The sequence below is a fragment of the Homalodisca vitripennis genome, chromosome 4 (assembly GCF_021130785.1).
Source record: "Homalodisca vitripennis isolate AUS2020 chromosome 4, UT_GWSS_2.1, whole genome shotgun sequence".
NCBI classification, from domain to species: Eukaryota; Metazoa; Arthropoda; class Insecta; order Hemiptera; family Cicadellidae; genus Homalodisca; species Homalodisca vitripennis.
The window spans coordinates 199,711,526-199,855,704 of NC_060210.1; the positions used below are offsets into that span (position 1 = coordinate 199,711,526).

Consider the following 144,179-nt stretch of genomic DNA (forward strand, 5'->3'; position numbering starts at 1 on the left):
AGCCTCCCACCTCTCTCTCTCTCTCTCTCTCTCTCTCTCTCTCTCTCTCTCTCTCTCTCTCTCTCTCTCGTGTACCCAAGCGTCTTCGGCCCTCATCCGCACCCTACCGAGGCCCCACACTTTCCACTCCTAGTCAGGCATAAAGCCTATACCCAGATTTTTACAATTTTACCGACCAATGTACCACATAGGCCTGCAATAGTCCGTCTCCTGTACATGCTAAGACCTACTTTTCTAACGGATCCTGCAGAGGCTTCACACTTTCCTATTGTCTCCCATACCTCGCTCTTAACTACGGATATTGCACATACTATGATTTCTAACTCCCCGAGCTTTACGTGTGTATGCGCCTATATCTCGTGTACCCTAGCGTCTTCAGGCCCTCACCCTCACACTGACGGGACAACAACACTTTCCAAATGCCTCCCGTACTCTTACCCAGGGGTATCACCCATACCCAATTTAGACCACCTACACATTACCGACTAGTATCCACAAAGTCCAACAGGCATCCATATAATATGTCGTACACCACGTCTCTTAGCCCTTACACATACTCCACGACTCCACACTCTAAAGTGTTTACTACGCGTAGCGTCACATTCGAAAATTGTCTTCCCACCATTAATACCCTGTACTGGTTCCCACACATATAGTTAACACCTTTACCGTATTAATCTCCATATACGAGTATTTACCGAGCACATCGCACAATCTTAGTTATCCTTACCTTCGTAGGGTTCAAACTTGCATTTCGTTCAATTTCTAACATACCGAGATCCCCATAAAAAAAACCAGGCCTAACACGGGACTCTCATTTTACTGACAAATATTCATACATTACCTGAAAGTGTAATGCTAATATTTACCGAGTACTTTCCCAACAGGATATTCTCATCCCGAGGTCCTAGTCTCAAGCTAACAGCTTATAACACGAGGCGTACCTTCTGAGCGACTACTATTTGCCGATCAATGCCCGTGCATATGTTTCAATACCTGGACACCTAATGTCTACGAAGTACTTCATATACTCTTATCCCACGCAACCCATCACGGGACCCTAATTTCTGTTACCTTTCACTTGGATGTCTATCACTTCATTCCGGGACCCAACTCTCAAGCAGACTTAACCGGTAATTAAAAGAACCGTATTTCATTATTAACAAAGCACCATACATTTATTTCAACTACTGCTTAGACATTTAGTTTCCATATTAATCAAGTATTTTGTTTTCACTTAACCCACGCCTCCCTTTACGGCACTCCAACTTTTTATCCACGTTAAATCCACCATCACTTTCTAACGGCCAGGCTCTCATTTTCATAATATCAAGCGGGCGTAGCTTAATACGGAATACCATCCCATACAATTTAAGCTTTACCGTGTGTAATTATATATGTCGCTTATACTTGGACATCTAAAGACCCATCATACCTCACTCTGGTTTCCTAGCTGTTCCCTTACTTTAATTTATTTATAAAGAGACGCATACAGAGGTATTAGTCCAATCGTCTCGAGACCGCGTTATACTAATGTTTATATTATAATCTATACTAGCACTTTATGAAATCTCGACCACAGTGACTTACCCATTGCACCGGCTCATGACACTGCTCGTAACGGACAGTTTGCGGTTTGCGGTTACCTGCATCCTCGGACTCTGATAATTCATTTTCTACAGCAATATTAAAACTAATAACTATTATAACATCTTCAGTACAGCACGGGATATCTGCCATCCTGAATACAGTCGGAATAATACATAGGTACTGCATTCGGTGTGTAATAAGTTTTAATTTTTCTCCCGAGTGTGATGTAAAGAGCTTTAACTTATTTATAGTCTATTTTCAAAAAAAACGTATACCGCTTCGTATACTTTGAATTTAGTTAATCATACAGGATGCGATGATTGAGGTTTGCGGTTACATGTAAAAACCCAGACGAGTAACGGTACAGCTGCAACCGCAATTTTAAGAGACCTCATTGGTCAAAATAAGCGCGTCTCTGATTGGTCTAAAATAGCCGCCAAGCACTCTGATTGGTCGGTGTTCTACACAGGCGGCAGAGATTTGTGTAATTTATTTCGGTTATTACATCATACCACAGTGCACTGTAAAAAAGTTTACTGCGCATGCGCACCTCCTACACGTACTTAAATGCGTGACGTGGTCTTCTTGTCATTCTTAGACGTGACGTTGAACAGTCAACACCCATTCCAAAAGCTTGTATCAAAGCTGCTTGCTGTATTATTTTAGAGCTAATTACATACAACATGGATCCCGTAAAAGTTTTGCATACCGGTGAAACCTACTGTAGAAGGTTTAGAACATATGGGTCAGAAACAGTTTTCAAGTTTAACCCAGTACCCAAAGGAGTGTCCGAACTTGATTGGATTAAAAAGGGTTTTGGGAGTATTGTCGAAAAGGCGAAAGCCGGTACTACCGAATATGACTACCTAGGCTTCACTTTAGATTCTCTGAATTTTAGGACCAAAGATTCCGGATATATCGCTTATAGACCTGCAAATCAAGTTCACGGGGATATAATTTGGGATATATTTGGAAAACTTATCCAAAGTAATACGGATTCGATTAAGTCCATGGACACATTTAGAGTTAAGTGCACCCGCACCAATATTCCAGTAGGTAGTGGTGGCCTCAGAAGACCAGGTTTGTACAATCATTTCCAAGAAGAATGTAAAGCACGTAATGGTATCGTAGTCATTAAGAATAGTGATAATCTGTGTCTGCCCCGAGCTATAGTGGTAGCAAAAGCCTATGCCAAAAAAGATCCTCAATTCAAGGCTATACGTGAAGACAAGGGTAAGCGACAGACTTTTAGAGCCCGAAAACTGATGACTAAAGCCGGTGTCCAAATTTCAGAACAGGGAGCTGGGACCCCCGAACTTTCAAAATTTCAAGACCACCTCAAAAAGTACAATATTACAGTTTATAATTACGATAATAAGGGTCGAGATGTTTATTTTTCAGGTACTAACTCCGATGCTCAGTACAAAATAAACTTGTTGTATCACGAAGGCCATTATAATGTAATAACTAGCCTAACTGCAGCTTTTGCGTGCCATTTTTTCTGCGAAGCATGCCATGTCCCTTACGACCACAAAGCTGAACACAGGTGTTCAAATATCTGTCATGCGTGCCAGACAGTCTCTCCGCCTTGTAAAGAGGAGCATGGGGAATTTTATGCCCTGACTGTAACATGACCATGAAAAATCAGAACTGTTTTGCGGCTCATAAGAGTGAACGTTGTAAGTCCGTAAAAAAATGCTTACAGTGCCAAAGACTTGTGTTTTTGAACAACCGTAAGTCAAAACATGTGTGCGGTGAAGTTTTTTGCAAAATTTGTAACGAATTCATGCCCCCAAACCATCAATGTTACATGCGGGTCGACACAAACAAACCAAAAACCAAAGACTTTCTTTTCATTTTCTTTGATTTAGAGACCCGTCAAGATGAAATTTTAACGGAAGAATCTAGAGTTCATAAAGTTAACCTTTGTGTTTCTCAACAATTTTGTTGGAAATGTATTAATGGTAAATCTTGTGAAATGTGCAAAGACCGAACAAAGATCTTTGATAGTGATCCTGTGAATCAATTTATGAATTACGTAATGGAGGAGAGAAAAAAATTCAAAAACGTATGTGTAATGGCTCATAACGGTCAGGGTTTTGATTTTCAATTTCTGTTAAAGTACGTTCTCGAACAAACAAAATTCACTCCAGAGCTAATTATGCGTGGCACTAAAGTCATTCTTATGGAACTGGATAACGTTAGATTTATCGATTCGCTAAATTATTTCCCCATGGCCCTCTCTGCACTACCCAAAGCCTTTGATCTCCCCCCGGAGAAGAAGAAGGGTTACTTCCCTCATCTTTTCAACACTTTGGCAAACCAAAATTATGTGGGCCCCATACCACCCAAGGAGTACTACTGCCCTGAATCAATGTTTGAAAAGACTTACAAAGATTTTGAAAATTGGCACAACGACCAACTTAACCAAAATGTAGTTTTTGACTTTCAAAAAGAGTTGGTCGAGTACTGTATCTCCGATGTGGAGATACTGGCGCAAGCGTGTATTAAGTTTAGAAACATGTTTCTGAAAGAATGTAATGTAGATCCATTCATGGAAGCCGTCACCATTGCCAGTGCCTGTAATTTGGTTTTTAGACGGAATTTTCTCAAAGCCAACACTATTGGTCTAGTCCCAAAGAACGGATACCGTATGGTTGATAACCAATCGCCTATTGCTTTACAATGGCTGAGCTGGGAGGAAGAACAGCGTAGTGTCCGCATTCAGCATGCGGGGAGGGACAGAGAAGTTAAAATCGAGGGATTAAAAGTAGACGGTTTTGACGGAGAACGAATCTATGAATTTCAGGGCTGTTATTTCCATGGGTGCCCGAAATGTTTTCCATTTAATAGAGAAGAACCACTCAAAGAGGACCCTTCCGACTCCCTGCACTTAAGGTTCGAGAGAACCAAAGCTAAAATGGCTCGTCTCCGAGCATCTGACTATGAAGTAATTGAAATGTGGGAGTGTAAATTCAATCATTTAAAGAAAGAACAAAAATTTGATTATCTAAATTTTCTCCCCATTCTAAACACACTCCCACTCAATCCCAGAGATGCCTTCTTCGGGGGCAGAACAGGCAATGCAAAATCTTATCACAAGTGCGAGGACGGGGAAACAATTCAGTATGTAGACGTTTGCTCCTTGTACCCGTTTGTCAATAAGTTTTCTCCTTATGTTTTATCCCATCCAAAAATATATGTAGGGGACAAGGAGTGTAGAGAAAGAGGCATGGAGGCCGAAGGTCTCATGAAATGTAAAGTATTGCCTCCACTAAATTTGTACCATCCCGTCCTTCCAGCACGCATGAACAATAAATTAATGTTTGTTTTATGCCGTACATGTGGTCTAGAAATGCTAAACACAGACTGTAACCATAACATCGAAGAAAGAGCATTGACAGGGACATGGACAATGCAGGAAATGAGAAAGGCCGTAGAGAAGGGGTATACCATTTTAGAAATGTACGAACTTTGGGATTATAAAATTATTACTTACGAAGACGGTGGTCTTTTTACGGATTTTATTAACAAATTTCTCAAGATTAAACAGGAGGCATCGGGCTACCCCTCTTGGTGCCTCACTGAAGAGGACAAGGCTAAGTACGTTCAAAATTATTATGAACACGAAGGTGTCAGACTTGACCCTTTCAAAATTGAAAAGAACGGAGGTCTTCGCTCCCTTGCTAAATTGATGTTAAATTCTTTCTGGGGTAAATTTGGTCAAAGGGAAAATCAGACAAAAACATCAATCATAAGAGACCCCTTTGAATACTTTCAGTTGCTGTCCAACCCTGAAATAGATGTAAATACTACTCAAATTATTAACGATACTGTACTAATTGTGAACTGGCAGCATATTGAAGAAGCCGCAGAAGCCCTAAGGACAGTGAATGTTGTGGTTGCAGCATTTACAACGTCACATGCTCGATTAAAACTGTATGAACACTTAGAAAAGTTAGGGAGGCAAGTTCTTTACTATGATACAGACAGTGTCCTTTACGTACACAGGGAGAGTATGCACAAGGTCCCCACAGGGGACTACTTGGGCGAAATGACCGACGAGTTGGCTGACTATGGTCCAGGGTCATACATAGTAGAATTTGTTTCCGGAGGCCCCAAGACTTACGCCTATCTTGTCTGGTCAACAAATAAAAACGCACTAGTTGAAGTTTGTAAAATAAAAGGCCTTACTCTAAATTTAAAAACTAGCGAAAAATTAAATTTCGAAACATTGAAAGCATTAGTTCTGAGTAATTCATTTGACTCAGTGGACATAGAAGAGAACAGAATAAGACGAACCAAGGACAAAGACATTGTTACAGTCAAAGAAACAAAGTCTTTTAAAATTACAGGGCCCAAAAGGAGACTTGAAGGACCCTACGATACTGTACCGTTTGGATTTAAGAAACAAAAATTAACACTCTAACATGTTTAAAAAACTACATTTTCACCAATCACAACGTTAAAATTTCATTACAAATCCTGAGACATACATAGAGAGAGATTAAATGTAATTATAACCCACCACATCCGTTGGTTGTGACCGAACGTTCGTTAAACCGCTTCCTTCAGATGTGTACTAGTATTGAATTATGTTATGAGAGCTGACAACGAGTAAAAATTTTAAATTATTTTATTATACAGGTATTTCAATTACGTACAAAAGAACTTTTTAAATACTAGATAATTGTACTGTATTATTGCAGCCATTACATATAATTGTGCACTCCAGACCCTTCTTTGGGTGGTTGGCCGAAAGTGCAAAATACAAATGTTTTGAGTGTATATCTCCCCCCGTCATCTTTACCTTCAAATGTCACATAAGTGTGAATGTTTGATCACCCTCGCGTCAAGGGAGCTTCTGCTTCTAAGGCCGGCCTAAAACCTGTAAGTCCTGGAGCAGTTCGACCTCTTTCACGGCCGGCTTAAAACCCGTAAGCCCGGGAGAGGTTGACCCTTGGACAGTGTGGAGGGTGAGACTGATTTGAAGGAGTGAATGTGGGAACTCAGTAGGATGCGTGGACTTGGGCATGGAGATGAACAAGTCTATGCTCCGAACGGCTCAGCATGAACGAGGTCTCTAAGGCAGGCCTAAACTCTGTAAGTCCTGGGACCGTGATCGTGTAATATAGTGACCACATTGAATGTGTACTGATGACGGAGCCGATAAACACTGATTTCCCTCTTCTTAAGCCATCTGATACAGCAAACTGTTAGATACGTCATTACATAGTTATTTGCTCGAATGTTAGCATTTTATATTTGTTTATTGTTTTTAATAACATAAATACCTTCCAGTGTATGGATAAAGTCAATTATCACAAACATTTTACCATACCGATTTTTCTACGTCACTTAAATATGCTCTTATGTGTGATCTCAGGTCCACTTCAATACATACACGCTGACATATCCATCAAACACTATTCACTCTGTAATTTCACCGCAAAATCAGAATGTCTAGGAGCTTTAAATAATTATGCCCCTCAAACACTCACATGCACTACACAGGCTTACAGGTGGATACCAACAGTTTTATTTATAAATTTGTAGATGACTCGTCTCATGTTCATTCGCAAATGAGCACTCAGAGCGTTAACATGGCAACCTTCCTTAAGCTTGAATCTAGAAATGTGGTTAACAGAAGTGAGAGGTTTCGTACCACACGTGAAGAACTAACGTTTATACTGACCTCTCCCATTGACTCAATAGATTGGCCCCTAGCATTTTCAGAGTACATTGTCGATCATATAAAGGATGGAGCCTCACCTACTGATCACTTTGGAATTACAATTAAACATCAAAGTATAGCCAAAGAAGGGATTATACCTTTCATGGCAGCATCTAAATTAACCTCTTACGTGTTTGATGATGCGCTTGAGAAGACATTCGTTAATGTGGAAACATTGATAGGGCCTTTAATTGTGACAGCAACTATAGTAAAAGTACCTGAGCAGTTTCTTCAGTAATAGGCATTTAGTATATCTCCTTGTATTATTAGTAAAGAGACAGAGAGAGGTTAGGCATTGAGTTGAGGATCACTTTGTGTTTGCTTTGAATAGGTACACGGAGGAGGAATAAAAATAAGTACAAAGACCCATTTTACGTTTTTTAGTAGAGTGAATTGAAAGACTTCTCCGAGTATAGTGAACTGTTGAACTTGCAATGGATAAAATAAAAAAAAATAAATAAAAAATAAAGTATAAAATTTATCTCACCGAGAGGTGAGGTACAAAAAAAATATGTTGGGAGGTAGCAGATTTGTCATGGAATGGCTACCACCGTAAAGAGCGATGGTTGGGGCTCTTTACACACGTGGATAGGCCTACTGGGGAAGGAGCCACGTAAAAAATCTCCTAACGCGCCATGGTCCTACGCCCTGGTCACGCGGCAAGCACGTGTGTACCTAGCGTGGTGGGGAAATGTGACCACTCGTCACAACACGGTTGTTAAAACATATAGACCTCACCGAAACATACGAGTATTTCTAGGACGTCAGATTAACATATAAAGTGACACCTTTTAATCTACATACCAATAGCATGACTTGACTGGTTCATCTGAACCCTCATCTGCACCCTGCGCCTAACACTGTTGCCAGTTTTACTTGTAGTGAAAATTATTGGTCTCTCTCAGCATATGTTGCAATAAACAAACGTTATCAATTGTTACCGTAAACAAATAAATGTATATTTTATTTCACTCATCTATTTTACATTCATATACATTAAGCAGAGCCAGTATATGACCATATCCAGGTCATAACGGGATCAGCTGGTGATCAGCATCGATATGGTAACACCGTCTCAAATGTCATTGAACTATTTTAGTGCAGACTGTTTTAATTGTTTAAACAAATGGGTAAATAAAACAAAAATTTCAGAAAATCTTTTGTCAGTAATAGGTCCATTACCCGCAGGTTAGTGAGGCGGTAGAAGGCATCCAGCGAGACGGTGCAGTTGTTCATGTGCAGCTCCTCGAGTGTACTCTCCACAGGTTTGAACGTGTTCATAGACAGTCGGATTTGCTGTAATGTTAAATATGTATTTTTAACTTAAAATCTATGAAAACAACTTTATAAAAAGGAAATTTTACTCTGGGTGATTTAGGTTAAGTTGGAGTATCCTAGTAGTCCTATTCCTGGTAGCCCTAACATTCCTACTCCCTTATATCCTAGGTAGTCCTTAATCAACCTAAAACCCTACGCTCCAACTTAACCTAAATCACCCAGAGTAAAATTTCCTTTTTATAAAGTTGTTTTCATAGATTTTAAGTTAAAAATACATATTTAACATTACAGCAAATCCGACTGTCTATGAACACGTTCAAACCTGTGGAGAGTACACTCGAGGAGCTGCACATGAACAACTGCACCGTCTCGCTGGATGCCTTCTACCGCCTCACTAACCTGCGGGTAATGGACCTATTACTGACAAAAGATTTTCTGAAATTTTTGTTTTATTTACCCATTTGTTTAAACAATTAAAACAGTCTGCACTAAAATAGTTCAATGACATTTGAGACGGTGTTACCATATCGATGCTGATCACCAGCTGATCCCGTTATGACCTGGATATGGTCATATACTGGCTCTGCTTAATGTATATGAATGTAAAATAGATGAGTGAAATAAAATATACATTTATTTGTTTACGGTAACAATTGATAACGTTTGTTTATTGCAACATATGCTGAGAGAGACCAATAATTTTCACTACAAGTAAAACTGGCAACAGTGTTAGGCGCAGGGTGCAGATGAGGGTTCAGATGAACCAGTCAAGTCATGCTATTGGTATGTAGATTAAAAGGTGTCACTTTATATGTTAATCTGACGTCCTAGAAATACTCGTATGTTTCGGTGAGGTCTATATGTTTTAACAACCGTGTTGTGACGAGTGGTCACATTTCCCCACCACGCTAGGTACACACGTGCTTGCCGCGTGACCAGGGCGTAGGACCATGGCGCGTTAGGAGATTTTTTACGTGGCTCCTTCCCCAGTAGGCCTATCCACGTGTGTAAAGAGCCCCAACCATCGCTCTTTACGGTGGTAGCCATTCCATGACAAATCTGCTACCTCCCAACATATTTTTTTTGTACCTCACCTCTCGGTGAGATAAATTTTATACTTTATTTTTTATTTATTTTTTTTTTATTTTATCCATTGCAAGTTCAACAGTTCACTATACTCGGAGAAGTCTTTCAATTCACTCTACTAAAAAACGTAAAATGGGTCTTTGTACTTATTTTTATTCCTCCTCCGTGTACCTATTCAAAGCAAACACAAAGTGATCCTCAACTCAATGCCTAACCTCTCTCTGTCTCTTTACTAATAATACAAGGAGATATACTAAATGCCTATTACTGAAGAAACTGCTCAGGTACTTTTACTATAGTTGCTGTCACAATTAAAGGCCCTATCAATGTTTCCACATTAACGAATGTCTTCTCAAGCGCATCATCAAACACGTAAGAGGTTAATTTAGATGCTGCCATGAAAGGTATAATCCCTTCTTTGGCTATACTTTGATGTTTAATTGTAATTCCAAAGTGATCAGTAGGTGAGGCTCCATCCTTTATATGATCGACAATGTACTCTGAAAATGCTAGGGGCCAATCTATTGAGTCAATGGGAGAGGTCAGTATAAACGTTAGTTCTTCACGTGTGGTACGAAACCTCTCACTTCTGTTAACCACATTTCTAGATTCAAGCTTAAGGAAGGTTGCCATGTTAACGCTCTGAGTGCTCATTTGCGAATGAACATGAGACGAGTCATCTACAAATTTATAAATAAAACTGTTGGTATCCACCTGTAAGCCTGTGTAGTGCATGTGAGTGTTTGAGGGGCATAATTATTTAAAGCTCCTAGACATTCTGATTTTGCGGTGAAATTACAGAGTGAATAGTGTTTGATGGATATGTCAGCGTGTATGTATTGAAGTGGACCTGAGATCACACATAAGAGCATATTTAAGTGACGTAGAAAAATCGGTATGGTAAAATGTTTGTGATAATTGACTTTATCCATACACTGGAAGGTATTTATGTTATTAAAAACAATAAACAAATATAAAATGCTAACATTCGAGCAAATAACTATGTAATGACGTATCTAACAGTTTGCTGTATCAGATGGCTTAAGAAGAGGGAAATCAGTGTTTATCGGCTCCGTCATCAGTACACATTCAATGTGGTCACTATATTACACGATCACGGTCCCAGGACTTACAGAGTTTAGGCCTGCCTTAGAGACCTCGTTCATGCTGAGCCGTTCGGAGCATAGACTTGTTCATCTCCATGCCCAAGTCCACGCATCCTACTGAGTTCCCACATTCACTCCTTCAAATCAGTCTCACCCTCCACACTGTCCAAGGGTCAACCTCTCCCGGGCTTACGGGTTTTAAGCCGGCCGTGAAAGAGGTCGAACTGCTCCAGGACTTACAGGTTTTAGGCCGGCCTTAGAAGCAGAAGCTCCCTTGACGCGAGGGTGATCAAACATTCACACTTATGTGACATTTGAAGGTAAAGATGACGGGGGGAGATATACACTCAAAACATTTGTATTTTGCACTTTCGGCCAACCACCCAAAGAAGGGTCTGGAGTGCACAATTATATGTAATGGCTGCAATAATACAGTACAATTATCTAGTATTTAAAAAGTTCTTTTGTACGTAATTGAAATACCTGTATAATAAAATAATTTAAAATTTTTACTCGTTGTCAGCTCTCATAACATAATTCAATACTAGTACACATCTGAAGGAAGCGGTTTAACGAACGTTCGGTCACAACCAACGGATGTGGTGGGTTATAATTACATTTAATCTCTCTCTATGTATGTCTCAGGATTTGTAATGAAATTTTAACGTTGTGATTGGTGAAAATGTAGTTTTTTAAACATGTTAGAGTGTTAATTTTTGTTTCTTAAATCCAAACGGTACAGTATCGTAGGGTCCTTCAAGTCTCCTTTTGGGCCCTGTAATTTTAAAAGACTTTGTTTCTTTGACTGTAACAATGTCTTTGTCCTTGGTTCGTCTTATTCTGTTCTCTTCTATGTCCACTGAGTCAAATGAATTACTCAGAACTAATGCTTTCAATGTTTCGAAATTTAATTTTTCGCTAGTTTTTAAATTTAGAGTAAGGCCTTTTATTTTACAAACTTCAACTAGTGCGTTTTTATTTGTTGACCAGACAAGATAGGCGTAAGTCTTGGGGCCTCCGGAAACAAATTCTACTATGTATGACCCTGGACCATAGTCAGCCAACTCGTCGGTCATTTCGCCCAAGTAGTCCCCTGTGGGGACCTTGTGCATACTCTCCCTGTGTACGTAAAGGACACTGTCTGTATCATAGTAAAGAACTTGCCTCCCTAACTTTTCTAAGTGTTCATACAGTTTTAATCGAGCATGTGACGTTGTAAATGCTGCAACCACAACATTCACTGTCCTTAGGGCTTCTGCGGCTTCTTCAATATGCTGCCAGTTCACAATTAGTACAGTATCGTTAATAATTTGAGTAGTATTTACATCTATTTCAGGGTTGGACAGCAACTGAAAGTATTCAAAGGGGTCTCTTATGATTGATGTTTTTGTCTGATTTTCCCTTTGACCAAATTTACCCCAGAAAGAATTTAACATCAATTTAGCAAGGGAGCGAAGACCTCCGTTCTTTTCAATTTTGAAAGGGTCAAGTCTGACACCTTCGTGTTCATAATAATTTTGAACGTACTTAGCCTTGTCCTCTTCAGTGAGGCACCAAGAGGGGTAGCCCGATGCCTCCTGTTTAATCTTGAGAAATTTGTTAATAAAATCCGTAAAAAGACCACCGTCTTCGTAAGTAATAATTTTATAATCCCAAAGTTCGTACATTTCTAAAATGGTATACCCCTTCTCTACGGCCTTTCTCATTTCCTGCATTGTCCATGTCCCTGTCAATGCTCTTTCTTCGATGTTATGGTTACAGTCTGTGTTTAGCATTTCTAGACCACATGTACGGCATAAAACAAACATTAATTTATTGTTCATGCGTGCTGGAAGGACGGGATGGTACAAATTTAGTGGAGGCAATACTTTACATTTCATGAGACCTTCGGCCTCCATGCCTCTTTCTCTACACTCCTTGTCCCCTACATATATTTTTGGATGGGATAAAACATAAGGAGAAAACTTATTGACAAACGGGTACAAGGAGCAAACGTCTACATACTGAATTGTTTCCCCGTCCTCGCACTTGTGATAAGATTTTGCATTGCCTGTTCTGCCCCCGAAGAAGGCATCTCTGGGATTGAGTGGGAGTGTGTTTAGAATGGGGAGAAAATTTAGATAATCAAATTTTTGTTCTTTCTTTAAATGATTGAATTTACACTCCCACATTTCAATTACTTCATAGTCAGATGCTCGGAGACGAGCCATTTTAGCTTTGGTTCTCTCGAACCTTAAGTGCAGGGAGTCGGAAGGGTCCTCTTTGAGTGGTTCTTCTCTATTAAATGGAAAACATTTCGGGCACCCATGGAAATAACAGCCCTGAAATTCATAGATTCGTTCTCCGTCAAAACCGTCTACTTTTAATCCCTCGATTTTAACTTCTCTGTCCCTCCCCGCATGCTGAATGCGGACACTACGCTGTTCTTCCTCCCAGCTCAGCCATTGTAAAGCAATAGGCGATTGGTTATCAACCATACGGTATCCGTTCTTTGGGACTAGACCAATAGTGTTGGCTTTGAGAAAATTCCGTCTAAAAACCAAATTACAGGCACTGGCAATGGTGACGGCTTCCATGAATGGATCTACATTACATTCTTTCAGAAACATGTTTCTAAACTTAATACACGCTTGCGCCAGTATCTCCACATCGGAGATACAGTACTCGACCAACTCTTTTTGAAAGTCAAAAACTACATTTTGGTTAAGTTGGTCGTTGTGCCAATTTTCAAAATCTTTGTAAGTCTTTTCAAACATTGATTCAGGGCAGTAGTACTCCTTGGGTGGTATGGGGCCCACATAATTTTGGTTTGCCAAAGTGTTGAAAAGATGAGGGAAGTAACCCTTCTTCTTCTCCGGGGGGAGATCAAAGGCTTTGGGTAGTGCAGAGAGGGCCATGGGGAAATAATTTAGCGAATCGATAAATCTAACGTTATCCAGTTCCATAAGAATGACTTTAGTGCCACGCATAATTAGCTCTGGAGTGAATTTTGTTTGTTCGAGAACGTACTTTAACAGAAATTGAAAATCAAAACCCTGACCGTTATGAGCCATTACACATACGTTTTTGAATTTTTTTCTCTCCTCCATTACGTAATTCATAAATTGATTCACAGGATCACTATCAAAGATCTTTGTTCGGTCTTTGCACATTTCACAAGATTTACCATTAATACATTTCCAACAAAATTGTTGAGAAACACAAAGGTTAACTTTATGAACTCTAGATTCTTCCGTTAAAATTTCATCTTGACGGGTCTCTAAATCAAAGAAAATGAAAAGAAAGTCTTTGGTTTTTGGTTTGTTTGTGTCGACCCGCATGTAACATTGATGGTTTGGGGGCATGAATTCGTTACAAATTTTGCAAAAAACTTCACCGCACACATGTTTTGACTTACGGTTGTTCAAAAACACAAGTCTTTGGCACTGTAAGCATTTTTTTACGGACTTACAACGTTCACTCTTATGAGCCGCAAAACAGTTCTGATTTTTCATGGTCATGTTACAGTCAGGGCATAAAATTCCCCCATGCTCCTCTTTACAAGGCGGAGAGACTGTCTGGCACGCATGACAGATATTTGAACACCTGTGTTCAGCTTTGTGGTCGTAAGGGACATGGCATGCTTCGCAGAAAAAATGGCACGCAAAAGCTGCAGTTAGGCTAGTTATTACATTATAATGGCCTTCGTGATACAACAAGTTTATTTTGTACTGAGCATCGGAGTTAGTACCTGAAAAATAAACATCTCGACCCTTATTATCGTAATTATAAACTGTAATATTGTACTTTTTGAGGTGGTCTTGAAATTTTGAAAGTTCGGGGGTCCCAGCTCCCTGTTCTGAAATTTGGACACCGGCTTTAGTCATCAGTTTTCGGGCTCTAAAAGTCTGTCGCTTACCCTTGTCTTCACGTATAGCCTTGAATTGAGGATCTTTTTTGGCATAGGCTTTTGCTACCACTATAGCTCGGGGCAGACACAGATTATCACTATTCTTAATGACTACGATACCATTACGTGCTTTACATTCTTCTTGGAAATGATTGTACAAACCTGGTCTTCTGAGGCCACCACTACCTACTGGAATATTGGTGCGGGTGCACTTAACTCTAAATGTGTCCATGGACTTAATCGAATCCGTATTACTTTGGATAAGTTTTCCAAATATATCCCAAATTATATCCCCGTGAACTTGATTTGCAGGTCTATAAGCGATATATCCGGAATCTTTGGTCCTAAAATTCAGAGAATCTAAAGTGAAGCCTAGGTAGTCATATTCGGTAGTACCGGCTTTCGCCTTTTCGACAATACTCCCAAAACCCTTTTTAATCCAATCAAGTTCGGACACTCCTTTGGGTACTGGGTTAAACTTGAAAACTGTTTCTGACCCATATGTTCTAAACCTTCTACAGTAGGTTTCACCGGTATGCAAAACTTTTACGGGATCCATGTTGTATGTAATTAGCTCTAAAATAATACAGCAAGCAGCTTTGATACAAGCTTTTGGAATGGGTGTTGACTGTTCAACGTCACGTCTAAGAATGACAAGAAGACCACGTCACGCATTTAAGTACGTGTAGGAGGTGCGCATGCGCAGTAAACTTTTTTACAGTGCACTGTGGTATGATGTAATAACCGAAATAAATTACACAAATCTCTGCCGCCTGTGTAGAACACCGACCAATCAGAGTGCTTGGCGGCTATTTTAGACCAATCAGAGACGCGCTTATTTTGACCAATGAGGTCTCTTAAAATTGCGGTTGCAGCTGTACCGTTACTCGTCTGGGTTTTTACATGTAACCGCAAACCTCAATCATCGCATCCTGTATGATTAACTAAATTCAAAGTATACGAAGCGGTATACGTTTTTTTTTGAAAATAGACTATAAATAAGTTAAAGCTCTTTACATCACACTCGGGAGAAAAATTAAAACTTATTACACACCGAATGCAGTACCTATGTATTATTCCGACTGTATTCAGGATGGCAGATATCCCGTGCTGTACTGAAGATGTTATAATAGTTATTAGTTTTAATATTGCTGTAGAAAATGAATTATCAGAGTCCGAGGATGCAGGTAACCGCAAACCGCAAACTGTCCGTTACGAGCAGTGTCATGAGCCGGTGCAATGGGTAAGTCACTGTGGTCGAGATTTCATAAAGTGCTAGTATAGATTATAATATAAACATTAGTATAACGCGGTCTCGAGACGATTGGACTAATACCTCTGTATGCGTCTCTTTATAAATAAATTAAAGTAAGGGAACAGCTAGGAAACCAGAGTGAGGTATGATGGGTCTTTAGATGTCCAAGTATAAGCGACATATATAATTACACACGGTAAAGCTTAAATTGTATGGGATGGTATTCCGTATTAAGCTACGCCCGCTTGATATTATGAAAATGAGAGCCTGGCCGTTAGAAAGTGATGGTGGATTTAACGTGGATAAAAAGTTGGAGTGCCGTAAAGGGAGGCGTGGGTTAAGTGAAAACAAAATACTTGATTAATATGGAAACTAAATGTCTAAGCAGTAGTTGAAATAAATGTATGGTGCTTTGTTAATAATGAAATACGGTTCTTTTAATTACCGGTTAAGTCTGCTTGAGAGTTGGGTCCCGGAATGAAGTGATAGACATCCAAGTGAAAGGTAACAGAAATTAGGGTCCCGTGATGGGTTGCGTGGGATAAGAGTATATGAAGTACTTCGTAGACATTAGGTGTCCAGGTATTGAAACATATGCACGGGCATTGATCGGCAAATAGTAGTCGCTCAGAAGGTACGCCTCGTGTTATAAGCTGTTAGCTTGAGACTAGGACCTCGGGATGAGAATATCCTGTTGGGAAAGTACTCGGTAAATATTAGCATTACACTTTCAGGTAATGTATGAATATTTGTCAGTAAAATGAGAGTCCCGTGTTAGGCCTGGTTTTTTTTATGGGGATCTCGGTATGTTAGAAATTGAACGAAATGCAAGTTTGAACCCTACGAAGGTAAGGATAACTAAGATTGTGCGATGTGCTCGGTAAATACTCGTATATGGAGATTAATACGGTAAAGGTGTTAACTATATGTGTGGGAACCAGTACAGGGTATTAATGGTGGGAAGACAATTTTCGAATGTGACGCTACGCGTAGTAAACACTTTAGAGTGTGGAGTCGTGGAGTATGTGTAAGGGCTAAGAGACGTGGTGTACGACATATTATATGGATGCCTGTTGGACTTTGTGGATACTAGTCGGTAATGTGTAGGTGGTCTAAATTGGGTATGGGTGATACCCCTGGGTAAGAGTACGGGAGGCATTTGGAAAGTGTTGTTGTCCCGTCAGTGTGAGGGTGAGGGCCTGAAGACGCTAGGGTACACGAGATATAGGCGCATACACACGTAAAGCTCGGGGAGTTAGAAATCATAGTATGTGCAATATCCGTAGTTAAGAGCGAGGTATGGGAGACAATAGGAAAGTGTGAAGCCTCTGCAGGATCCGTTAGAAAAGTAGGTCTTAGCATGTACAGGAGACGGACTATTGCAGGCCTATGTGGTACATTGGTCGGTAAAATTGTAAAAATCTGGGTATAGGCTTTATGCCTGACTAGGAGTGGAAAGTGTGAGGCCTCGGTAGGGTGCGGATGAGGGCCGAAGACGCTTGGGTACACGAGAGAGAGAGAGAGAGAGAGAGAGAGAGAGAGAGAGAGAGAGAGAGAGGAGAGAGAGAGAGAGGTGGGAGGCTGTAGGCGTATACACACGTAAAGGTCAGGGAGTGAGAAATCATAGTATGTGCAATATCCGTAGTTAAGAGCCGAGGTATGGGAGACAATAGGAAAGTGTGAAGCCTCTGCAGGATCCGTTAGAAAAGTAGGTCTTAGCATGTCCAGGAGACGGGCTATTGCAGGCCTATGTGGTACATTGGTCGGTAAAATGGTAAAAATCTGGGTATAGGCTTTATGCCTGACTAGGAGTGGAAAGTGTGGGGCCTCAGCAGGGTGCAGATGAGGGCCGAAGACGCTTGGGTACACGAGAGAGGTGGGAGGCTGTAGGCGTATACACGCGTAAAGGTCGGGGATTTAGAAATCGTAGTATGTGCAATATCCGTGGTTAAGAGCCGAGGTATGAGAGGTAATAGCATAGTGTGAGTTTTCTGTAGCGACCATTAGAAATACAGGTGTAGGTCCGGGAAACGGGCGATTGCAGGCCTATGTGGTACATTGGACTGTAAATTGGTCAAAATTCGGGTAAGAGCGATACGCTCGGGTAGGAGTACTGGAGGCAATCGAAAAGTGTAGGGTCTCGGCAGGGTACGAGTACACGGTTAAAAGATCATCATTCATCCGATAAAAGATAGGCGATCAGAGTACCGATTTGGGTATAAGTTGGAACCCTGTGAGGGACTGTTCAGGTGTGGGTCTGTAAGAGACCGGGGGTATAGATGGGTGGCTAGATCCTGGAGTGGAGTGTTATAAATAACAGTGTGGGCAATATATGTGGTTAAGAGTATTGGAGGCATTCGAAATGTTTGGGCAAGGGCCGTTAGAAATGTGTGTGCGGTTTTTCATGCATTCCTGTACTAGAAAAGATGGGTGACGGAATATGTAGTGCATGGCCGGTAAAGGTTAGGCGGTCAAATTCCGGGTATGGGCATTACGCCAGGCTCGGAGTGCGGGAGGCAGTAGGACAGTGTCGGACTCCTGTAGGAGCCATCAGATACGCGGGTGCGGGTGTTAAGACTCTCAGGTACTCAAAAAGGTGAGTGTCAATAGGCTTCGACACGGGACCTGTGGACGGGTGGTTAAGCAGTACAGAAAGTCAGAGGTGTGTGACAAACAGGAAGTCTAGGTTGAGATAAGTCGTCGGAAAACAGGAAGTCTGTGGTTAGGAAACACCGAAATGTACCTCCCATAAGAGACAATCTCCCATTGGCTAGGGGAGGGACCAGGAGGTGACAGGGGGTGTAGGAGGGGGTGGGTGGGGGCAGGGGCATGGCCTAGCCGCCATTGCTGCCCTCTCATTGGTCCAGAGACGATGGTGGTTGTGGGGAGGGGTGCAGGGGGCGTGGCCTAGCCGCCATTGCTGCTCTCTCATTGGTCCAGAATAACTCCATAAGAGCCCATGTTAGCGCTCGATCCGCGGGAGGTCTACTTACTCTGTATAAAATTATTCTTAATTATTTAAATCAGTGCTGGTTTTATTATCAGTTAACATATCGGACTAACAGCCCCCGGACTAACTGTTCCTGGACTATCGGTTCCCTGACTAACAGCTCCCGGATTAACTGTTCCTGGACTATCGGCTCCCTGACTAACAGCCCCCAGACTAACTTTTCCTGGACTATCGGCTCCCTGACTAACAGCTCTCGAACTAACTTTTCCTGGATTATCGGCTCCCTGACTATCGGCTCCCTGACTAACAGCCCCCGGACTAACTGTTCCTGGACTATCGGCTCCCTGACTAACAGCCCCCGGACTAACTGTTCCTGGACTATCGGCTCCCTGACTAACAGCCCCCGGACTAACTGTTCCTGGACTATCGGCTCCCTGACTAACAGCCCCCGGACTAACTGTCCTGGACTATCGGTTCCCTGACTAACAGCTCCCGGATTAACTGTTCCCGGACTATCGGCTCCCTGACTAACAGCTCCCATAATAACTCTTCCTGGACTATCAGCTCCCTGATTAACAGCTCGCGGACTGCCTGTTCCTGGACTATCGGCTTCCTGACTAACAGCCCCCGGACTAACTGTCCTGGACTATCGGTTCCCTGACTAACAGCTCCCGGATTAACTGTTCCTGGACTATCGGCTCCCTGACTAACAGCTCCCATAATAACTCTTCCTGGACTGTCAACTCCCTGATTAACAGCTCGCGGACTGACTGTTCCTGGACTATCGGCTCCCTGACTAACAGCTCCCGGATTAGCTGCTTCCGGAGTAGCGGTTCCCGGACTAATGTACAGTGATAGTTTTCACGTGGCTTCATTCCTATACACAACCCGACGAGCACTATTCTGTATTCTGTGGCTGTACTATAGTAGAAATGCACCAACATACGTCTATTGTAGGACCGCACAACGGTATGAGTGTTTGATGATGTTTGGACGAGTGAATGGGATACAATATCTCACACTATACTTCAAAACCCAATTTCAGGTAAGCCGACTCTTATCTTCATTTACTACACTTGGAACTACATATTACTTTTATGAATTATTTTGTTATCTCCAAGTTTTAATAGAATTACTACAATTTCTACGGCTTCTTTTGTACACATACCATAGGCCTATACATGTTTTGAACTATCATAAAAGAATACAAAAATATCTAAATCTACTGAATTCTTTTAGAAAGTAGTTTTTTACATTTTTTGTCTATAACAGAAATCTAATTTTGCAGTAGATCGTCGCCTCATCGCCTATATAACAAAAAGGCTTACATTCATCTAAAACTCCATAATGGAATATCCGTTCAAAAAACCACACTTCAGAATAGGGAAACAATGTTAGTTGGTTACGTATGTTTAATTTCCACGAAACGTGATTTTCTATTCCTGTAACATGTAATAACGACAAATGTCCTAAATTTATCTTACCTTTTACATTATGAATAGAAAACAATAAATTTCAAACGGAGAATTCCCTTAGTACTCCACAAACTTATACAAACAACGCAATATTAAGTGGGCTGTCTCTTAGGACCAGGATGGAATTTAAAATGCAATGGTTTCTTTTTAATTTAAGTTATAAATATTGAAAGGATACAATTGTTCGGACAAATAAAGCACTACGTCCCGAGACTGTATAACGATGTGTCTGTCGCCTCAACTATGTTTATTCTAATTATTCATGACAAAAATGTACAACTTACAAAATATTTACTGTATTAAAATTACCAACAGTAAAAAATATAATCAATTGAGTCATTTTCATGCTTGTAAGTAATTGTTATAGCCAACTATAAATTGGATTTAAAGTTAACCTTAAATTAAAACATTAAACTAATAAAACCTATGTTCTCTATTTATGGTCAAAATTAATGTAGCACCACATTTCTGTAATGTTTTACGATAAGTAGGATAATATTGATTAATGAGCTAATAAGAGCTTTAATCGATTTATAGTGCGAGTTTGTAACACGTGTTACATATGAATGTCCTGTAGTTTAAATTTGACGAATAGCTGTAGAAAATTGTTAGTATGATTAAACTCAAGCTATATACAATCCTTTCATATTGAATATAGATTTTGATAGCCTATGCCTTTTAAGATCCATTACGCCCATGAGGTAACACATAATGTACAAATATAATAACTTTCACATTTAAAAATTACCAGAAGTTGGCAGAAATTCTTTTATTGAATTATAATTTTGTAAATTAAAAACATGCAGAGCCTCTGTTACATGGGCACGTGTTGTTCTCCAACAAAGAAATGTGTTAAAGAACAAAGCCTTTTTCAAGTAAATGTAACCATTCTGTAAGGGAAATATGACCAGTAAAACATACTTGATGTACACTTCACTTTTTCACCTAAAATAGAGCTAGCAAGCCGCTATAAATACGAAGGCAGTCATTAATTTAATATTCAATATCATTGACCATGCCGTATATCAACCTTTCTTGAACTCAACAACACCTCCGCCTTTTCTCTTAGCAGCATGTAGACCTGACTGTATAGTCAGTTTCACAAATTGTGGATTTAACCTCCCATCTCGTCATGAAACGAATTTCATACGAGCTTTTCTCTGAATGGAGTTAAGCGTCTAGTAGATGAGTATTTATTTATATTTGCTTTTTATTTCAACAACCAATATAGGGTCTTTTCTGTTGACCCACATCAAACCACTCAAATTATTATATAGATTTTGTATATTGTAATATTTGATTGCTCTCTCTGGCACTCGTGATTAGACCCTCTAGAATTTTATTCTGTTACGTGATAACCACTATCTTGAGGGATATTTATCTTTCATCGCCATCAGTGTGGGGCAGCACTGATGGCAGGAGGCTTTAGTAGATAAGATAAGATAGGAAAGTCACCCAACCTCATTCTTGTAAATTAAGGTATACTTACGCAGAATATAAAGCCTCGATAATAATAACTACAGCATGATTTCGCCTATCAGAATTTGCAAGGTTTGTTATAGACTAGCAAAAAAGATAGGAGATTTCTCTAAAAATATATAAGGCTAATATATAAGGCTAGTACAGTAGCCATTCATGAATTCCATTAAATTTTTGCAACTTGGCCTTCTTAATCTAATGAGGAATTTGAGTGTTTTCAGTAAGGTACATACATAACTTAAAAACTGTAATTTGTATTACTATTGTTTTCTTGCATTTAAGGATTTTATATAGTACAAGACAAAATCTATTCCTTCATTGTATACTTAAACATAAATAAATCATTCTCAAAGCTTTCCTGGAAAGGAGTTTCATTTAAAGGGAAACATAACTTAAACATTATTTTCCAAGGTGAGCTGGAGGAAATAAAAAGCCGGACAAAGTTCGTTTAACTAATCTTTAATAATCAATGACAAAAGAGAACCAAAGGTTTGATTATAAGGTTAGGCCTAAGGCTCGGAACTGAGCCGCTTTGGTACACACTTCTGCATCTTTGGCACCGGAAATGTTTCACAACAACTTTAGATATACTGCTGCGTTCTCTCTTATATATTACATAATTTACACACATATTTACGCTGGTAAAAATCGAAACTGTTGCTTTCCTAATGACATAAGCATTTCAACGGGTTTAAAATTAAATCTTTGGTAACATTTGGGAATGTTGGACTCTTCTTAGCCTACTAGATATTTACAAGTTATTGGTAATATATAGCTCAATATTTTATTTTCAATGGGTGTCTTCGGTTTGATACGATCTCATAAATTTTTACAACGCTTATTTTCGTCAAAATGTACTTAGCTTAGACGCTTATTTCTCAAAATAATTTTGACCACATAGAGTAAATTATTGATCACATCTTTCAGCTGACAACACGCTGATTTATGTAGTAGATGCCAAAAGATATGAGAAACATGAACATGAAACACCAGTTGTATGTCGGGATTTTAAAGAGATTAATAATTTTGTACTCATAACTTGAATAAAATTATTAGCAATAGTTTCCATTTTCCAACCAGAACACAAATTCCGTTTCATTTATCACTTGCTCGTGTCGAGGTAAGTCCTCAACAAAGGACGTTTTTGTGACATTTCAACAAGCCAGAGTTTCTACCCCCCTCACTCTCCCCCTCCCTTCATCCCCAACTTTGCCGCCAAATCCTCTTAGTCCCCTAATCCCATTACTGGGGAGCGTTCTGTCGTGAAAACTGCTAACATCTGACCCGAATATGTTTGTGTCCAGCTGTGGACCTGTCCCGGCCTGTTTTGGCCTTTGACTCGTTTTTGTGTTTTTACTTACGCCACCTGTCACTCTTCCCTCTCCCTCAAATATCACGCACTTTTTGTTTTCTTCTCCATCGACGAAAACTAAAAACTTACACTGTATTCGTTTGATAATTTAAATTTTGAATAATTAAACCACATGTTGTCTGTGTGCACCTACGAATGAACCAAGTAATAATTTAAGACATATTGTATAAATAATGTAATTTTCAATTTTGCTCAATTATTTTTTTAAACACGTTTTTCCAGATAAGATTGGATATTACATACATAAATCTGTTCTGTATTATCTCCGGACTCCTCGCTTACTACGTTTGATAAGATTCTCGCACATGATTGTAGCACAAGAGGGGTCTTAGTGTAAGACTAAGAAGTGAAAAGCCTCTATTCTTTCAATAGCCTCGAATGGCTAAAAATGGAATTTTCGAATAGAGCTGATAAAATAAGCATTCAACACTTAGAAAGTGAGTCTTTACAATCATATCTCGTATTATTTCTGTCAATTAAAACTCTTCAAACTAATTTTAAAGATATCAAAGCTATATTAACGCGTTTGCAACTCCATAACGTCTAACAATTTTGTCACGCTTGCCAAAATATAATTCTTTAGGAGTAAATTCTTTAACCACACCCATAAAGTAGCATTCTAATTATTCGTGGTTTTAAAAAAATCTTGATTTAACGAACAGATAGTTTTAGTATTACCATAACATTTATTATGATCGTAATCAAACCGTAGACACCCAAGATCAAAAACCCTGTAGGCCTAAATAAACTTGTATTCTATATTGTACTATCGGAACAAGTACAAAAGTTTTATGGTTAATATATCCGTTATAGTGTATTACAATAAAGTTTTTTTTATAAATATTCAACGTTTAAAAACTATCATTACATACTCTATATAATATAAAATGGGGTTTATTAGATCTATTATATAAATAATCACTTTAAAAATAAAATTTTATTTTATTCGTTTCCGTACTCAGGCCCTCATGATGAAGTGATAAAAAACTCAGATCCATCTCTAACACTAAACCCAGTACAACTGATCAGACAGTTCTTTTAGCGCAGTAGCTGCCTCAATAAATATAATCTATACAAGTTTATACTCTGAAGAGATCTTGATTCGATTTACTTATGAAATATAAAACAACTTATTTACTAGACCGATAACGAGCTTAATTAACTTAATAACAGATGTGTTAGATCTTTTACTCCAATTTTGTGTAAAACATCAATAATCCTATATGACTTGCAACGATAAAGTAACTTTCCTGCAACAACTTTACCCATTTATCCGAGTCGAACTCGTGGAAGAATTTGCTTACAGTTTTTATTTATTTACAGATGCCTTTTTAAAGATAGCGATGTTTGACGCACTTCAGTGTTTTTAAGGAGTATTTTGTTTTATTAAAATGTTAAAGTCACAACCATAAAAACAAGGATCGGCCCAGGGCCACAACCAAAGCTGCGTGACGTCTCTGGGACAACATATAATACTGGAGGCCACACAACATTACTATAGTCTGGAGCTGTCAGGTCCTAGGTTCGCATCTCGCTCTTGCTATTATTGTCTTGTGTCAAAGAAATGCCGTGGTTGAGGCTTGGCTAATTAAAATCACAACCAATTCATCTAATGACTACATTTTTAAGTAAATTGAGCATTTAACAACCTTCATCTAAAATCACATTAACTGTTTACTAACATTTAATTACTTCTTATGAAAAAATATTAAAGCTATTGATAGCAACATTTTCAATCGAACTAAAACTAAAAAGTATTTTGTGACGTACACTTACTTTACAAAGCCTAATACGGGTTACTGATTCCATTTTTGAATTATGTTTACTTTGAAATTCCAGAAATTTTCCGCCCCTTTTTTTATTTTTTTAATTAATTACAATTAATTTACTTAATTATATCAGTTCTGAAATACAAAGACTAAGTAACATTAACTATTGGTTTTACAGTTGATCAGATCACTTAACCAAACAAAAGCCAAACTTGATCATCCATAATGCTTAATACTGTTCCAGTAGGCATATTGTCTAGGACGGAGACAGAACCTTGACAAGCTCCAGACCGTACAAATAATCTAAACACCTAGTGGTTGGAGGTGGTGGTCCAGTAGTACTGGTATTGCTGCAGGCTTTGTCAGACGTTCATGGAGTAGTAAACAGAAGAGGCGTTCTGCGGGGGAGTGACGGGGGAGGTGGCGGTGTCACAGGTGGTGGGAGGGAGGCTGGGTTCGGACCCGGGGGAGGGAGGGTTTGTGCCTGAGGACACCTGGTGTTGGTACACCGAGTCCTGGGGGAAGGCAGGAGAGGAAGAAGCGGCACCCTCAGGGACTCCACGTTCGTTCTGAGGTTTCATCCTGGTGGGGGAGGACGTGAGGGATTGGATGGGAGAGGTCGCCCTGTGAGGGTTTGTGGGGTAGTTGTTGTTGTTGAACAGGTGCGGAGGCTTCGGAGGATGTTCCGAGTAGATTAACGGTCCTCGGTTGTAGTTGGGTCCGTTGCTCTGCGGCAGAGGAGGTGAAGGGTAATAGGTCCCTCTAGGAGGGACGGTGTTGCCGATGTTGAAGTAGGTCGAGGATATAGAAGACGTCTGAGTACCTCTCGCTACGACGTACTGGCTCGCCGGATATCCTGGCTGCTGAGAGGGAGACCCTCTCTGTGGACTTTCACTCCTCCTCGTGGCAAGAAGGTGCACCTGAACTGGGCCTCCGGTGGGGTAAGGGACGCGAATGGTCTGTTGCTGACCTACGCGTATAATGGAAGTCGTCCCAGGAGGCAGAGGTTGTGTCGAGTAATGAGGTTCTGGCTCGACGTACGGAGGGTGAAGTGGTAGTCTTACGGCAGATCCCGCCGGGATGGGGGAGACCCTCATCTGGACAACACTTCCTGGGATGGCTCTTCTCGCGTAGATAGGAGCTGTCGTCCTGTACGGGAAATCGTGTTCTTGGAAGGGAACCATCATTCCCATCGGAGGGACTCTCGGAGGTGACTCGGAATGGAGGTGGTGGACTCTGGGTGGATACTGCATGTCTCCGCCTCCACCGATTCTCATCGGCTGGTGAAGATTGCCAGAGGAAGAGTAAATCATCTGGTGATGATAAGTTCTCGTAGGATCTACTGGAGAATTGGCTCCGTACTCCAAGTTCGGATCGGGCATGTAAGTAAAGTGAGTTTCCTCCTTGAGAATTGGCATCGCCGTTCTGTTTGGATTGATCCTCCTCGAATCATCAGGTGTATAGTAAGGCCAAGTGATGTGACTCCCGACTCTGCTGGGGCAGGCCAGCGGCGGAGGTTGTAGTTGAGACTGCATCTGCTGCAGAATCTCCGTCGTGGATCCGAATCTGGGTTTAATCCCTCGGACCGAAGGTCTTCTGTTGAATCCGTAGTCGTCGTGTTCGTCGTCATCAGAACCAGCTGAGTTCGGCGTAGAACTGTAACGCTTCCGGATTCGCTCGATCCTACCCGCATCCTGCTGAACGAAGAGGGCGAGCTCGTCTTGGTCACTGTTTCCTGCGGGTGTACCGGCCACCACATCCGGTTGGGGCTGAGACTTGTTCTCGTCCGCGTTCAGTACCTCCTCGATGTCATCGAGACTGTACTCGGAGTCCTGGGCCGTGCTGGTGCTAGCCACAGACGTCCGCTCTCCGGGGAGCGGCAGATTGTCTCTACTTCCCGGCGAGTCGTCCAGGTTCCCGCTCACGCAGGCGGTAAGTGGCGCCAGAGAAGAGAGGAATTGCTTCCTCGCCTCCGTGGTAACACTGTTTCTCTGGACTATGTGTTTCTGGTTGACACCTGTCGGTGTGTTCAACCCGTTACCCAGGTCCGGCGGCGTAGTTTGCTGGTGGTACACAGGCTGGTAGTAAGCATACTGTCTTTCGACCGAAACCGGAGTTTGTAGTATAACCGATGGGTGTGCAGCCTCTAACTTATCCCGACGAGAAAATAAATCCGTTAATTTTTTATAAGTGGAAGACATACCTGAAGAGGCAATTTTGTCGGGGCGATTCTGGTTGTTGCCCTGGACTTTCTGTGCCTCCTCGCCGGGAGGGCTCGCCCTTGTGGCGTTCTCTCCTTCCTTGTTCTTACCTTCGGGTTCGTCATCTACGTCACACGTCAACTGTTTTATTCTCTCTACCAACGAGTTCTCACTCTTCAGCTTGTTTTGGTTTCTCTTCAAACGAATGTCGTGTGGGTACTTCAGCAGACTTCTACGCAAAGTATTTCTTTCGATAGTCCTTTTTATTAAGCTACTGCTGAGACCCTCGTCGTCGTCGCTGGGCGGCTGTTCCTGCTGGGGCGACGATATCGTTTGCGAAGAGCCGTCCTTCGAGTTGCCCCTGGAGCTGTAATACTGCTGCAGTTTTGATTTCTTGGCTTCCTCGAACATTTTCAAATTCTCTGCTGTCACCAAGTACTTGCCTTGTTCTTTGTCGTCTTGTCCGTTCTCCGACTCCGGAGACCTCGTCAGTAAGGGCGGAGGAGACATGAACCTCTGGCCTGGAAACAACTGACGGACTGCCGAATTGGGCTTCGAGGACGAAATCATGGTATTGCCGACTTTGAAAGCCGCGTTGGGTTCATTTCCATCTCGAGGCCTTTCGCCTCCATCGACCGACGATTCTCTTCCCTCAGGTTTTCCACTTTCTGAAAACCGCACCCCTCTTCTGTCGTCCTCCTCACCTGTCACTTGCGTCACGTCCTCGCCCTTCCTCGGGAAGTCGTCGAGGTCTGTCTGGTTCCCGCTATCGGAGCTCTTCCACAACTTCCCACCCTTGAGGATCCCACTGAGCTTCCCCTCCTCGGACTCCGCCCCACCGGTCTTGTGCAGTCGCTGGTCATCCGCCTCCCGCACTATCCGCCTCTCCGTCACCGTTGTCATCGTGATCGTCTCCACGATGTACCGCTGCTGCTGCTGAGTCAACTGCTGCATCAACTGCTGCTGCTGCTGCTGTTGCTGACCCATACTGAGCTCCAAGGCGGTAACGTTCTGACTCTGATCCGACGAGCCTGGAACATTTGATTCCACATTACGTTTCACATTAACAAATTTTACACTCGTTATTCGTTTGTTTTTATCGAATGGTTCGATATTATTATCCGAATGAATAATTTGATATTACAAATTATTTAACATAGCACATGATTCCAACTTATTAGTTATAGTTATTTTAATGTAAACAATAAATAACAAGAAGTAACTAATATTCTGAGACTTTAAAAATTGCGGAATATGAGGAAAATATGTGAGATATTTCTCACAAGCGACCAGATTTGGTTAAGTGGCTTCGATATGTCGGTTTGGTTCCTGGTAACCCAAGGGGAGAATTCTTTCCTTCATTTCACAAAGGTGGGCAAGTAATAAATATTTATTACACAATATGTATAAATCTTTTAACACTTTTTTAAACTTTTATTTTCATACTATGTACAGTACATTTCGAAATCTGGGATTTCTTCTTCAGAACATAGTATGAAAATTAAAGTTTAAAAAAAGTGTTAAAAGGTTTATACATATTGTGTTACACAAATTTATCAAACACTTTTCGAGGATACATCTCTAATAATAATAAATATTGTAAGGTTTCTTTCATACTAAGTCTAAGCCAAAGTTCGTTTTGTTGTTCTGTAATGTTAGTGTTAAATTTATATATCCAATTTGTAATGTACGAATTCTTCTTGTTAAGGTAACTTATTACAACTCTTTATTGTGTACGTTTTTTACTTATCGAAGTTGGATAATATATCGAATCGTTCAATATAAACAATCGAATACAAGGGTAGGCCGCTTATTAAAGTCTCCCCAAATAAAATAATGGATAAAGATCTGAAACCGTACGATGTTCGTTAAAACCAATATTACTTTTAAAAGAGTTGTTCAAAGCTGAATAGTGTTTTAAAAAATGTGAGTCATATTAATTTTCAAAGTTTTAATAATACAATAATGAACGTTACAGAGTTACGTAAAGCATTATTTTGTTTTAAAATAAACGTAGCTTAGGTATTATTAAAGAAACTATACCATAGAATTAACCATAAAACATATATCAAACATGCAGGATTCAATTATTGAGCGCCTAAATGTTAGAATTTAATATGCTTGTAGACGTAAAAAAATCCTGCAGCTCGATTGCTGGTATAATACAAGAAACATTAATTTATATTTTAATTATTGCAATTTTTTACACTCAAAATTGAACAGCATAATATATTTCAACAATGACATCTTATATAATAAATTACGCGTAAAAACACTAAAAAACTGCAATTTTTATTCGTAAATGTTAACTAATTTTTAGCACATAATTTATGAAAACGCTTTATTAAAGCAGAGCACGGAACGTTATAGGAGAGTATGAATGGCTCTCAGTTCTTTGTCACCGAGACCTCGGTTTTGAAACACGTTAAATACGTTTCTTTGTTACTTTAAATGTACATTCATAAATCTCGACTTCTAGATTTTAAACTTATTTAAACCTCTAGAGCTCTAGACTGAAACTTTGAATACTTGAGAATAAGTCTTGTATAGAACAGAATGTATCCGTAAGTTCACGTTTCGATTAATGTCGTTTTGTGAGCGAGATTATGAAATACTTTCAGCAAATCAAGAATTGGCCTCTGGGCGATCTAACCGGTGTTCTGCAGTACTGTAATCCTTCTCCACTCACGATGGTCAGGGTCAGAAGGTAGGCAAGTTCATTACAGCTCACTTCATTCAGCTTAGATGATACGTCATCAATCCCCGCTAAAGTTTTATATTTAAAGAGGAGCTCACAGAATTCTAGTCTCTTGGTTTAGGGGTTTAGTCTGGGATTTTTAGCAAGAGCATTGTCAGCTAATTTTATGGACACCGAGTTGAAGAAGTTAGCCATTAACTGGTGGCCACTGATAACCTCGCCCATTGGACAAAACAGTTCTTTAGGATCCTTACAGGTTTTACTTGCCCTTTCCTGATTTAATACTGACCACACACATTTATTGTTGGAGTAAGGATTTTGATTTGCTTAATTCTTTTAACTAATCATGATCACTAATTAATAACTTATATTAGTGAATGTTCAGTGAGGGATGGCTCTCAATAAAAACTTTGCAACTCGGTTATTAATTGTTGTAGAGAAATAAAATATTAGTTTATTACTAACCTTTATGTTACAATCTCCTAGTTCTATCCTACAATATAAATACAGTATTATAAGCAAAATAAAATATCCCTTTCCACACTACATTTTTCTATAAATCACACTTAATATAACCTGACGTTTCAAGAACAGATTTAGATCTAGATAGTTTTAAAGAGAAGCTTACAGGATTTTTGCTAGAAACAGGTTTTTATTATGTATACGGCTTTATGTTTCATGGTAACAAAGGATATTTGACTTTCACATTTAGTTTGACTTTAGGCCTATACGTTTTTTCAATATAAAAATATAGTTTTTTCCCTAAAAAAAAAAACAAAGTTACAGATAGACTTGCTACTAACAAGTTAGGACTATACATTATATGACATTTATTACTCATTTTGACCTGTAAAATCAAAATATAAAGATTGATAGGGTAATTAATGTACACCCTGTATATGAAGATAGCACGTACCAGGACTGAGGTCATCATCAGTGTTGGTGGCCTCGGTTCTCGTGTCTCCCATGTGGCTGTCCTCACCTCCTGCCTCGGTTTGCGACCAATCCTTTCCATCTGTCAACAACGATTCACTTGTCAATACATTAAAATTAATGACTACTCAGAAAATTCCAAACATTAATAATTTAACAAACAACATTTGGATTAATACAAATTTAGTGATAAATGGATCCTTTAACTAATACGAAATACAACTCTAATCATCCCACATAATAAGTTTAATTAGCGATTGGCTAATTAATTTCATAGCTTTCACGGAGGAGCCAGATCAAAGCGCCGTGAATGGCAGACAGGCAACCGCCTAACAGCAGCGCGCTAATATTGCCGCCACCTAATTGCAGGCGCCTACATTACAAAGGAGCACCGCAACGTATTCATTCGTCTTCAAAGAATAAAGCCATTGATAATTAATTAATTGTACATTCATAAATTAGTTGCATTTTCCGCGGTCATTGTTGGTCCGAATATATTTTAAACCTGTATCATCATATTATTACTAATAGTATTAAACATAGGACTAATTAAAACACGATGTCTTTTTTCGTCTAGATCTAATTTTTCTCTGTTGTCCAGTCAATGCCTGATCGTATAAAGGCTACCGTAACCGGTTTGGATCTTTCCATCCCGTCTCTAAACACTTTTTTTTGTATTGGGGATATAGCCACCTGCTATCTAACAGACTGTAATTTATGTAGATTATTTTCGTGAAAATATTATTGGCAATGCTTAATTATATTTTCATAAAATTACATGATGAAGTGAATTATTTGGATTAAATAAACTGTTATGGAGGAAGGACGACTTCTTTAAGTTACCAAAGTGAAATTATGATAGGAGTTTGGCTCGTAGAGTTAAGTGACAGCGTAGGTTACAATAGCTATTCTACAAAACATAATAAGTAATGGAAACTGCACCTTGGTGTATTCATCTAAAGAGTGGATAGTGTCATACCATTGCTTCCATAACTATCATAACGCTGTGCACAGCATCTAGTGGCAGACTCGTCACCACGCACAAGCCTCTGTGGCCCATGTGGGACTAATTTCATTAGTATTACGTGTACCATGCTTGTTTGTAAACATTTTGAAATAAAATTTGATTTGATTTTGAATTTCTTTTGCTTAGGATGATAAGCTGCTCTGATACGAAATGTTGTAAGTGATAAATAAACATTTCCTTGCACAATCATATAAGAAAATTATAACCAGGAGTATTAATACATCTTTAGCGCATAACGCTTTCCTTTTAGTGACCTACTGAAGAATCAGTTATACTAAGACCAATGTGATGAGAACAATGACAACAACAAGTAAACAATTGATAGTGACTGAACTTTATTTTTTATTTCATTCTCAGGATGTGTTTTATATGCAGATGGCTAAACGTTTTAAGCGCATTTTCAAATGTTGTATTAATTTCATCAGGATTTGAACGCTACGAAGAAGTTCTAATATTTCGACTGGGCGTTATTAAAATTTGATCTAATTATTTCATGGACATCTAAGTATGATACCAATAATACCAATTAATTGAATGGGATGATACCAAAAATATAAGCACCGATTTAAGTATTTCAAGATGACATACTGCGATATGTTAGACTCTAATGCTGGATCAAAAATAAAACTGGATGATGAATAACCTTCCGATACCACCATAAACACAGAGCAGAATTGGATGATTGGGCTGACGGAAGATTATAATTTTCTCTTGAAGACCGTGTGATGTGATGCAGGGATGTAATGGATGACGACATTCCAGTATTAGGGGTGTCACCGAAAGATGAGCCGGGCCATGATGGATGACTGCAGTTTGGGATGAAACGGTAAGCGGTTTGCGAAAGGGATGGAAGAGGAAATATTTCATTTTCCGTAATATTGCACCCCTCCGCCCTACCGTTGTCGCAGCGCCGTTCGCACACAAACAGGGATAAAAGGATTCCATCATGTCCTGGATTTGCGATGTCAGTCTGCACTGAGGCCGTCGCTCTACCTGCAGCTCACAATACATGCCCTTCTGTATTCATCGCGGTCCCATGTTGATAAGTCGTAGCTCACAATACATGCCCTTCTGTATTCATCGCAGTTCCCATGTTGATAAGTCGCAGCTCACAATACATGCCCTTCTGTATTCATCGCGGTCCCATGTTGATAAGTCGCAGCTCACAATACATGCCCTTCTGTATTCATCACAGTTCCCATGTTGATAAGTCGCAGCTCACAATACATGCCCTTCTGTATTCATCGCAGTTCCCATGTTGATAAGTCGCAGCTCACAATACATGCCCTTCTGTATTCATCACAGTTCCCATGTTGATAAGTCGCAGCTCACAATACATGCCCTTCTGTATTCATCGCAGTTCCCATGTTGATAAGTCGCAGCCTACAATATATGCCCTTCTGTATTCATCGCAGTTCCCATGTTGATAAGTCGCAGCTCACAATACATGCCCTTCTGTATTCATCGCAGTTCCCATGTTGATAAGTCGTAGCTCACAATACATGCTTTCTGTATTCATCGCAGTTCCCATGTTGATAAGTCGCAGCTCACGATACATACCCTTCTGTATTCATCGCGGTTCCCATGTTGATAAGTCGCAGCTCACGATACATGCCCTTCTGTATTCATCGCAGTTCCCATGTTGATAAGTCGTAGCTCACAATACATGCCCTTCTGTATTCATCGCAGTTCCCTATGTTGATAAGTCGTAGCTCACAATACATACCCTTCTGTATTCATCGCGCGATTCCCATGTTGATAATTCGTAGCTCACAATACATGCTCTTCTGTATTCATCGCGGTTCCCATGTTGATAAGTCGTAGCTCACAATACATGCCCTTCTGTATTCATCGCAGTTCCCATGTTGATAAGTCGTAGCTCACAATAAATGCCCTTCTGTATTCATCGCGGTTACCATGTTGATAAGTCGTAGCTCACAACCGTGTAACCAAGAACAATAAGACAGCATTTACAACTACTAATATTGTCATAGGAGGCGCCCAAAACAAAAGTTTATACACATTTTCGAAATTGAGATGTTTATTCTCAATGTTAAACAGCATATTTATCTGCTGAAAACAACATGTTTAAAGTCTCCTAACGTGCATTTTATGTCTTATAATATAATTTAAAAAATTTCTTCAGTTCCAGAGTGTCGAATTTAATTTTTAAAACCAAAATGTCTATTATTCTAACTTGACTGCAGGGGCCTTACGTTACTGTAATTCCAAAGTGTTTCTTGTCAAAACATTTTGACTGTCATAAATCTAAATGTAAAATCTTATTATTCATCACATTCTGTTGATATTTTGGTCAATCTGAACGTTTGGTATTGTAGTGGTACAACTGCTAAACAGCCGTCTATGAATCATTATCATAATTCAACAATTAAATATTTCCGAAATTCATTGCTGCAAACATAACCTGCTTAAATGTACAAGGTTGTGTGGATTATATCTCAGTGAGTTAATTCTTTCAGAAACAAAACATCTCTTATTCGTACAAAAATGGTTTCCTCAATTTACAAAATATCTTTCATTCATGTTCCAGTTGCAAACTTTCTTTTCTCGAATTGTTTTTTTAATACATATTATTCAATACTATGAAATTTTGGGATTGTTAAGTACTTTTATCCATAACATAAGTGTGGTTAGAATTTTAAGTAAATTAAATAACAATTTTATGTTAAAAATTAATATTTCCCAATAATTTTTAAAAGTGAATAAAGGGCACGTTGGTTCTGAGCACCTCATATATAATAACTTGATTCTTACTATTAGACTTTATATAGGAGTCGTTATAACGAATTAGAAGCATTGCATAATCCATGCTTTTTGATAGATTATAGACATTTAATATCACCAATCACCACACAAATAACCTATAATCTGAGTCTGCTAGAGTATAGAATGAGTCTTTAGGCATTGATATAAATAAGAGAGAAGTACTCACCTTATTGCATTACAATACGTGACTAACTATGGCATCGTGGTTAACATAGCCATTCTGGTATAGTAAATATGTAGACTTTATTTTTGAGTTCTCCGAAAAATAGGTACGTTAGCCGGCCTAATGTGCCTAGCCATTATAAAGCACTCGGGTATTTGCCGCAGCTTTGCTCCTCGTGGTGTTGTAACAGATGTTATTATGTAATTAATTAATTAAGTAAACATCTATTAACCAAAGTTCCTCTCTAATCCGATCGATGAAAGCAGTTAACTGTGTTAATCCGACAATAACACTGTTGAGACAAAATACTCGTTTACTGTCCGTAGTTACTGGAGGTGACATTAAAGGACATGTGATTAGTTAATGGTTTTCTAACACGACTTGGAAAACTCGGAGAATGTAAGGTTCATTTGTGAAAGAAATCAGCGACTGGCACTACATCACTTTATGGGATGATAAAGATATGTTTTTGTGACAAAGCGGATCGAGTGATGTATGCCTCCCAGGAGGAGGAGGAGGTGATATCGGTGAGGCGACATGATTGATCACTGCAGACCTTAGTGTGACGTTTTTGCGGGAGGGAGGGAGGGGGAGGTTTCAGTTAGCGCAGCTGAAGATTAGGGTGTCTTGGGTAATTTATGTGATCATTAATTTATGTAAGGCCATTCTAGGAAACTTACTGAGGATTAAAAATATTCTAGACAATAAGAGTTGGTCGCGAGATGTACATAGCTAAAGGAAGGTCAGGTTGAGGAACGTAACCTAACTTGAGGAAGGTCAGAGCCATGGACGCTGGTGGACAGAATCCCAATGTAGACAACACCGTAACATTCCCAGGATTGGGATAGGGGAGTGAAGGATATGGGTATAGATTTTATGGTACGAGAGTTAAGTCTCTAATCCATGCAATTGTTTTGCACTCTAAAACACGTAAAGTTGGATAGTGTTAGAATGATTCCAGTGTATCTCAGGGTTAAAGTCCTAGCTCTCTTCTGGAATTTCTCGAACCATTCCTATCCTATCGATCCAAGAGGACCTAACATAGAGTAATGTTTAAAAGAAATTTTTATTTCCGTCAATGTTTTCATTATGACAGGTTTTAACTGGAAGCGCCATGAGAAAGCGAACAATATTTGTCATAAACTTATTAAGATTATTTTTATAATTACAGACTGATTTGATGACGTAACATATCCGAACGTCATTAGAACAATAGAAACTCCCGAGCCAGCGATTTTCCATTGAACAAAACTAATGGACTAAAAATATATTATTCAGAAAGTTGGTGCTTTATTACTTTTTGAACTCAACGTTAGAATGACTTTTTATCGACACATGGTTATACAACTTCTGTACTGCATTTTAGTAAATGCAGTAACGAACTTTACTCGATAGTAAAGTGTAACGGCTAAAGACATTTATCTACTTCCTAGTAAAAGTACATAATACAATTTTTTCAACAAATACGTACTGTCGTACTTTACATAAATTCAATGTATTAAAATATATACTTTTCTCATCACGATAAACCTAAACTCAAGGTACAAAAAAATGACATGATGTTAGTTAATATAGCTAGTTTAAAAACTATGGATTTTATGGTTACTACAATAAAAATTAAAAAGTGATTTGATAAATTAAATACGTACCGAATTTTCAATACCTACAAAAATACACACAAGGCAACAACTATTCAAATTGTTTGAGTTCACTTTAATGCGGAAAGTTTACTGTGCATTAAATTTAAGATTATGGGGCAATTGTGCATTTATTTTAATAAAATAGTAAAAAAGACCTACTCTAGTGAAACTTGTCTATTTAATGTGCCAAAATAAACAACAACAACAAAACAATAGATAAACAATTTGGAGTTTTCATTGTAATTAATTAACTTTCGAGAAAAATTTACAGAAGTTTTCCACTCAGAAAATGTCATATATTCTGCGTAAATCATATTTTACTAAACATTCTAACATTGCAAAATACCTCTTGCTTAGATGCATAAAAGCCACCAATAAAAGCGATTTCCTCGAAGGATTCTGCGTTTCTCTTGTAATCTCGATTTTGATGTTATAGGTCGCACTTAGAATTCGATGCTGGACTTAATTGCCATTTAAATATGTTCCGTTTGTATGGCTTATGGAAACCTTAACAGTTCGCAGATAAGCACTTAATGCACACTGAAACTATGGACCAGATACCGCGAGGAAACGAACGCAGTTGCTAAACAGTTGTTTACTGGCGCGACCCACTAAATCTGACAGTGACCACGCCCCTGGCGACTGTCTTTACTGAGTCACTGGAAGTGTGTGTACAGTATATGGTTGCCTCACTGCTCCAGTAAAGCTAGGGCCTTGATCTTTGATAGAGAAACTATCGTTGGTCTGACTTCACTAGCCTCAAACGTTATGATCAAGTACAATGATTGGATAGTTCTTTAGATCAAGACTTTCAGATAGTATTGAATCGGGAAATATCTGAGACCCAATCTAAGGGGGGAAAGGAGGAAAAGGATTGTAACACTCTCACTGATCAGTTTGGCCGTACGAGGCGGAACCAAGAGTGGCGATACTCTAGTAGTGACAAGGAATTCTCACTCTGGGTCGTACTCAGGGGAATTTGGAGCCTTAATACCCACACCCAATTCCACGGAATCCCGTTTTACCTTTTTTATTTGTTCACTTAAAACAAGAAAATTATAAATCCTCGATACTTAGTCTGTGTGATGTTACAAAAAAACCATCTGTTTTTCGTTAATAAGTATTCCGTAACATTGTTAATAAAATAATACGAAATAATACTGCACTAAAATAATAAAGCTAAGCACAACTCCAAGGATTGAATGTGTAGACTTCCACAGAATCGTAAAGGTTTATAAAGTATACAACTATTTAAAATGTTAAGTTCATTAGTAAGGTAAAATAGTAACTTTAGAGCATTAGTTTAATTGTAAAGTACAGTAGAAGTTTAAGTAAGTGGATTGAAGGAAATATCATTTTAGAGAGAAGACCTAGAACTTAAACAGTCGATACAAGTTACGTCAGAGCTGGATCACTGCACAACACGCATCGCCATTCAGTGGAGGAAATCAACGAACGACCTTCACCGTACCGTAGCCGTAAGTCCGCGGCTCTTTAATCGCGAGGTCCAGGGTTCGATTCCCGGGGAGGTCATATCATTTTTGCAAAAGGGTTTGTCCATTTTCACTTAAAAATTTGTATTACAGCCGATTTAAATGCAAATGGTTCAAAAAGAACCACATTTAAACATAGGTTTGTTTTCATATGAACCAAATTCCAAAATATCTGCATAATAGTATTATAAATTCAAATCATTATTTATTATAGCAGTACTATAGTAACAGGCGATATTGTCAACTATATTAATCATACAAGTAGTATTCGTCGTTATAATCTCATTTAATTTAAATGGTAGTATAAAAATTATAATATTATTATTGATACTGAATAAATATAAAATACATAAAAATAATAGATTAATCATATCAAATTAAGATAAACACAACAATACTAATTAGCTTAACGAATTATACATATTTGCCAGATTTTGAAATTCTTCAGGTATGATGTTTATGATGCACCGGAAAGCCTAGAGCCCTAACCAGCGTCATCGAAGAAATTCGGCTACTAGGTAGAACACGTCATTTATGAGGAGCTTTCGGAGCCTCTTCTTGAAGATTGTTATTGATGGTTCGTTTTTAAGGTGTATTAGGAGTTATTAGGAGTATTATTAGGAGTATTATTAGGAGTGTATTAGGAGTATTAGGAGTTTATAAAAATTTTCTTTGATGCATTTTCTGGAATGTTAGAACTTTGATAGATCAGGATCGTACCAATGTGACATTAACGTCGCACCTACAGCAGGATATATGACATAATTAATTGTATAGTTAATTTTTTGCACATAACTAAGGCTCAAATGGGATTAAACACACACAAGTTAACAAGTGTGCAATAAATCCTCGCTGAATTGTGAACGTCTTCCATAATCCGAGGTTTCTGGCTAATGGCTCTGGGGAAGTAGATACAGATTGAATGGTCCCACGTGACCCCCCCCCTCCAACCCCCCATCTGGCTTTGTGGTGGGGTGGGGACAGACAGAAGGGAGGTTTCCATCGTTTATCCATTTCGCAGAACCGATAAAATGTCCGTAAGGAGTATCTGATAATTTAATATGCAAAGTAACATTTTTACCTTTTATTTCGAATACAAACTCGTATTTTACAATATTAACATTTTAATTTGAAATTATGTAGTATATTTTAAAATAATTCACAGGTTTGCAACAATAAAACACCTTATTTCGACGCATTTTAAACATTTTTCACATCGTCTCATCGTTTTACATGATTACACAACTGTATAAGAATGTTTGTAAAAGACAATTTTACCACAAATTTGAAAAATAGTATATGTATTATAAAATTATACCAATTTTAAGCCTTGCTTTTTGTTCCTGAAGTATCAAGTGACTTTTGTAAGGAAAATGTTAAAAGTTCCTAAATATTTTAAGGAAATATAGAACAGGTAATGTGTTCTAATTATAAATTGTACATTCTACTGTATATTGAGACAGTGACGTACATTAGGGAAGGAAGATACATTTCTCATCAAATATATTTATTCGATTTATTCTATGTTTATTACAAACATATAGAAATAATAGTTATTTATGGGAAGTAAATTTGGATTTAATTGTACAAGATATCGTACAACAGGTGATAGGAAAATATCTTTATAAGAATTAATGAGATAATATTCAATATTTACCAATATTAATAAGACGAATCATGGTGGAACAGTCTACCAACGTGGGATTCTCTCCAATAGACGAGAGTTCCAGCGCATTCGTAAGTACAGTCAATGGATAGATAAGAGTTCTCAGGCAACAAACTATGGATTTATTGAAATCTGTGCCCCCACTAAAGCCCAGCGATCATTTATCCTACTCATAATCAAAGAATGATGTAACAGTAGAATACAAATATTAAGAACTGGTAGATATACTGGTAATGAAACATATTATACGTTAAAATAGATCATGAAGGTAATAAACAGGCTGTACAGTCGATATGACAAGTATTAAACCTACTGGTAATGAAACATATCAAACGATAGAGATCATGATGGTAATATACAGACTGTACAGTCGATATGACAAATATCAATAACGGGTAGACCTACTGGTAATGAAACATATCAAACGATAGAGATCATGATGGTAATATACAGACTGTACAGTCGATATGACAAATATCAATAACGGGTAGACCTACTAGTAATGAAACATATTATACGATAAAATAGATCATGATGGTAATATACAGACTGTACAGTCGATATGACAAGTATTAATAACGGGTAGACCCACTGGTAATGAAACATATCAAACGATAGAGATCATGATGGTAATATACAGACTGTACAGTCGATATGACAAATATCAATAACGGGTAGACCTACTAGTAATGAAACATATTATACGATAAAATAGATCATGATGGTAATATACAGACTGTACAGTCGATATGACAAATATCAATAACGGGTAGACCTACTGGTAATTAAACATATCAAACGATAGAGATCATGATGGTAATATACAGACTGTACAGTCGATATGACAAGTATTAATAACGGGTAGACCCACTGGTAATGAAACATATCAAACGATAGAGATCATGATGGTAATATACAGACTGTACAGTCGATATGACAAGTATTAATAACGGGTAGACCTACTGGTAATGAAACATATCAAACGATACTAGAGATCGTGATGGTAATATACAGACTGTACAGTCGATATGACAAGTATTAATAACGGGTAGACCTACTGGTAATGAAACATATCAAACGATACTAGAGATCGTGATGGTAATATACAGACTGTACAGTCGATATGACAAGTATTAATAACTGGTAGACCTACTGGTAATGAAACATATCAAACGATACTAGAGATCATGATGGTAATATACAGACTGTACAGTCGGCATGGTATTTATTTCCCAGGGTATTTGAAAAAGTGTGTTGAAGAAGATCAGAAAATGGGTCATGGTATTGAAGGAGTCCAAATGTACAAGTTGTTAAACAAGAAAACGGTAACATCCAATTTCATATTGTCTAGAGATCACCGAGACATTGTGCGTATTCAAAGCTTTGGGAGGAAACGGTACCGACAACGTGAAAATTTCAAATAGCAATCATCAATTCATGTAATTCTTTATTTCAAAGCGAAAAATATAAAATGCTGTGGTAATAGTACAAACCTTACATGTTCACCATTAATATATTTATGATCATGCAAGGTCAGTAGTCATTCGGACTCATTCAAATAACATACAATATATGTGAGTAATGCTCATAGTGATGCAATATTTCTTACCTGCACCATTTAACCCTTCAAAACTTATATAAAAATAAAATTTAAGTATTTATCTCTATTCATCTAATCTTGGTATATTTTTCCCTTCCTTTTTCTTCTGCCTTTGTCCTTACACAGGTTGTCATTTATAAAGTTTATATTCTGGAAATTGCCTCTTTTGAAGGTGAAGGAAATTCGCAAATTTGTAATTTGCCAATAACTAGGTTGTATTGATCGAGAAGTGTGTCCTCAATTTCCTTTATCTGTGCGACGCCATTTAAAACCTCACGTACCGTCCACACAAGTGTGTTTGACAGTAACGAAAGTCAGCGCTGTAACATAATTAGGAGCGACTATCAGGAATCCAGAAACAGGAAGACGTCAGGAACACAGAACTCCGGCAATTAAACAAAAGCGGTTAAGCTGTTGTAATTAGAAAAGTTGGTGCAGAGCAAAAGTTCAACCTTTGAGTGAAGACAAAAGGACCGGAGCTTGGTGAAATAAATAGCGCAAACCTTTTAGTGGGCTTTAAATCGCTGCCAAGGAATTCTTTGTGGACTAATAACACCCTATTACACTGAATGAGTAATTTTACATTGATTACGAACCTAAGAGGAAAATTGAGGTAAAAATTGCGTAGTTTTACCAATTCAATATGTTGTTCTGCCCGACTAATAGGACTGAATTGATGTTCAATTAATGCACTGCATGGATATCACAACTACATTTAATATTTCTCAAGCACATAGTAATAAAAAAACGTGTACTGTGTTTTCTTGTTCACAAAGCGTCAACAATACCTCATATAAGTTATATATGATATTTATATATTTGGTTTATTACAATGGTAAACACAATTTTTGAAATTTGGAACCATCTTTGCCATTTTGTGCCGGTTATAACCGATGTGTCACTTACATCTGGACAAACCATAATGGCTGCTGGAGTTGATGGAGTTTCTTTGATGTTACTAGACTAAGCAGGAGTATTATATAAAGTTTTACTGGAAGGTACTGGAACAGAGCTAGCCTCCACTTCTTCTAAAGTGACACGATTGAGATTTTAAAACTAAGTATAATGAGAACTTTCCACGTCGTCCTTTCCAGAATGAAAACCCCTCGAAAAACCAGAAATCAAAACTGGTGGGAAGGGTTGATTCAATGTGAATGTTGAGTTTAGCTCCAGTTCACCTTCCTCTTAGTGCAGCGTCTGGAATCTGACGCTGTCACAGACTTGAATACTGGAATCTGGAGTCATGTTCGTCTGAGACAGTATTTTCAACGTTATGTGTAGAATACTCGGGTGTTCCACCGAGATTAGATAACGTGTTTAAAACATCGTAGTGCACTCAATTATGCACCTGATAAGACAACGAGAATGCCTCTTCGCCTAGATTACACTTTACACTGCGTTGTATATTCTAGGTGTCTCTGATGTCAAAACAATGTAAAGACATTCATTTTGAACTTCTTTTATTTATCTCTTTAGGCAAACATGAATATTGACTCCAAAATTAAAGCCTGGCCAACTAGTGTTTTCTTGCCTTTACACAACTTAAGGAAAGTGGATGCAATCTCTTACTAAGTCCTGAATTCTGGCAAACGGTACAAACATTCGACAGCGATATTTCCCCACATTCAGCTCTTCTCGACTTGTATTGAGAGCTCCGTGGGTTTATGCCAACACTGACAGACAACGTACAACTGTTCCTTCCCACAGCGTGTAGCAAGGACACACACACACACACACACACACACACACACACACACACACACACACACACACAGAGACACGCCCTAGCTGTCCAGGTTGTGCAGCAGGAAGCCAGTTGCTGGCGCCACACACTGACTGATGACTGACAAGGTCTTATCCCCACTTTGGACCCCAAAAATCTCACACATTTAAGAACTACTTTTCCGCATCATTAAATCAAATGTCCTTCAAAACCTATTTTTGTAAGAGCCTCATTTAGACAAAGTTAGTAATCATTTCTATTGTCAATCAAAAGTCCTAGTGATGAATAAAAATTATAAGGAAGCTAAGAAAAATACAGTCAATGACTTTGGAACATATCCTAACCACATTTACAAATATCGTGTCTAACAATAGCAAATATAATAGCGATTTACATATCACATTCTAAAAAAAACTTCTTGCTAGTTGGTCTGCTCTCAGAGGCATCCATCAGACATATTAACTATGAATATATCCTATTAGTTATTATGGCATTACAAAAATATTATGTTATGAAATAAATTTGCTCATATCTGATTGCATAAACATACTTACCTAGTGTTTTGAGTTGTTTTACTAATCATTCAAAAGCTAATCTTTTTTATTATTTCATTATATATACAATAAAAGGTACTATACAGATGCTTTAAATCAAGTTACACAACTACTATAACTAAAGCTAATATAACTGATAAAAGATAACAAACTCTTAATTTTAAAGCAACAAGTTTTTAATTTCTTCATTTTCTTTATATTAGGAAAGGATCGCGATTGGAAATTGTAGGTCCATTGTGTTCAAAAGATTGCTTATTTAAATTATTTATTTATTGTTTTAATTAAATTATTTGTTTATTTTCGGAATCCTAAAAATTCTAAAATATCATCCACCATCGCAAGGTTAAATTATAAGTTCCAAACCGTAAACATTGCTGTTAATACAGTGTTCAAAATTGTTTTTGTCCTCACAAGTACGTCCATATACGCACAGCATATCTGTAATCCAAATAGAAATCTTTGAATTACAAACTGTGAATGCAGTTTAAAATCGATTGCTTTCATTAAAATGTAATGTTACAGTCAAAGTCTTATCCAGCACTGGTGTGACATGAATGTTTAGCGTCCATCCCGCAGATTAACACTTGAACACACACGCCCGGTTCATATTATTAATCCTATTAACATAACAATATTGTTGTATATTGTTTGGGACTCCTATATGTGTTGATATTCTTCAGTAATACATATTAAATACATGTATTTTATAAATTATATCCCAATGTAATGCACGCATCGTCACCATATTGCTGCGTCTCTGAATCTTTGCATTCGACGCGAGATTATTTACTTTTTATCAAAACAATCTAAACGCGTTGATAATCATATCGAATAGCATTGAATTTAAAAGGAAATTACTAAACCTTAGCAAATGCAGTAGCTCACAATTGGGGTAAGTGTTTAAGTTAAGAGATGAACTGCACACCCCTGCGGCTGTGCAGAGACTAACCCAGTTCAAGGTCACGCGGAGGTCACGCTCAAGACAGTGACGTCATATAGACTTCTGTGACGAAAAAATAAACTCCTGCAGATAATATTTTAAAACTGCAGGCACGTTTTTTCACGTATTAATACTACTAATATATATTTTTATTGTATTTTATATTACAACTCAAAAAACGTGTGTAATTATTTAAGAAATGCCTCATATAATTATATTACATAAATTGGTAAAGAAATAAATTTGTAACTGGAAATAAAAATTTTAATAGTATACAAATAAATACAAATATAAGTTTATATTTAAACTCTTAAAGTGCACTTTTTACAAGAAAACTTATATCCGCCACTAAAAGAAAAAGTTGAAAAAGTGAGACAGGATTTGTGTCCCAGGGAACAAAGTTAGCCGGCGTGAAACCACCGACTCAACTTCAGGAAAGATAGAAACTTCTGAAAGAGTTAGAGGTGTCGAGAACTAGTTGAGCTTGGTAATGATGGCAGCCCTGCTTCATACATAATAGTGTGGGTTGGCCCCACTGAGGATACGTGCCAGTGTTACCAACTCGCACCATTGTCGGTTCCATATTTTAGTATTAAAAACACATTTACACAAACTATTGTGGATTTTAAAGCGAGACAGTACTACCATGTTTAAATTCACATTAATAGTTGAAAGATATTATGCCATGAAGTAGTATGCGTATTTTATCAGTTTAGTCTACGAGTAAATAATGTCTGAGGGTTATCTATTTAAAGGTAGAATTTTGACTAGATTTACAAACAATATTGGTTTATTATATTTTTTATTATTAATGGTTCTAGGTAGGTATCTTATGTCAATTTAAAATCATCGTGTGAAAGTATAATTTTAAAGAAAACTTAGCAGAAAACGTATACGTTTTCTTTTTATCACGCAGCGTGTCTACAATGTCTTTAAACACCTCAATTTCAAATCATAAAATTTACAAAATTATACAACTGAATTAGGCTATTTTTACTACTCTTTTCACAATAACCATCACACTCCTAGATGGGGGAGGAGTAAAGTTTGAGTATTACCATAAAAATAACTAATCTATTATTCTGAAATTATAAACTATGATAACACTGCGTAATAAGTAAAGATCAAAGTTCAAAGTGAAAAATATAAAATTTTGTTATTTCATCAGCCACTCACAGAGCACATTTCACTTGTTAGGTTCTGAATAATGCATCCCTTGGAATACCAACATCAGAAGGATGAATGCATTACAAAATGAAACATCTCCGGCCCAGCTCAATCTTTACCTCCTCCTGAGTCGCATAGAGGTTTATTCATTCAGCCTGCTCGCATAGTCTGTGGAGCGCCGTTTTATAATCAATTTGCAAATATCTACAACATATAACTTAATTAAAACTCGCACTTCCTATGATTACGTTTTGGTATTGAAACTACCTTCAATTACTTGCAAAGACAAGCTGTAAAGGAAAGTCAATATTTAGCTTTTGGATTGAATAGAACTTAGTATCCTAGCATGGAAAACTATTTAATATAACTTTTTAACTAGCCTTAAATTTTAGGATCTCCTATTTAAAAAGATTTAGGGCTATTCCTTACTCCACTTATTGCATATGCAGATTTTTTTGAATGGGAAATTAATTGAACGTGTAAGAAAATTAGAACTGTATGTATAATAAACCAGATTCAAACCATATCCCAATAACAATAATAATAATAATAATATTATAACACTAATATAATAGTGTATTTGTGATTACACTAGATCTTAGTATTGGAACGCGCGAATACTCATGCAAATATAAATACTTAAATATCACACTTCTAGACATTCCGCATTGAAACGTTGTTACTTCTCAAAGAGAATCTTAGAAACTCAAACTAAATTTCAACTTGACATAGAAGGAAAAAGTGAGTGAAATCCTCGATTAGAGTGAGTGAAAATCAAAGAAAGTAAATATTTTATAATAAAAAAAATTTGGGAGTGCAAATGGTTGGGCGGTCTAAGATTTCAAACTTAAAGTAAAGTTTCTTATTTTTACCAGACGAAGTTACGGCTAAGAAGCCCTCTCTAACACTTAACCTGGGGACCAACGGCTTAAAGGTGACTTCCGAACCAATGGCCGGGCAGGCGGGCTGCTTGCAAGGACAGGATCGCTCAGCGGTCACGCATCCAAGCAGCAGCCACAATCGACGTTGCTTGATTCGGTTATCTCGCGATGACCCGCTACACTGCGCCATTGGCCGGTAATAAGATTTTTTGAACTTAGGGTCTGATGTAAAAATAGCAGCCATATTTGTAACCGTAGCACTTTTTTCAGTACCAACGACCTTTTAGTGTATGAACTCTCCCCCTTATTTCGTTTGATAAGAACCTCGCACTGACCAGTGGTCCATGAGGACGAGTAGAGTAACGCTTAAAACGGAATCGGGCTCTCTTTTTTTTTATAAAAAATAAATTCAGTACACTTCCAACATAGTTTCAACACATTATGTAGATTAATTCACAACTGATAAAATAACACTCTCGACACATTGTTTCCCACAACTGAAGTACTACGTGCTACAGTAAGTACGAGTACGATGTAATATTTTAACCCTGAGGTACAAGGTGGAATGGGATGAAGTATTTCCACTCTCACAATTTCGCCAAAGTAATAACTTTCTAACCTCGACACGAGTGTCTCTCATCCTCTTGTGTATAAGTACACTCGTCTTACCGACGCCTGTAACGTTCCAGAGATAACGGTTACAACAATGGTTACCGTTAAACGTTTTTATACAGTATTTGGAGCTATCACTTGGAATTATATATTTGAAAATACAATATTTGTTAAACATCAGCGTAGCACGCATTCGGAAAATGTTATACATGGTGTTATACATGTGGGGAACATTATTGGATACGGTTAAATGGTGAAAAGAAACAAAACAGTTCCTCCAACACTATTTTCTATTTCGTTTTCTTTATTATTCCCTCCGGCTGTATTTTTGTGTTTTTTACTAAATAAAACTTAAAATAATCCAGATTAGTTTATTCATGAACCTGAAGAAGACATCAGATTGCAGATATCGAAACGCTGTGTTAGTGATTATATTATATCACTGAACTATGACAAATGTCCGGAAAATCATGTATAATTAACAATCCTTCCATTGTCAAAAAGAAACTTCAAACAAAGAATGCTGAATAATACTAATTAAATAAGTAAAATAACTAGTACATACTATTACAATTCTATGTAATAACGTTAATAAGGCAGACCGCTGAAAGTATTTAGTTTTAACGAACGGACCGACGAAATATCGCCCTCGGGACATTCCCGCAGTAATCTGTACGATGCTGTCCCAGAAGTGTTCTGTGTGAATCAGCTGTCCATTGTTTAACCCACGTTAAATGGAACAGTTAAACCCACTTCTACGCCGTGTGCGCGGAAGCCTACTTACCCAAGTCCGCACAGCTCATTCCCACCCCCCCCCCCCACACCGCAACCCCACAGGACCACTATTGTAACTCCCACGGAGCTTTAAACGGTTCCTGAATCTTGAATTTCTCATCAGATAAAGAAAAGTACAACGTTTTCCTTCAAACTTTATCATTTGCTCATAAATTTATATTAAATAAGTATCCCCTATTCAAGCTTTTATATGTATATGATATATATATATATATATATATATATATATATATATATATATATATATATTTGCATCGTTATAGGTTATAAAAGGTACAACACAAAGTTTCGAGTATTGGAATCTATCCTCTTTGTCAGGTGGGGGAGGTATTATTAACACACTTTAAACAAAGTATATAAGCTTATTGAATCTCAACAGTTGTACACAAATATGGTGCCACGTGGAAGGAAGGATGGGGGGAAAATTAGTGCTCAAATTGTGAACATTCCAGTCCAATTGTTAATTCCTGCACTGTAAGAGTGGATGGCACCTACAGCTTTCGTCGTTAGTTTGTATACTGTTCATATGACTACACTAGATGGTACAATATTATAAATATATTCCTGAAACTGTTAAAGAAAATCAAGACAAATTTAATTTTTATTTTATTTATTTAAAATTTTCTGCTCACCTTCTTTCATGACCTATCATCAATATCCTAGTAATTTTTCCTGGCCTTCTATTTATTAACTTTTTCGAAGTTTAGGAAACATAATTATGAACTTACAACTGCCATAAAAATAAAAATGAATGTTCATCATTGAGTTAGAGAAGCGTTTCCGCGTTATTATTTAGACATAATTACATTAGGGACACAAACTAAACTGGATTAAACTGTGAAAGTTCTTTGCAAAGACTAAAATCTTTTAACTCTTTCCAAGTTTCTAACCAAGTTCAAACAGACAGATTGATCTTCTGAGATGAAGCCGGAAACGATCAGGCCTGAGATCTGAGGGATTTAGATAATCCAGTCGTTAGCTTATAAGATCATTATTTACATCATCATGTATTAAAACCGTCTTCTTTGAAAAATTGTAATGCACTTATTCAAAAATCGATATACAAATACAAAGGTTTTCTGACATCCCATAAGGGGAATGATATCAAAATTTCAAGTACAGAATAACACACCAGCAATATTATGGAACACAATAGAAACCGTTTTCCTAATCATTCATAAATAGTACGTCCCAGATAACTTCGTTAGTAAGTACGTTCAATTTTAACTTTCAAGATGGTGGCTATTTGATTTGTGAAAAATGTGTATCCTAGCTACAGCACGCTATAAACTAAAGACACGACATGTTTTAAGAAAATTTGGCAATTAAGATACATTTTTTAACGTTTTAAGTTTTGAAATGAAAAACCGGAATGGAATAGTTATTCACGTTTTTATCAACACTGAAAAAAACTGAAGAGTGTTTTAGAATTCTCCAGCCATTCGCAACAATCTCGTTTTACAAGTTTTCTGATTCTCTTGACGTTTCAAGATAGCGCCTAACAAAGTTTTGAGGGCCTTACGATAACATCGTACCAACAGACAATAAGTTTACAAACAGTGTCTAACTGATAGCAACCAAACCTGTCGGGAATGTACGCAATATGTCCTGGAGACTACTCGTATACACTCGACTAAACCTTTCAGTGAGGCAGTGGTACGTATTCCTGTGTGAAACAGTTTTTATTAGTTATTGCATAATACAGACTAAGCTATCTAAATTTTTACACTCACACCCAGTGATTTTATCCGGTTATAACGTCACATTGGGGATTTAATTAATGAAATAAAGAGTTCAAATTCCTGAAGATTTTCAGGAATTTTTTGGATGACTAAATACTTAAGTCTTAGAGAATAATATATTATCATGAATACTTACACTGTCATATTATCAACAAATGAAATTTCAAAATTATTAATAATTAAATCTTCAATTTGATACTTCAAGATCAAAGAAGTCCAGCATTAAGTCTACTTTTACAGCTGTAATGAGAAACGTTTTGAATCCCTTACAAGTATAATTACTTAACTTTTTTTAAATTTCTATGGAATTATGTTTAATTATTTTTTATTTTAGTTTAAAGACATGGAGCTGGACGAATTTAGCATGATTGGAGAATTTAGCATGATTGGAGAATTTCAAATTATTTCTCAAATCTTCATTTCACTGATATAGTCTTTAGTATTACTAAACTTATAGCAAGTATGTCATATTCGATGAACTTACATTATAGTTGTAGTTTCAAGTTCCTTCTCCCTTTAGGGCCAGGATTATTTTGATTTATAAATTGTCTCAATAAAGTTATCATTGTCTAAATGTATTTTTATTTATTTCACAATGATTTCCCAATGGCGACAATACAAATAAGAAACTAGTAATGAACACGGTAAAACAATATTATATTTTGGTTTTAGATGGGAAATTGTGAAACCCTTCAAACAAAATATTCTACCCAGTGACACACCCACTATGTTAATATTTCGGTTACCAAATTCAAATGTATTCCTTAGATGTTTTATTGTTCAAAATAAAATGAAATTTTTGAAAAAATTAATACTTAATAGTATTAACTGAGATTCATAATATTTTCTTGGCGGTACAAGCAAAAACAAAAACCCTATTTCCTTGGGAGAGTAAAGAATAGTGGTTGTATAGTAGTAACACTAATTACCACAGTATTTTATCAACTGACATAACAACAATGACTACAGCACACCTTTACCATGCTAATAATTAATTCTGGGATGTCGAAGTTTTCCGTCGATTGTGCCCCTATTTTATGTAATTTACTAAATCAAACATTTTTAGACAACTTTTATTCAGATGTGGGCAATCACATTTTTAACCGTCGCATGCACTACAAAGGGTTAAATTAAAATAGGAATTCCTGATTTTCACCAAAAACACAAGTGCGTATCTACATGATATATACTTCCATACAAACAACGTTTTTATCTCGACAGGTCCCAATGAAATCTGCACTCAAATGTGTAATAAAGCTTATAAAAAAACATGAAACTGTTCCACTCGATCCCATATAAATGTAAATCGTTAAGAGACGCGTACAAGTGGAAAGGTTGAGGTAATTGGCGTATGTTTTATTGATGGACACTCTTGACATGCTCGTGGCAGGGTTGTGATTTCACGAGCCATAGCCTGCAATTTTAGTTGCAAAAACGCAATATAATTTACAAAAAATTACACATTAAATATTAAAGTATTTAGAGCCCAGTATCCGGGATTACCATACTATATAGCATAAACATAATATATTTTCCAAATATTTTAAATAGGTAAATACTTAAACTAGTTGTATATAATCACGAAAGGGGTTTCAAAATCAAGAGACATATATATATATATATATATATATATATATATATATATATATATATATATATATATATATATATATATATATTTAATAAAATATATTTCTCTTGACTAAACATTGTGCGGAATCAACAGGGCAGGGCGTCTTAAAGTTGTTTTACTGCCCGTATGTCCGTCAGTCAGTCGGTCAATCCATCTGTCAGTCAGTCCGTCAGTATGTCAGTCCGTCCGTCAGTATGTCAGTCAGTCCGGCAGTCAGTCCGGCAGTCCTTCAGTCCGTCAGTATGTCGGTCCGTCGGTCCGGCAGTCTGTCGGTCCGTCTGTCTGTCAGTCCGTCAGTCCGGCAGTCCGTCAGTCCGGCAGTCCGTCAGTCTGTGAGTCTGTCAGTCAGTCAGTCAGTCAGTCCGTCAGTCCGTCCGTCAGTCCGTCTGTCAGTAAGTAGTCAGTCCGTCTGTCTGTCTGTCAGCCAGTCAGTCCGTCAGTCAGTCCGTCAGTCCGTCAGTCCGTGAGTCTGTGAGTCCGTCGGTCCGGCAGTCTGTCAGTCCGTCAGTCTGTAAGTACGTCTGTCAGTCAATCAGTCAGTCCGTCCGTCAGTCCGTCAGTCTGTAAGTACGTCTGTCAGTCAGTCCGTCAGTCCGTCAGTATGTCAGTCCGTCCGTCAGTATGTCAGTCAGTCCGGCAGTCAGTCCGGCAGTCCTTCAGTCCGTCAGTATGTCGGTCCGTCGGTCCGGCAGTCTGTCGGTCCGTCTGTCTGTCAGTCCGTCAGTCCGGCAGTCCGTCAGTCCGGCAGTCCGTCAGTCTGTGAGTCTGTCAGTCAGTCAGTCCGTCAGTCCGTCCGTCATTCCGTCTGTCAGTAAGTAGTCAGTCCGTCTGTCTGTCTGTCAGCCAGTCAGTCCGTCAGTCAGTCCGTCAGTCAGTCCGTCAGTCCGTGAGTCTGTGAGTCCGTCGGTCCGGCAGTCTGTCAGTCCGTCCGTCAGTCTGTAAGTACGTCTGTCAGTCAGTCAGTCAATCAGTCAGTCCGTCCGTCAGTCCGTCAGTCTGTAAGTACGTCTGTCAGTCAGTCCGTCAGTCCGTCAGTCCGTCCGTCAGTCCGTCAGTATGTCAGTCCGTCTGTCAGTCAGTCCGTCCGTCAGTCTGGCAGTAAGTAGTCAGTCCGGCAGCCTGTCAGTCCGTCTGTCTGTCTGTCTGTCAGCCAGTCAGTCCGTCAGTCAGTCCGGCAGTCCGTCAGTCCGTGAGTCTGTGAGTCCGTCGGTCCGGCAGTCTGTCAGTCCGTCAGTCTGTAAGTACGTCTGTCAGTCAGTCAGTCAGTCAGTCAGTCAGTCAGTCAGTCAGTCAGTCAGTCCGTCCGTCCGTCAGTATGTCAGTCCGTCAGTCTGTAAGTACGTCTGTCAGTCAGTCAGTCAATCAGTCAGTCCGTCCGTCAGTCCGTCAGTATGTCAGTCCGTCTGTCAGTCAGTCCGTCCGTCAGTCTGGCAGTCCGGCAGTCCGTCAGTCTGTCAGTCTGTCAGTCTGTGCGATAACTCGATATAAAGGTCCTAAAGACTTGAAGCTTGGTATATCGATTCATCTTAGTCCAATGATATGGGCAAGGTACGAAATATGAGTAAGGGGCGCTATGGGCAACGCACGAAATATGAGTAAGGGGCGCTGTGGGCAAGTACGAAATATGAGTAAGGGGCGCTATCGGTAACGTACGAAATATGAGTAAGGGGCGCTATAGGCAACGTACGGAATATGAGTAAGGGGCGCTGTGGGCAAGTACGAAATATGAGTAAGGGGCGCTATCGGCAACGTACGAAATATGAGTAAGGGGCGCTGTGGGCAAGTACGAAATATGAGTAAGGGGCGCTATCGGTAAGTACGAAATATGAGTAAGGGGCGCTATAGGCAACGTACGGAATATGAGTAAGGGGCGCTATAGGCAACGCACGAAATATGAGTAAGGGGCGCTGTGGGCAAGTACGAAATATGAGTAAGGGGCGCTATCGGTAACGTACGAAATATGAGTAAGGGGCGCTATAGGCAACGTACGGAATATGAGTAAGGGCGCTATGGGCAACGCACGGAATATGAGTAAGGGGCGCTATGGGCAACGCACGCCCGCCACCACTGCTTTGTCTGTAATATTTTTATTTACGCCTCTTCAGCTCTAAAGACAATGAAACTTTCGCTGCAGTAATGAAGACCATAAAATGCTGACAATGACTGAGAAAAATTAATTTAAAAAGGATAATCTTCTAACATGGTAAAATATAATGAACAAAATCATATATCCATTATGAATGATTAAATGAAGACAATCCATTTTGTGAATGACTTCTGGTGTGCAATTAATGAAATGTCATTTATTTGTATTTATCCAGCAAACCCAGATCCATGCATAATTTAACATTAGTTAACCAGGTCAGTATAATATCTATATTGAAGCGTCAAAATTACACTAGTTTACGCCCGTTTATCTCAATTATAAATGTAATGCAAATCACATTATTAGTGCATTATTAGTGCAAATTGTTTGTGGCGACCATTTTGAGCATTAATAAATTTAGACTTCACACGCTAACTATACAATTTCCCGAGTAACATATTTTGGTTCAAAATATTTATTGTTTTTTCGGTACTATATTTTAAAATGTCTAATTTGATTACGTATTATGCTTTAAATGTAATATTAATATTTGGCATAGTAATACTTGTAGTACATAATACGACAGAGGAATATAGAATTGTTTATGACCCCTATAGTAAAGAAAACATTACACATATAAATCCTAATATAAATTTATCATACAATTTTATTCAGGAAAGAGATAGAGTAAGAGCAAAATAAGTAAATAACATTGATATGTTTATTCACAAAGTATGTTTGATGGTGGATCTAAAATATACAAAGATCTGTCCTCAAGGCAATATCTCTGACACCCTCCCCCCCCCTGCCACCCTTACATTCACACCCCAGGGACTCCAGTGGGCGAGCTTCAGGACATTTTAATCATTGTCGCGCCCTACATTTTGTTGTCTTTCTTGTTTATCTTCCTCTTCGTCTGCGAGAGCAAACACTCACAAACCTTCTCCTACATAAACAACGATCTGTAGACTTCTGATGTTCGGGGACCAAATATGAGATATTAATTTATTGAACCTATTAATGCTAATTCAAAAATTTGTTGGCTAATTATTTTTCCTCTAAAAATAATTAGAGAATCAAAAAATTAAAAATCAGAATTGAAATCAGAATAATTTATTCTTGCGATGGAACACACTGACAGTCAATTAATGGAACAGAACTGTATGCAATCTAAATATAAAACAAAGTACACTCTTGTAACAAATATTACAGAAATGGTTTTAAAATTTTCACTTATGCTAGACACTATCGGTCTCATCAAGCCATGGGGGGGGGGTCACGAGAGCCTATCGGAGACTGTAGTACGCCATGTATATTACGAATATAAATAGCGTTTCAGAGAAAAAATTACAATTTATTGGTCTAAATTACGACAGTAAGTTCTAATAGCACAAATGTGCCCGCTATCATAGTCTGAACTGTGACCATTACCGATTCACTAAAATCGTCTGAACTGATCTTAACCGATTCACTATCATCGTCTGAACCGATCTTAACCGATTTACTATCATCGTCTGAAATGATATTAACCGATTTAATATTATCGTCTGAACTGATCTTAACCGATTCACTATCATCGGCTGAACTGATCTCAACCGATTCACTACCATCGTCTGAACTGATCTTATTCGATTCACTAACACCGGCTGAACTGATCTTAACCGATTCAAAGGTTTTATAGACTTGGATAGAAGTAAAGAAATGCAAAGCAATATTTCAAGCTCATAAAATTTGTTTTATCTCAGCTAAAAGAGTGAAAATGCATGGAATTTGTTAGATTTTAACATTTTTAGAAAAATATACCTTCTTAATCATTCCACCGGATCATTCTTAGGAATATAAAATAACTCATTTCTACATCCTACTTTCCACAGATTCACATTTCATAGCAAACACACGTAATGTAAAGGGAGGAGTAACCAATCTTCGACCATTTTGATATATGAAAATAGAAAAAAGAATTTGTTTACTTTCAATCTGAATAGAGATAAAACATATTACATAACATCTTAGTTGTAGTCTTGAGTAAGTGTGCGAGACTGTGTAACTTCATAATACATTACTCTTTTAGTCCCTTTTCCACTTTAGTATCTGATACTACCTTGCATATAACCTTTTCAAGGGCATGCACTATTTCATGCCATCAAAGAAGCGTAATATTCCACTTATTCTCAGTAAAATAAACTACCGACGCAATACGCATAATCTAATGCGGAATTTTCATTTATAAAAATAATTTCCTTGTGATAAATCTCAATTTAATCGAATATAATATAGTTTTCTTCATTATACGTCAATAAAAACCATGTCAAGCTGAAGCTATGATTCAAGTACACACTGTTATAACTAACATTTTACTTTCTGTCATTCGAAGACACAAAATCACCTAAATTTCCTTCATTAAATGCTTATATTTCCTCTTCGAGTGACGAAAAAATTGCTTCTACTTTTTATGCCTGAAGGAAAGTTATATTCAACAGAGATTCCGATTATTTAATATTATCACTAGCAAATTGATGATACTGTAAATATTGTCTCGGTTATAGAGTGTTTTAATGAATTACCAGGCCATATATGAAATAATTATAATTTTTTCCTGACTGGAAGCAAGTTCTATCAGTGCACTCAATTGTGTACCTGATGAGACAATGAGACTACCACTTCACCTATATATAGGTGTCTCTGATGTCGAAACGATATAAATGTTTCGTTTTGAGTTTTCTTCGTCGTCGACTATGTTTGCATCTCTTCAGACGAACATGACTCCAGATTCCAGGAGTCAAGTCTGAGACAGAGCCATATACCAGACGCTGCCATAAAAGGAAGGTGAACTGGAGCTAAACTCAAAATTGAAAGGTTCTATCATAATCGTAACGTTTTACAAAAGCCTGATGATTCTATTACTGCTATTTTATTTATTTTAATGGTTTATTATGACATACGTTACTGTTTTGAAATAACTTTCATCGTCATGGACCATGTTTATAGTCGATGAAAGTTAAATATATTTCATTGTATTATATATTTCGAGAGCGGCCCGGAACACTGGAACACCGGACACCGATCCACGCCATAATCAAACTGGAAGTAAGTGAAACCAATTTGCGCGGGAGCAAATAGAGCGGAAAATCCAATGACTTGAATTGTCGAAGCGATCGTCGACCGCTCTCCCCGGCAGCAGCAGGCGATCGTGATTGATTCCACCGTACTATGGGTGGTGGAGGGGGGGGTGTCACGGTGGCTGGCTCCAGACAAGGAACGGAAGTTGACACAGGAACTGCGGTTTGAACCGCTATCGTCGCCCGTAATGTTGTCAAGTACCCAGATATAGTAGACCGGTTTGTGTCCACAAGCGTGAACTCATTGTTTATAAGTTCATATGCAGGTTGACAATCTACCTGTGGTGGCCTCCACCAGAAGCGTTGGGGGACCTTCCTGTGCTCGTGTGCTCGCCCTCCTGCCTCTCCCTACCTACATGTCCTGGGCATTTACCTCAAACACCTACCTATCTTGCCGAAAAATGTACTCATAGACCTAACTGTTTTCGTCTATTTTGGATTTCAATAGTTGATAAACAAAGGAAAATGGTATCTGATTTGGAGGTAGATTAACTTGACATCGAAACAAAGGAAGTTCAAGACACTCACCATTTCTTAACCTGGTACTACCTAATTGCATGTAATAATTTCTTTATTACTTTAAAATTTCTACCACAATTATCCATTTCACAAAAAATCGGACGAGTGTAAAAAATATTTGTATTTTAGCGAAGTTGGAACCCAACATCTATAGAAGTAACATGTACCTCCTGGTGTAATACTTCCGTAGTTTTTGTATTTCATAATTTGCAATCCTAGTGGTATAGTTTTGTTTAAGGCTTTAAATAGAAGTCTAGGGATATAATTGGTATTTGTTGGTATTTAATATAAATTCTTTATTTATTTTGATTGCGATGGCCATCAAGGACTAAAACTCGTGGAAAAGAAATCAATGAGTACAAAGGGGCCAAATTGACCTAATTTATTTTACCTAACTTTTTCACGTGGTTGATTATATCCACGAGCAGCCCCTGTATTTCTTATTTCCATCTTGTTTCACACAGTGATACGGTATCACCATTAGCGCTATGTTAACCTCAAAAGGTAAAACACATGGCAGAGTCGTCTTTGACTTTATTCATCTTGAATCACAGCCAGTCAATAGTGCAATCATGAATTTTATTGGTCAACCTTGTGTAATATAACCAATAGCCTGCATTACTTCAACTTCCAATAATTAAAGTTCCATCTTTTGAAGTCAAAAGCTATCTTTTTTTATCAACAGCCGACGTCATACCTCTTGAATAGAGTCTTTTGACCAAAAGTCATTTGACCTTTTTGACTCCAAACTCAATGAAGTAATTCCTTAGATAAAGCCTTTATTTATTAGATTTGAAGTCTTCAGGAAATTTCTATTAGAAGTTATCAAACAGAGAGACAGACAAGGATAAGATTTTAACAAGGAAATTACTACATTTACCAATAGCGTAGTGTAGCGAGATAACAGATCGAGCAACGTCGAGCGTGGCCGCTGCTTGGATGGGTGACCGCTGAGCGATCCCGTCCTTGCAAGCAGCCCGCCTGCCCGGCCATTGGTGGTGGTTCAGAAGTCACCTTTAAGCCGTTGGCCCCCAGGTTAAGTGTTAAAAAGGGCTTCTTAGCCCTAAATTCCCCTGGTAAAATAAGACATCTTTACTTTTAAATTGGAGCGTTTACAAATACTTGACGTTTGTATCGTTATATGTGAGTTAGCACTGTCTCTACGACGCTTTAGGACCGCTACTAGAGGAGCGCATGGGAATAACAAAGTGATCTAACAACGTAGTAAACAGCGTCACTTGGAACTGGCATAAACGATTTCCACAAACTGAACAATATTGTCTCTTTGCCTGTTAGCGTGGCGTGGCGGGCTGGTTAACAATATAAAGGCGAGATAAATTGATTACTCTAGTGGAAGGAGGTTAACTAGGGATATTAACTGGAAATATTACATCACACACACGATAATGTGCTCTCATTTATATACTATGAAACATTTAAGTCTCATATCGCTCTCGTACCTCTTCTTCTCTACAGTGTGTGAGAAGCATTAAATGACTATTTTATACTGTCCATTCTTTAGATGATAAATGGAAATATTAACTAGAAACCAACTTTTTGTGTATATAGGCATGACCATAGAAACATTATTACTATTAATTTATTCTAAACTAATATTACTTATGAGTTCGATATTTTATATCTATTTTTGTCAGCTGTTCAACAAGATACATATTGAAGGTCAAGCGCACTTGCGTGATATGAAGATAGTTTTACAAATGTTACTTTACATAAGTTGCATCCTGAACGCAATAGGCCTTGACATATTTATAAGGTTTTTTTTATTTTTTCAGCAACAGGTTTAAACTATTTTAACTCCTAACATCCTGATAACCAACAAAACATACATATATTTCTCTGAAGTCTGTGGAAACTAGATATTTTCTTACGTGAAACGTATGAAAACATTTAATTTTGAAGCATTGTATAACTTTTAAAATTGCAGACCTAATGTAGCGGGCAAATATGTCAACTATGACAAAATAAAGTAATTACTACGCGCAACTCGGGGATACTTGGGTACTGGTATGTGACGAAATTTATAAAAATTAGGGGTGAGTCATTTAAAACGCCTGCTTCATTCAGCTTAAGACTTAATGGAGTGATAAATTCATTGGCTGCGTGGTTCGCTGATCAAAGGCTCCGCTAATGATCAGCCAATTACCATTACTCTGAACTCTGTTAAACGCGTCATTCTGAAGAATACTCTAGTTTTAGTTTTAGAAAGATAATCGAAATATTACAAACGACCTAAACTATGATCGTTAAACGATTGGAAAAACAACTAACTATATAATCGACGGTGCATATAATTTGTAATGCCTTGAAGAAAGGGTAGGGAAATTCGATATATATTTTATTTTGTTTGATCTTGAAAGAATTTAAACAACTATTCAACAAAAACCTACTTATATGTTAAAAAAATGTAACACTGTAAAATACCTGTCATGGTAGGTCGTATTGAAATGGCACAGAAAATTTGCAAAAAAACAATTAATCGGGAAGAACAAGTTAATTACTCTCAGCCTATGTATCATTTAGATGTTTCACACCAATCAAGCAGTTATTTTTTTCTTTGTCTTTTTAGAATTATGTAATGTAGTGTGTAATTAATATTTCTTAAACAATAGTATTTAAAATTGAGATGAAAATGTTACGCAACATATTTGGGACGGCATTTATTAGTTACTAAATATTGTTACTAAATACTGGTACAATATAGTACTAAAGTTACTAAATGTTGGGTAAGTCAAACTTTACCCTATTTTTGGTTGTAAGAACTCTGCTGGCCATTAACAGTTTCCCAATAAACGTGAAATGCTGACATTACGGGGGATTAACTGAACATTCCAATATTTTACTGTAATTTATCAGCATTTACGACAGTAACGCAGATTATTTATGCTAATTAGAGTCAGTTAAGGTAATAATTTAATTTATTTGCATTTTATTGTTTTGTCTTGGTTTATACCTTTGATATTGTTGAAACGACTTATTGTGCGGTTGTTATAACGTTACTTACATTAGTTTGAATATAATTACAACACCAGTGCTAATAATAACTTGCTAAGAAACAGTATTGTTTTATTAGTTATTTCATATTATGTGAGTTTATAAATACGTAACTAAAGATTTGGATCCAAACCTGCAGATCGCACTCGTCTTGTAAAAGAATTCAGTTACAAAAGAAAATCTCATGTATGCTTTAATTACATACCTTACTTGCTTATAGCCTTTTCAGAAAACATCGGGCAGGTAACAAGAGAAGTTAAAGGAGACACGATTAAATCTGAGTTTCCAGGGACAGTGTCCGTAATTAACTTAGTGCTCCAGGTCGCTCCAGAACTTGGTTCTCGGTAAGGCGGTTTCAAACAAACCAAAAACTCTATTTAATTAATCCCATTAACTTTCTTCAAAGAGCGAACTTTATTAAGCCTTTTGTTTAAGTCGTCAAAAGGTGTTTCAATTTATTGCGAAACAACTTAGATTAAGCTGTAGTCAAATTCAGACTACAGCAGTGTCGCGTGTTTTTAGACAAAACGAAATTAACTGTAACTACCCAAAAATTAGTGGTCATGTGTTAAACATATACACGGCTATTGGGCATTTGCGAAAATAGTGTTTTCGTCAATAAGTGAACGACAGTGTTCGTTTTCTGTGCGCAATCGCGTTTTACGAACGAGACAAATCCGAGGTGGAAATACAATTGAGCGTCTAAAGACACTTTTTTCCATGTGCTGAACGATTTGAACTCAATTTTAGCGTAAAAAGTTAAAATGTACACGTTTATTTAATGTTTATTTCATAATAACTCGACATTCAAATAATATCAAGTTTACGTATCAAAAACATATGTTTTTTTTCTATTTACTTCTACAATTTCAATAACAAAGTGTGAGGGTAGCGCACAGAAATCTAAAATTGTGCGCTAGCTGATATTTTTAGCTCTCTGCTATACGGTAATGAACAACAATAATTACTTTATGGACCAACTTATCAAAAACATATGTTATTTGTTAAGTACAAATATAATTTTTCTTTTTTTAGGAACCCTAAGAGATTCATTCTTACTCTTTATTTTTAAAATCATTAAGTGTTAAGATATTTACAGAACCATTCTCCAATTGGTTGTTGCGCTCTGTTCTACTTTAAATGAGAGCATAGCTTATACGACCTTCAAGACACATTTACCTTCACGTAATAAATAAATAATGATCCCTAACATGTTAAATATATGTTTAATTTAAATTTATTTCCTTTAGTTAGTAAGTGGGTGTGTAGACTTTCTATTATTCAATATAGCTAAAGTGGAATAACGTCAAAAATTACTGACTAACTTTAATACTATTAAATTATATATAACTGTAAAGTTGTTATTAGCGTACGGTTAAAAAATATCACGGCAAAACATGTGTTTGTGTTCATTTTATTCCATATTTACTATGTGTAATGTAATATTTACGTCATTTTTATAATAAGGATGTATATTATAAATAGAACACCGATTTTTGCAGCCTATGGACCCTGGTGTGTTGTTCTTAAGTATGTAATGAAACCTGGATAGTTTTTCTTAAAATTAGATCTTACAAAATTTCATATGATTTAAAAATATAACATGATATTAAGCCTGCGTCGTAATAACATAAAAACATGTAACAACTTAACACTATTCAAAAACCACGCGAAAGTGGTTTAACAATCACTGGAAGACTAAGGGCTGTTAGAAAACTCACATTGGACATAAAGTCTCACTTAGAAGAGTGTATAAACTGTAATCGTCAAAGAGAGCAACATTTTACATTCCCTAAAATCGTCCTTTTTATCTACTTTGTCGCCATGCATACAAATGTGAACAGCTCAAATCCTTGTTTGTATTTCCTACAACATTCATAACAAATCCCTTCCTTTAGTTTTGAAGTCTAAAGTTATTTGCGAACCTCCTCGTTACAAACAACAAAATTAAAAACTTTAACTAAAAAAGAATTAAATCTTACAAAATTTAATTTAATTATTTAGACGGATTAAAATGATAAAAGAAAGAAAATTGCATTTTATTTTCTTCTCGTTATTACTATAGTTTTCCTTACATTTGCTTCCCCTTTACGTTGCTTTATTACAGCAATATATAACAAAAATTTTTTCAAGATTTATTATATAAAGAAAATTAAACTACTTTTAAAATCTTGCCGTATTTTATGTAATGAAGCTTGTTCAATAAGAAGTAGGCTATTGTCGAATTTCCCGAAATTACAGAAGGAATTATATTATAAAACAAACAAAAAACAAGAAGTAAGACGTGAAGTTGAAGAACATGTACTAGGGTGTATTAGATGGTGGTGGGGGAGGGGGTGTTTCATTTTCAAAATGTATTCGTCATTCTCATGTGTGCTGTCACAGAAATGCATTATTCAGCGCAACACTCACGCTATTCAAATTAGTATTTCCATTGACGTTCATGTAATCATATATGTGCTGTGCAATCTAAATATAGACAGTACCTATAGATGTAATCATATATGTGCTGTGCAATCTAAATATAGACAGTACCTATAGATGTAATCATATATGTGCTGTGCAATCTAAATATAGACAGTACCTATAGATGTAATCATATATGTGCTGTGCAATCTAAATATAGATAGTAGAGATGTAGTCATATATGTGCTGTGCAATCTAAATATAGACAGTAGAGATGTAATCATATATGTGCTGTGCAATCTAAATATAGACAGTAGAGATGTAATCATATATGTGCTGTGCAATCTAAATATAGACAGTAGAGATGTAATCATATATGTGCTGTGCAATCTAAATATAGACAGTAGAGATGTAATCATATATGTGCTGTGCAATCTAAATATAGACAGTAGAGATGTAATCATATATGTGCTGTGCAATCTAAATATAGACAGTAGAGATGTAGTCATATATGTGCTGTGCAATCTAAATATAGACAGTAGAGATGTAATCATATATGTGCTGTGCAATCTAAATATAGACAGTAGAGATGTAGTCATATATGTGCTGTGCAATCTAACTATAGACAGTAAAGATGTAGTCATATATGTGCTGTGCAATCTAACTATAGACAGTAGAGATGTAATCATATATGTGCTGTGCAATCTAACTATAGACAGTAGAGATGTAGTCATATATGTGCTGTGCAATCTAACTATAGACAGTAGAGATGTAGTCATATATGTGCTGTGCAATCTAAATATAGACAGTAGAGATGTAATCATTTTAGAAATAGTAGTACCTGCTATACATCTTACTGTTAGATTCTTATAATTGTAATTATGCCACAGGAATTGATTTAGGAATTTTCAATTTGATGTCCTCTTAGTTGTGCACACTTAGTTCCTATATTCGAACCGTTCATGTATTATTTACTGTCCGAAAACTCCTGATACCTTCATTAGCTTAGTTTTGACAAAAACAAAGTTTAAACAAAGAACATAATTATTTTGTTACATATATCCGCAAGAAATCCATTTATCCTATCAAGTCATCCATCACCAATATCGTATTTAAACAAAATATTTTTCTTATATGTTATTCAAACAAAAAACTAACGCAAATATATATTTTCGGCTTCGGTATGCATGTTTTATAAAGATACCTAACGTTTCAAAATTCCACCTAATGCAAGATTTGTGCTGTTAACAGTGACACGATGAAATTTTGTTCTTCTGTTGTCAAAAGTAGAGACTCTACGTTTTTCAGTAAAGACGTCTACTTAGGGTGACACATATTTTATATGAGTCTGTGTATACAAAGCACATCTCCGTACGTATAAAATAAAAGGTACTTTACTAAATAGAATAAGGTACCCAACCGAATTGCGTCTTTGGTAATTTAAACTTTTGGAATGGATACATGATCAATTTTAATCGTTTATTGTAACTTCAAACCATTCTGAGAAATATAGGATGATAATTATTTATATTATTTGTTACCTGCCAGTTATAACTTATGTTATATATAATAACTCTTTAGAGATAATTTATTCCTTTAAATACCAAGAATAAGTTATTTCTTGTCACGTTTTATCTCTAACCCTTGGAATTGAGACTCTTCACCGACGAAACTCAAAGGCGGCGTTCTGGCTGAACGGCAAGAGCGACGCGACCTAGATTAACAGACACCGCTGTCGGAGACAAAATGTGAGTCAAAATTCCAGAAACTGAGAACTTTCGGACCCCTGGTATGAGTAGTTCACTGGACATCACAAGAGCACTCACACCGAAGATCACCCGAGAAGAATGAAGCACATAAGGATGCCGCTCTGTCGCGTAGCTGGCGTAGCGATACCAAATACAACCTGTTTGTGTCTTGAAGAGCTTGTAGCGTGACCGACACTCGCTGCTCAGCTAGGACAATCACATTGCTTTCCATGTGTTTGTATCTGTCCAGTCAGGACGCCGCCTTAAAGTAGGCCCAGCTTTGAAGTGTGGATGCCGAGGTGCCCGAACATCGCCATCGACATGTACAAGGCGCCCGCCTATCTACCTCCCAGACACGTGCTCAGCACATTCTACCGCACCTGTAGAGAGACGTGTCCTACTTGCTGGCGACACTCGTCATATTAATTATCCCGTTGGGCATTCCTTAGCTTGGGCTGGTTAATGCTACTTCGTGAGGGCTAAAAAAACTATGGACTCATAAATTTGAAATTATTTAATACATTTACTCGACAATAATAGATCCATGTGATAAAACCGGATTTAGGAAATAAATATTGGCCTATCGCCGTCAACCTGACTTACTTGCAGAGGTAATACTTGGTGAATAAAAAATCATTATAGAAGTTAAGCACTCATTTGGGGAGGTCAGATTAATAACAATTTATTTGATAAACTTGCAAAATCTATATAGACTTTTCATCCCATATTGGTTTAATTTAGGGTTAATTGATTAAAAGTTTTGTGGAGTATAATTTGAAGGTCTACCCGGAAAAGTTTACAGCGTTACTTCAGGCTAGATTCAGTTATTTATTACCAGGCGGAAATCAATGTAATGCCCTAACCAGGAGTGTAACCCGGTCCCCATAGTGAGCCTAAGACGCTAACCACTCTGAGCCAAGGGAGCAGACACCATAGTGAAATCATTGTTCAACGACACCATTCAGGGGCATTTTTGGAACAATTTTAAAAACTAGGCATATCGATTTCATTAATTTATCCCAAAGTCATGATCAACATTTCGGTCAAACATGGCCAACTGGGGCGAAGACCTACGTTGGAAGAGATGATTCAAGCTACTTTAAACAAAGATCGGAGGAAAAATGCTTACTTCTATTTACTGGGCGTAAGCTTTCACTTAAAGTCTGACAGTCGTCCGACCTAAAACTAAATCACTATTCGTTAGCAAACTCAGAGGGGACACTATTAACACATTCGCACGCCTAGATAACATACGTAGTGGTGAATGGATCTTGACACGATGATTTCATGGGTTATTCTGATACGATTATTCAATTTTAAACAACTGTGGTCAAAGGTGATGAAACCTTTGCTCTTCGTTCAGCTTATTGCATGATTGGCAGAGCGTATCCCTAGCTAGATAATGACACTGAAGCGTTGACGTTCTTAGTAATGTGTGCAACAATACAGTTAAATACAGTATAATTAATGGCTGTTTATTAATTCTTAGAAACAATTATATTTTACGTCTATATCAATTAATTTACGTTGCATTTTATAGTTCAATACCTATTTTTACTATTCTTTTTGTTTTAAGTTTGTTTTTAGCGATGGAAGGAAGGATGGTGAGGGAAACAGGATCTTTTTGGACATTTGCCATCGTTCAGTGATACAAAGAATCAGTAACACTACGTTTCGAGATCTGCAATCTGATCTCTTCTTCAGGTAAATAACTAACCTAACACATAAACTAGTTTGTACCAACCCAACTAGTTTGTAATTATGTATTAGGTTACTTATATGCCCGAAGAAGAGATCAGATTGCTGATGTCACAACGAAGTGTTACTGTTTTTTTGTATTTGTAATAATTTCATTGGTTAATTATTAATTATTTTAGGTATTTCTTTTTCAGTACTAGTTTAAAATCACATAACTGTTTCATGACCAAAGAGTTTGTTTAAAATCTTGGTTATAACTGATTTTGAAAGCATAATAGAATTTTGAACATTAACCATCGTTATATGTTACAAAATGTTACTCGTATAACAGTACGTTTCGAGGATGGAATTCTACGCGCGGTAAAAGAAACTGCCTTACACTGTAAATTTGTATCTATTATGTACTAAATGTCTCGCCAATGGACGAAGAAGACAGAGATTGATTCAAAACCACAAATGATGGCAAATGTCCGAAACTCTACTATCCTTTCAACCTTTCAGCCGTCAATAACAAACTTACTTTAACTCTAAAAAACTATCAGAATTTCGTTGAAACATACTGGAATATAAAATACTGGAGAATAAATGAATATTTGTGGAGTTCTAGTTGAAATACACGTTGGTGTATGAGGACAGCAAGCCCTGGAATTACAATGGGACAGAACTCCAGTTAGCGGGATTGAGAGGGATTGATGTCCAATCGATCGCGCCCCGAGTGTACAGTCAACTTGTGGACAGAGACTCGTTTACAACTCGACAGGGGTGTATGGTGAGTGAATAGACCAGGTCAATGTTCAACCTACAGTGTTGTTGTGTGAGGACAGCAAGCCCTGGAATTACAATGGGACAGAACTCCAGTTAGCGGGATTGAGAGGGATTGATGTCCAATCGATCGCGCCCCGAGTGTACAGTCAACTTGTGGACAGAGACTCGTTTACAACTCGACAGGGGTGTATTTTTTTTATTTTTTTTTTATTTTTTTTTTTTTTACGTAGGGGGAATGCATTTGCGCACGGAGTGTGGGACTCCCTTGCGGACTACCCACTAAACCCCCTACGGGCCACGGAGAGCCCAGGCCGGAACCCTTTCGGATGACATCTTGCCTGGTCCGTGTGTCTTATGTCTCAACCAGGACAAAACTACTTGTTTCGGAAGCTAGGGGTCAGCCAGGCATCCGTCTTCACGCTTCTGATGAAGGATCGCATGTACGTGAGTGGTGACTGCATTCCAGGCGTCCTCATTCTGCAGCATCATCTCCACAATGGTCTCTGCCGTAACATCACCAACTGTGGTGGCGAGCGTTTGCCTGGCCTCGGTGAAGCGCCCGCAAGCGAAGAAGGTGTGATGAACATCATCATCTTCCTCCGGGCAGTAAGCACACCGAGGCGACCTGACTTTTCCCATCCTGTAGAGGTACTTCCTAAAGTAACCGTGCCCCGTCAGGAACTGACACAGGTAGAAATCTATCTCCCCGTGGCCACGATCTATCCAGGATTGAAGCTCTCGAATGAGACGGAAGGTCCAGCGGCCGTCCAATCCTTCCGTCCACCTCCGCTGCCAAACCTGCAGAGTCTCCGCCCTGGCAGCAGCCAAGGCATCCTTTCTACCCCGCTCGGCAGCCTCCCGGAAGACGGTCTGTCTCTCGATGGCCAGCAGGTCAATAGGAATCACCCCAGCCACGACCGCCACGGCTGAACCGGAAACGGTGCGATAGGCGCAGGCGACCCTAAGTGCCGCTCTTCTCTGTACCGATAACAGCTTTTGACTGTATCGCCTTATCCTCATGACACCCGCCCAAACCTCTGCGCCATACAGAAGGGTTGAGTTTACAGTAGACATGAGGAGGCGTCTCTTACTTGACCTAGGGCTTCCTACGTTAGCCATCAGCCTGCTGAGAGACATAACCACCTTAGAGGCTTTGTCACACACCGCCTGAATGTGCTCCCAATACCGAAGACGGCAGTCGAGTAACACACCCAGGTACTTCGCCGCAGTCCTTGTCCGAACCTCGACACCCCCCACATTCATAGAGATCAGAGTGGGGATTCTCCGTCGAGTGAGCATAACGATTTCGGTCTTGGAGACCGCCAGCTCAAGTCCATGGCTCGTCATCCAGGCATTGACCCGAATCATTACCTGATTAAGGCGTAACTGTGCCAAGTCCGGGGTGTATAGTGAGTGAATAGACCAGGTCAATGTTGTACCTACAGTGTTGTTGTGTGAGGACAGCAAGCCCTGGAATTACAATGGGATAGAACCCCAGTTAGCGGGATTGAGAGGGATTGATGTCCAATCCCGAGTGTACAGTCAACTTGTGGTCAGAGTGTCGTTGTGTACAACTCGACAGGGGTGTATGGTGAGTGAATAGACCAGGTCAATGTTCAACCTACAGTGTTGTTGCTTTAGTTTCACAAAGTTTAGCTGGTTAGGACATTTAGACAAACAAGGGCATAAACACAGCACGGACCAGTGTATGTAGGTTTTAAATGCAACACTTAACACTAAACACTTTGCTGGAATTTAAATATCATAATGTTCATTTTGTCATTCCTCAATATTCTTAGGTAATCTTAAAAGCAATGGAGTTGCTCGGCATTTGGGCGTCAAAGAAAGAGCTTAAAAAATCGACATAATTTATCTTAACCAAGAAAATCTCGGGACAAATTAAATTTGCAAACATACTGAGTAATATAACATATTATAATCCGAAATAATAATACATATAACAACACTTCAAATTTGGCATGAAGTGAGGCCTGTTACGCGACATGTGACTGTAGTAACAGACAAACTGTTACTGTTATGAACTATCTATAATGGTTACAGTCTATTATTATCTCTTTATTTTGCACTTTACTTAGAGCTCAAGGCTTGTTTTCGATATTTAGGCCACGGTATTATCATATGCAACAGCAAAGAATCACTTGAAATGAAGTCGTTTCACGAAGATAACCTTTGTAATAGAAAGATAAATGTTTTTATTACTAAGTTTTACGATATTAATTTGTACTATGGTTGCGCTGTCTGCTTACAAGGTCAAGAAGATATATATAGTAACAAAGAATTTGCAAGTTCATAATAATAGAGATAATGGCAGTAAACAATTATATTGGATATGATTTGCCATCAGTAAAATAATACAATGAACTTTTTATTTAATGTTAGTTTGGAGAGCTTATTTGACCGTAAATTTCTATGTTTATAAATTTTATATTCTATCCTACCAATAAAAAAATTTAAAGTAAAGGATTTCTTGTTTAACCAGGCGAAGTTTAAGCTAAGAAGCCCTCTCCTACACTTAACCTGGGGACCAACGGCTTAAACGTGACTTCCGAACCAGGGCTGTTAGGCTTCCTGTATTCAAAATCCCAATGATAAAATTAATATGAATCTTGAGTTCAGCTCCAGTTCACATTCCTCTTATCTCTATTATTATGAACTTGCAATAGAGGATAGTGCAGAGATCGCACCATTGTTTAAAAGATCACTATCCCCCTAGCGTTTTAGAAATTGTGTGTAAAACTTCTAAAACTTCACCTAGATTATAGTATATTTTGTATTTTAGGTGTCTGTTATGTCAAAGAGCTCATTTTTATGTAAAGAGCTTCAGTACGTTGTGTGCTAAATCCAATATTTAAAACGTGCTAGCGTAACCAAAACATATTCACAAGATTCAGGTTTATACATAAAAAAAGTTCGATACGGTCATCAGATTATACATATATTTCAATATCTCTGCTGTATTCACATGAAATGTCACATGCTAAAAATCGAAAATGTTTGATTTGTTTTACTATTGTATTATGTATTATTATTTTACTCCATAGATGTTTTCTTTAAAAGTCATTACCTTTTTTTGCCGATCTCTTAATGTTAAATTCCTTACAGTTTTGTTCTGGCTTATATTACATCTGGTTGGAGATCATTCCACTATGAGAGAAAGGTCGTCAGCACAAAATATCGATTTGAATGTAATTTGTCAAGTATAGTTCTTCTGTAGTAGGCCTATCTGACATTCCATTCTTTGATTATTTCATCAATGTATAAATAAATTACAATTTAATTAAACCAGTCTTCTGATACATTTTCTGTCTAATATCTGATACATGTTTTAAAGTTTTTTAATTTGTATACAAGTTTTAACCATATTCAGAGCTATTTCTGGAATTACCACGATTCACGCTCGATTAGTACAAATATCACGAAAGACTTTTTCTTTAATAAAGACCAATTAAGAGTATTACGAGTATTAAGAGTATTCTCTATAAGAAAGGACCAAGAATCGTACATTCTGCACTCCGTCCAACACATATTTAAGGAAAAGGAAACCCCGATTTGTACCTTTCCATAATCCTGGTGAGCCGAGCATCTCGTAATGAAATGGTAAAATCACTGATTCTTAGTCTATAAGAAGCATTTCTGTTTAAATAAAGCATATCTTTTAATTTTCAACGAAATTTAATAACAGTGCAATCCTAAGCGAAAACTTGTTTTAATGCAATAGAGGACAATATTGCGGATTTAAGAGAAGTACACTCCCGAAATAAATCCATGTGTGAGAAAATTACACGTCCAAATGAATACATGTGTGGGAAAAGTACACTTCTGAAATGAATGTATGTGTGAAAGAGTACTCTTCCGAAATGAATACATGGTTTCAGTAAGGTACTCTTCCGAAATGAATACATGGTTTCAGGAAGGTACTCTTCCGAAATGAATACATGGTTTCAATAAGGTACTCTTCCGAAATGAATACATGGTTTCAGGAAAGTACTCTTCCGAAATGAATACATGGTTTCAGGAAGGTACTCTTCCGAAATGAATACATGGTTTCAGTAAGGTACTCTTCCGAAATGAATACATGGTTTCAGGAAGGTACTCTTCCAAAAAGAATACATGGTTTCAGGAAAGTACTCTTCCGAAATGAATTCACGGTTTCAGGAAGTGAATCTTCCGAAATTAATTCACGGTTTCAGGAAGGTACTCTTCCGAAATTAATACATGGTATCAGGAAGGTACTCTTCCGAAATTAATACATGGTTTCAGGAAGGTACTCTTCCGAAATGAATACATGGTTTCAGGAAGGTACTCTTCCGAAATGAATACATGGTTTCAGGAAGGTACTCTTCCGAAATGAATACATGGATTCAGGAAGGTACTCTTCCGAAATGAATGCATGGTTTCAGGAAGGTACTGTTCCGAAATGAATACATGGTTTCAGGAAGGTACTGTTGCGAAATGAATACATGGTTTCAGGAAGGTACTCTTCCAAAATGAATGCATGGTTTCAGGAAGGTACTGTTCCGAAATGAATACATGGATTCAGGAAGGTACTCTTCCGAAATTAATACATGGTTTCAGGAAGGTACTCTTCCGAAATGAATACATAGTTTCAGGAAGGTACTCTTCGGAAATGAATGCATGGTTTCAGGAAGGTACTGTTCCGAAATGAATACATGGTTTCAGGAAGGTACTCTTGCGAAATGAATACATGGTTTCAGGAAGGTACTGTTCCGAAATGAATACGTGGTTTCAGGAAGGTACTCTTCCGAAATGAACACATGGTTTCAGGAAGGTATATTTCTGAAATAATGCTTGTGTGAAAAAGTACTCTTCCAAAATGAATACATGGCGTGAGGGAATTATAATTACGAAATGAATTCATGCATTCGTGTAACACATCAAAATGTTGCCGCTATGAGGAAAGTGCACTTCCAATTGAATCTTTGATCTTGGCTGTTTGAAATTAAGTTTTAGTGTAATACAGTGAAACGTTGTCGGGGTGCAGTGCAGTTCTGACATTAATACACGTTTTAGTATGACAAAACAAAATGTTGCAGTGTGAGGAAGGGAAAACTCAAGAAATGAATGCATGTTTTAGTGTAACGGATGGAAATGTAGGTGTGTGGGAAGCACACCCCTCAAGTGAAGGCATATGTTTTAGTGTTATAGTGCAAAATGTTGCCGATGTGAGAAAAGTAGACTCCCGAGGCAGGATACACTGTAGAGCGAGGAGCGCCATCAACTAAATGTTTCATATCATGAGGTAGTTTTTTGTAACAACCGTGCTCGCCTCCTTTACGCTGCTGTCACAATACACACTCGCCCCAGGTCTATAACGCAGCAGTAGTATTTGTTCCTCAGCTAACGGGTACTTTCATTAAAATTACTTTACTTTCAACCATCCTGCAGCTCTACATTAAAACTTTATAGAGAAAATGCATTTTTATTTTTGTATACTTGTTTTGTAATTATGCTGATCCGTACGTTTTCGCGTAAGCCTAGTGACTTTTATTTGTTCTAGCCAACATAAACTTTTAATACTTCCAATGGAAAAAGAGAGAATACAAAATGGGAAATCCGAAAGTATTCCATTATTAAACCCATGAGCTGGTAGTATTTTGGTTTCACAAATTTGGAATGGCGTAGGCTACTAATTCTATTTAATACCATGGCACGTGTATTAAGTGTTTAAAACATGGTCACATTGAATAAACCAAATTGCCTTAAACATTAAATTCAAGATTTAAAATCACTGATGTATTTTTTTAAGTTTAATAGAGAAATTTGCCTCCATAAGTATGTCTTCAACGAATAATATGTTGATACAAAAAATATGAAAGGACTACAAACTACTTGAGTAAATAATTTTAATTTTTTCAGTAAACTATCAATAAGATCCATAAATAATCCCTTATTTACAATTTAAATTTATTTAAACGGACTACATATCATACATATCTTTAAAATAAACAGAAATATTTTATTAAGTACTTTTTATTTTCCAATGCTGTATAAAAATGGCAATTATAAATTGTTCCTTTTTCATTAATTATACCACTCCAATTCTTACAAAAATAGCATATAATGAGAGGTTGTATTACGTGAAAAATACAACTATGGATTAAATAATGTGCCTTACATGTTCAAACCCTTCAATTTAGTTTTTTCCCAAAACCGTAATTTTAAAAACTTTCCTTCTTCCAAATGACTGGAATTTAATGTAGAATAGTTAAAAAAAGTATATTATTGTTAGAGACTACAATTGTTCACTTGATAAAGTTCAGCGATCCAGAATGGTGTGGGAAGAAACAGCAAAACCAAATAAGCCACGCCCCGATGGCTCAGGAATCATCATCCGGTTTCGCTAACAACTATATTTTCTGCTGTATTCCAGGTGGATTACCAGGAACTCAGCTTGAGTAACCGCCGGAACCGCCTGATACTCGCGCAGTCTGCCGAGTGAATACATATGTATATGCGCGCCTCGCCTGGGCCGCCGCACAGTTCCTGAACTATTCCCGATACCCCGTCTCTCGTATTCCCTGTCTCAAACTTACCTTTCACGTCCAGTTCCGTCTCAGTATCCAAACTTTGTTCTGGGAGCTGCAAACTTATATGCGCGCCTCGCCTGGGCCGCCGCACAGTTCCTGAACTATTCCCGATACCCCGTCTCTCGTATTCCCTGTCTCAAACTTACCTTTCACGTCCAGTTCCGTCTCAGTATCCAAACTTTGTTCTGGGAGCTGCAAACTTATATGCGCGCCTCGCCTGGGCCGCCGCACAGTTCCTGAACTATTCCCGATACCCCGTCTCTCGTATTCCCTGTCTCAAACTTACCTTTCACGTCCAGTTCCGTCTCAGTAACCAAACTTTGTTCTGGGAGCTGCAAACTTATATGCGCGCCTCGCCTGGGCCGCCGCACAGTTCCTGAACTATTCCCGATACCCCGTCTCTCGTATTCCCTGTCTCAAACTTACCTTTCACGTCCAGTTCCGTCTCAGTAACCAAACTTTGTTCTGGGAGCTGCAAACTTATATGCGCGCCTCGCCTGGGCCGCCGCACAGTTCCTGAACTATTCCCGATACTCCGTCTCTCGTATTCCCTGTCTCAAACTTACCTTTCACGTCCAGTTCCGTCTCAGTAATCCAAACTATGTTCTGGGCAGCTGCAAACTTATATGCGCGCCTCGCCTGGGCCGCCGCACAGTTCCTGAACTATTCCCGATACCCCGTCACTCGTATTCCCTGTCTCAAACTTACCTTTCACGTCCAGTTCCGTCTCAGTATCCAAACTTTGTTCTGGGAGCTGCAAACTTACTTTCACTATTTCAACCATACATTAGTAATGAAAGTTGCCTACATAAGGATTAAACTGTTGCAACACTGAATATTTGACAGCAAAGCCTCTGGTAGCTGTAACTACAATAAGTGTAATAAACACATCTCGTCTTTAGAAAAGTAATATCTGATTAAACGTTTTTCATCCTGAATTATGATGAATTATTTCCTTATATAGGAAGACAATATTTGTATATCCCTTTCCTTGCTTGTGCAGGCTGATTACCCAGATCATTCATTGCGCCTGTAGAAAAGAGCATATACCAACTATCAAAACTTTGAGAAAATTAAGTTTATAATCACGTCGTGTTTTTTTTCGTTCACTGTATTTTACCATCTATGAAATAACAAAATTAAGAAGATCAAGACTTTGACCGTCACAATTTATTCAAACGCACTCTGACCCTTAATTACCAAGTGACGTGTGACCAAGCTCAGTGCAGTGCGGCAAGTCTGTGCCGAGGCCTTGTGCGGTTACGCCACGTCCGTCCAGCGACACAGGAGACTACTTGGCCGGGATCCAGCCGACTCTAGAGTGTGTAACCTTGACAACACGGTAGGAGAGACAATGGTGCGTAGTCGTCCTGACTTGGCGTGTGCCAGTTGTCACTAGTACGCCTACGGGCCCTTGAACCTACCTGGAGGAACTGCGTACCTTAGTCAGCGTATCAACTACGCGAGAAGCTGGTAGACAAATATATCACAGGAATAGACAATAGTAATCGCAGTAATTTCCTTCTATATTATTAGCGATTAGGACTCGCGACTGAAGGGCCCGGTAGTCCCTCACACGCACGCACTACCACACTCACGAGCGCAGAGAGTCGGGGCAAGCCTAGAACCTGCAGTTTTCCATCCCAAGCTATTCAGTTATGTCTTAGACACATCCCTAAGCAATAGTCTGCGACAATTTCAGTGTATTATACGTTGTTTAGTATCATTTTTCTCTCGCTGTGATGTTTACAATCCAATTTATTAATCACTTTAGGGTAAAATTATACGGTAGATAAAAAAATTTGGGTTTCATTGGGGAAATGTACTGAGTGACTAACAGGGCGGGTGGTTGCGTGTGTGTTTGGTTTTGGTGTGAACCTACATGGTTCCAGCCGCAGTCAATATTTGCTAATACTATAAATATGGGCAATTAATAAAACTGTTATGCTACGAAGAGTATCACATAAGGCAATGAGATAAATTGGTCAAAACAACTTCAGTACTTTTACGATTAAAAGTTTAGAATCACTAGGATCAGCTGAATAGCTCACATTCTTGTGTGAGAAACCCCAGAATTACGTTATATGGCAAAAAGCCCATCTAAAGAATTTACATGAAGAGATAAAGTTCTGCAAATAGTTTCTAATTCGCTAAAAGAAAAATACTATTGCCCGTCTATCCAAATACAAACCGATATATCGGAGAGTGGAAGGAACCGACTGAAAGTGATGAGAGACTTATCGCAGGCACGGACAGAAGAAGAACAGACTGCCCTTGTACCAAATAACCAAACATTCATAGCTAGAGAATATTTCAACCGTGAACACTACACATCTGTGGGAGGGGGAGAATTCCTCAATAACACGAGATGTTTGTGATTATAACCATAACTCGACCGTACTACAGTGAACTTAGTTACCTATAACAATTTATTATGTGTATGAAGAAATTTCTGCAGTGATCGAGGAATACTGTTCTGGCCGTGCATTTTAAACTCGTATTTTACAAGATTACTTACAGAAGCAACCATGAACAGCAGTAATACTGAAATAATTTAATGAAAACGTGAAGACAGCAGTGAGAGCGAAACGTTGAAGATCTCGCATGTGACGTGTCACGGTATTCCAGCATAACTTTGCGTGCTCCCATTTTGTTGAGTGTTACCTCAAGAAGCCATCGTAAAATGAGATATGAGATACTTGCTTGTCCCCTCTTAATCCACGCCTACCACTTTATTGTCATTGTTTGGTCCACTGACGGAATTTATAAAAAGGTGTTCGGTTTCTTTCAAGAGGGATGAAGTTCAAAGACAACGTCTATGAAGAAAAACGAATGGGAAATTGAGTGAAAGATCAAAACAAAGAAATCTTTTTAAACCCCTTCAAAAACCAGTTAATTGTTCGGACAAGACTTTAAATTTCGGTGGAGAATATATGGGAAAGTAGAAAAAGCTCTAATCTGTTCAAATACATAGTTAGTACTTTAGACTACTTTAACTGTTTAATTTTTTAATACCCTCCTATCATGTAAAGGTATGCTCTCTGAATGATAGATGGTTTAACTTAAGGCGCATCCGGATAGATTCCTAGTTACTATATGATTGCTCGTACCTAATTTCTGAACTGTAATTCATGTTTTGTAGATATCTTGTAAGAAGAAAAATTAATAACAGATTGAAAACACCTTAAGTAGTTAACTCAAAACCTACACAGGTATTCGATGAGTATTTTATTTTTGGAACATGTGATTTGATTGAAACCACTGATAATAATAATAATAACATTATAAGAAAAGAATTATTTTTTTATATCACGATCCGATTGAACATTTGTGTCAATTTTTTACCTGATGAGACCATGAGACTACCACTTCACCTATGTAAATGTTTCGTTTTGAGTTTCGTCCTCGTCGACTTTCCTTGGATCTCTTCAGATGAACATGACTCCAGGAGACAAGTCTGAGACAGCGTCAGATACCAGACGATGCAAAAAAATGAAAGTGAATTGGAGTTAATATCAACATTTATATGAATAAACCCTCCCTACCATAGGTACATTATGTGCAGACAACTCAGTTTTCCTACTTCATAAATACAGCTTAACTCATAATTTCGCTATTAAATTTATTATTTCTGTACCAACCTAAAATGTATTGCGCTAAAGTGCACTGCACTAACAGTCGCCGCTCGCTTTTGTATCCGTAACACAGGGACAATTAATTCTGTGAGAAACTCCCACAGTTCACACAATGTTAGCACATCCATCATCAGTGTGTCGTAATGAAGGCGTGTTTTCTCACAGTACCCGAGATTGCTGTTTAGTTTAGTATATAACTTATTCTTGATAATTTATATACTTAAGAGATGGATGGTATTATATATATTATAATAGTAAACGTGAACTTGTCTTGGACCAGTTTCAATTATTGTTTCTAACTAATATAAGCCAATATCACTCATGGCACTTTTTGAAATATATTATTTTGAGGTATATGTGTTAATTTAAAGGAAACGTAGTTTTAATTTGATTTAAATACATGCTATGTCAAAATTATAGATTAATTAAGAAGAATGGCATTAATTTAACCTTTGGTTGAGTACAGTAATAAAAAAACACACTTAATTGTTACATAAATTGAAAATCTAGAGTATAATTATATTTTTACAACCTGATACCACAACGTATCACGTAACAGGCTCCGCTATGGTTGCATGCAAAGTTTCAAGCTATTATTCATTTCATTAGTCTACGTGTGAACTTTGTCAAATGTTAAAATGTCATATGGTAGCAATCAGTCTCCTGACAAATTTATTTGCTTTGTGATTTTCTCGTTGCCGTCATGCTTTCCCCTAACAATATTCGCTAACGCTCAGCCAAATCCCATATCAATTCCAAATCATGGAACTTAATGTTCCCTTTATAGAAACGGAGGTTCACGTAAATCTCCTAGTTAATAAGTCTGTTCATTATGAGATATTGTGCGGATAGACGGAAAAACAGACAGAGAAATTGAATTATTCCAGCCCCTCGAGTGACAGGCTTCGCTAACGTTCAGCCATACTATTACATCCATCACCAACTACTACACAATTCCGTGGTGTAAATCTCTGAAGAGAGCAAGGTTGTACAGTACGTAGTTACACCAACATTGTGTACCATAATATCAACACAACTACAGTAGGCTTGTTTAGAGTTATGACGGTGTTTTGTCGAAATAGTGGAGGAACACGAACAATAACGTCAACAAGGCGATAACAAAGACAATAACAATAACTAAAGCGACGTTACAAAGTTGGGGATCATCTGGCTGCAATGTTTACTGCACAGTTCCGTGGTGTAGGTGACTGTAGGTTGTACAGTATGTAGTTACACCAACATTGTGTACCATAATATCAACACAACTACAGTAGGATTGTTAAGAGTTATGACGGTGTTTTGTCGAAATAGTGTAGGAACACGAACAATAACGTCAACAAGGCGATAACAAAGACAATAACAATAACTAAAGCGACGTTACAAAGTTGGGGATCATCTGGCTGCAATGTTTACTGCACAGTTCCGTGGTGTAGGTGACTGTAGGTTGTACAGTACGTAGTTACACCAACATTGTGTACCATAATATCAACACAACTACAGTAGGTTTGTTTAGAGTTATGACGGTGTTTTGACGAAATAGTGGAGGAACACGAACAATAACGTCAACAAGGCGATAACAACGACAATAACAATAACTAAAGCGATGTTACAAAGTTGGAGATCATCTGGCTGCAATGTTTACTGCACAGTTTCCTGGTGTAGGTGACTGTAGGTTGTACAGTACGTAGTTACACCAACATTGTGTACCATAATATCAACACAACTTCAGTAGGCTTGTTTAGAGTTATGACGGTGTTTTGTCGAAATAGTGTAGGAACACGAACAATAACGTCAACAAGGCGATACAAAGACAATAACAATAACTAAAGCGACGTTACAAAGTTGGGGATCATCTGGCTGCAATGTTTACTGCACAGTTCCGTGGTGTAGGTGACTGTAGGTTGTACAGTACGTAGTTACACTAACATTGTGTACCATAATATCAACACAACTACAGTAGGTTTGTTTAGAGTTATGACGGTGTTTTGTCGAAATAGTGGAGGAACACGAACAATAACGTCAACAAGGCGATACAAAGACAATAACAATAACTAAAGCGATGTTACAAAGTTGGAGATCATCTGGCTGCAATGTTTACTGCACAGTTCCGTGGTGTAGGTGACTGTAGGTTGTACAGTATGTAGTTACACCAACATTGTGTACCATAATATCAACACAACTACAGTAGGCTTGTTTAGAGTTATGACGGTGTTTTGTCGAAATAGTGTAGGAACACGAACAATAACGTCAACAAGGCGATACAAAGACAATAACAATAACTAAAGCGACGTTACAAAGTTGGGGATCATCTGGCTGCAATGTTTACTGCACAGTTCCCTGGTGTAGGTGACTGTAGGTTGTACAGTACGTAGTTACACCAACATTGTGTACCATAATATCAACACAACTACAGTAGGTTTGTTTAGAGTTATGACGGTGTTTTGACGAAATAGTGGAGGAACACGAACAATAACGTCAACAAGGCGATAACAACGACAATAACAATAACTAAAGCGATGTTACAAAGTTGGAGATCATCTGGCTGCAATGTTTACTGCACAGTTCCGTGGTGTAGGTGACTGTAGGTTGTACAGTACGTAGTTACACCAACATTGTGTACCATAATATCAACACAACTACAGTAGGCTTGTTTAGAGTTATGACGGTGTTTTGTTGAAATAGTGGAGGAACACGAACAATAACGTCATCAAGGCGATAACAACGACAATAACAATAACTAAAGCGACGTTACAAAGTTGGGGATCATCTGACTGCAATGTTTACTGCACAGTTCCGTGGTGTAGGTGACTGTAGGTTGTACAGTACGTAGTTACACCAACATTGTGTACCATAATATCAACACAACTTCAGTAGGCTTGTTTAGAGTTATGACGGTGTTTTGTTGAAATAGTGGAGGAACACGAACAATAACGTCATCAAGGCGATAACAACGACAATAACAATAACTAAAGCGACGTTACAAAGTTGGGGATCATCTGGCTGCAATGTTTACTGCACAGTTCCGTGGTGTAGGTGACTGTAGGTTGTACAGTACGTAGTTACACCAACATTGTGTACCATAATATCAACACAACTTCAGTAGGCTTGTTTAGAGTTATGACGGTGTTTTGTTGAAATAGTGGAGGAACACGAACAATAACGTCATCAAGGCGATAACAGCGACAATAACAATAACTAAAGCGACGTTACAAAGTTGGGGATCATCTGGCTGCAATGTTTACTGCACAGTTCCGTGGTGTAGGTGACTGTAGGTTGTACAGTACGTAGTTACACCAACATTGTGTACCATAATATCAACACAACTACAGTAGGCTTGTTTAGAGTTATGACGGTGTTTTGTTGAAATAGTGGAGGAACACGAACAATAACGTCATCAAGGCGATAACAGCGACAATAACAATAACTAAAGCGACGTTACAAAGTTGGGGATCATCTGGCTGCAATGTTTACTGCACAGTTCCGTGGTGTAGGTGACTGTAGGTTGTACAGTACGTAGTTACACCAACATTGTGTACCATAATATCAACACAACTACAGTAGGCTTGTTTAGAGTTATGACGGTGTTTTGTTGAAATAGTGGAGGAACACGAACAATAACGTCATCAAGGCGATAACAACGACAATAACAATAACTAAAGCGACGTTACAAAGTTGGGGATCATCTGGCTGCAATGTTTACTGCACAGTTCCGTGGTGTAGGTGACTGTAGGTTGTACAGTACGTAGTTACACCAACATTGTGTACCATAATATCAACACAACTACAGTAGGCTTGTTTAGAGTTATGACGGTGTTTTGTTGAAATAGTGGAGGAACACGAACAATAACGTCATCAAGGCGATAACAACGACAATAACAATAACTAAAGCGACGTTACAAAGTTGGGGATCATCTGGCTGCAATGTTTACTGCACAGTTCCGTGGTGTAGGTGACTGTAGGTTGTACAGTACGTAGTTACACCAACATTGTGTACCATAATATCAACACAACTTCAGTAGGCTTGTTTAGAGTTATGACGGTGTTTTGTTGAAATAGTGGAGGAACACGAACAATAACGAGCGACAATAACAACAACTAACACACTATAAAGTTGGGAAGCATCTGGCTGCAATGTTTGGGAGCTAGGGAGGGCTTCTTTGACGATAAAATTTAATACTGTTATTAAACTTTACTTCAGAGATACAACTAATGTCATACGGTAATATTATTTAACGTGACACATGTTTAGTTTGTACTTTGAAATTTGAAATAAGGTCAAATGAGTGCTCGGTTGGCATATTTTGTATAGTCACAACCCTCTGAGATACCTTTAAAGGATACGTGGTTTTTTCACTACTTAAAAGTATAGGACTCTTTGTTGCAATGAATTACAGGAACTAGTTGGCCACAGCCATTGATATGGTTACACTACATTTACCACAGTCATCCTTAATAGTTTAGATCTGTGGTGGCGGTTCACATCCATGGCATCCTTCCAGCGTACCTGTTTAAGATTGGCAAGTGTGAATGCTCGAAGTGCTCCTATGGGGACGCGGAGTACAGCGACAAAGCGGGATTGGGGGAGGGCGTATTTGTATTATTTCCACTAGAAACAACTGTTTAGTTAATTAATAGATTTTTCCATTTGTTCTTAATCCGTTTTGTCCATTTGATACTCTAAACCACCCTTGGTTCTAAATGCACATACAAGTCGAGCTTGTACTCATTGTTACGTAGCCGACTGGTTCAGACACGTTTTCGTTGTCTAAGTTATTAAATTTCCATTAAATTTTGACAACAGAGTTGCAAGAAGTATTCTAGAATTGGTCACAATGGAACTTACAATCATAGAAAACGAATAAGGCCATAAGCGATATAAAAATAATAAATCTTGAATACGTTAACAATTTAAGAGCTATGAAATTGTAAGTAATCTCCGTGCGAACAGGGAATGTGTTGCGCCCGCACGCGCTCTCACGGCACACGCGCAGTGGATGCGCTAAGTGAGCTGTGAACGTAAAACAGTAACATTTATCTTGTGAACTTCACTTAAGGCTGTACTTTATTGTAGCCCCGTAAGAACTACGTTAAAACTGATGTACTTTTACGACCATATATTAGTTACAGAATCATTGGTTATGCCTCATTTTAGTGATAAAACTAATAACGCAACAAATTGTTTTCATATTTTTTCTATATTATAATAGGCTATTAAGAAAATTTTGTACTACATCCCTTAAACAATATGTACTTTACAATATAAACTAAAAATCGTTTAGATGCATATTAATTGTATCTTTAAATTTATACATATTCAAAGCTACGGCAAACAATACAGGCGTAAAGGTGTATGAAGCATTATGGTCTTATGGAGAACAATCAAAGCCGTTTTACTACAGATGACTTAAATAACTTAGCGTGAGGTATCAAAGTAAACATTTGTTAATTTCGACAGTAAGATTAGTCAATAGAATACACAAAATTTTGTTTAAAATATTTTACAAGTTGATGTCAAAATAAATATTTTTACAAAACAATAAAATATGTATATAGTGAAATTCTGAATTCCCTTAACATATGTACTTGGTTATGTACCGTCCTGTACTTGATTAAAAATAACTTAGTAGAGCGACAGTACCGTAGGTAGTAAATAATTTTGTGTTCTGTTTTTAAAAAAAGTTAGAAATGTATAATTAAGTCAATAAGTGCCTCCAAATACACTCCAGAATGGTTACAGTAGTTTTTTATGTGTATTAAGGAAATGCAACTAATATTGCCAAATATAGGTATTATTCAATTTGTTCAGTCTGTATATCTTATTTATATTTTACAATTACACTAAAACGGGATACGTGTTGTACTTGTTGGGATTCTTAGGGGAAAAGAATTTAAAATGATATTTCCTTATTTAAAAATGGAGTACATAAATAACACTATCAATTAATACTTTGAACCAATGTTCTGAACCGTATATGGTGGTAGATATTTCACTATTGGCATTCGGAATAGAAGTTTGCATGTGATGAGAATGTGTTTGAGTGGCGCCCACACGTCGGCAGGGTACGGATACGTGTTGAGGGAACTGAATCAGCCGTACAGCCAGGTTTACTGCAGAGACCCCTCTTATCTAATGTACCTCCTACCACCCCCTCGACCCCCCGACCCCCTGACCCACCCCCCACCCACGACCCAGTCTGGGGGTACACGTGGAGCCATTCAATCTATACATTACACACCGGCGCTCATTACTCTCACAACTTTCCTTGAATAGCCTTTGGTCCTGGCCGCAGCAGAACTTTATAATGTCGTCTCAAATAGATTTTTCTCAATTTAGAGTTGGTACATGATAAATAACATTAGTATATGGGTTTCGATATGAACGTAATACGATCGGTCATGGTTTGTTTCATATGTTACAAAACAGTTGTTTTTAACACAGAAAGTTATAGCGGTTCAAAATTAATTTCGATTGAAATAAAAGACAACTTTTCGCATATGGGCACTTACAACGTGGGGCACATACAGTTGGGAAGGGGTTAAGGGAACACACTTAGAGTACATAGCCTTGGATCGTAAGAGATTTGCCAGTGTTTTACAAAACCGTCAGAATAATAGAATCAACTATACTCTCCAGATTCTTCAGATGAAATAAAATAATCTTTTTCAACGGAAAAAGAGAACTGGAAAGAAAATTTGTTTAACCTATCACATACTGCGCCCAGTTCAATCTAGACTTGTAGATTGTAAATAGGAAGTTCCATTAACACATAAAACTATTACGTAATTTCACTATCACTATTCTCACTATGTTAGCCCAAGTACAAAGACACAAAGGTCTGCAGGCTGTCCTAAAAATTGTTAACCTAAAAGGTTAGGTAAACACTTGCAAATAAGGATTTACAATATTTGTGGAAATAAGGCGACTTCGGACCATCATCATGTCCTGCAGAGGACGCTCAGTCTTTGAGCTTTGGAGAGAGAGAAACTTCGAATCGTGAACCAACATTTCGAAGTCTCCAAAAATCAACATGCGTTCTTGTCTGTTTGATATTAATAAGACAAGAACGATGCCTACTGTATTCTGTCATAAAAAAGTATGCTGCCGCAACGTTTGCTAGCAAATTTTCGAAATGATGGGTTTACCGTTACAATTTTGTGGCCACTTCCAAGGTCTAAGTAGGCCGCGACACAGGTGAATACAAGATTTTATTCCAAACTACATGGCTTTTATTCTATAAAGAAGCTGATGGCCGAACATGTTAGTAACTTGGAAGCCAAGGGTTTATGACAAGATGAGACCACTCGAACATTTGCATGCAATGTGGATTGGTCATTGTGCTTCTGGCAAATTACAGTCCTTGTGCTTCTGACAGCTCAATCCTTGTGCCTCTGGCAGAGCACAGCCCTTGTGCCTCTGGCAGAGCACAGCCCTTGTGCCTCTGGCAGAGTACAGCCCTCGTGCTTCTGGCAAAGCAGAGTCTGGTCACACTCTGTGGTCTGGTGCTTCTCGCACAACATAGCCTATGAACTTCGGACGATATTATATTTTGTATCCTATTAAGCGAACTAAATCTAATTTCTGTATTCGAATATCAGTGAATTTTCTAGTAGATTGTGGTCCGTTTTAATGCTGCAGATTGCCTCAGAATCTCGTCAAAACTAATGATTTAAACTGAATAATAAAACAGAGAGCTATGACCAGAATTAAAAAGGCGTCTAATCAATAAATGAAGGATAATAGGCTACTTCCCTTTGACGTAGCCTATGTAGTGAATCCATGCAATACAAATAATTATTAACAAAGTAACTAATATTTGTTTTACATAGGGAATTATATAACGCAGTGTCTTTAATTATGACTTGTGTAATTAGCTCGCTAATGTAATACTCCACCGCGTCTATAAATACCTTATCTATATATATAAAAATGAATGTTTGTATGTTTGTCCTTTATGGAATCGTGAACTATTGGACCGATCATGATGAAAATTTGTACGTATATGTATTTTTTCCACGGAGAAGGTTTATAAGCTATGCCCATCCCTTTCCCGATTCAGGATTCCGCCGCCCCACTGGTTACAGAAAATACCCATAAGAAATGCATTGCAGCAAACATATGTTAACGTCTTTTCAAATTTTTAATCAGCTGTTCTTTGTAAACATATATTACACTTATAGTTTTAAAGCATAGAGTAAGGCTTAAGAGAAACGACAAATTTTGTTTAAACTGTTTTTGCAATCACTGTTAAACATAGACTTTACTATCCAGATAATACAATTCAAATTTGACGTAAAAATTCACCTTTAACGCAATATTTATTTATATATAAACCATGCTCATGCTTGATCAGAAGAGTAATGCAGATATCATAATTAACTATCTTACGTTGGCTACAAATATAAAGAATGTTATAAAATCAACCTTAGTTGTTTTTTTTGACAGAAGTATGGTTCTCAAAACTCCGTGTGTACATATTCTCTCGATCGAGACAACAAAGCAAGCTCAATCGTGGCATCGGAGATATAACTAATTTAATCTAAAATTTATTATAGTAAAAAAAAAAATTTACTAAGTAATATAAGGACTTCGGTTCTTAAGATTTGCGTGCGAAGCCGTGGGTAACAGCTAGATAGAGGCAGGAATATGGTACATACCTTCATAATACGCCCAAGAGGCTCACGATGGAACGACTATCAATTATCTCAGCAATGTTTAGAATGTGATAGAAAAAAGAATAAGTGAATATAGTGTACTGTTTTCAACGGGAAATTGCGTGCGAAGCCGCGGGCAACTTTTGCAAAAAATTATTGAAATGCGCAGCAAAGCGCGCCGGGCCCGCTAGTCTATATATATAAAAATGAATGTTTGTATGTTTGTCCTTTATGGAATCGTGAACTATTGGACCGATCATGATGAAAATTTGTACGTATATGTATTTTTCCACGGAGAAGGTTTATAAGCTATGCCCATCCCTTTCCCGATTCAGGATTCCGCCCCACTGGTTACAGAAATACCCATAAGAAATGCATTGCAGCAGCAAACATATGTTAACGTCTTTTTCAAATTTTTAATCAGCTGTTCTTTGTAAACATATATTACACTTATAGTTTTTAAAAGCATAGAGTAAGGCTTAAGAGAAACGACAAATTTTGTTTAAACTGTTTTTGCAATCACTGTTAAACATAGACTTTACTATCCAGATAATACAATTCAAATTTTGACGTAAAAAATTCACCTTTAAACTGCAATATTTATTTAATATAAACCATGCTCATGCTTGATCAGAAGAGTAATGCAGATATCATAATTACTATCTTACGTTGGCTACAAATATAAAGAATGTTATAAAATCAACCTTAGTTGTTTTTTTTGACAGAAGTATGGTTCTCAAAACTCCGTGTGTACATATTCTCTCGATCGAGACAACAAAGGCAAGCTCAATCGTGGCATCGGAGATATAACTAATTTAATCTAAAATTTATTATAGTAAAAAAAAAAATTTACTAAGTAATATAAGGACTTCGGTTCTTAAGATTTGCGTGCGAAGCCGTGGGTAACAGCTAGATAGAGGCAGGAATATGGTACATACCTTCATAATACGCCCCAAGAGGCTCACGATGGAACGACTATCAATTTAACTCAGCAATGTTTTAGAATGTGATAGAAAAAGAATAAGTGAATATAGTGTACTGTTTTTCAACGGGAAATTGCGTGCGAAGCCGCGGGCAACTTTTTTGCAAAAAAATTATTGAAATGCGCAGCAAAGCCGCGCCGGGCCCGCTAGTCTATATATATAAAAATGAATGTTTGTATGTTTTGTCCTTTATGGAATCGTGAACTATTGGACCGATCATGATGAAAATTTGTACGTATATGTATTTTTCCACGGAGAAGGTTTATAAGCTATGCCCATCCCTTTCCCGATTCAGGATTCCGCCCCACTGGTTACAGAAATACCCATAAGAAATGCATTGCAGCAAACATATGTTAACGTCTTTTCAAATTTTTAATCAGCTGTTCTTTGTAAACATATATTACACTTATAGTTTTAAAGCATAGAGTAAGCTTAAGAGAAACGACAAATTTTGTTTAAACTGTTTTTTTGCAATCACTGTTATTAAACATAGACTTTACTATCCAGATAATACAATTCAAATTTGACGTAAAAATTCACCTTTAACTGCAATATTTATTTAATATAAACCATGCTCATGCTTGATCAGAAGAGTAATGCAGATATCATAATTACTATCTTACGTTGGCTACAAATATAAAGAATGTTATAAAATCAACCTTAGTTGTTTTTTTTTGACAGAAGTATGGTTCTCAAAACTCCGTGTGTACATATTCTCTCGATCGAGACAACAAAGCAAGCTCAATCGTGGCATCGGAGATATAACTAATTTAATCTAAAATTTATTATAGTAAAAAAAAAAAAATTTACTAAGTAATATAAGGACTTCGGTTCTTAAGATTTGCGTGCGAAGCCGTGGGTAAACAGCTAGATAGAGGCAGGAATATGGTACATACCTTCATAATACGCCCAAGAGGCTCACGATGGAACGACTATCAATTTAACTCAGCAATGTTTAGAATGTGATAGAAAAAGAATAAGTGAATATAGTGTACTGTTTTCAAACGGGAAATTGCGTGCGAAGCCGCGGGCAACTTTTGCAAAAAATTATTGAAAATGCGCAGCAAAGCGCGCCGGGCCCGCTAGTACTGTATAAAAGAATCTTTCATCTCCAACGACGATACTGTAACTATCAATTTATAACTAATACAACAGTTAGTTTATATCTCGTCAAAAAAATAAAATGTTTTGCCACAACTGTAAAAATTCTTTAATTATTCAAGAGAATTAACGAAAATTATTTTTACCATTTAGAAAATGTGGATTTTGGTAAACAATATACTGTAAAGCACTACACGGGATGACAAGATTATGTTTCCTGATCTCTCCTCACTGGTGTGCTCATATGTGGTGTAAAAATTTTTATTTGGGCTTAGATACAAAATTGTCTAGTGTTCCTTATTTTAACGTATAATTATAACTCCTCGAGGCGTACCTAAAAGAATTTTCACTACTTCTTTTGCCTTCATGAAATCTTTATATTTAAATTCAGTATGAAATGAGTTTTAAGTATTTATGTGACTTACAGTAAGCGAGACATCTCGTCGAGGTAGGTCCGATTCACGAACGGGGTTCGCACAAGTTCTTATCAGCTCAGAAAACGTCTTTCGCGCAGAATAGGAACCAGAACTGCCACACTCACTGCCTGGACATATATAGTGTATACCGCATCTCCAACACGGCTGTAGTCTTGTCTCGTCTGCGAGTCCCTGGCCTAAACAATGGCGCAACCAACCATCACACTTCGTGTATTAAGTTTAACACCCCCCCCCCCTCACACCCTACTGATCTGTCTGGTAAACCGCAGGGCTGTACTCGTAATTTCTTTTAGGAGGGCAATTCTAGTACCTATGCAATTACAAAATCGGTACTGTACGTAAAACTTATCGTATTTTTTGTTAATATTACGTCAAGCCCAAATTAGCAAAGGAGATTATTAAAAACTAAAATTGCATACATAACCTGAGATTCTCACATTATTCTTCGAAATGATTGAATTTTGATATTTTTTGCGGTAATTACCCTACATTACATACAAACTGTAATGACAATCTGATTTTCAATTAGTTTCAGCCCAACTGTTTTTAGTCGATTATAACTAAAGTATTGTAAGAATTTGAAATTAACTATTCAAGTAAGGCTTAGCTTTCATCTTTATATGAAGTTCATAGTGCAACGCTTTTTTTTGTCTCTTAGGATAAGAAGCTTATAAATTGCACTTAGTCCTATAAGAACCTTAGCACTCTTATAATATCAGTGTGCTTCCGGAGTGACAGGATATTCAGGATGAAAGGTCAGGGGGTAGAGGCCGCCTCCTATCGAGATCCATGAGGAAGAAGGAAGAATTAGGATACTAATCTAAAAGTCATGTACCCCCCCCCACCCGAGGACGGGGAGGCCAGCTCTGAACCAGCCTCTCCAACCTCCGCTCCAGCCTCAAAGCAGGCAGGGAGAGGCACACCCTTGTTGAGGCTAGCAAGAACCTCTGAGGTTAGGGAACGAAGCCCACCAACTCCAACCGTCATCTCCCGCAGTAGACTAGACGTATCGAATTACCCTTGTACCCCAGAATCTCGACATTTGCAGTTAGTGATGTGCCGCTCTTGGACATCCATAAGGTTGCCCAGATTTAAGTGATACATCGGTTATGCTGTACCCAGTGGTAGGTTCAACTGGAAGGTATAAATCAGCCGGAAGTTATCCCTGCTGGGTTTAGTGAAACGCTTAGAAATAAATATATGATCGGCAATGAATTCGTTCACTTATCGCCACTAATACCTCACAACAAAAGTTTCTTCAGAAATCGCCAGTTTGGATTAAAAGTTTCCTTATTGATTAAAACTTCTCGCGTTGTGACAGTTCTGCCTACGAGTCACTTTCTCTTTCTCCAGCGACGCGTCAGTCCCCAAGGCCCGCGTACTTACCACGGCAACAAGTACCGCTGTGCAGGCCTCTTACAGAATGTGGGAAAAAACTGCCTTGACTTGTTAGAGGAAGTGGTTAAAGTGCTACAGTAAACACAGTGTCGTAACCCGCCTGTTGTGTCCCTCCGTCACCGTTTGTCAAGGACCGGTGACCGGATGCCGGTGACCGGTTACAGAGGAATCTATACATCACTCCTGCTTACATATTTAATCGCGTGGGTATATTGTAGAAATATAGTTTCTCTAAAGATGACTGCTAGCATTTAAATACCCGACTATTCTATATAATGTAGATTTCACTTTAGCATGAAAAGACGTTTAAGCCAGGCGTTTTACTCTGTGGCCGAATTTTGAAAGGATGGATAATCAGTTTGTTTGTCTTAGATATTTCATAGATCTTTTTAATTATTTGTGTAATTAGTTCGTAGATTTAGTTCGTTCATTTTTAAAGTGTAAGGCCATTGTATGTACCAGATACTACTTACACAACGACTGACAATTCACACGTTTACTTCATGTACATTTAAACATATTTGAAGCTAATAAATAATTAAAACATAAATAATTTTGATAGTTTGAATTTTCGTATCCAAATAAATATACCATTAATATACCATTTAAAAATGCGAAAAAGAAGAGCGATAGAGTATTACCGTCGTATAAAAATGAGGAAACAGGATTATTTTTGTGCTTAATTAGAGCCATAGTAAATCAAATGTTATTACTATTAATTATTATTATGTATATGTTTTGATCCTAATGATACAATTAAAATTTAACACTAATTAACACGCGTTAGTAATTATTGAACTCAAACGTGTTTACGGCTATTAGCTCTCTCCCTAGCGGGCTTGACTCACCTCACAAATTCCATCTTTGAACTCGAATTTCAGGGAATTTTCAAATATATTTTGGTCCGTTGTAATGTTTCAGAATCTGTTCAAAACCATTAATTTAACCTGAATAATAAAACAGCGTTCAATGGCCCAAATTAAAAAGTTGTTAAAGTCAATAAATGAACTGAAGGCTCTGACGTAGCCTAACAGTCTTTAATTATTGCTTGTGTAATTATCTCCCTACAGAAATAGACCACCGCCTTTATAAATACTTTTTCTTCCATATCCAACTAAGGTATCAATTTATAACTAATACAGCAGTTAGTTACAAAGTAAGTTTTGGACCACAGCTCGAGTAATTCTTTACTATTAAAGGGAAAATGTGGGTTTTGGTGAATAATACAAAGCGTTTACGCTCCACAGGGTGACAAGATTATGTTTCCTAATCCCTCCTCCCTCACCCCCTCCCCCCCAGCCACTGCTCTTACATGAAAGTATATAAGAGCTGCAGCAACTTGATCCTAATGAGGGCGCGGCTCTGCGCTCTTAAAGCAAACCCGACATTCCTGTCCATCTCTGACACGTCCAGGACTTGCTTGGCCTGCGGGAATTCTCGGTTCTCTGCTCGTATTCCGGCATCGGCTATTACACATTTCTATAATTTTTAACTTTTGCAACAAAAGAATTTTTAAATATAGTCGTTTATATTAAAAATTAAGAAATAAATTTATGAATAATTAAACACAAATTGAAATTGTTGAACACTTATTCTTATGATCGAAGCACGAGTTGAGTTTAATAGTACGTATTTTAGGGCAGCTGTTTGTAATTGTTTTTAACTCACAACTTCCTGAGGCTAATTGATGGAAATGATGACTAAGGACAGTTAACAACACCAGAATGTCCTGCCAGAGTGCTAATAGGATAATGTGGGTTGAGTAACGCTTTATTTAAAGGTTTTATTTAATGAAACGTATTGAGCTAAGTACACTACATTTTTTTAGTATTTCTTAAACTATAATATAGATTTAATAGATGCAATTATTCTGAAATAAAAACATTCATCAAACTGTATACAATTAGGCGAAGTAACAACCTTATCATTCCCATACATTAGTTATATATTTACAGCTGTGAAACTTACTTACTTACTTATATATTTACTTTTATACAGAAACTGCCAATAATACATATAAGCTTATACATTGGCGGAATTGTGTCGTAATTGGCTGAAGTTAAATTAATCATTGATCAAATGAGCTGACAGCATGTCGTTGTTTGACAGATGACACACAACAGGACGAAAAAAATTCATTAGCATTCAACGACAAAAAATAATCTGCCGATTGAGATCGATTTGTCCCTTGAAGGCACTTCCTCGATGGGAAGACAGCTCCTGGAGTTCCCTGAACACGTGGTTGTATCACGTTGTTGACTTCGACGCCATTTTTGTTTATTCTTATTCTGTATTGTGCACGTCTGATTTATTATTAGTCTTGCCATGCCTTGCTTTTTATAATTTAATTTTTACAGACTACTTCATTGCTCATTAGTACCGATTAGTGTTTTTTTTTTTATATAAAGGCTAAATTATTTACGTTAAAATTAAGTTTTGAATAGGTTATCGATTGTGATTCCCCTATTAGTGTTTGAGTAAGTTTTTATAAACAACAATTGTGGTTGCTTATATAATAATCATTTTATAAAAATGTTTATAGTTACTGTTTTGTAACAAACATATGAAAGGAATTTTTCCATTGATACATAAATAAATAAAAACGGCTTCTTTACCTGTAGCTGCCAGCATTTTGATAATATGACGCTGTCTTCTTTGTAGCGTTATTTTCTGTATTGTTTTTTTTATAAAGGTCCTCTTATATTACTTTAACAATTGTTTGGAATTTTTGCAAGCAATCACTTTTCTATACCAGTTTAAAAATTGATGTTACGAAAATCATGAGATATAAATTATGTTATTTTCTATGTACAACATTACTAATAACGGTATTAAAAATAATAAATCGTTGGCAGCAAATCATAGCCGTGAGGCGGATAATATCACATGGTATATTATGTACGCGTTATGTTCACAGCAAACTCGATAACAAACGAGCAACAAATGATTATGACACTAAACAACTAATTAATTAATCAACACGATTACCTGGTTGCTATTGCGTAAATAATGAACACTGCCGGGTAAACTGATCTGATACTGTATTGTAATTGTGTAATACACTGATTATTGTATCTTTATAAACTATACAATTGAATTTGAATTGTTTGTTGTACAAATACAACGCGAATCTGCGCAGTAGTGCGGCAGCAACAGTAGCACGGTGTTACTTCGCCCGTGGTTAAGTAATGTAATGTACGCTGTCTGGAGAACAAATTTGATTAGAATTTTGGCATTTAGTATTCACGAATCCTGTTTTTACACTATAAATTCTGCCAATAATTACCGGCGCCTCTGGAGACGTTTGGTTTTTCTAGAAATCATATGTTGGTGTAGATGCAGTTGTTACACCTTAAATTTAAATGTATATTTTAGTTCCAGTTCACCGTTCCCTTAGTGCAGCGTCTGAAATCTGACGCTGACACAAATTTGACTCCTGGGATCTAGAGACGTGTTCGTCTGGAGAGATCGAAAAATTCGGCGACGAATAAACTCAAAATGAACTCTATACCGTTTCGACATCAGAGACACTCATACTACAAAATTTAGTGTGAACCGCTGAATGCATTATGGTTTTTGTTTTGTCTCATCAGACGAACATCACTCCTAATTCCAGGAGTCAGGTTTGCAACAGCTACGGATGTAAGACGCTGCACTAAGAGGAAGGTGAACTACAACTAAACTAAACAATTTACATTGGATGAAGCCTTCACCACAGACAGCTACCTTAAAAGTATGACGGGCAAAAACATTGACGTAAGAAAAAAACTGTTTTTTCGAATCCCTTCTGTATCTACTCCGTAATATTGGCTATTCTCCAAAGGGAATTCTCAGCCAGTTGTGGGAGAATACTACAGTATCTCTAGAGTAGTAATGGCTAGAATAAGAGTAGTATTTCATTGACAGTTTTGAGAATGTACGATTTAAAATTAAAAAACTTACTATAAAGGTGTAATTGCTTGCTTGAACGTTATTTTGGATTTGATTGGCAAAGCCAGGAAGTCCTAAATATCTTGTTTGCGAACTTTTTAAAATCATAGAATGTGCTAAACGTACGGTAAAAGATGTGTATTACTTAATCATTTACAAAGTCTCTAAAAATTTTACCTTTTTTATTTTATTTAAAGTATTTTTATAATTTGACTGTTTGATTGTATTTGAATGGTACTACTAAATAGATTTTAAAGATCATACCTCAAAAACTTCTTTATGTATTTGAAATTCACATTCAGCATTGACAAATTTAAACGACTCTGAGATTACTGGAGTTTAATATCCGGTAACCGTCATACCTATACAATATTCGTAATATAATCTGTATATAAAAAAATGGAGCCGTTGGTCCCCAGGTTAAGTGTTAGAGAGGGCTTCTTAGTCCTAACTTCGCCTGGTAAAATAAGACTACCTTACTTTACTTTATATAAATTTGTAGCATCGACTCAGAATACGTTGGATGTATTTTAGACATCATTATTAAAGAATAATAACAAAATTAGGGTCACACACAAAGACTTTGTCGACGCAATTGATTTAATTAATTAATTGTGATTAACTGTAGATTGCAACTAAGTATTAAATCCATACACTCTCCAAAAGAAAATTTTAAAAGCAAATAAAAATATTGCTAAGACTTTTAAGAGTTTCTTAAAATGCTGTTGAAATAAAACGGAAAAATCGCTATTTCTATACGCCTTTGCAGTGGCCTATAGAATTGTCCTTGCTTTCACTTAACCTGCCATTAAGCCAACACTTTTAATTAACTTAACTTATGTATATAATGGGACAGATGCTGTGAGATAATTTTAATTGTATAAGCACAGAAACAATGTGTATAGTTAATACGTTTTCGTGAAATTGATAGAGGTGTTGACCGGCTGTTCTCCTTATTTTTGGGGTCAAAATAAGAGGGCATTTAAAGGGTTAAAATACTAAAAACTAAAAAATATAACTTTTTCTCAGAAGGTTATTTTGAAAGTTTTTTACGTGAAAGTTGTATCGAAAAAATTAACACCGTTTGCAGTTTCGGAAACCCCAACCGAAACTTAAGAAGGTTATGAAATTTCGTTACATACTATTTAGGGGACTTACACAATTTCTCAATAAGGTTCTTTTAAATTAAACCTGCCAGTAACAAAAACAGTAAAATATGGAAGCGTATAATGTGTCAGAAGAAAGGTATAGTGATAAAAGCACCCTTGACGAACAAGCGGAGATAAAGCAAGCAATGATACTCCAGTGAATCATCCCATTAAAGGGCCGGTAACGATCATCTACTCACGTTCAAGGTAACGACAAACGACCCTCCTGAGATCCTAGTGGAGATTTAATATACCCTGGAGCCTGCATCGTCCGACTTTATGAGCTGAGTCAAGCACGGGGGAGGAGATATTAGTTATATCACACGTTTAGAGAGTTCGATAATTACTGACTCGAATTAATGAGTTTTATGATTTTCAATCATTAAGTCAGGATCAAAACATATACATATAGGTACTTAACGATAGCGCAAGGGTTATATTTTTGGTGATGGACTTTTCTCACAGATCCAAATTTTGCTTCAAATATAAAAAGCATGCAGTTTATAGTTCATTTTTCACAGTGGTTGTAAAGATGAACTACCAAATCAAATTATATCCAAAAAGTTACTAAAATTAAAACCTAAAACATCATAATTTTAATGAAACACAACATAAAACATAAAAGGTTTACTTGTTTGGAGTAAGAAACGCAACCCGTATGTAATTTGACAAAATGTACAAGCCAGTATCATCCTACAGGATTATAAATCTGAAATTTGGTGTTACGAGTCAAAAGTGAAAGGAGAGTTCAGTTATTTGTTTAGATAAAATTTTAATAGCAGAAGTATCATTAGATATGCAAACGTGGTGATTTGAATCAAAGAAACAAATACTGTTTTATTTTTGGCACTCAGTGACGGGAATAATCTTTAAAATTCATTATAAATTATTAATTTCGTAAAACGGAATGAAAGATAAATTTGTGCTAATTAAGTTCAAACATGTAAATTATGACTAGTTAAAGTTAGTAAATTAATAAATCGCTCATATGCCGCCTTGGTGAAACATTAATATTTTCTCGTGTGCAGGGCTTTTTGAATTACAGAATTGCGAAAGCAGAAGTAATCTAATACAGCTCACACGAACACTGATATGAAACTCAATTTAATGAGAAAAATTTGTAGTATCATGTTGGAAGATAACTTGAACACGAACACTGATATGAAACCCAATTTATTGAAAAACTTTTGTAGTATCATGTGGTAAGATAACTTGAACACGAACACTGATATGAAACCCAATTTATTGAAAAACTTTTGTAGTATCATGTGGGAAGACAACTTGAACACGAACACTGATATGAAACCCAATTTATTGAAACACTTTTGTAGTATCATGTGGTAAGATAACTTGAGAAAGATGAATTCTATTATGGTTCATGACCAACCGTGGAATTTGGCTGAGCGTCGTAAAAGCTATCTATCACTCAGTGGACTGACACAACTTCTCTTTTGTTTACCTTGTGATGTTAAACACTTCTTTACGTGATTGTCTCGACAGGTTATCTGTCAATAATGAAATGGGCTATAAAGTTGAAGTTTGGCATTGCACTTCAGCGAATGTGGCCCGTGACGTGGTGGCGTACTCCTACCTCGTATTGTATGAAGTATTATTCCTTGCAATTGGTTCCGGAACCGTACAACGTCTGTCGAAGCAGATAAAGACACGTGCAACAATGAAGCACTGAACATAACCTATGTAATGAAACATCAGCTTATATGAGCCATTATCTTAAGCATTGTTTCCTTCAGGAAATGTTTATGTCCAATAGGTTCTATTTAGAGGCGGCTGTCTTTATGGAAGCTATAAGCTACAGCACCACTGCGTAGTAAAGATAAAGTTGCACTTATGTTTCATAAAGTACCTCTTTTTTATTTGCCTCATGATTTTTTTACTATTTTTTAATTTTAGGCACAAAGCACTGCGTACTCTTATTTAGTTGCTCAGTAATAAAAAGTAGAGACTGTTATTGTGGTAAAATTTAATCCGGTGGCCACCTTTTCAAAGGCATTAAACTTAAGTTCGACAAATATGAGATGCCACGTCTTCCTGGGGGTAGTGCCCAAAGCAAATTGTACACATAAAACCCCTATTCCAGGACCTAAAAATTCTAATCTTAAGTCTCAAATTAAGTTCTTTTAATTTTCGTAACGTTCGCATACAAAATATCATTTAAAGAAATATTCATTTTTTAAATTGAAAGGCTACTGAAGTTTTGCTACGTTGCTGGTATTCCCCGAAATATGAATTTTCGGAAAAATGAATATTTTTCAATAATGATAATCTCCAGATAAACAAATTCCCGAATATCCTTCTGGGAATACGTTTATAAAAACGTTAATAAAAGTAAATTAATCTATGTTTTATTCTAACATGCGAAATTAGGGCTAAGAAGCTTTTTAACACTTAACCTGGGGACCAACGGCTTAGGTGAATTCCGAACCACCACCAACGGCCGGGCAGGCGGGCTGGTTGCAAGGAAAGGATCGCTCAGCGGTCACCCATCCAAGCAGCAGCCACGCTCGACGTTGCTTGATTTGGTTATCTCACGATAACCGCCATACCCGCTACAATGCATTGGCTAACTGGAATTATTTGCAGTTCTGAGTTTCTTTTTATTCTGAATTAGTTTTGATCTGAGTAGAGATAGCGTAGGATAAAGTCCTGCCTTTGATTTATCAGTGCTATCAGGCTTATAACTTCTCAACCCTCCCTCTTATTCTGTTTAATAACCCCTTCACATAGATCAGTGAGGGGCAAAATAAGGTTACAAGGAACCGACCCCTCCCTCAAAAATACACGCAATCCTTGTTAATTATTTTGAAAAATTTGGTTCCAGATTATCCTGAATCTTTGACTGAACAAACTCTTCTGATTTGGATCAGAAATGTTTGTCGTTTTGAAACAGTAATTATGATGCAAAGCACTTGTCAAACTTCTTGCATAGATTTCAAAAGGTTTTTTCCGTGACAGTTGAAACGTTTGTAAAACAACTAACACGACCAAGTTTTACAAAGGTTTCTGTAGAGACAAAGAGGACGCAGAGTATCCGGTTATCTCCGCCAATTGATTGTGACAACGGTATAATTAGTGACGCGGTAAACCACATGTTCAGTCTAGTCGGCGATAATGGAGAAACGATGTTCCGGTCTGGAACGGATAAATGATTTCTGCCAAAGAGGATAAATGCGATTAGGTTTATTACACACTCGTACAATTTTGAGTGCATTTTGCTTTGACTAGTTTCATAGTATTTGGACTACATATACTCTCAGACTTCAATTTTAAAAATCCGAACACACATTTGTTTAATGGCAAGAGTTTAAATGGAACTAGAACATAATATAACTGGTGAGTAAAATGTATCATTTTTCCCTAAAATTTGTTTAAGTTTTCTTGTCAAACATCAGTCATAGTTGGCAGGTCACCAAACAGTTCAGGCCCCCACACCGGGCTACTAAAAAGAGCACCTTGTTGCTTATGGAATATAACGTTGAATGAATGTAGTCCCATATACTAATCGGTATACCCCCCATTGGTTCAAATTGGGAGAACTTTTATTTATCTGACTTTTACTTATAAGTTTCGGAATCATGGAAAAAATGAGGAAATATGGATTTTACAAATGCTCAGCCACATGTATGAGTAATTCATGAGCCGAGTTCTATTAGCCACATCTAAACCTGGAAACTTATCTAATAGTAGATTTACAGTTTCACGTGGCATAAAGTAGAAAAGTAAGACCTCCGGGGCCAAGCGCACCGAATCAAGGTACTTTATTTAACTAACCGACAGAACTGAATAAGAAATTGTACTTTAAAACACTAAACCCTGATTTACTGGGTGTTAAAATAATAATCGATCCTAATAAGACGATCAGAAAAATTATAACCATCAAACTGGTTTACATTTAGTGGTTATGGATGTACAGGTATTTGAAACAGGTTCACAGTATTCAATTGAACAAAACATGGAATTCCACTAGAAAAAGTCAGTAAGAGCGTGATAGAGAAATAACACCACGTATAGCAGCAAGAAAGTACGTTTTTGAACAAAACTGTCAATATCGAATCATAGTAAAATAACAGTATGTGACTCGAACCCCGAACTCTTACTTTGCGGGAAGAGGATTCTGCCATTACATCGTACAGGTAGAGCTCTTTCTTTTTATCCAGCAATGATTTTAAATTTTGTTGTTTTGTCACAGGCGTGTTTAAATATCCTGAATAATATGCTATTGTTGTATGTAGCAGCCGAATAATCTTTAGTCGGTAAGATAATCAAGCAAAGCTTCAGGGGTTGCACGAGTATTTTTGAATTGAAATGGGGCAAATATTTATTGATGGTACTACCACTAACTGCATTGGGTTTTTAGGATCCAGGTGGAGTAAATCTTTCTTCCCAGTTGATATTAACTAACTTGATTTATGTTATTATAAAAACACGATATTGCTTTAAAAGTAAAACTTTTTTAACAAACTGTAAAAGTAAATTCTAAAAAATCTAAACTGCAGCATAAGAAGTAAAGCCTGGAAAGCTCTCGCAGTCACTCTTAAAAATCTTTTCAATACACGTACGCACAAACACAAACACATACACATTCGTTCGGTGAAAAGGGTTTAACAAGCCCGTGTGCCTTTTATACCCGCGGGGTGTTCTTGTACAAGTGGGGGACGGAGCCGCATTCACCTTCAAACAGACGTTTTTTCAGAAGTAATTTAATTGGGGTGAAACATGTCAACTACAAATGCAAATCCATAGGAAAAATTAAACTCGTATACGCAGGTAATCCTGAAGGTTTTGTATCTGTGAAACAATGTATCAAATGTGACATAATAGTTTAAAGAAGATTTGTAAACTGTGTACATTATTATTGACGTGTAAATATGTATTCCAGTAAGCGGCACTTTCCTTGGTATCCTAGCGTTATAAAGTGCAAAAGCATTGTATACAATGATTAGTAATTTATGGAAACCCGTAAATTCAATGTGAGTATTTTCGGTAAATTCGACATCTCTACCGAGACTTTTCACCTCTTATTCTTCGTACCCGCCTATAAGCGATCGGTAAACTGTTATCCATAGCCTAGGTATTAATATCGTACTTGATGTAAGAGGTTTTTCTTATAATTCCTTACAGAAATTATTGCAAACGCTTGGCATATCTTCTCACCTCATGGACCTAGGTTTGTACAATTGAGTATATTAAACAATAGTGTCAAACATTACTATTTCTCGACAATACCCGAGATATTTACTTAAACGTGTTAATAAAAGAAATGCCAGGTTTCGAATCGAGAGTACCAGTGGAATGTAATCTGTAATGGATTTGCACGGTAGTGGCTTTACAATGCAATGCCTTATAACAAGGTAGAATATCAGTTTTTCGGTTCAAGTCCTTTAAAATAACACTCCTATAAACACGAATTTTTCGAATTTGTTTTAAAATTCCAAGAGGAATTGCGAACATCTAAAGTAGTTTTTGGAATCATTTTACAAAAAAAACGGCTGAAGATAAAAATGTAAATTCTATTCTTTTATCTATATGTATGAAAGTCGGCTGATATATTCACTTAATTTACAAAACATTTACAGTATATACGCTTAGTTTATATAATTAACATTTCATAAAAACATAAATAACATATAATTAACAATCATACACAGCTGTGGCTATTCAACTTAAAAAAATATCATAAACATAAACATTAAAATAAACACGAACTGAATGTGGCGAAGGTGCAACATCATCTCACGACTCTCCTTCCTCTAATAGTCACGGGTATTTATCTTTATAAAGGGAAGATATTTTAACTAATATTTATTTAACATTTTCCTCAAGGGAGGCTGGAAAATAGGAAAATTAAACTCCACAATCAATGTTAGACATTAAATTTAAGTTAAGAACTTAATTAATTCTCAAATTATACCCACAAAAGATGGCTTAATGTAAGAATACGGGCTTTTATGAATTTACTTGAAACATTATTGAAAGGAATCAGATGTTCTTTATATTACATATAAAATAACTACCTTAATAATTATTTAAGCAAGAGCATTTATTTGAATTAATTTAACCTGAAATGCAATTTCTTTGTCTTAATTCATATCTTTATCTTCATCTGGTTTTCCTTCTGCCTGGTAATAAAACTGCCTAAAATTACTAAAAGTTTCTAATAATGATCTGTCTACAAAAAGTTAGTTTTTTGCCCCTTTATAAAACCATTAAAAGTTATAGTAGAAAACTAAAATACTACAATAGGAAGTGGATGAGAGGACGATTGAATCCAGGGTGAACCTAAGAACAACAATAACAATACATTTTGTAATTCAATGACCAAATAATGGTTATATTTTGGACAGCCATGATTAAACACGGACTTTTTTCTTCCTACGAGGACGATTCGTAGTATTATAGTGTGTTTAGTTCTTATATCAACAAAGCTTATTGATGTCAGCAAGGGTGCAGAGAGGTATGACAAGGCAGACATACTAGTATGTCAACAGTCCTTAGCCAATAGTGACACAATGTCAAGTGAATGTCACTGGGAGACCGTATGTCACTGCCTGAGATGCACTCTGCACATGCAAGAGTATTGGGAATGCATCAATTGCAAATATTATTCATGAAGCAGATGGTTTAACATGAAATGACGATAGGAGGAGTTCCAACTGTTGTCAGTATAGGCTGGTGATAATCCTAGGCATAGCCATGTGGAAGAGACCCAGCGCGCGTCAACATGACAATACTGTATCACTCATGTAATATTCGAGCATAAATATTTTGGATACCAACGCCTCGAATTGTATAAAATACTGTTGTATGACTCGATTACAGAATTGCATATGTTTTACGTAAATGTCACTCTTATCCGTGAGTGATTCGTCAGTTAATTTAACATTAAAGACATTTTTCTCAAACGTGTAAATTGCATTTTAAAAACCGGAAATGTAATGTCCATGCATTTATACGAATACTGAATTGTGTCATAATTAAGTTTACGAGACAAATATGTTTCCCTTTATATAACTTTTTACGTTAGATTAGCTCTTCTAAATTAGTAGATCAGTGAATGGATCTTAAAACTTTGAATCGAGCAGCTTTATTTTAACAATAGAGAACAACAAATTATTTAAAACACCTACGTGAGAAATATCACTACAGCTATAGGACTCGAATGTCCATAAATTAAAACGTCAATGAACAGGCTGAGAAAAGTATTTTTAAGGGGTGCGTCTTTATTAAGATCCTTGGAATTATACTTGACTTTCATATTTTATTGTTTTATCATGTGAAATAGGTAGCAGAACTGACTCAACAAGCTCTAGGAAGGCTCAAAAGCCCATATAGATTTCTAGTGTTGCCATAAGCTGCCAAAGTACAACTTGTTCAATGTCTCTGGTTCTCATGGTGTTCAACTACTGTTATCCTGCAATAGTGCCTAAGATTTCAGGCTTGTGCTTTCCGGTGTGCTTATAAATAATATCATGTGCCACCATATCGCGATGCAGCAGAATTTTTGCCTTTGGGAGCCGTTTCCAGAGTGCAAGTTTATTGCCTCATACATCGTGCCTTAACTTTGGGAAAGCCGAAATTGTTTACCGAAAACTTGTGTGACGAGATTCGGTTCCTGAGTGCAGCGCTCTCCTAGACCGTCAGTTCTGCTTTTCCGGACGAGGTTCAAGATGTGCAACGAACTTTCCAGTAATGCTTAGCCAAAGATTTCGTTAAGGCTGGATTGCATGCTACAAATTTTGTCCAGCTGTTAAGTGCTTTTTAGAGCCTTGTTGTTTTTCCTGTCACTTCAGTTCCAAATTGAAATTCTTACGTCATTGCTAAGAAAAGTCTCATTGCCATTAATCTTTGCGTTTGTAACTTCGGAAGCGCAAACATACTTTTAGGACTAAATGTAATAAGAGCTTTCTCAGTTATTCTCCTAAGATAACCAAAATATCATAGTTTATTACATTTTGATATTGTTAACAATATTGAGGTCTTTTTTGTCACACTAAGTCACTGGACTTATCAATAGGTTTGTATATGTGATTGTTCTCAGGCATTTGAGACCATATCGTCTAGAATTTTATCCTGCCTCGTGATAGGTAATATCTTGAGGAATGTTTTACTGTCGTTGCACTGATGGAGAGACGCATTCCACACTGGTGGCTAGAGGCGGTAGTAGATAAGATAAGATAAGAAAGGAACGTTACAAGACCCCCATTCTTGTAAAACGAGGTAAATTATATTCCCACAGAATATAAAACCTCTTAATAACGATTGATTACAGTGTGATTGTTTCGAATATAAAGTATTGTCGATTTGGACTAACAAAACAGACCCAAACAGTGCACTCTGAGAGTCGCAGGACAAATGAATACATTTCATTTCAGCCTGTTTTAAATGCTAACAATCCATTAGGCACTGACAGCGGCAGATTGGGTGGAAAGAGGTTTCCCCTGCTGTTACGTCACACAATGTAGGCTTGATCTAAATTTGTCAAACCGGTCGGGCAGTGCGGGCAGACAGGTAATGGGCAAATGTTGTCCAGCGCGTTGGGCACAACCGTATTGTACAACCGGGGTCTGTCACTTTGTGATGTTCAACGACATTAAGCATTACTCTGACTGAAACACGGTTACTTTTGGGTGTTCATGTAAATGTTTGTGTTCGATAAACCTCGAATCTTTTACAAAAATGGTTGAACTGAGTAAGTGGTGATATTTCAACATAAAAGTTCTTGTAAACAAACCTTTTCATTGTATACTTGAAAGCGTAAAACAATGCGAGGTAAAATTTACACGAAGAGCAAACTATTTTTATAACAAGTAGAGTACACTTTATCATAACGAAGATTGTTCATTTCTGTATGAAAAGGAACAGTCAGCGGAACAGAACATAGTGCAGGACTGCTCGTTTTTCATTATGTCGAGAGGTCCAGGGCGACTTTTCATTAGTTGCATCTCTTGAAAACTAATTTCTTTCGAGAAGATTCTAAGTAGAAAAAACTGTATATAAAACGATTACTTTGTCAAAGAATTGTAATAAGAGAAAATTGCAATTGTCACAATTGAAATTTTTATTATTAATACACTTTTTGCAGTACCTTTTTTCTATAATACCTTATTAAAACTCAATTAGTGACTTTCATTTTGAAGTAAAAGGTCGACTAAAAGCGCTAACGAAATATGAAATATGGAATTAAAATTTATACTTCGTTAAGTGTGTTATTTTATTTTTTTAAATTATAAATTTAAAATTAAATATTTAATTCCAAACTACTAAATACCGTGCATAATCCATCACTCAAATATAGCATTGTAAAAGCTTCGTCTTTCTCAAGTTCTTCCCAATATTTTCAAAATTTTTAGTTAGCTATTAACTACTTCAGCACTTTTTTCTACTTCATCGTGTATTTGTTATAAAATAAATAAAAACACTGTTGCTTTACGTAGGAATTATGAATGTTTACTTTGTTGAAGTGCAGGGATAACAGGATTACGGGACGTAATAGGATCTTTTTATCATGGATTATAATCAAACAGATTAAAACACGACATTCAGGTTTCGTGTTCCGCCACATTACTTTTCTCTCCTGGCGTTTCGTCATGGCGTGCGCCTAAAGCACCTGTTTTATTTTATTCAACTTCAAGTTTGGGCGATCAGTTCTTGGTTGGGTTAATTTTTTTAAATTTCAAAGTCACATTTCTTTTAGATTAAGACATAGAAATTGAACAAAAGTTTTATAGACCAATCCACAGTGAGTTATCAGCATTGATATAAGGTATCAATTTTGAGCAATTCTGTAACCAGCTCTCCCAAAACGGCTACCATTTATTATTAATGAAACTGTAACAGTTCACCTTCGTCTTAGTGCAGCGTCTGGAATCTGATGCTGTTACAGACTTGACTCCTGGAAACTGGAGCCATGTTCGTCTGAAGAGATCGAAAAAGTCAACGACGAAGAAGTTCGACAAGAGAAATTTACATCGTTTCAACATCAGAGGCACCTAGTCTACAAGATATAGTGTATATTCTAGATTATATACTAATTTAATATAGCATAGCATCTGACAGAACTTGCTATTGTCAATTCTCCTGAATTACGCAATAGTTTATTCTTTTTAATCTACGTGTTTCTCATGTGGAAACTATTTAATTGTCTGTTTAGAGCTTCTACGTTGACGGCATTTTTCGATCTCTTCAGAAGAACAAGGCCCAAGACTCCAGGAGTCGTCTGTAACAGCATCAAATTCCAGACGCTGCATTAAGAGGTGAACTGCAGCTAAACCCAACACCCATATAAATCAACCCTTCTCACCATGGCTACCATTTATTGCTAAAAAAGGGGTTTTTGTTTACATAAATTTAGGTAATTTACATCTAAAATACAAATCATTGCCCCAGGAAATTACTTAAATTATGAAAACGTCATCTTCCATACAAGATAAGGTAAATAATCCTAATCCCTATATTGACCCGTTTCATGTGGAAATGTTCCTAAATACGTATTTAAATTCCTACAATATCACAAATTAAATTTGTTGTCAACAGAAAATGTATTTTTAAGGTCTGTGACTAGAGTTTCTAATAATATAAGTACTAATACAACCAAACACATATTTCGCTATCTTAAGCATATTTATACCTATGTCAAAGACGCATAAGATGAATGTAAGTTTTTAGTACTCTTAATATAAAAATACATACATTTTTTCAAATTTTTCAAGAAGTTAATTGCAAATATCATAACTTGATCCTAGTCTTAAAATTATAGACGTAATAATGTGTCTAAATTGTTTGTTAAAATGTACTAACGAACTGAACCCTCCAATTTCTGCAGTATAAAATAATAGTTTTTCCAAAATAATATTAGGTATATTGAGGAATCCTGATTGTGTAAAACTAGTGACAATAATAACACACGGTTGACCGAGTTGTCGCCTCGAGGTGCAAGCTTTCCACTCACTGTCCAGGTCACATGTTAGTGGTCAACTTCAATAATTAAATATTAATTAATGCGGTCAATTACCACAATTTATGAGATTGAATAAATTACTGATGTGTGATTCACTGTTTTACGCTAAACCGATTCATTTCACATCGACTAACAGCTTCACTATCGGTTTCGGTTACAAATATTTAACACATCGGGAGATATATGACAGAACAACCATGGCGTGTGCATACACAATATATTCACAAGTATTTTTATAGAAATTTTAGTAAACTGTTATAAGTTTAAAATTTATTAAGACCTTAGGAGTTTGGTACAGGTGCATCGCAGAAAGTTTGAACAAAATGTGTAAATCTTCAAAACACATCTTCTTGTAACAGATTATAAACAGTTCGGCAAATAGGAAAATTAAAAACACGTTCGGGACTTTTATAATTCACATTTAATTTACATCAGTAATCAAATAATGTAAAAAGGTACACTATGTGATTCCGATGCACTTACAATTCTATACATATCTGTAAGTACTTCCCACGATATGTTCATAACAAGTAAATAACGTTAGTTATAATATAAGGACTCTTACCAATATGTTCTGGTAGGAACTCAAAGCAAATAAAACGCATCTCTCTTTGTAAGAAAACAATCTTTGTAATAACAATTGGAACAAAGGGGTCGGATTTCACATTTATAATGTCCTCAGGGAGAGAGCGAAAGGAGCTCACAAGATGTTTACAGAGATGTTATAATGATCAAAGAAGAACAGTGGAGTGCGACTTAACAAATTGGAATTTTGTTAGGAGTAATGCAGGAGTAGACTCGGGTTATGTCGGCTCCTTTGTTTGTCAGCGGGAAACAAAGAACAATGAGCTCTGGTGACAGTTATATGTTGCGATTGTTGCCCGCAGTCACGGCGGCCATAGTGATAATTGTGTAAGTTTCTGGCATTCCTGACACAAAATGTAAATAAACTTAACAAATATTTTATACAGAGTGTCCTGTAACTCTCTGGACAAAGATATGCCACGATATTGCTCAGGTCAAGACTACCATATTTCACCATATGAACATGGGTCTCCGATGCTTAGTTTCCTATCTGTCTACATGTATGTGTGTTTTTTTATTTAAACATATTAATATCTTAAGCCTACAGTATTACATTAAATTTAAAAAAATTCTGATCAAATCTTTATTATAACAAGGCCAATTGGTGAAAAATATGTCATGAAACTATCTTTAGCATTTTCATAATGGCGGCCATTAAAACTTTTAAACTTTGGATATTTTGAACAACCTGCACAAACATAATGCCACAAAAATTATGTAAATAAAATTATAAATAGCTGATTTAGAGCATTTATTTACTGTGACAAGACATGGCCCACATTGAGAGCTGCCGTTTATTCAGTGTTTCTATTGTTGGCTATTCACTGAGTATCTCAATGTGGGCCATGTCTTGTAACAGTAAATCTGCTCTAAATCAGCTATTTATAATTAGATTTAAACAATTTAATATTAATTTTTTATATAAAAATACATGCATACATATGGATGGGAAACTAAGCATCAGAGACCAATTTTCATAAGGTAAAATATGTCTGTCTTGATCCGAGCAATAACGTGGTATACGCGTACCTTTATCCAGAGAGTTACGGGACACCCGCTATAAAGGAATATTTTAAAGTACATTCACTCAAAGCACAAGTCCATACACCATTTGTTTTTGAATTTTCTCTGAAGTACATTATTTTTTTATTACAAAAGAATATTTTTGTCCCATAACAAAATTGTGACATAATTGGGTAGATCGCATTTTTTTAACAAACTGTGCTTTCATTTTTACGTCCAGTAACACATCACGAAATGACGTTTAGTTAAAAATCTTGTTCTTTATTAAAGAATATGTAGGTACCCAAACATGAGAACGTCTCAATTAAGTTTCCGCCAGTTCATATTTGCAAAACCTGCACTTAAAACACTGTTCATCGAAGTTTCTCTAACTTCATCCGATAAAATTAAGGAAATATAAATGTAACAACCACTCAATACAAAAGCAGGTCAATTGTTTATTGTTTTATCCCGGCAATATTCTATTTCCATGTCTATATGAAAAATTATAATTTGCACCAGATAGAAAAGCAAAACTTGATGGATCTCAAGAATATTAAATATCGTAGCATTGATACATTCTGAAATGTCAATATGTTAAATGCTAATTTCGTTCCGTGCTTTTCTCTTATTAATTTTGATGGATCTCAAGAATATTAAATATCGTAGCATTGATACATTCTGAAATGTCAATATGTTAAATGCTGATTTCGTTCCGTGCTTTTCTCTTATTAATTTTGATGGATCTCAAGAATATTAAATATCGTAGCATTGATACATTCTGAAATGTCAATATGTTAAATGCTGATTTCGTTCCGTGCTTTTCTCTTATTAATTTTGATGGATCTCAAGAATATTAAATATCGTAGCATTGATACATTCTAAAATGTCAATATGTTAAATGCTGATTTCGTTCCGTGCTTTTCTCTTATTAATTTTGATGGATCTCAAGAATATTAAATATCGTAGCATTGATACATTCTAAAATGTCAATATGTTAAATGCTGATTTCGTTCTGCTTTTCTCTTATTAATTTTGATGATCTCAAGAATATTAAATATCGTAGCATTGATACATTCTGAAATGTCAATATGTTAAATGCTAATTTCGTTCCGTGCTTTTCTCTTATTAATTTTGATGGATCTCAAGAATATTAAATATCGTAGCATTGATACATTCTGAAATGTCAATATGTTAAATGCTGATTTCGTTCCGTGCTTTTCTCTTATTAATTTTCATTTCAATAAAGAAGAATCAGAGAGAATATTTGATCTCGTTCCTTGTATATTGGAATGGATCCATAAATGAAGAAAGAGATAAAAGAAGAAAGACGAATAAGCAATATTTATTGAAACTGCTAAAATCAACATTTACCAAATAGATATGCTGAAAATTACTCGGGTTTCTTGGATTTCTACTACAAACAACCCCTAAAGCCAGGCTATTGATCAGTCGTAGCATTGCTGTCGGGATTCCTAAATGACTAACCCCTACTTTAAGACAGATTACAATATAGAATTTTGGGCACAACATTTTACAAACACTAAATACGGGAAAAGGAAATAGCTATGGATAACAGGTAATTAATTATATTAATACTTAGAAAGCTTGTTTGATTTAATTCTATTTACCTACATTTTGTTTCAAACCATAACGGATTTCTTATTTTCGACGCTCATCTCATTGTAAGGCTCTTCCTTCACAAAACACTGCCGGAAAAAGCACTACTTTGCGTGAACGTACATATAGTTTAGTAATTAATTACTAGAGAGTCCAGACCCTTAAAGTACTGGTATAATTTCACATGTTCAGATATTTAAATTACCGGTACCTAATTTAAATTATATTTTTATATCTGAAATAGCATTACGTAATGGGTATTCAATTTCCAAGATATTCCATTTACCTGTGTACTTTTTCTGGTATGAACTAATTTTATACTTTTAAAATTTTTACAAACTTTGCATATGAAATATGCAGAATTACACATCATGCGCTGTACTTTCATATTACGTGTTTCAATATTTTCAAAAATAAGTTAGGACTTATAATAAATAAAGTTCAACAGAAAAGAATTAAATGAGATAACCTTGTTAACTAGTTCACTATCTGTTAAACTACCTGCAACTACCTGATTAGTGAAAAGGTTCCCTTCGAGCTGACTGAATTTTACGTACCTTTAATGGGCGTTTAATTACTTAACTTCTACTACTTTTGCATCGGATTTTTTTATATTTGTACATGCAACGATTAAACACATTTAATAAAATAAACTACTTTACTACTATTTACTGCAACAATACACAATTGATTTCTTAAATCAGTGTGCCACATCGTTTGCAAGATACACTCAAGTGATATTGCATCTGGCGTTCATTACCCAGTAATATCTTGGCCGTAAAACAAGAAACACTCAGAGAAAAGTCTTAAATCCCGGCCTAATCCGTCTTTATCTGCCAAGGGAGCCGAGTAGTCATTAGCTTTTTCGACAGAATAAAGTCAACATCGTTAAGGCCCCCTTTGTTCTTATCTCTGCACAGTGTGAGGAAATGAAAAGTCCTTCTCCACTGTCTGAGAAACCCTACTTTCTCTTGTCTCCACAGCTTTGACCTAAATGTGGCCAACTCACTTGTTAAACTAACCCTCTACTTTGTCTTTATACTCGTGTACATCTGCATAACCAGGGGAACGAGTTAAAAATTGTTGCACAATTTATTACAATATACTCTAGCACATGCTATTAATAATATACACAATTTATCTTTATCCTGTGGATGAACCTATACTTGACAAACAAATTTAATAAGACGATTACAGTAAATGACATTTCCAAAGAATAAGTATATTTTAATGAATCTGTGTTTTAGCTAATTGGGTGTGAACTTTTAAAATGTCAAAAACTAAATGGAACCATATTATAAGTTATCTTTTAATGCTATAAAATATCTGAATATACATTAAAGATGGAAGATAAAGTTTCAGAGAAATGCGATTTTTATCGTGACAACGCTTAGAAGTACCCAGTTTTATAAAACATCTTTAAAAATATGATTTTAGAAAAACTCACGTTATTACTAATTAACTTAATTTTATTAAATTATTATTTTATTTCTTTTAGTTTTGTTTTATTGCATTGTATAAATAAGAAAACAATAATGGTATTCATTAAATCTCTATACGTGTTAGGAAAATGTATGCAGTATTTTGTAAAAATTAAAATTGTTATCTAAATTTGTTTTTCTTACACTGAGCCGTCAAAGTTGAAGTACTAGGAAAAGATCGTAAACATTTAAATGTAGCCCTATACACTTTAATTATACTATTCGAATTAGTGAAATGGCGAACAATCAGAGCAGAAGCAGCCTAAAAGCTCCAGATCTACTTCTAAATTCTAAATTGATAGTACGAGAGTCTGCGAAGTACAATCGTGTCTAACAAATTCACGATATATAATTATACGATTGACAACCATATAATACATCATGTTCATGTATCATGTTCCAATATACTGTTTGTTTCGACATACCACCAAGGCCTCCATCGCATACCCAGATAAAATCGTACAGAGAACGGAATGTTAAAGCAACAGCAGCAACCTCTCGCTGTTTGCTAAGCTTTCAGTGACAGTCCGACGTACAGTCGTGTCTAACAAATTCACGATATATTATTATACCATTGACAAACAGTACATAGACATGTTCCTACGTACTATATACTGTTAGTTTCGACATACCTCCAAGGCCTCTATCACAAACCCAGATATCGTAAAGGGGACGGAATGTTAAAGCAACAGCAGCAACCTCTCGCTGTTTGCTAAGCTTTCAGTGACAGTCCGACGTACAGTCGTGTCTAACAAATTCACGATATATTATTATACCATTGACAAACAGTACATAGACATGTTCCTATGTACTATATACTGTTAGTTTCGACATACCTCCAAGGCCTGTATCACAAACCCAGATATCGTAAAGGGGACGGAATGTTAAAGCAACAGCAGCAACCTCTCGCTGTTTTGCTAAGCTTTCAGTGACAGTTCCGACGTACAGTCGTGTCTAACAAATTCACGTATATTTATTATACACCATTGACAAACAGTACATAGACATGTTCCTACGTACTATATACAAATGTTTAGTTTCGACATACCTCCAAGGGCCTCTATCACGAAACCCAGATATCGTAAAGGTAACGGTAATGTTAAAGCAACAGCAGCAACCTCATCGCTGTTTGCTAAGCTTTTCAGTGATAGTCTGAGGTACAATCGTGTCTACAAATTCACGATATATTATTATAAGATTGAACAAACAGTACATAAGGACATGTTCCTATACTAATACACTGTTAGTTTCGACATACCCTCCAAGGCCTCCTAATCACAAACCCAGATATCGTAAAGGGAACGGAATGTTAAAGCAACAGCAGCAACCTCTCGCTGTTTGCCTAAGCTTTCAGTGATAGTCTGACGTAAAATCGTGTCTACAAATTCACGATATATTATTATACCATTGAGACAAACAGTACATAGTCAGTTCCTACGTACTATATACTGTTAGTTTCGACATACCTCCAAGGCCTCTATCACAAACCCAGATATCGTAAAGGGGAACGGAATGATTAAAGCAACAGCAGCAACCTCTCGCTGTTTTCTTAAGCTTTCAGTGACAGTCCGACGTACAGTCGTGTCTAACAAATTCACGATATATTATTATACCATTGACAAAACAGTACATAGACATGTTCCTACATGTACTATATACTGTTAGTTTCGACATACCTCCAAGGCCTCTATCACAAACCCAGATATCGTAAAGGGAACGTAATGTTAAAGCAACAGCAGCAACCCTCTCGTCGTTGTTTGCTAAGCTTTCAGTGACAGTCCGACGTACAATCGTGTCTAACAAATTCACGATATATTAATTATACCATTGACAAACAGTACATAGACATGTTCCTATGTATGTACTATACTGTAGTTCGACATACCTCCAAGGCCTCTATCACAAACCCCAGATATCGTAAAGGGGACGGAATGTTTAAAGCAAACAGCAGCAACCTCTCTCGTGTTTGCTAAGCTCAAGTGACAGTCCGACGTACACAATCGTGTCTAACAAATTCACGATATATTATTATACCATAACAAACAACATTAGACATGTTCCTATGTACTATATACTGTTAGTTTCTGACATACCTCCAAGGCTATCACAAACCCAGATATCGTAAAGGGGACGGAATGTTAAAGCAACAGCAGCAACCTCTCGCTGTTTGCTAAGACTTTTCAGTGACAGTCCGACGTACAAATCGTGTCTAACAAATTCTACGATATAATTATTATACCAGTACAAGACATGTCCCTATGCACTAGAATTACTGTTAGTTTCGACATACCTCCAAGGCCTCTATCACAAACCCAGATATCGTAAAGGGAACGTAATGTTCAACAGCAGCAAACCTTTCGCTGAACAGTGTCCTGTACAATTCATGTCATACAAGATGTTCCTATGTACAATATACTGTTAGTTTTCGACATACATATATCATAGTGTAGTGTTCTATAAGCTTCACTAGTCTGAGGTACGCTAACAAAATTCGATATATCTACCATTCCAAACAACTATATACGTACCTCCAAGGCCAGTAAACCCAATGATCGTAGTAAAGGGACGTAATGTTAAAGCAACAGCAGCAACCTCTCGCTGTTTGCTAAGCTTTCAGTGACAGTCCGACGTACAGTCGTGTCTAACAAATTCACGATATATTATTATACCATTGACAAACAGTACATAGACATGTTCCTATGTACTATATACTGTTAGTTTCGACATACCTCCAAGGCCTCTATCACAAACCCAGATATCGTAAAGGGGACGGAATGTTAAAGCAACAGCAGCAACCTCTCGCTGTTTGCTAAGCTTTTCAGTGATAGTCTGAGGTAAAATCGTGTCTAACAAATTCACGATATATTATTATACCATTGACAAACAGTACATAGTCATGTTCCTACGTACTATATACTGTTAGTTTCGACATACCTCCAAGGCCTCTATCACAAACCCAGATATCGTAAAGGGGAACGGAATGTTAAAGCAACAGCAGCAACCTCTCGCTGTTTGCTAAGCTTTCAGTGACAGTCCGACGTACAGTCGTGTCTAACAAATTCACGATATATTATTATACCATTGACAAACAGTACATAGTCATGTTCCTACGTACTATATACTGTTAGTTTCGACATACCTCCAAGGCCTCTATCACAAACCCAGATATCGTAAAGGGGAACGTAATGTTAAAGCAACAGCAGCAACCTCTCGCTGTTTGCTAAGCTTTCAGTGACAGTCCGACGTACAGTCGTGTCTAACAAATTCACGATATATTATTATACCATTGACAAAACAGTACATAGACATGTTCATATGTACTATATACTGTTAGTTTCGACATACCTCCAAGGCCTGTATCACGAACCCAGATATCGTAAAGGGGACGGAATGTTAAAGCAACAGCAGCAACCTCTCGCTGTTTGCTAAGCTTTTAGTGATAGTCTGAGGTAAAAATCGTGTCTACAAATTCACGATATATTATTATACCATTGACAAACAGTATATAGACATGTTCCTACGTACTATATACTGTTAGTTTCGACATACCTCCAAGGCCTATATCACAAACCCAGATATCGTAAAGGGGACGTAATGTTAAAGCAACAGCAGCAACCTCTCGCTGTTTGCTAAGCTTTCAGCGATAGACCAACGTATCACGTGATAGCGATAACAAATACGCTACACAATTTTATCTCGTCGTTTTTTGTTTTATCAACACGTTATGAAATTCATCTGGGAAATTTGCGTACACAGTGAGACTGCAGAGCCTGTTTAAATTTACTTTTGTCAGGTGTTCGTTACTTTTCATTTCTCAGCCAAAATATTTGGATTGTTACATAATTTTCATTGCAATTCATCTGTTTACGCCAAAGCTGAGCATTTTACATTTATATAACGGTATTTATGATTAACAGTTAACTCAAATATTATACCCCACTAAGGTATTTATATGATTATATCTATGACATTTAATTGCTTATTTATAAACCTTCAGAACAAGAGAACCAAAAAGATTTTGTTACACGATATAGCGATAACTGTGAGGATAGAAAGAATTAAGGTAGTTTTCACTAAAGTAAACAATTCTACACAATATGAACACAGATTTATTACGGAAATAGTATTTGCAAGAAATGACAACAACGAGAGTCTAGACGTTTTTTATAACTCAAGGGCGATTATGTAAAATTTCACGATTAATTCTAACTAAATCTTCCCTAATTTAAATAATCCCTCTAATGTAAGTTAAACCATTTGATTCTACACATATATTCTATACTGTAATCATTGAATACTTTGTACCGATCTTCAATACAAGTTTTAGATCGGAAGAGGCGGGAAAAATTGCGTATGAGGTATCATGAAATTATTTTTAATTTATGCCGAACAATATGGGTGACAGCATACTCTGCTGGAAGTAAATTGAAAATGCAAAGCTGTGCCTAATTGTTGATCTTAGGTACACAAATCCAACAGCATAATCGTAGTTTATCCAACACCATAATTTTTTTATTCAACAAGAACTAAGAATACATAAAATTCTTTACTTTCAACCAATGATGGGCTCCTAGACTGGTAGAATTTGTCCCAATAAAAATTAACATGAAAAAAAATAATAATAATATGAACTCTGAAAGTAGCGTTTGCCAACATCCTTTTTACGATGGATGGAACACAACCTTTTTGAGGATTGGATTCTCTTCTTCAGGTAAACAGACTTAATTAACACACAGGTAAGCAACAATCAATGTATGGCGATAAAATAGTCAAAGTCAAGAAAAATGTTAGGTGCCAAAAAATCAACCGTATACCTGTGTTCATAGCTGTGTGTACAATCAGAAACCATGGTCTAGCCAAAACATATGCATTACATTATAAGACTATTTTACTTACTTAACCCTATACATTGTATTTCTCCGTATGCATAAGAGGATAGATTCCAATTCGCGAAACTTTATACCTATTCTGTTCTTGTAACACATAGCAACGTCACTTGTCGCAATTAACGGACATGTTCCTTTAAAATCGACCATAGTTAATAACAAATTTGAGTTGTATTAAATGTGACAAGAGTTGTTGTGGGCCTACATGTGGACAATGTATGTAAAAAGGTCTCATCAGGCATTTATCCTCTGAAATACCTGTCAAAATTTTGTTCAAGACAGATCTTGAGAACGGCTTACTGTATTATATTATGGGGCTGTTGTGGGAATGCAGCTTTTCTGAGACTTTTCAGACTACAGAAGAGAGCGATTCTGAAATTGAAAATTAGAGACTCGTGTAGGAATAAATTTAGGGAACTTGAGTTTGTGTCACTGCCCTGCTTATACATACTTGAGACAATAATATATTGCCGTTCGAAGTGTGTGCTGACGCAGGGTAGGGACGTTCATAACTACAATACTAGAGGCCGGGAAAATTTCAGAGTTGCCCAACATAGACTAAAATCTTACGAGAGCCTACCATCTCAAGTTGGTGTAAAATTCTTGAACAAAGTTCCTGATCATATACAGAACCAGACGAACCCTTTCCATTTTAAACAATTACTCAAGCACTATTTAATATTGAATGAGTTTTATAGCGTGAGCGAGTTTATGGAACATAACATTTGATCGGGCACCTCTCACTGGGTGTTGACATGTCTATTCTTATGTTGACATTGTCAATTTTAGATGAAGACTATTTAGCTTTCTTTTACTAGGTACAACAATTGTTTAAATAAATCAATTTTAAACATTAACACAATTTATTGGTAAGTCTTTAGAGTTATACATATTTATTACTATTACTATACAAATGTTGTATTTGTTTGTTGGTAGTAAAAAAATTGTAGTTGTTAATTAGGCCAACTCTTAAAACGACTGAAACCTTTTATAGCAGGACACTGTGTATGGCATGATCAGTGTTGTATGGCATGATCAGTGTTGTATGGCATGATCAGTGTTGTATGGCATGATCAGTGATAAGTGTGCGTGGTGACTTCCAAATATGGAAGTTCCGTTGATAAAATCAGCGGCGGTATCGCGAAGTGTGAAGAGACAGCGGGATGCGCGGTTGGCTGCCACCGGTGCGGTATCACTGAGCCCAGTCGCCCGTTCCCAGGCCTGCCCTACCCCCAGTTCCCCGCATTTCACACCACAGAGGACGCGATAATTTGCTTAATTCGCCGCTCTTCATATACATGTAATTGCCTGCTGCTCGACACACGCTTATTACAACAGCCAACACGACTGTGTCGCCTTACAAATAGTCCCTCTTCTGTTTTTACACTAATCTAAATATAATTGACAGCTTGTGGTTTCCTGTCCCCTCCGACATCCTGTTCCTCGATTTTCCTGTTCCAGACAGTTCCAAGGCAATGAAGGTGAAACAAATGTGGCAATTAAACTAGAACGCAGAAAGTTACACACACAACTGCTACACCTCCAGCGGGTTATTGTTGTATTTCAACAGCACTCATTAATCGATTAATGCAGAAGTGATACCAACTTACATGCATTTAGTTATGTACGTTTTATTCCAACTATAAAAAAGGTTATATTCATTAATAGATTGCATGTGTAGTAATTGGTGCAATAGGTTTTTTTTATTACTTTTGAACTTCAGTAACAGCTTTAAAAAAATACATCCCACGAGGACAGGAAAAGTATCAGCAGTTTTGTAGTGATCTAGGAGGAAGTATGGCCATTTAGAGTGGCCCGTTTTGGATTGTTTTCATCAAACCCACGGAAAAAATATACGGTTTTTTAATATGTGGACATAATGAACTCTGATAACAGTTAACAGAATTATATTTCTATCTCAAAGATTACTTCGTAGTAGTTAACAAAGTTAAAATTACAAATTAAATATATTATTTACCTCGCTTTATTCCATATGCTTATTTTAAAAATACTTATTTTTCCCACGATCTGTAGTATTTCGTGTACGTTCTTGTATATCTATTGTACTTGTATAGTAATAATAAAAATTCAATTTTGTCTGCTTTTATGGAGATATTATAAACTACTGTGAATATGAAATGATTTGCGTTTAATAATTTGTTGACAGTATTTAAAAAATACGATCAAACTAAACAACTCATACAAATATAGTAGTATATTCCTGTATTTCTACTGTACTTGTGTAATAATAATAAAATTCAATTTTATATACTTTTAACGATACATTTTACTGTGAATATTAAATGGTATAATCATCAACCACAAAAAATAGGAGTTTAATAATTTTTTGACAGTATTTAAAAAATACGATCAAACTAAACAACTCATACAAATAATGCAATTTAGATAGACTGACTTGCAGCTTCTGTTAAAATCAGTTGTTTTTTAATGATCAATAGTAAATCATTTCATATCATTTAGTATTTCAATGACAAAATACATAGGGGACAGAGATAGAAAGTATTAAACACTAGCGAGAAAGCAACAGATATTGATAGTTTGTTCACATATCAAGAGCCAATTTAATAATTTTTGTGTTCCCAGATTTTTACTCTGAAAGTAGCATATTGATAGGATAAACACGAGTGTGTGAACGACTGCATTAAGCGATGTTTTATTTACAGTGGGGCGGAGCTGGGGGGGGGGGTGCCTCATCGATCACACCTCTGCGAAATTAAATTATTTGCCAAACATCTACAAACTCAATTTCTCACTTACCCACTGGAATCGTTACCGACCAAAAAGAACGGTATTTTGAAGTAATTTCAATGTTTAACGCACTTCTAGGAAATATACCATACTAGGTTTTTGCATGAAGACAAAGAGGACCACCCACTTACGATGTAGGGGCTTAATCTAGAAGACAAAGTAGTATCAGATCACTCACCGGGTCTACGCTTGGCCGGCAGGCGAGGGTGGTGATGCGGGCAGTAGTGTGAGGTGTCCTTGTAGCCATCAGGAGGGCTGAGAGTCACTTGGTCGACGAACTCCACCGGGGGCTCGAACGCCGCGCACAGGTCGAACCGGGGGCTGGGGGGCTCCTGGAAGCTCTCCTCGTCATCGTCGTCGTCCTCATCACAACACTCGTCGTAGCAGAAGTCCTCGCCGCAGTCACACCCGCCGATATCGTAATCGCCGTCAAAATCCTCCGGTTCTTCGCGGATCAGAATCACGTAATCGGCGTCGAAGAACTTATTCAAGGACTCGTCGAACTGGACGCGATTCTTCTTCTTGGACTTCTTCGACGAACCTCTCTTCAGCGCCGACTTCAAGACTCCGCGGTGGTAACCGTTGCAGAGCTCGCTGTTGGACGCTCCCACTGCTTCATCGTGGATCCGGTTGTCCTCCTGTTTCTTTTTCTGCTTCATCTCGTCCTCGGAGCTGTCCCTGAGGTCCTCACTGAAACTGGTCACCCCCTCGTGTGGGTTCACATTGAACTGGAACAAGTTGTCGGTTTTCACATCCACGCGACCTAGCACGCCGCTTTCCGGCTGCGACGAGCTATTATCTACACTATCACTTTCGATTTCACATTTAACAGTAGGGACTTCGTTATTGTTGGTTTCATCACTTTTTTCTTTCACAAAATCCGAGTTGTTAAATAGGTTTTCGAATTTGTTTACCGGTTTGGTCACACTGAGTCCACGAGCGTGGGGGAAAATCAAAGGCAAATTTTCAAGCGCGTTTGTCGATCTCTTAATTGGAAATAAATCTCTTAAAGTGCCCTTAGGGGTCTCGTTAATTTCCTGCTCTTTATCGTCTACTACGATTTCTAGATCTTTGTTAATTACAGGGACAATATCAGTTGTTTTATCGGGTTCATCGGTAAGTTGAGAGTTATCACGGTTAACACTAGTTTCTAAGTTATCACAAGTTAATCCCGCACTTGACGGAGTGTTCACCTCACTATCAGCCGTCACTGACTCACCACTACAGTCTACAGTCACTGATAACACGGCCTCCTGTCCCTCAGCCTCCCCCTTATCACCGCCTCCGTCACAGCTGGTGTCCCTGACTCCATCCTCCGAGCACTTACAGCACTGAGAGTCCACCTGGATCTCGCGGTCCACTAACCTCGGTCGCCGCGCACTGTCCTCGCCTTCGCCCACCTGGATCACTGTGTCCAGGGAGTCCCCTCGCAGCGAGTCACTGTCACTGTCACTCTCGCGCTCGGGTAGGGTGAGGGGCCAGCCATGTTGACCGGGGGCTGCCGAGAAGGTACTGAGCATTTCTGCGACGCCTGCTGTGCGACCCTCCGCGCCGCCGGTCGATAGTACTGTCCGCCTCCCACACTCCCGACCCCCCTCCACCGCTCCTCCCCCCTCCCAGCTATCCTCCTCCTCCTCCTCAACCACACCTATTGATAACTCGTCACTATCGCAACAACTGATCCAGTTTGATGCCGAGGTTATTCCGGGGATTAAATTGCTCCGGAATGTCTGCAGAATTTCCAAGCTCGACTCGTAAATTTCTTCTTTTTCGTGCATTTCCAGCAAGCTCAGTATCGGGTTCGTTTTTCGTTTGAATATCTCTTTTTCAGACGACTCTATCTCGCATTTTTCTAAACTACTATCCGAATTCGACGAGTCTTCGCTCTCCGGATTTTTAGCGTAATTTCTTAGGTTCGTGTCATTAGAGACGATTGTTTTAATAAACTCGATTTCTTTCTTATCGGATTCGAGATTCTCATCTATTGCGAATAAATCAGTACTGTCACAGCTCGTGTAGTCTTCGTTCTCGATATCGGAGCACGATTCCTCCTCTATTACGTCCTGGAGGCCGAGTACGCTGTTTTCATTTTTGCTACCGTTCGCTATAAAACTAAAACTGACGATATCGATCGGGAACATGACTCCGAACTGGGTTGTGGTTTGTTGACTCGTGAGAATCTCAAGAGAATCCAGATTCTCGTCACTCTCGGAATCAGAACTGTCACACTCGTCACCTAAAACCGACAGCAAATTGTCGACAGGCGTTGATAAATTGTCTTCGTTTCCTGACGTCAAGCTTTTCTCCGATTCCCGGAGCTCGTGTTCCAATTTACTGTCTCCATCGACAATCACATTTGCTCTCGACTCGGTCGGGACTGCACGTGCGTCGAGCGCCGGCGGCGTCTCTTCTGAGCGGAGTTGCAAATTAGATTCCCGCAATTCTGTGGAAGCCGATCGATCGACACAATCCCGCTTGTCTCTTGCACTTTGCACCTCTGAGGTTTCCTCGCCGACACGATCCTTACCACCTTTGTGTAATTCACCGTCTTTCTTTTCTAAAACAGCATCGCGTTCTTGTTCTCTCTCGCGTTCTCTTTCATCTAAAAATGAAAGACATTCACGACTACCGAGCTTCGTGTGAGTTAAAGGAGACTCAGCACATTGACTTTGTAAAGACGTTTCTCCCTCTTTGAAAAGCTCAGTTTCCGATACTCCATTTTTCTCTTTATCCTTTTCAGTCGGTTCCTTTGTACACTTTCTGGTTGACTCTTCGCTAAGCCGGGATATTGAGTCGCAATAAATATCCTCGGTGTCGATATTACGTTCCCTCTGCGTCTTCACGTCCTTCCCACCGCCACTTTCCTCGACCACGACTTTCCCTCCCAGGAACGACACGCGTATTGTCACATCCTCTGTAAACTCCACGTCAAATTCCGATCCGTCCTCTTCGATCGGCAGCACGTCCTCCCGTTTGTTACACTTTCTATTCTCATTCTGGCCATCCTCGAAATGAACTCTTCGACGCGTGGTTTCTTCGATAGATTTCTTTATGCCTTTATTATTTAGACATTCAGAGTCGTAATTTATGATACTTTCTGCTTCTATTTCACTTCGGTTCACCAAAACCTCCTCGTCTTTCACCGTGAGTCCTGAGGTCAGTGCGATCCTCTCGTGGTCACTATCGCTCACAATTATTTCTAAATTTGCAAAAGACTCGTCTCCATCTTTCCTTTCGTCCTCCACCTCTTCCTCTTTAAAAACCAAAGGTGCTCTGGGGCTGAGTGACGTTTCATCATTTGAAAACTCCTCCTCTTCGACAATATCAGGAACGTCGTCTCCGCTCGAGCTGCCCTCTTTCCCAAAATACGTCCTAGATTCCGAGAGCGACTCTTCAAAACTGCTGCTGTCGTCTTTAAAACTTTCGACACATCTCTGTCTGAAGTCTTTTTCTTCAATTTTAGTTTTCGCTTTTTGTACGGCCTTCTTCTTTTTCCAAACATAGTTGAAATGCTGTGGTGAATCCTCGTCGATGAACTTGAAACTGTCATTTTTATCCATAGTATAACCGATATCAGGGAACCGGAGTGGAATCGGTACAGGATTTAGACCTCATGTTCTAATCACAAATATTTCTAAGAATCCTTCAGGCGATGAAGCCCTCATTGACGGGTATTGAAGACGCCGAAACGCGATGGGAAGACGAGGTGGTGATTATAGCGGAGATAAACTCTCAGAGAGGGTTCGTCGGAGGCTGAAGTGGCGCTCGATGTGGTTCTCATCTTCCTCTTAACGACACTCGAGACAGCTTCCTGAAACAAAAGCAAGCAGTTAGTTCCCTTGAATGTCCTTCGGCTACGTGAAAACTTGTCCTAACATTTTTTGCACTATTTGCAGTAAATTCACGTCACGGAGTCAGCTTTAAAATCATGCTTTGTATAAATGTTGACAATATATGAAATTAATATTTTCAAAATTAAATAACTTTTACTAGTAATAATGAAATTATTTTTAATATCGAAACATAATTAAAATCACAGCCTTAAAAACCAATCTGGGGTGTTCAAATATACTATATATTTCATTGTACAGTATTAGTTTATTTTAATCTCAGAACGTTCTCTTCAGAATTTGTGTTCAGGCTCTCTAGAATTTTATTCTGTTACGTGATGCTTTATCTCCAGAGATGTTTTCATCTGTTGCCATCAGTGAAGGTGACCCCATTCCGCACTGATGGTCGGAGCATTAGTAGATAAGATAAGATAGGAACTTTACCCGACCCCATTCTTGTAAAACAGGTAAATTGTACGTCCGTCAATACAGGTAAACAGATGAGAATATAAAACCTCATTATTAACGATTACAGAGTGATGGTTTAGAACATAAAACTGCAAGTTTTGGTGTGGGATAGCGAAATAGACTCCAAATTAACTATTAGATTAGAACTGCATAATGTTCCGTTAGATGCAACGCCTTGTATTTTGTCGCTGTTCCAGTCTTTATAGATCATACATATACACCTAGGGATCAGTGTATAGAAACGAGATAGCATAATTATAGAATTGGTAAAATACATAACAACTAGAAAGTCACCAACACAAAATATTAGGGGTTAAACCATTTTAACATAGATAGTAAAAGGTTTAATACATAAATAACAATAAGCACCATCTAATTACTTGAATGATAGATAAACAGTTAACATTCTTGGAAAAACCACTCAGGTCGCTTTGTTGTGCTCTTGTGTTACGTGACTAATTAGAAAATTACTTTATATTATTATCGTAATAAGACTATAGTACCATGATCTCAGTATAACTCCTAGCTATAAGGAAACTAGATTTACTGCGTTCTACTCGGCATAACCGGTGTTTGCTAATTGCGGTGACTCTCGGAAAGGCACGCGGCGCGGCGGAGTGACTCATGGAAAGGTCATGAACAATACTCAGACTACGCGCTATATCATGCAGGAGTAATAGATACGGAGCAAGCGAAGGTCACTGCTGCGGGAACTAGTTTACGTGCTCCTTACACTTCTTATAAGCAGTCTTGTAAACTAATACTTGGAATGAATTTCCAGAAAGTGCTGTTTTGAAATGAGTTTAAGATTTATCAAAAATAAACATTTCTCCAAACCACTAATCAATATTATCTTCCATTGATGCGTTCGAGAAAAATGTTTTACATTACAACATCTGCTTATTACTTTTAATAATTTAATGCGCCATATGCTTGATAAAGCAACAAAGATTATTTTTTAAATACCGTACATTGTAATTCTAAGACGCATTTAATTGTTTATTAAAATCAAAACGATGTTTAGAATAACATTGTTACTGGATAAATTATAATTCCTAAAAGAATGTTATTTAAAGCACATTTTGAAATTACTTAGATGTCGGCAAACAATACGATAAGATGTAGATATAAATTTCATCTGTGTAACGTTACCTTATGGACAGATATAGATGATTATAAGATAATACGGTAAGTACAAAAATAAACGAATATTTTGCTTAAATTTTAAGATAAATGTCCCTTCAAAAATTTTTCCATGCATTATATTCCATCAAATCTTTAGTATGTTTCTTTTCCAGATAAGTAAATTTCAGGCAGATATTTTGATTAGTTTGTGTGGAAACGCACATTTGTACATTTGGATTGCTCTGAAAAGATGAGATATTCTTCGAGTTTAATTTAGACAAAAACCTCCATATCCTGAATAGTTTTAATTTCGTTTGCAAATGGATTTGTCTCATTTACTCAGTGCCAAAATTGTTTTTGGTGAGGATTTAGACGTTCTCGATTTCTTAATCATTCATATCCTGTTAATGAGTAGGGCAACGCTATAGGCTTTATTTAATATAATTTGTAAGGCCTAGAGACTTGCACAATTACGAAAAATGGCAAGATGCACCCAAATTAGTACTGACCGTCGCAAATCTGTTATTTCTCTACCTCATTAAACCACGTTACACCAGGTCTACCTCAACCGACCTAACTATCGTTACATAGCCTTAAATGCATAAAGCAATATGACAAAAACATCCTTAAGTTAGTATTGTCCGAATTTGAATGTCTGTGTACGTTGCAGAAGCCTGCCGATCGAGTTTTATCACGTCACATTCACTATCTCCTGGCCCTGAGGCTGTAACAGTTTTATCAGAGAACGTGACGAAAGCCCTAGAATGTCTGCAGAAACTCCATTAGAGCAGATATTTCGTCCAAGTCTTATGACGTCAGATTCACTACCTTCTGACCCTGAGGCTGTAACAGTTTTTATCAGAGAACGTGGACGAAAGCCCTAGAATGTCTGCAGAAACTCCATTAGAGCAGATATTTCGTCCAAGTCTTATGACGTCAGATTCACTACCTTCTGACCCTGAGGCTGTAACAGTTTTATCAGAGAACGTGACGAAAGCCCTAGAATGTCTGCAGAAACTCCATTAGAGCAGATATTTCGTCCAAGTCTTATGACGTCAGATTCACTACCTTCTGACCCTGAGGCTGTAACAGTTTTATCAGAGAACGTGACGAAAGCCCTAGAATGTCTGCAGAAACTCCATTAGAGCAGATATTTCGTCCAAGTCTTATGACGTCAGATTCACTACCTTCTGACCCTGAGGCTGTAACAGTTTTATCAGAGAACGTGACGAAAGCCCTAGAATGTCTGCAGAAACTCCATTAGAGCAGATATTTCGTCCAAGTCTTATGACGTCAGATTCACTACCTTCTGACCCTGAGGCTGTAACAGTTTTATCAGAGAACGTGACGAAAGCCCTAGAATGTCTGCAGAAACTCCATTAGAGCAGATATTTCGTCCAAGTCTTATGACGTCAGATTCACTACCTTCTGACCCTGAGGCTGTAACAGTTTTATCAGAGAACGTGACGAAAGCCCTAGAATGTCTGCAGAAACTCCATTAGAGCAGATATTTCGTCCAAGTCTTATGACGTCAGATTCACTACCTTCTGACCCTGAGGCTGTAACAGTTTTATCAGAGAACGTGACGAAAGCCCTAGAATGTCTGCAGAAACTCCATTAGAGCAGATATTTCGTCCAAGTCTTATGACGTCAGATTCACTACCTTCTGACCCTGAGAATGTGGCAGTTTTAATTCTAAGAATGTGACAAAAGCTCTAGAATGTCTGCAGAAACTCCATTAGAGCAGATATTTCGTCCAAGTCTTATGACGTCAGATTCACTACCTTCTGACCCTGAGGCTGTAACAGTTTTATCAGAGAACGTGACGAAAGCCCTAGAATGTCTGGAGAAATTCCATTAGAGCAGATATTTCGTCCAAGTCTTATGACGTCAGATTCACTACCTTCTGACCCTGAGGCTGTAACAGTTTTATCAGAGAACGTGACGAAAGCCCTAGAATGTCTGCAGAAACTCCATTAGAGCAGATATTTCGTCCAAGTCTTATGACGTCAGATTCACTACCTTCTGACCCTGAGAATGTGGCAGTTTTAATTCTAAGAATGTGACAAAAGCTCTAGAATGCCTGCAGTAACTCCATTAGAGTAGATATTTCGTCCAAGTTTTATCACGTCTGTTCCACTATCTCTAATCTCGCTATGTGGAGAAACATTTGGTACGTGACAGAAACTTTGAAATTTGCTACTAGATTGAGCTGAGACTTTGGTTGGTTTCGAGATCAGTTCTTTTTTTGCACAATCACGTCTGTGTCACTATTTCCCTAGACATTACAGTGTAGACGTGATACGTGATCTGATTATATGTTTTCTCCGCATTAAATACTTTCTGAGTATTAATTGCTTTCAGCGCTAAGCCTTCCGAATACAGGAAGTGCTCCACATTATCACTTTACTACGAGCGATTTTGTAAAGAGTAGTTTCCAAGACTGCAGTACAATCCGTGTAATCTAGGATTGATAAATGTCTCTTATATACTTAAAAAGTGTATACTATTCCATAGGCAACAATTCGCGTTGGACATATATTTCTATAATATCAGAACTTAGGGAAAGACTTTTCAACACAGTTGTTATTGGTGATCCAAGTCCCATAATTGGTTAAACTCTTGTTCAGAAAAATTGTTGTAACTCACTTTGTTAGCTGCTCTCTTTGGAAAAACATACCCACAGAACCAAATCATTGACATAGGGGTCAGGGAATAACAGTGTTTGATATAAATAAAAAATGTGATGTGAATAAAATTAATTTACTAAAAAATTAAAATAATAAATATAATACTTTGTGTTTAATAGGTAATGGTCAACAAAATAATCTTCTACCCGTACTAAATCAGACAGCACTACAACGAATAGCATAAGCTGATGGAACATATAACAAAGTCTCATACGAAAGAATCACTCTGTAATCGTTATTAATGAGGTTTTACATTAAGTAAAGTATATTGCTTGTTAAGTTTTACAATCATGGTTTGTATAATGGTCGAACAACTAGGAAGTTATTAAGATAGGAATCTTATCTACCTTCGGTGTTGTCCCACACTAATGACGAGGTGGAAAACAACTGTCTAGATGGTGTCCGTTACGTCACACGATAAAACTATAGAGGGCCTGATCACAAAAGTATTAAAGAGTAATCAAATGTTAAAATGTTTACAAACCTATAGAAAGATGGGGTTTGGTATGAGTTAAGAAAAAATACCCAACATTTTGAATACAATATCCTAGCGTAAACACAAAGTGGAATAAGGATGAATTAAAAAATTGATTTATAAAGGTGTTACAAGGAGTTTTAAAATGTGTGTGAAGAAACAATATTTGAGAAGTAACAATGGTCAGACGATAAATTGCCAAAAATAATCATAAGCCAGACGTCTGACTGAGACTGATAATTAAGTACAGTAAGGTACAGTAAGCAGAAAGTTGTGGTTGTTGTCCCACCAGTGGTAGTTCCTAGGTCTGGTCATAAGATCGCGTAATGAACAGTGGTCCCAATCATACTTTGTTATGTATCCTGCCTATGATAAATAATGGGTAAGCACCCCCATTTCGAAAATTTTTTTGTTCCCCCAATTAATACTATACACTCCCGTATACAAAATTTTGACACTTGAGCTATAAGTCTTTTAGTACGAGTTTGAAGTTTTCAAATGAATATACTGTGTATTACAAAATGTATAACACAACGTTTCAAGGATTGGAATATATTCTCTTCGTCAGATGGGGTAGGTATACAGTAAGTACATACTAATGTTGTATGTACTAATATCTCCCACACCTGACGAAGAAGATAGATTCCAATCGTCGAATCGTTGTGTTGTACCTTTTGTAACATATAACGATGGCAAATGTCCGAAATCCTGTTATCCTTTCAAATCTTCTATCGTCAATAACAAACTTTAAACAAAGAATGTAACTGTAGATGTTTTCTTCAACGATGTTGGAAAATTCGGAACAATTTGAGGAGAAACATTTAATTTCCAGCTAGAGACGGTATGGGTGGTATCAGCAGGGGTATAAGCGGTGCTTGAGACACTCTCCCGGAGTAAACTGGGGTTGGAAGTGCTGACTTCAGCAGTATTGTCTTGTTAGTTACTTGTTGCACTAGACCCTCTGTGTGTTTAACTGGACTGTTAGGCAAACCCTTAGTTCCTCAGCTTAATCAGCATTTTCTCAGATAACGTTGTGAGTATTTCATTAATAAAGGTTTAGGTTCGCAATAGGAAGGTCCAGGCACTCACTGGCGAGTATCAATCAATCGTGTTAAGTACTAGGAGTGCACTGATTCTTCCCGTAACCGGCGGAGTGCTATTTTAAGGATGGGAACTCCAAAGAAGAAACCGTTAAAGAAACATTACACTCTATAATAAAACTTGGTACTCGATCTTTTTAACTTTTTAATTCCTTGAAAGTTCTAATCTGTTAAGTGGGTGTAATTTTATTTTGAGATAGTAAAAGCTTAATTTATCTTCTGCCTCATCAATATACTGAAAATTGAATACATCTAAACCTTGACTTAAGCATTCCCCTAGCATCTCCATAGTTAAAACATACTGAAAAAAGTTTATTATAATTGGGTCACCTGCAAAATGCCGACACAAAAACGTCTCAGTTAGCAATGCAATGTACTGGCAATTTCTAAAATAAAAAAATACTAACAATTATTAATATAAGTTTTTGTAATATATTTCTCAAATAAGAAGTTAAATTGTTATTAAGAGACTCCAGTGACGAGAAATGCTCAAAATGAATTTCAGGTAAACATACTCTGATAATCTTCATTTTTCATTGGAACAAATAATTTACGACTGGAATAACAATTACTAATGAAGATCCCCTGAGAATAAAATTCAATATTCATTACACAAATAGCTAGTTCTAGATTTCCTGGAAAGTTTTTATTATCTTAAAAAGTATTAGTTAAAGTCACTCCTCAGTAGTATCTGAACCGTAAAGATCTTGATGCAAAGAGGTTTAATAAGTTGGACAGTCTATTACTAAAATATTTATAGGTCGTATCTCTCTGATATTTATGTCATGATGAACAACTTTGTTTGAAGGGATAATAGGACTTCTGATAGTTCCCATTGTTGTGTTACAAAAGGCAAAACATAACGTTTCGAGGATTGTAAATCTATACTCTTCGTCAGGTGGGGGAGGTATTAATACACATTAAAGAACAGAAGAAGAACGATGTGATTATCGTGCTCTGAACTTGCATTCTGTGCAGTGACAACGTCTGGACTGGACTCCAAGCAGCTTTTGGGTATGTTTTTAACCATTTTATTTCCCTTCTATTCTACTTTCAGTTCTTTATTTTTGTTTGTATCAATACCCCCCCCCCTCACCTGACGAAGAGGACAGATTCCAATCCTAGTAATGATGTGTTACACCTTTTCTCACATATAGCGACGGCAAATGTTCGAAATCCTTACAAACCTCACATTGTCAATAATAAACTTAACGGACTCGGTTTAATGTTAACTAGTTTTTGTAAACAATACATTATAGGGTGATCTTTGTCATATATGTTAAGGTATGCTTCCAACAGTAAAACTATTTGAATTTATAGTACTTAAATTACTTTTCATCCCTCGAAATATGATTTCCTCCCCCCCCCCCAATTTTCAGACTCTCTTAACAACTTTGGAATACTCTTTGTTACACAGTGACAGCCAATACTAACATAACTATCAACACCGATACACACGTCATACTAATTCCTGGTTAAAGACGTAACAGTCGAGGTATAAGTAACAAACACGGTGACACAACCCCCCCCCCCCCCAAACGGCATAATGTAACCCGAGCGCGTCCCCAAATTGGGTTAGCCTGAGGCAGAGCCACGCTAACTTAACAAACCTGATTCTAAACTAATTCTGTGGCTTTTAATCTCTACTTGAGACCTACATCTTATCCCGACATTGCAAACAATCTTGTACGGGATATCAAATCAAATTATAGTGATAAAGTTAAAATTGTGTTTTATCATAACTTTTAATCTAATAGTTTTAACAAAGAAACCTGCACGATCACTATTACATCCTCTGGAAAACTGCGGTATAGTTGAGGTAGTATTGAGCATTTGTTTTACTTACTAAGTTCTTCTGGTAGCAATTTTGTGTTCATTACAAACTTCTCACTTCTCCAACGAAAAAATAAAAGTTTTGGTACATATACAAAAATTGACACTTAATAAAAACCCCAAGAAATAGTTTTCGGAAATCACGTTAAACGATGTTTCGAAAACATTTTGGCCTAAAAGTATTATGCTGATAATATTAATACATCGTCTTACCAAAGGCGTCCATAGCTAGTACCTTTGCCTTCTTTTTTATCACGACTAAATAAATTTCATAAATTATGTACAATAATGAGAGTATAATAGTTTGTCAAAACTAATAATTTGACAATATAAGAGTATGTATTGGATGGAATTTCTTCTCAAACAAGATATTATATGCCGCCTTTATCTACAATATTACGGAATGATACCATACCATTCGAACGTGTGTTACGAAACATTAAACAAATTGTAAGTTTTAACCTGTTTTAACTTTGAGAAAGTGAGCGGGTAACATAGACACAACATTTCATTTTCCACACCGCACTGGAACTTGGCGAAAAACATCACTGTTCTTGGAGACAGTTGGAGCTTAATGTATCGAGACCTTGCAACTCCATCGTACATACAATGTATTTATTTTTCGGACAACACATCCCGTTTTAAAAAACCAATAACTTTTTCTATGGAGAGTGGTTATTAAAAAGAGGAAATATTGAAAAAAATGTTATAAAAGAAGGGGGCCTTTTTAACTTTAGAATATATCCCAGAGATTACGTTGACCAGAATGTACTCTTGGAATTTTTCCTAAAGGAATACATCCTACAAGTTTGTACCACTATAATATATCTAAGATATTCTTTCACACGGAAGTACACTAGAAGTTTGTTCTACTAGAATATTTCATAGAACTTAACTTTATCCCATAAGAATATATCCTACAAATTTGTACCACTACAATACATCCTGACAATTTGTGCCACTAGAATGTATCCTGGAAGTTTGCACCACTGGAATATAGTCTAACCGTTCTCCTTCCACTACTATAAACCTAAATGATCGTCCCACTAGAATATATCCTATAATGTTTTCACCCCTAGGATATATCCTATAATGTTTGCATCACTAGGATATATCCTATAATGATTGCACAAATACGATATATCCTATAATGTTTGCACGCTTATGATATTAATTATTCTATAATGTTTGCACTACTAGGATATATCCTATAATGCTTGCACCATTAGGATATATCCTAGAAATTTGTTTTACTATAATACAGCCATATGAACATTCTCCTCCTACTACAATGTGCCAGATGTTTATTACATGAATGCGTATGCATCCTGTATACTTTCTGCATAGAAATTATACATTTTTATTGAAATACACTGATAACAGTACTAAACATATCTCAGTTCGGTACAGTCAAGTCTCCTCGCCACAATTAAGATATTCTGTGTGGGCGGTGCAGTGGCAGGGAGCAGGGCGTGTGTTACGGCATTGTCAGTCTGCCAGTGCCACGGGACACACACAGGAGCCGTGGCACAGTGCCACTTGCCCATTGTTACAGCGCGGCCTCAGCACGCCTAGGCGCTGTCCTGATAGCACGACACCGCCTTATCAATCCACGCACACTTCACAGCCCATTGTTGTCCCCCTCAGGCCTCTGTCGTCCTGTCGTGAGAGTAATTAGCAATTAACCTCCTCCACTATCATTGTCTAAATACATCACATTCACTTGACCTGTAGCGTTCACTGTAAGCGGGATGTGTGACGCAAACCTCGATGCACATTTTCCCTTGTAGGTTTTGAGGACGCATGAAATACACGACAATAAAGTATTAGTTATGAAATTTGAATGCTGTACCCTGCTCCAGTTCAGCTGGTTGTTCCAGGTAAGACCCCGATCGAGGATCAGTCCTAAGAACTTTGTGGGTTCTTTTTCTTCCATAGTGACCTCATCTATCATTACCGCGGGCAGAATATTAATCTTGCTTTGTTGTTAATAAACATTATTGTATGTAGATTTTTAAAAAGTAAAAAAAAGTAAAGAATGTCTTATTTTACCAGGCGAAGTTAGGGCTAAGAAGCCCTCTCTAACACTTAACCTGGGGACCAACGGCTTAAAGGTGACTTCCGAACCACCACCAATGGCCGGGCAGGCGGGCCGCTTGCAAGGACAGGATCGCTCAGCGGTCACCTGTCCAAGCAGCAGCCACGCTCGGCGTTGCTTGATCTGGTTATCTTGCGATAACCGCCGTACCCACTACACTGCGCCATTGGCATTTTTAACTATTTGTTCCAGGATTCATTTAAGAAAATCCTTGAATTAAAGCTCAAACCCACACAAGTTTTAATTTCAAGTCGCTCGTGTCATCTGAATACTGAATCTTCTTTCCATTCTGAATCAATGACTTGAATCAATATTATGTATGATAAAAACAAAACAGGCCCAAGAATTGATCCCTGGGGGACTCCATGTGTAATTTGTTACACATTTACTAGCGTACTAACGGCAACTTTACTAACTGCACTCTGCTAATGTTGTTCTTGATTTGTTATTAAAATTATTGATTTAAATTCGTGTAGGATTATGTAATCACATTTTTAACAAATATATAGAAAATGTCCGTACCTTTAAAACGCAACTACTCCCGAGTATTTGAAACGAGACATTAAAAGCACGCTTTTCAAGATGTAATTAAGGAATTAGAATATGCCGGTTTGCCTCTTTAAGAAGAGACTTATGAAGAAGATCAAAGTGACTCTGTATTATCTCCTCTTATAATACCGTCAAATGGTATTGTCTATTATAAAAGGAGACAAGGCATCGACTAGCATATTTGCAGCTACTGGATAACTGCTACTACAATATCAGTGCGGTTGGATTTAGTAGCAACAATTTCACTAGCAGCTACTAAGTAGCCTGTGTTACTTAGGCTTTATCCGTCACATTCTTAATACATATAGCATGCTGAACTCTTATTTAGCTTACTTCTTTTACTGAGATAGTAGCAGTGAGTATGTTTGTAAATATAATTGTAAATTTACTGTCATGAATCGTTAAGACGCTACAAACCTCAAAGGTAACTTAATTGTTCCTTTTCCTTCTTGACTATTATTACAATTAGTAACAAAATTTCCAAAATTATTCTTATTTTGAATGTAATGAATTATGTTCGTAAGTACGAGTACATTTTCAAAACACGATAGATATTTTAAACCTCCAATTAAACTTCGGTTGGATAAATTAAAAATTGTTTATCTCTCTTGATAATAAGTAAATCGGAAAAAATATATTCATTCTACAATCAAGAATATAATAATTTACAGTACGCATATAAGTGCAGGTTATGACATGATTTAACTTTATTCAAAAATTAATTTCAGCTATAGTTAATCCAAATCATAGTATAGTATATTTGTTTAATTCTCATTCATATTCATATATTATATTAAAACAAAACTCAAATGTGTATCTGTTTTTAATTAAGGACCTATTATGAAATCGTCCAATTTACCTATTTTAAATTAATATAATTCCTTGTGCAGTTGGAAAAATTGTTGTTTTGTATTTATTTCCTAAAGGGAGGATACAAAAATGGGCTGTAACTATCACATTTTTAAAATTAACCCTACTAAAATAAGATTGTAAAACGATACCCAAACGAAATTCCATATTAAATTTTTACTTGGCATGATGAAGCATGACATAAGGGCAGAGATGCCCTAAGACCTGTATCAGAGAATTGTTCTCAATACTACAAACGTTGTGGTAGAGCGAGCCTAATTAAGTGGTAAGCAATCAAGAGGCCTTGAACGTGGAATGCTGCTCGGTCCAGCGGAGGAGCGCGTGTCGCTAGAGATGTGTAGCAGCTAGACAACTGTTCTCAATACTACAAACGTTGTGGTAGAGCGAGCCTAATTAAGTGGTAAGCAATCAAGAGGCCTTGAACGTGGAATGCTGCTCGGTCCAGCGGAGGAGCGCGTGTCGCTAGAGATGTGTAGCAGCTAGACAACTGTTCTCAATACTACAAACGTTGTGGTAGAGCGAGCCTAATTAAGTGGTAAGCAATCAAGAGGCCTTGAACGTGGAATGCTGCTCGGTCCAGCGGAGGAGCGCGTGTCGCTAGAGATGTGTAGCAGCTAGACAACTGTTCTCAATACTACAAACGTTGTGGTAGAGCGAGCCTAATTAAGTGGTAAGCAATCAAGAGGCCTTGAACGTGGAATGCTGCTCGGTCCAGCGGAGGAGCGCGTGTCGCTAGAGATGTGTAGCAGCTAGACAACTGTTCTCAATACTACAAACGTTGTGGTAGAGCGAGCCTAATTAAGTGGTAAGCAATCAAGAGGCCTTGAACGTGGAATGCTGCTCGGTCCAGCTTGAGGACGCGTGTCGCTGGAGATGACAAGATGTGTAGTAATACTCAGTTGTTTGTGTTTTGGCCAAGGCTACCCGGTCTGTCCACACCTATTTTCCTCGAACAATTAACTTTTAGTAAATCTCAAATATACAATTCGTGTGAACTGACAATTTGTGTCCGTACATTTTAGATTGATAAGTTCAGGGCAAGTTAGGTTCACACTTAGACCGCGGTAACTTTGCACTCGGGAGATGCACTTCCCAAGTTGAGTGCTCTGTATCGGACCTCTACATGTAACTGAATAGCAAACTAACTTTGTTTTATATCCAAGAAACCGAACAGAATGGCAATGACATACGAGAACAAGCAGGGAAGTGCTTTACAAATGCCAGTTATTCCACTTTACAAAAGTAGTTTTAGAAATATAATACCAGTATTTTATCAGGTTCCATTCTTTGACCGGAAATAAAAGGTGAAATCACAAATCAACGATATGATATTGTTGTACTTTGATAGTGTACTTTTAAATTAGCTTCCCATAGTTTACAGAACCAGTTTTTTTACAATTATCCAGATTATTTTAAATGAAATACACTTGAGAGCAAATTATATTCCTGCAAATATTGATAATTTTACTAAGGGTTAAAAACAATTTTAAATTGTTCCCAAGACACTCTTCTATTAAAAATATTTATGGGTGGTTTCAAAGTATCAATTTCCAATCAGCAATATAGCCTCAATTTAATAACTGTTAATTATATATATACCCCGTCTTCAGGAAGTTTTAAATATACATTAATACATGATAACAAAATTATAAAACGTGAACAAGAATACAACAAACACAGTGCACAACATTTGATAAAGTTCAGCTGACGTTATATTTTTTTTAATAAATCGTGGTAGAAAAGTATATTTTTGTGAAGGATGGAATAATACTTTATCACTTTGATAAATTTTGAATCTATAAAAACTATTTAAAAAGTTATCTTAAATTTAGAGCAAATTGATTTTTTGTCATCGACATGATTGGATGAGCTTGTTTTATATATATTGCAAAATGTACTCGCTCCACAAACATAAATAAGTGTGAACTACATGTATGATATTTTTTCAATAACTGAAAACCTATGAGGAAATTAGTTACGCTGCGTCGAGTACGGCTGCGCCAAGGGCGTCTGAGTGGCGGCGACACGCCTGGAGGACTGATATGCGCATGCGTACAAAGGCTGGGAGGGGAGGGCGAGCTGCACGCATGCGCTCATGTGTATCGCGCCTTGACATCCGCTACGGCAGGTACCAAGAACGTAATTAGCGTGAGAACAAGGGATGCAGCCGGTGCGTGACGATCGCCGGATACCGCGGCACTCCTCCATATCCGGTCATCCGGTGAGAGATAGCGGGGATGGGTACTGACCTACCACCACAGTCACAAATCGCAGCCTCTAACTATGAAGATCTTGTAAAAATTAAATGTAATAGATGGCTCTTTAAAATAAAATCTGTCCAAAAATTATGTTTTTTAATTGTTTCAATCCTTTGATAAAAGATTTGTTATCATTAACTATGGAAGGTTTGACAGGATAACAGGATTTCGGACATTTACAACGTTATGGTTACAAACAGTATAACACAACGTTTCGAGGATCGGAATCTATCCTCTTCGTCAGGTGGATTTCACTTAATTTAATATTTTATGTATTTGTATAAATGGTTGTAGTTAATACTTATTTTTTAATTAGACTGTAATCCGTATTCTGAAAGTAATAAAGTAAAAATAGAAATAAAAAAATAAAACGCAAGATGTTTAGTGTAGGAAAGAATTTAACCGTCCCTTCTTAAAAATGTAGTACGATTCCTTCTGGACAACAAATTATTTACACTCCACATAGCATCAATCAGAACATTTCAAAGGAATTAAACAGGTTTTTATTTTTTGCTTTATCAAGTTTGAGACTAGACAGAGAAACTTGTTTCAATCAAATTTTGTGAAAAGATTTAAAGTCAGTGTCATAACTGTGTACCACTTATTATGACATAATCTTCATTCAGTGTACATTCTTAAGGTTTGTACATATGAGAAATCGCAAACAAAGGTAGCATAGAAAATCAATTACCGTTAGAAAAATTCAATAAAAGTCGCATAATATTTACATTCCTGAAAGTGTATTACTTCTTATTGATACAGCTTTATTTATTAAATATTCTTTTAAAAGTCCTCACTTTTAAAAGATAATGTATGATAACTCTAAAGATGGTTCATTATTTAAAGACGGGTCCATGGGAACCCCCGTGTCCCAAAAGGATCAGGATGGTGGATGTGGTGGCAGGATGGGTGGTAAGGGGAGCAGGATGCGGGCTGCGAGAAACTAGAGTCAAGTTACTGTTCCTCAACCTCGTATGTGAGTGAAGGGGGATCATTTATTGTTGCTCTGATCTTCAAAATATGAAAGACAATAAACTATATAAAATATGGCAGGTAATAGAAACAATTAGCGGGGAGTTTGGAACTGTCATTAAACTTCTGCATTCCACGGACCCACGATTCCACTCTGAGGCAGTTCAAAAACTAAGCATTTAGTTTTGATTGCCCTTCTATTTTTAATTTACCTTTCCAGATTGTAAAAGTTGTATTACAGACTTTAAATTTGTAGTAAAAGTTAGATAGTAACTTTGTCTTTTCTATCAACATTATACAACAAAGCACTGCATATTTAACTAAAATGTACAGTTTAAAGTGTATTCTTAATAAAACTTTCAATTTTTTTTAGTATATACTAAACATTTTAGTATATACTAGAAAATATTTTTTTTTAGTAACAAAACGTTTTATACTATATGTTACTAGCAAGCTTACTATATGATTTCAAAACTATAAATGAAAACAGATTAAAAATTGTGGTTAACTTAATTAAAAATATGTTTGTACTGTCATAAAACAATTACGCAGAAAAGTTAATTACATTTCACAGGCTCTAGGAGTAAATTTAACCAATGATCTATAAAAAAGCCTCACATTCCCAATCAGAAAATTGACATTTATTATCTTTTCAGTTAGGCAAAACTGCACATATCTACAAAATTTCATTGAAATTGATTCTGTCGTTTCATGTATGTTCGTTGATGTAAAAATATAAGGAAGTAAACCTATTAAGTTATTAAATAAAATTAAAATAAATAATCTTATTATAAGGTAAAATAGTTCAAATTAGTTCAATTAACTGTCCTTCAATTAGAAATCGAATAATATACTTATTCATGAAAAGTATAATTTAAGATTAGTGTAAACGAACATCGTAACACAATACTTTTATTTGTGAGCATATTAATTAATTTTTGAGTCGTTGGATTTGTGATAAAGTTAAAATAATGTTATTCTTCATTTGTTTTAGAACTACTGGTTAAACCGTTTTTGTGGTACCACCTTGGAAATACATATCGAAGGTAATGTCTTAATATTTTTTTTGTGATTGGCCTTGGTACCGTAAACATTTGACCAAAATTTACTAGAAATTAATATAATAATTTTTAAGAAATCTTTATAGCATCACACAGACATACAGACGAGAAAATAAGCACCAGAGACCCACGTTCATATCCTGAAATGTGTTTGTCTCGACTTGAGCAATAATGCTATACCTGTACACTGAACGATGGCAAATGTCCGGAAAATCCTGTTTCCTTCACAATCCTTTATCGTCAAAAGCAATCTTCAAACAAATAAATGTTATATACCCTTTCCCAGAGACTTATGGAACGCCCTGTATACATTTAGAGACAACGATTGTAACTACTCTATAAAAGTAAGTTATTTAAAATATTTGATCTTTTTGGTTTCTTTTTATAAAAATATAGTAGAATCTTATGTTTTATACCCATCACACGATACTCACAATAATTAATTACGTTAGTAAACGAAATTTCAGAAATAAATTTTCATTACAAAATAATATTAAAATGGAAGGAAGCCTTGACAACGAAACCGAAACAATGACAGTTTATTGACAGTTAATTACCTCTCGTAATGTTGGTGGTAATTGTAATAAAAGGGCTTCCATTTATTCAATCGTCACTTATTGTTTCTTAAGGCATTAATTAATTAATTGGCGTAATTAAACAAAGTCAGGCATCAGAAATACCAATTACGGCCAGAAGTTTTTCTGTGTAGATTCTCAATTATCGAACTTCGTCGAGGGTGGTATTTAATTGTTTGTTCACTTTATCGTATTTTTTATTTAATTTAAAGTTGTGTACTAGAAATACACAAAAATGTCTAAAGGTGTTTTTTGTTTCAAAATAATATGATAATACCAGCATTTTGTTTTATATATAACATTATTAAAACATAAATTTATTTCAGAATACAATGTAATAGATTAGGTTGCATGCAAAATTTTAAGCATTTCATTCCGATACCTGTGTAGATATGTTACATATTAAAATGTCACCTAATTGCACTCATATTGATTACTAATTCATTTATGTTCTCCTTGCCAACACGGGTTCCCCATAAAATCAATAGAAAATATGTTCCATCGTTGGCAAAATTCCCAAGGGCGCCGTGCAACTTCAACAAGCTGGATGTTGCCTTTATAAAAATCAAGGTTCATGAAAAACTTCAAACCTATAGGTAATTATCGTGCGAACAGACACACAGACATAAATATAAATTTACCAGCCCATCGAGCGATAGGCTTTGCTAACGCTCAGACAATAAGTAAAATTTAATAATCCCATATATTTCCGACTGTTTCGACTTATTTTAGAGGATAAAAATGAGGATAATATTATTATCTCTTTAATAACCGTTCCAAGTGCAAAGAGATGTAGCTCCCTTTAGAAACATGTTTGTAAATAAAACATTGAAAATTTTGAGGTAAATCGGCTGACTATGAAACACTATTGTGTTCAACTAAACACTATGGATCCGCTGACTTCACAGCTTTCAACATTTTGTCTCTTAGTTTTCTGGAAGGTAGTTTAATTTTACAAACCCTAATTGTAGATCTTTTATTGTTATTCAAAGGTATAAACCAATTCACAGAGTATTTTTAACCAACGGCGTAAAAAGCAAAATACAGAACATAGAGAGTGGCCTGAGTTATTTCAGGAATAAAAGCTTTTCCTGGAAATTCGCAGTTCAATGTGGAACTAAAACATGTGACGCAACTCCGTACCGATTCAGTTTTCAATCCGATTGGAAAAATGATAACAGCATTGAGCTAATCAAAGGATTGTAGTTTGATTTAGATTGACGACCGATGACCAATGAACCGACCCAATTAATTAGTTCCCTCGATAATTATCGATAACTGGCCGAGCTCTGTGAGAGCGTTCTGTCGCCGGGTCACGTGGACAGAGCGAGCCAATTACTGGGCAGATTTATTGTGTACAAGAACTATATCTCGTTATCCAACACAAAAAACATAGACAAAAATAATTACATACATTGCCAAGATTGGGAACACGTTAATAAATAAATTAGTGTAAGACAACTATTCTTATTGTTATAAACTTATAAAGCGTTTATATTTCTAATTGGGAACATTAATTTTTTACGTGTTTTCAAAAGTATACATATATTTAGGTGAGAGGATTTCTTTTATTATGTGTGGTTTGTTGCTGAATTAGTTAGGCTATGTGTGTTTTATTGTAACCTATAAGTTAACAATATTTTGTAACGTCCGCCACTGTTTTGAATGTACGTAGCTACTTTTGTTATTAGCCAAAAAACATCACAAGTAATAGTGTAATTTGACGGTTGTATAATTTATATCAGTATATAAATTTAAAAATCTAAAGCATTAGGCGATGGGATAATGGTTGGAGTTTTCTTTTTGAGTAAACAATTACTATTATTACTGTTAGGAACTGAAATGTTTATCTATGGAACCTATTTCCAGAAAGATTATAATAGAAGACGTTGATAGTGTATTACACTTAATTTCTAAGCAAAACTAAGTTCTATGATGGTGCATTTTCAACCATGGAATTTGGCTGAGCATCATTGACGCCTACCACTCAGTAGTCTGCCTAAATTTCCTTTTGTCTGTTAAGGGCATGTAAACATTCTTGTTTGTAGATTGTTCAAATTCAAAAAAAACTTTATTCAACAAAAACAATTTTTTTTAGATTTTATCATTCCCCATGTGCACTCGCACGTGCGGGGTTATTATAATTTAATTATTATACACTTTATTCTATATGGCTATATATGCTGTCTTTGTTGTACCACCATCTCCCTGTATTTTATATATATATTATATATATATATATATATATATATATATATATATATATATATATATATTTATAAAAAATATATTTTTATATTTTATTGTCTGTTTGTATACCTGTCCACAGAACATCTCAAGAATGAACATAGGTATGAGGGATGAAATTTTGCAGACATGAGCCAATGCAATGGTAGGAAAGTAACCTCCAGCTAGAAAGACACTCTGTCACAAATTTGACTAAACAAGTTATCACTGTGAAGTTGAAGAAAGCGTCTAGAAACCAAACAATAGGAGCCAAACTGTTGTAAACTTCTGTTTTCTTTGTTCCCACAACACCCGCATACAAATTAGTCTAACAAATCAGAAATAAGGGCGTTGTTCAGGTCTGCAGTACAGGATAAACTTTACTCTGTATAAAGTTATTGAATTAATTTCTTTGTGACAGTGAATGGAACTAATTAAACATCCTGAATCTTTCATAATCAAACACATAAGGTCACACTATCTGTAGAGTCTTCCACGACGGTAACCAGTATTTTTGTCAAGTTAATTTAATGTTTTGTCTATTCCAAATTAGAACGTATTAGATTAAGAAGAACACAAAAAGATGTCTTCAGGAAAATTTAAGTTAGGGAATAAATAAATTCTGAATTCTATCAAATATTTTATTTGAGATCAAATTTCCCCAGACAATTTTTTTCTAGTTAGGAGTAAACATTTTACTCAACAAAACAAAGTAAAAATTAATAATAATGAACATACCTTTCATAATTTTTAATGTTACAAATGTATAAAATAGATCAGTCGTAGATGGTTGGCCGATGAGTGCAGACCTACTGTGATCTGTATTCTGTTGATCACTTTTGATAATTAGTGTTATGTTTGGTTTTTTATTAAGTGCATGTTTTAGAGTTAGTGAAGTTGACACACAACATGGTGGTTGTGATTCCTGAGTTACGGGTGTCACAATGCTCTGGTATGATTTGTTTATTTTAACCTAGTTTGTAATTATGTCTTAGGTTAGTTATTTAGCTGAAGAAGAGGTCAGATTTCAGATCTCGAAACGTAGTGTTACTGATTTTTTTGTATCACTGAACGATAGCGAATGTCCGGAAAATCCTGTTTTCTTCACAATCCTTCCTTCGTCAAAAACAAACTTTAAACAAAAAATAAAATATCGCTTATAAACTTTTATTAAACATTTTTAAAACAAACAATTTTCTTCAGTAATGCTTATTTTAATACTAAACAATTTCCATTACTTTGAAGAATAAACTCATGTTGTTCAAAAATTTGCAGTATTCTATATATTTTTATGCGCTAGATGAACTTTTATACTTATAATAGTAATAGTTATAATATAATAGTTTATATTTATAACAGAATCACAATAATTTAAAATTTAATAAATTTAAGGTTTTTTAATATATTTCAAACACCAGAAATGTTCGGAAAGAAATATTGTATAAATTAACATATTTTACATCCCTGTCATTACAAACTGCCAAGTGCCAAGGCAACTTCTGCAGTAACAGAAGCTCAGACATACGCCTCAGGGACGTACTGACGTCGCGTGTTACAGACGCGTATTTCGCTTTAACTTACTTACAGCATCTTATTCCCCAGGATGTACGATAGCCTGAATGTTTCCCCTTCCCCAAGAGGAGAGGGGATCCTGGGAGACTTCTTAAAGGTCCGCTTTTAGATCAATTTTGTATTGCAAAATTATATAGAATTGTATTATTCTAATTGTTATTGTCTTCTCAAAATCGTGTTGTTTTCCGTACTTGTCCGTCTGTACAACTCTCGTTAGAACATTTCGAGGATCTTGAACAGACGATAGGTTACTCTTGATCCGAGGAAGAACTGAATTGATTTTGGAGTCGAACTGAAAAATGGCAGTCCGTCCGTTTTTCCATCTTCTGTGCTGTAACTCCTTTGATTAGTTTTGCCTGCTCCTTGGATACTCCTTCGATTAGTACTGGAAGCTCCTTGGATACTCATTTGATTAGTTCTGCAAGCTCCTTGGATACTCCTTTGATTAGTTTTGCCTGCTCCGTGGATACTCCTTTGATTAGTTTTGCCTGCTCCGTGGATACTCCTTTGATTAGTTTTGCCTGCTCCTTAGATACTCCTTCGATTAGTACGGGAAGCTCCTTAGATACTCATTTGATTAGTTCTGCAAGCTCCTTGGATACTCCTTTGATTAGTTTTGCCTGCTCGGTGGATACTCCTTTGATTAGTTCTGCAAGCTCCTTGGATACTCCTTTGATTAGTTTTGCCTGCTCGGTGGATACTCCTTTGATTAGTTCTGCAAGCTCCTTGGATACTCCTTTGATTAGTTTTGCCTGCTCCGTGGATACTCCTTTGATTAGTTTTGCCTGCTCCTTAGATACTCCTTCGATTAGTACGGGAAGCTCCTTGGATACTCATTTGATTAGTTCTGCAAGCTCCTTGGATACTCCTTTGATTAGTTTTGCCTGCTCTTTAGATACTCCTTCGATTAGTACTGGAAGCTCCTTAGATACTCATTTGATTAGTTCTGCAAGCTCCTTGGATACTCCTTTGATTAGTTTTGCCCGCTCCGTGGATACTCCTTTGATTAGTTCTGCAAGCTCCTTGGATACTCCTTTGATTAGTTTTGCCTGCTCCTTAGATACTCCTTTGATTAGTTTTGCCGGGAAGCTCCTTAGATACTCATTTCGATTAGTTCTGCGGGAAGCTCCTTGGATACTCATTTGATTAGTTCTGCAAGCTCCTTGGATACTCCTTTGATTAGTTTTGCAAGCTCCTTGGATACTCCTTTGATTAGTTCTGCAAGCTCCTTGGATACTCCTTTGATTAGTTTTGCAAGCTCCGTGGATACTCCTTTGATTAGTTTTGCCTGCTCCTTAGATACTCCTTCGATTAGTACGGGAAGCTCCTTGGATACTCATTTGATTAGTTCTGCAAGCTCCTTGGATACTCCTTTGATTAGTTTTGCCTGCTCCTTAGATACTCCTTCGATTAGTACTGGAAGCTCCTTAGATACTCATTTGATTAGTTCTGCAAGCTCCTTGGATACTCCTTTGATTAGTTTTGCCCGCTCCGTGGATACTCCTTTGATTAGTTCTGCAAGCTCCTTGGATACTCCTTTGATTAGTTTTGCCTGCTCCGTGGATACTCCTTTGATTAGTTTTGCCTGCTCCTTAGATACTCTTTCGATTAGTACGGGAAGCTCCTTGGATACTCATTTGATTAGTTCTGCAAGCTCCTTGGATACTCCTTTGATTAGTTTTGCCTGCTCCTTAGATACTCCTTTGATTAGTTCTGCAAGCTCCGTGGATACTCCTTTGATTAGTTTTGCCTGCTCCTTGGATACTCATTTGATTAGTTCTGCAAGCTCCGTGGATACTCCTTTGATTAGTTTTGCCTGCTCCGTGGATACTCCTTTGATTGGTTCTGTCAGCTCCGTGGATACTCCTTTGATTAGTTTTGCCTGCTCCTTGGATACTTCTTTGATTAGTTTTGCCTGCTCTATGGATATTCCTTTGATTGGTTCTGTCAGCTCCGTGGATACTCCTTTGATTAGTTTTGCCTGCTCCTTGGATACTCCTTTGATTAGTTTTGCCTGCTCCTTGGATACTCCTTTGATTAGTTTTGCCTACTCCTTGGATACTCCTTTGATTGGTTCTGTCAGCTCCGTGGATACTCGTTTATATCAGTTCACTTTTAAGTGGTGTTTAAGTAGTTATAATAAAAATTACAACAAACCGTAGTAGAACTGGGATAGAGAAAATAAAGTTTTTAGAAATATTGAATTTTGCTAAATTATTAATTTGTTAGTATATTTAATTATGCCAACACAATAATAATAATTATTATTTATTGCAATAAAACGATTTATAAATTGTATTGCAAACGACATTTCATAATATTGATTAAAAAATCTGTAATCTAAACCTATCCTACGTTATCATAGGCACAGTCAACTCCACATATCAATGTGTGAATCTAACAATATATTTTTATTTTGCATGTTTCGTATATCAGAAAAGCAGGAATAAATTGCTAATTTTCCATCGTAAACTCATCAACAGAGTAAAATGCCTTTGACAAAAATGTGTCTCAATAGAGATTCGATTTTTTTTGGTTCATTGATTCGTTTTAGATCTCCACGGAGCTTATTGATTATCTTGACACCCACTTGAGACGGCAAGTGTTCGAACATAGTCGTTCTATGCTGTTTAGTTCTAAAGTATAATTTGAAAACATCAAAACCTGCAAGAAAAAAGTTTGAGTCAAATTGGATTCTATAGAAAGACTGCCTGA

The 144,179-nt window shown here is 37.0% G+C and overlaps 2 protein-coding genes across 2 annotated transcripts; both read right to left on the reverse strand.

Moving 5' to 3' along the window:
- Positions 1-18,936: 18,936 nt before the first annotated feature.
- LOC124361369 (glutamine-rich protein 2-like) lies at positions 18,937-19,608 on the reverse strand. The gene is made up of 2 exons (XM_046815417.1): positions 19,421-19,608; positions 18,937-19,350 (listed from the first exon to the last, which is right to left on the reverse strand). Exons 1-2 carry the CDS (start codon positions 19,606-19,608, stop codon positions 18,984-18,986), a joined length of 555 nt encoding a protein of 184 aa, XP_046671373.1. The 3' UTR covers positions 18,937-18,983.
- A 2,677-nt stretch (positions 19,609-22,285) lies between these two features.
- On the reverse strand, positions 22,286-119,345 carry LOC124360888. The gene is made up of 3 exons (XM_046814868.1): positions 117,941-119,345; positions 30,799-30,897; positions 22,286-28,215 (listed from the first exon to the last, which is right to left on the reverse strand). The coding sequence occupies exons 1-3, from the start codon at positions 119,280-119,282 to the stop codon at positions 25,346-25,348; spliced, it is 4,311 nt and encodes a 1,436-aa protein (XP_046670824.1). The 5' UTR covers positions 119,283-119,345; the 3' UTR covers positions 22,286-25,345.
- Positions 119,346-144,179: the final 24,834 nt, after the last annotated feature.

What these genes read in the sequence shown, in the direction of transcription:
- LOC124361369 (XM_046815417.1), bottom strand. Translation starts at nt 19,608, where the DNA reads ATGGGAGCTGTTAGTCAGGGAGCCGATAGTCCAGGAACAGTTAATCCG. An exon ending in GAAGAGTTATTATGGGAGCT is followed by an intron (nt 19,351 to 19,420) that starts GTTAGTCAGGGA and finishes CCGATAGTCCAG; the next exon opens with GACAGTTAGTCCGGGGGCTG.
- LOC124360888 (XM_046814868.1), bottom strand. Translation starts at nt 119,282, where the DNA reads ATGCTCAGTACCTTCTCGGCAGCCCCCGGTCAACATGGCTGGCCCCTC. An exon ending in GCCGGCCAAGCGTAGACCCG is followed by an intron (nt 30,898 to 117,940) that starts GTGAGTGATCTG and finishes CGTTGTTGACAG; the next exon opens with ATGGAAAGGATTGGTCGCAA. An exon ending in TGATGATGACCTCAGTCCTG is followed by an intron (nt 28,216 to 30,798) that starts GTACGTGCTATC and finishes CAAATGTTCCAG; the next exon opens with GCTCGTCGGATCAGAGTCAG.